This window comes from Oreochromis aureus, linkage group 9 (genome assembly GCF_013358895.1).
Source record: "Oreochromis aureus strain Israel breed Guangdong linkage group 9, ZZ_aureus, whole genome shotgun sequence".
In the NCBI taxonomy this organism is placed as follows: domain Eukaryota; kingdom Metazoa; phylum Chordata; class Actinopteri; order Cichliformes; family Cichlidae; genus Oreochromis; species Oreochromis aureus.
The window spans coordinates 4,474,433-4,618,611 of NC_052950.1; the positions used below are offsets into that span (position 1 = coordinate 4,474,433).

Consider the following 144,179-nt stretch of genomic DNA (forward strand, 5'->3'; position numbering starts at 1 on the left):
AGCACAGTCGAGCCCGGGGCAACACTGACCCACCACCAAACCCCATGAGTGACCTGCCCCCTACTACACTGTGGCACCCGCCAGTGGATGTTAGTCACCTAAGTGATGAGCAACAGAGAAAGGTGAAACAAATGCTATACGAGGAGTCAGGAGCCTTTGCTTGTGATGACGAAGACATAGGGTGTATTCCAAGCCTGCAAATGTCCATAAATTTGAAGGACAACATCCCAGTACAGCGAACTTATGCTGCAGTGCCCAAACCCCTCTACAAAGAGGTTAAAGAATACATTCAAGATCTGCTTGCCAAAGGGTGGATAGTTAAGTCAAAGTCACCATACGCAGCACCTGTCGTGTGTGTCAGAAAAAAAGATGGAACGTTGAGATTATGTATCGATTACAGGCTTTTAAATCAAAAGACTGTGCCAGACCGCCACCCACTGCCTCGCATCCAGGACCTCATAGACACACTAGGAGGCCACAGCTGGTTCACCATCATGGATCAAGGCAAAGCCTATCACCAGGGCTACATGGCAGAGGGATCCAGACACATGACAGCATTCATCACTCCTTGGGGTCTCTATGAATGGGTGAGGATCCCATTTGGCCTCTCCAATGCCCCAGCCGCTTTTCAACGCAGCATGGAGGAGATGTTAGATTCCCTGCGTGATAGCTGCTGCATCCCTTACCTCGACGACATCCTCTGCTACGCAAAATCTTTTGATGAGCATGTCGAGGGAGTACGTCAGGTCCTGAGGGCTCTAAAAGCCCATGGTGTCAAGCTTCGGCCCACAAAATGTGAGCTGTTTCAGCAGGAGGTCAGGTATGTGGGGAGGCTGGTCTCAGCTGATGGTGTCAGGATTGACCCAAAAGACACTGAGGCGATCAGGCTGCTGCAAGAGAAAACACCAAATACAGTGGGTGAGGTGCGGAAGCTGCTTGGGTTTCTGAGCTATTACAGAATGTACATCCAAAACTTCTCTAGCATCGCTAAGCCAATCTACGAGCTGCTGAAAGTGAAAACTGCCCCAGCAGTAGCAAGTGGAAAGCTCATGAAGGGAAAGGGGGCCCAGTTGCCATCAAAGACACCTATCGTGTGGACAGATGAGCATCAGAGGATACTTGAGCAGCTGATAGACACTCTGTCGCACCCACCCGTGTTGGCGTATCCAGACTTTGAACTCCCGTTTGTACTCCACACCGATGCCTCTAAGGAGGGACTGGGTGCGGTGTTGTATCAGCGCCAGGGTGGAAGAATGAGGGTCATCGCTTATGGCTCGAGAACTCTGTCCCCTGCTGAGAAAAATTATAACCTGCACTCAGGGAAACTGGAGTTCCTCGCCCTTAAGTGGGCGGTATGTGAGAAATTCAGGGATTACCTGTTTTATGCACCCCATTTCACAGTCTATACGGACAATAATCCCCTCACCTATGTGCTGAGCACTGCAAAGCTGAATGCGGTGGGCCATCGCTGGGTGGGTGAGCTGGCAGATTTCCGGTTCGATGTCAAGTACAGGCCGGGGAAGGTGAACATAGACGCGGATACATTCTCACGGTTCCCACTTGACATCGACACCTATCTCACAAAGTGTACGGAAGAGCTCACGGGAGAGGCTGTCCATGCTGCCTGGGAGGGTTGTGAGTCAGCAAAGACAGAGGACGTTGCATATGTTGCTGCCCTGAGCTTAACATGCCCGGAGCCAGCTGTGAACAGGTCACCATTTACAGTCTGTCACAGTGATCTGGTGAAATCACAAAGGGGGGATCCTGCTATCAGCGAACTGATCAAACTGAAAGAAACAAAAACAATAATAACAAATGATGACAGAAGGAGAGCCAGCGGCCCTGTGAGGAAGTTGATGCACAAGTGGGGAAAGCTCAATATCGAAAACCAGCTACTGTATCGCACGGCAGGACAGCGGAGGCAGCTTGTGCTTCCAACACAATATCACCCCCTAGTGCTGAAACATCTTCATGATGACCTGGGTCATGTTGGGGCAGAGAGGGTCATTCACTTGGCAAGGGACCATTTTTACTGGCCTTTTATGAAGAGGGACATTGAGGCGTACGTGACCAGGAAATGCCCCTGCATTAAGAAAAAGAAGCCGGTCAAACAGATCAAAGCCCCGATGGGATCAATCTCCACTTCTGCGCCGCTGGAACTGGTGTCTGTGGACTATATGCACCTGGAAGCCAGTAGGGGGGGCTACGAGTACATCTTGGTAGTCATCGACCACTTCACCAGGTTTGCTCAGGCCTACCCCACGAAAAACAAGTCGGGAAGGACGGCGGCGGAGAAGATATTCAATGACTTCATCCCCAGGTTCGGATTTCCAAGGCGGCTACACCATGACCAGGGCAGAGAATTTGAAAATGACTTGTTCATGGCCCTACGACGCCTGGCTGGGGTTGCTCACTCGAGGACAACACCATATCATCCACAGGGCAACCCAGCCGAGCGATTTAACAGGACGCTGCTCCAAATGCTGAGGACGCTGGAGGAGAGGGCGAAGAGCAACTGGAAGGAGCACCTACCCCAGATAGTGCATGCCTACAACTGTACCAGGCATGAGGCCACAGGCTTTTCACCCCACTACCTCATGTTTGGTCGGCACCCCCACCTCCCAGTAGACCTAATTTTTGGCCTGTTAACCAGAGATCAATCTGAAACACCTCAGAGTTATGCCAAAAAGTGGGCGTCACGGATGAAGGAGGCTTACCGCATTGCAGGTGAGAACAGCCAGCACTCCAGTGCAAGGGGTAAGAAGTATTATGATCGTCATATACAGAACACAGTCACTCTCCAGTCTGGTGACAGGGTCCTAGTCCGTAATATGAGTGAGAGGTGAGGACCTGGAAAATTGAGACCCTACTGGGAGCAAACTGTGTATGTCGTCAAGGAACAAATGGGTGACAGTCCCATTTACAAAGTATGCTCTGAGGCAGGTGGTGCTAAAACCCGCATACTTCACAGAAACCTCCTACACCTTGTAAATAATCTACCTGTGGACTTACCTGACCTGCAGAGGGGGCCATTGCCATCCAGAGGGGCTCGAAGGAAAAGGAGTGACCCTGCTGTGGGACATGACGGGATGGAGACGCCCGAAAGCAGCAACTCGGAAAACTCAGACAGTGAAGCACCCAGAGTGCAGTACTGGCTCAGAGTATCACCACAGGCTCAACGCCAAACAAAGAATCTGAGACCAATGCGTCAGTCCCAGAGAAATATAGAAGGAGCCCAGAATGTCCCTGAAAAACAAATATACATGCCACGGTCAGGAGGTGATATGGCAGAGCAACCCAGAGGCACTTCTTCTGAAAGAGAAGTTGAACAAGAACAAGGTGAAAACCAAACTGCAGACTGCTCTGTTGCTGATCCAGAACACCTTGATGCGGAGGAGTGTCCAGAGGCAATGACTGAGGGTGATGAGGCTCGACCGCTGACTCCTCAGGAAGCCACAGTGAGGAGATCCGCCAGGGGCAGGAAACCCCCTCGGGTTCTCACATATGAATCCCTGGGCCAGCCATCTTACCGAGCACACGGGTCACTTAACCCCGCTGGACTTTGTACAGTACAAGCCCTGCCAGTCTGGGGAATGCCACCCCTTGCTGTGCCACACTACATCCCATACCAACCATTCCCCTGCACGGTCGTGCCATACACAAACCCACATTGGTACATACACTGACAAAATACCTTCGTTCTGAAATACGAAGATCAAGAACTGTTTCTAGGGGAGCGAGTTAAAGTGTTAAGAAATGTAAACTTTCTGTGTATTTTCTTGAAATGTTTGGAGCCATCTTTTTTTGTTTGGGAGCATGTGATCCACACAGATATGTGGTCACAATTGTGAGTTAAGTGTCGTGATATATGGAGATTATTATGCATGTTTTATTTTGCTGGTTTATTGGTGTAATTTAAATCCACAATGTCATGTAAGTTCCTGTTGCCAGGAGAGTGTATAACACTTTGGACAGTAGGGGCAGCAGCGTGCTTTGGGAACTGAGTCGGTGCATAGCTGCCGTAAGTTTTCCATTCTGGCAAGACTGACCAGGCGAACGGCAGCGTGTCTCCTGTGTTCACTTTCTCCTGTTTTACAGGTCAGTAATGTGGTCAAAAACATAAAGAAATACACAGCTGGACACTGTGATACTTAGACTTTCATGACATAAGACGGGTCTGTGATATGTGATGTATTACACTGTCGCTATGTGAGCTACTTTAGCTCTGTAGGATGTTATAGCTAGGCTGTATGCCTGGGTAATGCTAGCAAGCTGTTGCAACTGCATATAATACTCCATATAATAATAAGAAGCACCAACCCGGTTGGGTTTACAGTTCCTGATAAACTTGTAGCTTTGTGTTCATGACAAATGTTTTGTATAACGTGTGTGTAAAGTGTTCTGAGCCCGCCTGAAGTCATGTGTAAACTTGCTGTTTCAGTGTTAGAATCTAACTGGTCTGAAAAAGACATATGAAGCTAGAGAGCTAATAAGAGGACGGCCAACAAAAATGCTGGCAAGGAAAGTAGTGCAGTAATGTTGAAAGTAGAGTTTCCTTTCTATGATAAGACACTACCATGATGATGTGAATTACTTTGTTTATCTGATTTATGGGGAAAGAGATGTAGTTGTCATTTGTTTCATTCATTTCAACCCTTTGTTGTTTTATGCCAGTAGTGTGGATTAATTGAAATGTACTGGGGGAAAACAAGCCATGTGAGGGAATGGGCAGTTACAGTGCAATTGAGTTACCAAAAGAGTGGAGCAGATATGAATAAATTCTGGCAAGACTGACCAGGCGAACGGCAGCGTGTCTCCTGTGTTCACTTTCTCTCCTGTTTTACAGGATTGTAATCTGGCTACGCGCCCATCATAGTGGGGCCTGTAACATTGACATCGCAGCAGTGCTAGCAACTGCTGTAGTAAAACTGAATTACACAGGTTGACCCACAGATGAGTTTGTTATCACAATGACCTGCTAATTGGCTAGCATGAAGAATCATGAAGAATTATTTGATTTCAGAGTCAGATCTTCCACTCGGTCTTGTGCAAAAGCTCCTCTTGAGGCTTCAGATCTGTCCATCACAAATGAATGTGTAATGTGATGGTACATAGGTGTTTCTTTCATGCGTTCATGCTATTAACTTAGTGAGTGAGCCTACCCTGGATAAATGTAAAACTTCAAATGGCCATCATTGACAAAATGCACTTAATGTGTTACCAAACATGACCTTAACCTCCTGGGACCTGGCGTCCAAATATGGGGACATCGCATTTTGGGTCATCTAGACCACAATACTAAATTTTGCTCTTTCAAATGAGCCGTATCGCTCAAGGGGCACAATTGTTGTTTCTCATTTTGTTTTTGTGCTGCTGTGTTCAGACACCAAAGAAAGAGTTTTGCACATCATTACTCAATTCCCAAATAGCAAAGAGAAATTAAAAATGCCATGAAAGAGTTTGGGACTTAGGACTTAAAGACGTGACTGAGCCTATACAGCTGAGGATAGTCACTTCACCAGTGCACTGTATTAAGGGACTGTTGTCCATGCAAGTTCAAGTTGATAATGGATTATCTGGAGGAAGCTGCTTTTGAGTTTGAATATTAAATTGTGGACGTCATCAGAATGGTGAGCTGCTGTGTTGTAAAATGACAAAACTATAATCTTTATGCAATTTTTTTACACAGTAAATGGATGGTTCTTATTTAGTGCTTTTCTACTCTGTCTGAGCACTTAAAGCACTTTACATACATTCACACAAACAGTGTCTATCTAACCTAATGTTTAAATGAAGAACCATTGTTTTTTATACATTTTACTACATTGCAAATATCAGAAAAATTGTACTACATTAGGTAAAAGTGATTAAAACCTCATTAGGAAGAGACATATCCTACTCAAACTCATCTGGCATCTGGTGTTGTCTTTGATATTAACCTGTGTGGTGTTTAAAGAGCATTATAAGGGCTTCACAATAAAGGTTGTGTGAGTCTAGTTGGGGGAATTGTGCTTTCTGTCTAACATTCACACACATTCATACTCTGATGGATGCATCGCAGAGGAACTTGGGGTTAGTATCTTTACCAAAGATAGTTTTGCATGCAGACTGGAGCAGACGGGGATTGAACCACCAACCTTCTTAGTAGGTGACCTGCTCTTCCACCTGAGCTACAGCCCCCCCATACATGAGCACATACACACTGATTCTGAACACAGATTTAGAGAGTGCTTTAAGAATGAACAAGTCAGATTACACACAGACTGAGACATAAATTAGAACAGTTGTAGCGTCTTGATTTACAACTAATTCCGCTGCTGTTTCACTCAATGCATGGTGTTAAAAGGTTACTGGGAGCTTTTGGGTCTTATTGGTATGCTCACAGTTCTCCACAATCAGATATTATTACCATGAAACCTTGGGAGGCAAGATCACAAGAGATGAGACAGTTTGGTAGAAAGCATTATTATTGTGGCAGTCACATTAATGAACATTGCTGAATGCAAAGGCAATTAATTACTGCTTGCATCATCACCCTGGAAAAAGTGTTTAATTATTTTTTGATGCACTCTGTTGCACTCAGTGAGCCTTGTGGAGTGTGCTCAGGCTGCAAAATGGATCCTGGCAGGGAACCAGCTAAACTGTGGTTTCACTGCCTAATGGCTATTGTACTGGCAGTGCAGATGGCGTTTCTTGACAGAGGAGATGCACTGAGGACTGGTACAGCAGAGGTGACACCTCTTCATTTTAAAGTTGCTGTTTTTTTCATGTTAATAATGAATATCTACACAGCAGTTCAATGTCAAGCCACAAGAAAATGGTACACTGTCTACACTGCTGAAAGTGAAAAAACAAAAGTCCTTTAAATAATAAAGTATAATAAAGTACAGTGTATTTTATGCAGAATAGGGTCATTCATCCGAGTCCCCTTTACTACCCAGAGGATACAAAATCACAGCCTGTGAATGGCTTTATTTATTGCTTTAATTGTTGTGGTATTGTGTCTGCGTATTTTATTCTGTTTCAATTCCTGTGTGCAGGTGTATGCAAGGGCACAGCTCTCCCAACTACTGTGCACATTTTTGTGTTGTTTTTCTTTATGCTTTTTCACTCCCTCGTCCTGCAATGCACTGATCACTTTCAGTCCCCAGGAACTGATAGAATGGTTTAGGACCAAAATACATCAGTGACCTCCTGACCCAGTATGAACCTTCCAGATCCCTCAGGTCATCTGGATTCGGTCTTTTATCAGTTCCCAGAGTCAGAACCAGACACGGAGAAGCTGCATTCAGCTTTTATGCTCCTTATATCTGGAACAAACTCCCAGAAAGCCTCAGATCAGCTGAAACTCTCAGTTTATTGAAATCCAGGTTGAAGACTCACCTGTTCTCAGCTGCATTTGAATAAAGCACCAAATCTGCACTTTTAAGCTTAAATTTCAAAACTTACATTTTAACTACTGATTTTATCTACTGTTCTAATTTTTGATTTTATATACTGTTTTGTTTGTGTGTTTGTTTGAATCAATTTTAAATCATGCTTTTTATTTGTTTTTGTTTTTAATGTCTCTGTAAAGCACTTTGAATCACCTTGCTGTTGAATTGCGCTATATACATAAACTTGCCTTGCCTAGACACTGGCCTCAGCATGAACCTGGACTTTAATTTGGATCGGACAGTATCCCAACTGAGATTGCAAGACCACCGGCCACTCCGTGAGTTAAAGTCGGGAACAACAAGTGACGTAGGCGTCACAGGGAGAGGAAACAAAAGTGGGACGCAGAGCTGGCTATCGCGCCCAGTTATGAAAACAACAACACAAACCCTGCTTCCATCCATCTTGCTCACCAACGCCAGAGCCCTTGCAAAAAAAAAAAAAGAAGAAGAAAACAGAGGAGCTACAATCAGAGATTTACTACAAATGTCTAGTCGGGAGATTTGTCTACCAATTGTAGACATGCCTCAGTGGAGTTACCGGGTCAGGATGCATCACTATTTTCCTCCTCTGACAGGTGAACTGAAAGGAATTGGACTACTGGGAAGCGGTTTTCTACAAGAGTCAGTTCTCGATTCCCATCCCTACCAGCAGTTGATGTCATTCTCACACCTGCAGCCAATTTGGAATCACCAATTAACCCTGGGAAGGGGGAAAACATGCTGGTTCCACACTGCACCACTGTGCTGCCCCCAGTGGTCCATTTAGGATTTAAAACATGGGGTTTTTTGTTGCATTTTTGGTTTCTTTTTGTTGGGTTTTTGGGGAATATATATATCCACAGACACACCAGCAAGCGGTTGGCTATAACATTTCAAGCACTGTTGATCTTTTTCTGGTGACTAACATACTGCAGATTTAGACTTTTGATGAAACAACTGCTACTCTTGCTTTAATTTAGTAAGAAATGATGCAAAACCATGAAAAGGGAAACACAAGGACTGAAAAAGATAACTAAGATCGTGTGCTTTGTGTTAAACCCTTTGAATCTAGTGTGGTGTTATGATTAGTTTGCTCATAACCCAACAAAAAATTTGATCAAACATTCTATATCAAAGCAGAGGGTCACAAATGCAGATTTCCACGTGACTGTTTGGAAGAGGCTTCCCTGTTTTCACAGCAGGGCTCCCAGATTTTTATCTGGAAAGAATTTCTTAGATCTTATTTCATGAAATATATTTTCTATTACATGGTTGTAAATGATTTTCCTGGAGGAGTTTTACAGCACAGTTAATGAACTGTCACGCTATGAACTGAAAATGGAATGAGTGGAACTTTTTTCCCCTTGTTTTAATTAAATTTAAATTAAGTAATTTCCTAAACAATGACTCAAAAAGCTCAAGAAAATAGGCAGCCAAAAAGACAGCAGCAAACTATAACCCAGTATCATTTATTAGAGCGTACTCTGCATTATACTTTACTTTGTTGCTTTTATTACACTGAACATCAAATGTTTTGAAACTTGAACTTTGTTCTGAAAGTCTTATCAAGTGAACTAACTGTGAGCTGCATTAGAAACTTTGCCCTCAAAAAGCAGATGTTGAGTTTCTTCTCTGTTCACTCGGCGATACAGTGGACTTCTCAGCCATAGCTGGAAATCAGATAACATTGTGAGCTCTCTCTGCTTAGATGACTTTGGCATGACAGACAGCAGAATCCTTGAGTGGTAACTAGTTGTTGCTTCACACTGGGGAGAGTGGTGGAGTACAGCCGACCACTGCATTGACTTCACTGCTGTATACTCACTCTCAGCTTAAAAAAAGAACCAATTTTCTGACGGTTCAAACTATTTGAAGTAGAACCGTAGATGCATCCCAGACACGAGATGTTTATTTCATGTCCGGACCTTCATTTCCTCAAAAACCTCTGCCACACAACCCAAACAAAGCAAATCATTATTTTGATATCATTAATGTATTATTTTTTATTAAATAATAAGTAATGGATTTTTGCATATTTTTGTTTTGTTAAGAAATCAGAGCTTAGCGTGTAGTATGTAAGCTGATACTGTGTACTTTGCACATTTTCTATTTTTACACATAATTCTGCCTCACTCTGCTTCTGTACTGATTTAAGTAGCCTTTGAGTCAGCAAAACATAGATCAAGAGGTGCTGTACATCACAGCGTACAGTGATAAAAGTGCCTTCAGTATATTGAGGCTATTTAACAGAATTTTTTTTACAAACCTTTTTGCAAATTGCACTCTAATAATATACTTAGGTGGTGGATTTGATAAAAAAAAAAAATCAAAATTACAAAATGTTTATTTATTTAAAATTTAAAAAACTGTTTAATATATAACAGTGGTTTGTGCCTTATTAATAAATGCATGGTTTGTATGTTTTCTGTTTCTAACACAATAAATGGTTACAGAATTGCTTGTAATCTTTTCCATTTAGTTTCCTTTAAGACACTCAAACTTTTAGAAAAACCGACATACCTGCCTCAGTTATTAATAATTTTACTTTTGATATTCAAACACAGTAGCCCTGTTAGTAGCTGTGGCTATTCATCATTATTTTGGTGTCATTTCAGACCTTACATGAGACAAAATCAAATTAATCTAAGAGTAACAACAGATATTCAAGTGCTTAATCGACACAAAGAGTGTTGGATCTGTGTAGTTAAGGATATATGACTTCCACACCAAACACCAAGGTTTCCATGATGAGCTTTGATAAAGACTAATTGAGTCTGAGAGTGGGAGACCTCGAATTCATGGTAAATCCAGTGGGTTCAGTTTTGTAATGATGATGTTAGCACATTGTGTTGCTTTAATAGAACACCTGTTATGAGCTTTTTTTTCTGACAGTAAACAAACGTGAATTATAATCTCTGTAGCATGCAGTCTCAACAGGTGTATACTAATGTATTGTCTCGCACACAGTGAGTAAACACACCAGCAAAGCAGATGGGAGTAGAAACATTTTAGCCAAAGGAACAAACAACCTGTGTGTTGAAGTGCTGCTAATCAGGCTTCCCCATATACTACACTGCCAACAGAATCTTTACACTACATTTAAACACAAATAAGCTTGGAAACAGAGTGTTTTCAATTTTACAAATGAATCTGAGGTTTTTTCATCATTTCATGTTTTTTTCAACATCATGTGTCTGATTTAGATGAATAAAATTTTTCTGTTAGTAGGTCTAATTTTACAGATACAATTATGTGACATAGTTTTTACAGGACTGCAGAGCTGTGAAAACTAAGCAATCAAATGCAGCAAGTGTAACCACCTTTATAAAAGCTGATGTGTGGCCAGTTTGCAGATCTGTAGCATTTAGGTGTCTTAACAGAAAGCCACAATCTTCCCAGGATTGGACATTTCAGCAAATTCCACTTAAGCGCAGACTGTGCAATGTTTAGAGAAACTAAACTAAAAGACACAGCAGCTCTACAGAGATTGAAGAGTGAAAAAGTAGGCTTGTTTGGAAAGGTTGCCAGAAGAAAACTTCTTCACTCTAAAAAAATCATGGGAGCATGCCTTAGATTTGCAAAGTTCCAGCAAGTCACAATACAGTGTTCTTTTTTCAGACAAGATCAAAATGGAGATGTCTGGCCCTGATGCACAATGCCAGTATTGGCAAAAACCAAACACAGCATAGCACAAACACCTCATAACAACTGCAAAGCACAGAGGTGGAGGGGTGAGGATTTGAGTGTGTTTTGGAGCCAAATGACCTGGACATCTTGCAGTCACAGAGTTAAATGTGAATTCTTCTGTACACCAAAGATTTCTAAAGCCAAATGTGGGGCCATCTGTCCAATAGCCAAAGGCTGGCTGCAATTGGGTCATGCAACAGGACAATGATCCAAAGCACCAGAGCAAATCTACAAGACACTGGGAATAAAAGGAAATGAATAAAAGGAAAATGGGCTAGTCAAAGGCCAGACCTCAACCTAATGATTACCTGCAAACCTCAATAAACTGAGGCAATACTGTAAAGAAGAATGGGCCAAAATACCTCCACAAAGATGTGACGGACTGATAATGTCAAACAGAAAAAATATTAATTACTGCTGCTAAAGGCGGTTCCACAAGGTACTGAACCACGAGCTGTACTTAACATGCCTGTATCTGTTTATTTGTTTTGGTCTGCTGTTGTTTCAAGCATTTTCTGTCACATCAGAATAACGTGGTCAGACAAACCTCTAAAAATAAGTCTAAAAAATGTACCCAGCGTTTTACAATGAATTGCCATGAAGGATTTTGCCCTGTGACCTCTTACAGATGATCCATTAAAAACAGCACTGAGTTTAACCATCAGCAATCTCTCTGTTAATTACAAAAACATTTAACATTAATGAATAATTTTATCAATGATTTGTGACAAAGGCTCATAATCAGCACAGGATAAAATAACTTACAAAGCTGGATGAGTAATACCTGATTTCATAACATTTTTCTGATGTTTTCATATTAACATCTTTGCTGAATAACTCAGAAATCTCCAGTGATTGTAGATATTATCTGAAGATACTTATTAATAATATCTTTTTTGGCTTTGTATGTAAGTTCTGTAGCTAAGAAAATCATTTCTGGCCTTTAGCTGGACTTGGTAATATTGTTGTTGTGTGTTATATCATTTGCTTTATTTTTGCTGCTTTCTGCTATTTTATAGTTTTTCTATAACCTTGCAATGATTAACTTTCTTGGTGAGGTACTCTGAAAATGCAATTTAAAATATAAAGGACCCTCCAAGTCAAATGAAAGTTGTATAAATAGAATTAAAATAAAAATTTTAAAATTATAGAATTGAATATATATATATATATATATATATATATATATATATATATATATATATATATATATATATATATATATATATATACATACATATATTAGGTAGAAACTTGAGCACAGTTATAAAACCATGATAAATGTTCTTGATTGCTTCATAGGGCATCTAAACACACAGTGCATATATGAAACGTACAGTACAGAATGTAATCAACTAGATTTTCTAAATTCAACTTTTCACTATAACAGTATAAACACTCACCTCAGCTCCGGGTTATGAATCGCTAAATGGGAGAAAAAAATCCAACACAACACCAACAACTGAAAAGAAATACATGAGTAAATATTCCTCTGAGACATTTTGTGTAAAATAAATCTTCGTAGTTAATCGTCTAACAACATATAACAAAACATATTGTGCACTATGTTATGAGAATGAATTGACTGGCATTTATATAACAGCACTCTGCTGTGTACAATAGTATACTTAAGGAGCAAAACATTGCTGGAATCACTGGACGACCCGAATCTGTGGCCAATAAATGGAACGCCACATCCAGAAAGAACTTGTATTTCATTTGGTTCAGGAAGTTTAGCAGGTCATCTACTAATGGAAGGATCGGCTGTTCAATCACTGCCTCCTGCAGTCCAGGTGCATCCATTAGAGGTGACTGTGTGAGCGTAATTGTTATAAAAATCACTTAAAGGCACAGAACAAGAATTGTGTGATTTGTTTAATGTGAACTTCAAGTTGAGCTTCGAGTATGTCTTGCATGCCCCGTGTCACAAGCTGAAAAAGAAATATTATCTGCGTTCAAATTGTAGACCAGAAACATTCAACATGCTGCCCTGGGATCTGGGATCTTTTAATAAAGCATGTTGCTGTTCCTGATGAGAAGATGTTGGAAACAACACTGTGAGTTATACAAATCCACTGAAAATATTTCTAGAAGTGTAAAGTGTAAAAGTAAATATTATATACCATTTGATAAACGAAGAGGTGTTTATGAGGGTTATAGAGCTAGTTATGCACCCATTTGGTGGTTACATGTTTACATATCTGAATGTTTACACGTGCACTTTCAAAACAGTAACAAGTATGTGTTAAATCTACCTAGTTAGTTTCCCTGCATTTATCCGAGTATAGAATTTCCTGGCTTCTGATTGGCCAGTGAAGTATCATGAGGGCTGTACAGGAAGTGTTTTGTTGTTGTTGAGGTGTGCAGAGAGTAAAGGTAACATCCACATAGCGAACCTTCACGTTACGTAAGTAAAGTGTAAGATTTTAAATATAATAATTTAAATCATTGTCCGTGTTTCATAGTTGTTTTGTGCTCTGTTCAGTAATCTCATTACTTTTTAGTAAGACAGCAATGTAATGTGTTATTGTATTATATTCTGTAATAACATTGCAGTTACAGTTATGTTGTTACTTGCATTACAAAGATTCTTCAGTTACCTGCAGAACAAAATAATTCATGCAGCACCAAATCACAACAACAATTGCCTCAAGGCGCTTTATATTGTAAGGTAGACCTTACAACAATATGTACAGAGAAAAACCCAACAATCATATGACCCCCTATAATCAAGCACTTTGGCGACAGTGGAAAGGAAAAACTCCCTTTTAACAGGACGAAACCTCCATCAGAACCAGGTTCAGGGAGGGGCGGGGCCATCTGCAGCAACCGGTTGAGGTGAGAGAAGGAAGACAGGATAAAGACATGCTGTGGAAGAAGAATAAAATAAAATAAATTAAAATAAAATAAAATAAATAAAGATCAAACATACTTTTTTTTTTCTTTTCCTGCACTAAAAACTGCTTATTTCACATGTGCAGGGATGAGGAATATGGCAGAACAGTCTATACAACTTTTGCGGAGTGGAAATGCGGGCATTTCTTTTTTCATTGCACGAAAGAATAAGATCAGGATGGTAAAGTGCAACCTGGGCCCATGACAGAAACAATGGCATTATACTGTTAACACTGCATCAGCTCTTTTCAAGCATCTGCACAGACAGCATGATACAAAGCTAGAGAAGAACCCAGAGTGATGTTATAACTGAGTGCATGCTGAGCCCAGCAGCCTGATCTTCAACAGGTAACAAAGGCAGTGATGAGCAGTGAGGCTTACAGCACTGTACCCTCCATTTCTACTTTGAAGTCTGTGAAGTCTTTTTGGGGCTGCTTTTTTTTAACGTTTCTTTCTGTTGTTGGTTTTGTGTTCATACCCAAGAGTACAAAAAAGATCATGTGTGTATCCTGATTACGATATGGATTTGTGTAGGCTAATTGTGTGGGACTATAGCCTCAGCTTTATATGTTTTAAGGCATTATTTTCGCGTCACAAGGGCAACACAGTTAGTTTCAAATGTACTACATGTAAAGGTTTGATGTTTTTGTAGTTCTGCAGCCATCTGTAACGCACATGTAATGTGTCTATTTTTTTTGCTGCTTCCGCACGCTCCATATCAAGCGGCAACAAGTCGTTCTTGTTCTGCAGTGATACATGGACATGTTTGTGCTCTTCGTCTTTACAAAGGAAGGAATTCCGTGTAAATGTGAGTGAAAATAATCAGGCCTCACTGTTAAGACTGTTTCAAACAAATGGCCAAACATCTGTATTGCTGTGATTGTCAGGATGTCGGAGGAACATTGGGAGAGCAGCAGCCTTTGACGTATCATCTGTAATGTCTTGATTCATTTTTAACTAATATAAGAAACAGGTTTTACCGATTGAGAATTTCGACTCGTGGGAAAAATACCAAGGTGACTGAGAAAAAACTGTAGCACACTGTGAATAGGCAACTATTGCTTACTGAATTCTGACTTTATGCCAGTCGACCTATAGACACCTGTCCTCCTCCCCAAAGGATGACTGATCTCCATTCGCGTTATGAGCAGACATTAGTGGTGCCACGATATGTACGCACTGCATCAAAGGTCAAAATGTTCTCACTCTGTCCGGGAGACTAATAGCATATTCCAGCAGAATCTCTTTTAGCTTAATGACTCGGGACATGTTATGCTTGCCCTGCCCTGACCCACCTCCAAACTGTCATCTTTCTTATTTGCTCATTTGTGAAGCTACAATATTTAGACGAACTCCTGACTGCGTAAACGCACCAGATTTGGACACACCCACATTAAATACGCACTCTTGTGCATGTTAGACAAACTTTAAGGTTCTCTTTCACAAAACTGAAGTTTTGTGAATAAGTAGGACATTTAAAAATCTGTATTCGCATCATTTGGGCATCATTTGCAAAAATGTCCAAATAAAATAAGCTCGTTAAGAAGTTGTAACTGTAAAGCAAACGCTCGGTGCTGCTTTTGTTTAAATTAAGCGGTCAAGGTGACAGAAAAAAGGGCCGGATGAGGACTAGATTTGCAGAGGTGTGGGGAGAGTGTGGATGCCACAGTGATCCACTAGACTGACGTCTCTCCGGTAGCGCAGAAGAAGACCGCAACACGGTTATTTCACAGACTTCAGTGCAACCAGGCAGTCGACAGTCTCTCCCGCAGAGAGGCATAGAGAGAGAGAAGGAAGGAGAAAAAAAAAGAACTTCGGCAACGACAAGCTGTAGCTTTCCAGCATGTTCAGCCTTCTGAAATCTCCGTTTAAACACACTCGCCCAGCAACTGTTTGATTTTGCTGGTGTGCAGGATTTTTCCCCCCTTTTCGCCCCCTTGGAAAGATTCATCTTTTTTCTTTCCTCCTCCGGCTGATGTAAAAAGAAAAACGAGCCCCTTGATCTTGGAATGATGTGGACCTCACACGATACTGTTGGATTTGTTTTCTTAACCGGATTTTGCGTTCAATTCGGATTTTCTTTTGAAGGTAAGGACGGCATATTTTCTTAACCAAAAGGGGGAAAAACAATGTTGGCGTGCGAGCGCGATCGTGTCTGGCTTTGCTGCCCTGCACTGGTGGGAGAAAGTGTTAAAAGTGCGCAGCTTTGCTGGCGGAAAACGGGAAAAAGAGGCTGTTGTGAAGGGATTTTTTAAGTGACTGGGGGAAAAAGAAAGGGAAAGCGATCCCAGAATGAATGTTTCTCCTGAAGCCGATGACGAAAAAAAAATGCAACTGGTGATTGTTTCAGATCAAGTCGTTTCACGTCGCGTTCAGAAGAGAAGGGGGGGCTCCTTCCCCCTCTTCGCCCCCTTGCATTTCTTTCACGGCGACGCTTGATGGGGAGATAAAACTTGTCTTAAAGGCTGCCTTTCATGAGAAGCTTTCAGCACCGCGGACAGCTGCAGCTGCCTGCGTCTGTCCGCGCTCCTGAAAAGCCGACGCTCCGGATTCCGTGTGGCTGCTTCGTGTCGCTCGCCACTTTCAAACTGCATCGGTGCGGGCTCTCTCACGCTCGCCTTTGGCCACATCGGCGCTACAAAGCTCTAAACAGTTTAAACGGGAGTTTGTCGGAAAGGACGTAACGACGGTTTGGTTTAAAAGTTTACAAATGTCATGTCGTCACCGCTCCACAGAAGGCTGCAGCCCCTCCAAACCAAACTCTTTTATCAATCTGTGCTTTTAAAAAACAAAAAAAACAAAAACAAAAAAACAAAAAACCGTGGACTGAATCACACTCAGGCAAACACCACGAAGCTTAGCTGGAATTTTTAACGCGTTTTCAATCAGCTCCACTGAGGCTACAAAGATACACGCATGTATAATAGGAAAGGTTTTTTTTGGAGGGGGGGGTATGGATGCTCCAATTTAGTTTGTGAATAATGTAGCAGGCGCGCGTTACGTAAATTCCAGATGAAGACGGGTCATTATATGTGACGGTGGTGATGGTGGTGGTGGTGCTGGGGAGTAGGGGGGCCTCTCTAATTAAAAACAAGAAGGCACCTTTCGTCAAACGTGTGCTTCAGTAACGCAGCTGCTGCAGCCATCAGCGAGCAGGAGACTCGAGTGATTCTGTGCGTGCAGACGACGCACAAACTAGCCTCATCATTATTACCCCGCCTCACCCCCCCTCCTCCCCCTCCTTCTCTCCTCCGCAGGTCGGTTCACGGACCTGCCCTCCAACATGACCGTCAAAGAGGGTCAAAACATAGAAATGGCGTGCGCGTTCCAAAGCGGAACCGCCTCCGTGTATTTGGAGATCCAGTGGTGGTTCGTGAAAGCGCCGGAGCCGAGTGACAGCGAGGAGGACATCGATGCTCAAGAGGTACAAGGGAATCTCTCCCTCTCTCTCTACAGCTCTCTCGGCGTGTGCCCTTTCCCTATCAAGAGCTGTGAGAGGTTTGCTTGGAGCACACCCACTCATGAAGGAAATAAGGGCATCCAGTTTGTATCCCTAGCTATTCCGCACAAGCACCTTATGTTATCAAACCTCGTGCCTCTGTAGCCGCCAGAACATTAATGCCAGAACTTTTGGGGTATTTTTTTTCTTTTCTGGAACTTTTTGTTACCTTCAACCCCCCACCCCCAGCTGCTTCCCCGAAGTGGTCAAAACTTTATTGATAGCTGAATGCCAGCTGAGATTCGATCTAAACTTTTCTCATTTCCATAACTTTTCAATCCATAGCTCTAAGTTTAGTTTGACTTTCCCCTGAAACAGTTAAAAAAAAAAGCCCTCCACACTCCAAGCAGGAAGCAGCCCCATCAAGAAGAAAAATAAGAGCATTAATCAAAGAAAAGTGTGGAGGGTGGGAAAGGGAAAAAATTAGCTCGTTCTGGATATTAATTACATGATAAATGAAGTAAATGAGCCCGACTATTCATGGATGGATAAAAAGTGGCTGAATCAATACAGCCAAAGCATATTCCTGCACGCTGCCTCATTTAACAGTGCATTGGAGGCACTTTGGCATTTTGTTATGTATTGCTGCTGCATTACTGCTGGTTATGACAGCAAATAATGATCAGCTGCTTAGTGGATGAGAGTGTTTACTGCATTCAAATGGATGGAAATGACTTGCTTCCATATTGTGTGGCGAGGAGCTGCGTTTCGTGAAGTGCAAGGGCTGTTGTATTGTCATGACAGACATCAAACAGTGATCTGTACATTTCTGTGACAAAGGGGAAGCAAGAGATGTGTGTGACAGGAGGTAGCTGGATATCCATGTGGCTTTAATTATTGTTCCATTGTTGCCCGGCTCTCATAACAGCGTCGGCCAGGCTTTGATGTGGGTTTGATCCCACATGACTCTTGGATGTTGGGTTGAAGTGGCCTATTGATGCAGACATCACATTGTTACCCATATTTCTTATCAGGGATGGCTGTTTGAATGAAAGCTGCTGCGTGTGTGTGTTTGGCCTGCAGTGTTTCACTTTGAATGGTGGTGTGTGTGTGTGTGAGAGAGAGAGAGTAATAGAGAAAGAAGTCACTTGGTCTCCTGGAAATTTAGAGGAAATGAACACAATGTCTTAGAATGCAAATGTTTATGGAAATCCAAGCTGCATGCATGAAAAGTAAGACTCGGATGTTTGAAAGGATGATATGAAAAGACTTGAGAAGACAGACAGCAGCTCAGTGCTGAAATAGTGCAGAGGAAGCATAGGTGGGCGGACACTTTATTTTCAACTCTTAACGACCCAGGTTCAATTCTTATCCGCACAATTATTCTACTGTGAGGTTTTATTTTTTTAATGCAAATATGCAGTTATTGCCTGTGGATTTTATTGTGTGACAAGTTTTACAATAGTGGTAAAGAATGGAAAGAAATTGGAAATAAAAGAAGCATGGACATATACACAGAAACACACTATATGAACTACACTTCTTGTTTTTTGAACTAAGGTGTCTTCAGTCTGTTTGTAAATGTAGACTGCATTTTGAGGTGCTGGATTATACAGACCTGTGTATAGGCACTGAATTTGAGGCTGGGGCTGTAGTAGATTGCCACCATTGTAACAATTCAGTTTGTAAAATTTCTTCCATCCTAAAGGATTCACAATTGAGGGTATTGTTGCAAAGTGTTTCCGAACCACCGCAGTTCAGCCACAAAGTGTCAGGCCACGTAACTTAGAAGAACGTATGTGGTTCCAGGCAGGAAACCGGCATCCTAAATACATTAGTTTAAAACATGTGCAGAATGTAACAAATGCACTGCTTCTTAGTGATTGTTTTACATGTTAACATATGAGACTGGGCTGGTTATTGTTCCACCATGGTCCAATGCTGTTTGAATGTCATTTTCTATCATTGTAACATTGTGGAGCTTCCTGTAGGATCAGTGTTGGGTTCCTTCATAGAAAAAATAAATAATGCATTTTTTAACTTAGATATTTGATAGGTAACTCATTACACTGTTAGTTACATTACTTTAGCATTACTCTGCAACAGTCTGTCATGTCGTACCATTATAACCGTCTTCAAAAGAGTGACTCATATTTTAGTGTTTGAGCTTTTATGCTATATTTAAATGTGTGGTTTCAGTTAGCAGATGCATCTCTTCCTAGATACTCTATCATGTAAAACAACTAACATTATTAACAATTTTATAATACTTCAGTCATTCTAGAGATAAAAGAAAAAAATCATATGACTTTGTGTGTGTGAAAGTAGGTGTGTTACCCAGAGGCAACACTGCAGAGGGATAGTATCGACTATTCCTACAAATATACATTCAGTGAATAAGTAGAAAGTGGATTCCGGCTGACATGTAGACACTGAAAAATGTAACACACATCCACAAATTTATTTAATATTTAATAGTAAAACTCAGTTCTTCTGAAGCATTCCCAGGTCCGGTCAAGTCAGTAAGGAAAGGAGTTTTTAGCCTGCATCAGATCTAACGTTTGCCATATGCAGCAGGATTTGGTAATGGGTATTTATTGTAAAGCACTAGAATTAACTTCTAACAAAATGCTAAATCAGATCATTTGCGTACCCACATAAGCACAGTTTTCTCTATTTTTGCTGTTGTTGTTGTTGAAATATAAGTTAAACTTAAACATGTCAGCAGCATTAAACTAAGTGCCATCTATAACCAACACATTATTCAGTTCAATTCTATTTTATTTTAGCACCAAAATCATAACAACAGTTGACTCAAGGTGCTATATATTGCACTTGTGGATACAGAGATTCTATATGCACAAGTTCTGTCTAAGTGGTGCATTGCTCCACCGATCGCCAGACCTCGTTTTTTTCAGCAGTGCTCACAATAGTGGCTCCTCTGCACTGCAGTATGAGTCCAAGAAACTGGACAGTTCAATTGAATGAGTGACTAGTGGCAGGATCTCCAACCATTGCACCATGTCTGGTGGTGATTTTGAGGAGCTTTTTCTCAGGCCGACTGGACAGGGAGCACATGTGGCCCTCAGCTCTGAAACACCACCAAGGACAAACTGTCTACTGTGGTCTGGGATGAAGCAAGACACATGAAGGAAAAACCTTTATTAGAATTCTGCAGTCTAATGAAGAGTCACTGGTGACCCATCTAAGGTCAGGTTTTGACTAATGCCCACCTCTTTTTGATGCAATTTTCAGCCCATTATCACCCACAGTGTTTAGCACTTGGTTTTAAATGGATAAATAACTTTTGTTTTATTAAAATTCATTCATCCATTTTCCTTCCCACTGTCGCCAAAGTGCTTGCTCATAGGGGGTCATATGATTGTTGGGTTTTTCTCTGTATTTATTATTGTGCTATCTACTGTACAATATAAAGCGCCTTGAGGCGACTTTTGTTGTGATTTGGCGCTATATAAATAAAATTGAATTGAATTGAATTGAATTGAATATGCCAAACCCAACCCTAATCACAGAATGGTCACTGTTGAGGTGGTTATTAAATAATGTACCAAAAGCACTGAACTCCAAGGCGCCCTGAGAATATTTGGTCTTCTTGAGATACCTGTACCAAGGCCAGCCTGTGTCTGTTAATAGAACCCACCCAGCTGCCATTTTAAAAGGTGGTAGAGTGATGCACTCAGTGAAGAGGCCACCTAGTACTACTAGGACTAAAGTGCATCATTTGTGTAACATCATATTTTGCAGAGTTGCAGGCTGAGAATTTTTAGAACACATTCACAAACCGAGTGACTCATCTTTATTAGGATGTTATTCATTGGCTCGTGTATATTTTTGATATGCAGTAAAAATATCTGTTTGTGCTTTGACTTTTTCTGATCTTTCTCTGACCCTGTGATGGGGACCTGGGGTCTTATTGTATTTCAAATTTTCCCAAGTGTCGCGGAAGCACAGAGCCCACGGTTGTTCATTTTGGCCTCGCAGTTGCTGAGCTGTGACAGAGTGCAGCTGCTTTTTCAGGTGAAAATTTAAAGAAAAATAGCCCAGGGGTTTTGATGGTTTATTATTGGGAAAAAATGGTTTATAAGCTGTGAGCTCTGATTGCGCTGAAGACTAAACTTGTTTGGAGTTTTACATGTTTTAAAACTGGTCTTTCGCTTGATTTTGTTGGTGAGAAAGTGGCAGTATGGAGATATTATTTTAATATTTTAAATGGATTCAAAACATTTCTGACTCTTAAAAATTGTATCCATGCACAGAGTCTCAGCTGATATACATGTAGCAAAAATCTACAATTGTGTCAACTGGACTCACATCACTGCAGATAAAATAATGATCTGTCACAGAGCTTCTTCCTGTCTTCTCTGTTTGTTAAATGACCAACATGTGGGTACTAAGAGTAGATGTAGGGGCATGTGCATTTTTTGGTGAGATAACCACTTCAGAAGAAGATAACCACTTCAAAGCTCTGGTTAAGGTTTGTTTAGATTCGTGTTTGACTAGGGTTTAGTAAAGACTATTACATACAGTTAACTGTTTGAAAAGCAAGGACAGATTGTGGTTTGGGTTAAAAGAGATCAGTGTTGACTGTCAGATGAAAACAGGATGAAATGGTGCATTTGATGGGGACTATTTTCAGCATTAATCCGCATTTGCTGCTCCACTGGTTATTTCTGACAGAGACTTCTCAGTTAGAACATTTATCTACTTGCAGGTTTTTAGCACCGTGATTAAGATAAGAAAAAATAAACTATGCTCAATTTGTTGCCATTTTCACTTATCAGCTTTTGGAATAACAAAAAAATAATATTAATGAAGCGTCTGTGCTCAATGCTTTTCCAAAATTCCCCGAGCCTACCTTGGACATGGATTAGACTAAAGAAAGGAAAACAAACATGTCAATAGAGAGAGCTGTTTGGCTTCAGCTTCCACAACAAGTACTAAATGATTCTCCTCTCAGATTATAAATGACAAGCTGCCAGTTCATAATTATGCACAAACACAGACAGACAGAAACAAAATATTCACACCTCCATGACAAAGAGGAGTCGTGCCGCCGACGAGATTCGCTACACTTGTGATGTTGTTGATTCAACTCAGACAGTAAAGACACACAGAGAGGAGGAGAGCGATCGCAGAGCATGAGTGGGAGCTAAACATTTGCTGTTACGGAACGGGAGCAGATTGCTGTGGAGACACGGGGTCATCAGTCTATACGACACTTTGGCTGCAGTTCTCTAACTGCGGCTGTCTCGCCTGTCATTTTATCTATGATTATGCAGCATTGTTTTCGGAATGTTGGATTATAATCCAAAAGGACTAAAGTGTACCTCTCAAAGAATATAATATGCTGCACATTTATGTGAATGGATATGCGGATGCAAGCTTTTAAGCTAAGAGCAGAGGAAAGTAGTTTACTGGTGGTCTTGTGAAGCACTTCTGCCATTTAAAAAGACCAAAGTGCCGCACCAGTGAATTTTTTATTTCAATTTCCAATGCAGGGTACATTTTCCAAATCAGCTCTCCAAGATGGCCATAATGAGCTGGAGAGGACTGGCGTGAGAGTTGTAGTGCATCATGCAGATTTGTCTTCATAGTTCCATTGCTGTGTTTTTCATGAATCCAGCTGAACAACTGCTTTATTTGTAGAGTCTGAGGCTGTTCTTGAGTTCCCACCAGTTAGTCTCATTAAGACATTAAAACTACATCGCTTTGTTCTACAGGTGCCCTTAAAATGCCCCTGACCTGGAGGATAAAGGAACACTGTTCCACTGTGTTTGGCAGTATTGAAAGATTGAAACGTTTTAGGAAGAAGTCACTGTGGCGTGAAAGCATACACTATATGGACAAAAGTACTGGACTTTGTTTCTCATCCATTTTTAATCCATTATCACTGGGACCACTTTAGAGTTTTTTGCTCTTCACTGGGATTTCCACATCTGCTGTCTTCTGTTTTTTATTAATTATCGGTACATTTGGTTGGCTGACCATTTATTAGTGTGTAATCATACATTGCCATTAAACCTAATTGTGTTTTACATATGTAGACCCTACAATAATAGGGAGAAGCCCCCAACAATCACACGACCCCATTTGAGCAAGCACTTGGTGACAGTGAGAAGGAAAAACTCCCTTTAAGCAGGAAGAAGCAGCAGAATAGAGAGAGAGGCAGCCATCTACCACGACCTGAGCGATGACAGGACAAAAACATGCTGTCAAAGGGAGCCAGAGTTTAATAATATCTAATGATTAAATGCAGAGGGCTGTGTAACCACACAGGGTTCGTGCTAGAAACAATCAGTGCATCATGGGAAGCCCCCAGCAGCCTAACTAAAGGAGGATTCAGGATCACCTGATCCAGCCCTAACTATATGCTTTATCAAAAAGGAACGTTTGAAGCCTAATCTTGAAAGCAGACAGGATGTCTGTCCTCTGAATCCAAACTGAGAGCTCGTTACACAGAAGACGAGACATGTACGCTGACGGCTCTGCCTAAGAGCGAAGCGCTTTATTGAAGTACTATGAGGTCTTTAAGAAAAGATGGGGCCTGATTATTCAAGACCTTGTTTGTGAGGAGAAGAATTTTAAATTTGATACTGGATTTAATATGATGATGAGAAACCAGTATGGGAGAAGTATACGCTCTCTTTTTAGTCCCTGTCAGAACTCTTCCTGCAGCATTTTTGATCAACTGAAGGTTTTTAGGGAGTTTTTAGGACATCCTGATAACACATTACAGTGGTCCAGCCTGGAAGTAACAAATGCATCAAAATCACTCAGAGACAGGATGTTTCTAATTTTTTAGGTATTGTGGAAATGTAAGAAAAAGTCCTACATATTTGTTTAGTGCATGCACTGTAATAAAAAAAATGACTCTCCTGTGACGGGTCCTTTTAGTTACAATTTTTTACAGTGTATTGAGTTTGGCGAGATAGATCTGCTTCATTTGGTTCATTAAATTAAATGACCAATTGTCCTGTGCGATACTACAGATGTTGGTATCAACACAGACTAACTAACACAGTTTAGTTAACACAGTTTTCTTATATGTAGATACTGTGGTTTTTTTAGAGACCTGGGATGTAAATGCGCCTCTCTTTATCGGACTTTTGGTCAGCTTCTGTTGTTTAAATGTGCTATAGGCTATAAAGAATTAACGAGGCAATATTTTTCCAAAAAAAGTATATAACACAGTTCAGTGGGATGCAGTGGAGTTAGGTTAACTGGTGATTCTCTGTTAGGTCTGCGATAGACTGTCCAGGGTATACCCACCCTAAGACAGCTGAGATAGGCTCCAACCCCCCAATACTATTTGCGCTAGTATCGATCCAATACTGATACCAGTGTTGATATCGATACTATTGATATTAGGATCAATTTGCACACCTCAAATGACCAAAATGTAGCATCATGGTATCAGTTCAACCTCTTTATATTCAAGAGGTTGTTAGTAATATGCAGCTAGGGTTTTTTTTTAATATCCACCACTTTATGTAGATTTTTCACCCATCTGCCAATCTTAGAACACAAGATCTGTCACGGTCCTGAGTCTGTTGACTCTGTGTTTTTGTTTTGATTAAGAGTGTCTTATGTTTCGGATTAATTCTTGCTAAGATTTGCTTGTTCTTAGGTTTTGGTTTCTGTTTAGTGTCTAGTCTGTGTCTCTGTGCCTGCCCTGGTCCCACGTCTCCTGTCTAAGTTATCCCTGTCCTTGTGTTCCCTCTGTACTGTGTCAGTATCACGATCTGAGTCTGTGTCTGTAAGTTCAGTTGGTGTACTTCCTGTTTTACTTTGAAGGTCCATGTCTGTATTCTGTGTTGCTTCCCGTGTCTCGTCCTGCCCAATTAGTCCCAGCTGTGTTTCCTTTCTGTCTCCCATTTCCTGATTACCCCGCTGTGTATTTTAGTCCTCTGTCATCCCATGCTTGTTGTCGTGTCGTACCCTCTCCATGCTGTGTTTTCACCTCCGTGGTATGGTAGTTTTCTAGTTCTCCGTTCACAGCTTAGCTTTCTAGTTTCTCCAGTTTCCTTGGTAAAGCTTAGTGTTTTGGTTTCTCTGTATTCATGAAGAGTTCTTCCAGCAATAAAAGCTGCGTTTTAGTTTAACTTTCCTTTTCCGAGTCCTGCATTGGGTCCCATCTCCTGCCTGTCAAACAGCACACCTTGACAAGATCTGTAAGACCCAAAAGCTTGTTTAGTGTTTTCTAAATTACAACTAGCAATTTGATGAATGTCAATATTTCAATTAATATTTAATACCTAAATATAATTCATAACATTATAAAACAATCCAACAAATGTGAATAAGTGTGCAGGCTTTGTTTTACTTTTTCCAGATTTCTGACTTCAGGCAGTCATTGCTCACAGAGGATTTGAATTAAACTACTGAAAACAATATTTGTATTTCTAATTATTTTGGTTTGACCAATTACTTTTGAGCCTCTGGAAATGGAAGCACTATGTATAAATGGTTAATGCAATATTTTGTTAAACCCCTTAAATTAAAGCTGAAGGTCTACACTTAAATTACATTTTGATTGCTTCATTTCAAGTCCATTGTTAAGGCACAAATTTAGAATATTGGATCCTTGTCTGAATACTGACTGGAAAGGCTGCTGCTTTGACCTTCCTCATAGATGTACAAAGCCTACCTGAAGGTTATGTCACGCATGATGGACAGGGCCTCATTTCCATGCATTTGAATGTAAAAAATACATTAGCGAATTTTTTTAGTTTTAAACCCTAAATCCCTCTTATTCTGAAGAGGTGGATATAAATCTTTTCAGGCTTTGATCTCTTCTTTTTATCCAGCTAATCCGCCCACTGTTGTTTGCCATAAGATCAATTTATTGAGTAAATCTTTACCACCCCGTCCACTGGTAATTCTATTTGGTGTGGGATTATGTTTGGATAAAAGAGAGGGAAAGGGAGAAAAGCTGAGTTTTATCTGTGGAGGTAACTGTTCCGATCATTTCAGCCACTGCTCTGCTCAGTTATGTATTATTCCCGCAGAGGTTGGGAATAAATGCATAAAAATAAAAGCAGCTTAGAATCAATGTAATTCTGTGTGTGGGGGGGGACAAACATCTTTGTATATCTGGAATATCATAAAGGCCACACCTTGACAGTATGAATTTCAAAGCTGAAGTAAAGGTTTAGAGAAAAAATCGGAGATGATGCTGGAGACTTGGCGCAGATGTGTGCTGTTTAAAAATTTATACTGCATTTCATTACTCAAATACTGCCTGGAGTGCATGAATGGCAAGACCGCTCCTGGATTCAAACCTAGATCTACCTGAAACACATCACAGCACTGTGATGTGTTTCTAAAAGCAAGATGATTTTTTTTAAGAAAAAAAAAGGAGGTGGACATGATACGAGGTCACCCTCAGCCGCCAGAGAAAATAGAGATCAGCTGAAGCCTGGGGTAAGAATACAAACGACCGTTATATAAAGCATCCACCTGCGCACTTTGACCAAAATGCACTCAAACCACTGCGAGCTTTACCTCTCTTAACAAGTGAGTTTATAAATCCACTGGGTGTAACAGCAAGGAAGCATAAAATCCATTGGCAGCCATGCTCTTTGAGTGACCTTACTGTCTGCCTGCCCGCCTCTCCATCACAGCCTGACTGCAGCTTATGCAGCCTCCTCCTCCACTCAAGCTGAGATAACTGCACCCGGAGTCAATACCATGCACCAGGTATAGTCTGCTAACTGCTCTCCTCAGCCATTCTGGCCCCTGCCATTCCCGCACACGCCTGTAATGATCTGCAGTGGTTTGTAAACAGCGAACATGAGTTCTCCACAGGAGCCTGTTGTTTGTGTGTGAACATGCACGAACACATGAAAGAGCTCGCTGCTTTTTTATTCCACCTGTGGACTGTCAAGCAATCCACTGACAGGCTCAGCTGCAGCGGTGGAAGAAAACTGGGCTTTTGAAATCACTGGAATTCACTGCAGAAACGACCCAGGGCTGTTTCCAGTATTGATAAAGGGGGTGGCAGGAGGCAGTTGTAGGTGGGGTGAGTGTCTGTGTGTGTCTATTTGTGTACCGGTTTTTCCTATCTTTGTGGGGACCAAAATTTTAAATTTACTATACTTGTGCGGGCCAACAGCCCCAAGAGTTTGAAGCCTTTTTTCAGACTCAAAATGTGGTTTTAGTGTCAGGGATACAATTGGGTTATGGTTAGGTTTAGGGTAAGGATTGGGGGGGGGGGTCGTACAGTATGAATGGGCATTTGGTGACAGTGGGAATGAAGAACACCCAAGACATTTATGTTCTGCTTCTACTTGCACAAATTTATACATTTCTGTGTGAATAAACTGCTTCAATCCACTTTATGGATGCAGTTTGCTAAGAAAGCTAGCGTTAGCTGATGACTTCATCTTGATGCATTCTCAATCATCCAGGTAAGTAAATCTCCAAAAGTTGAATCTGTTCATCTGGACGTAGCGTTTTGTGGGAGAAACGTTTCGTCACTCATCCAAGTGACTTCTTCAGTCTCAGCTGACTGCAGGTTTCCCCAAACCTTATAAACAGTACATTTGCATAATGACTGAAACCAGCCCACTGAAGGGACTGAAGCTGATGACTTGTATTATTGTAGGGTCTACCTTACAATATAAAGCACCTTGAGGTGACTGCTGTTGGGATTTGGCGTTATATAAATAAAAGTGAATTGACTTAATTGGTGTGTAAACCTCTTCTGATTTCTGGCTCCAGAAAAATTAACATGGTGTGAGCAAGAATGCTAATACTAAGGCTTCAAGATGTAAAGTCCAAAACCATTGGGCAAGTTTATAGTTTAAAGCATCAAATGTGAGGTAAGAGAGCCAACAAAATGAGATAGCAAATAAATGTATTTCATTTTAGAATGATAGATGTATGATAAACCAAATCACTGAGGCTAATATAAAGCGTGAGAATGTATTTGTTTGCATCTATAATTGCCTCAAGAGCCTTCAGTCTATAATGTTACATTATTTAATATTATGCAGGGAGAAGAACAGTCTGCCCCCCGACCACAAAATATTGTACATCGTTAAACTAATAAGACAAAAATATTTTTCAGAAAATTTGTCCAAAACAATGCTAATCAATGAATGTTCATATTAAATTCAAGTGACTTAATACAATTGACATGTTTTCTTCAACTTTAACTTTGTTACTGTCAGGCCAATTTTAAGCATTTCTGCTTAGATATTATGAAATGAAAATTATGAAATGAAATAATTTGATTTCTCAAAAAAGACATAAATCATATACGATTTGTTTCATCCTCCTGAACGTCAGTTTTACTAAACAGATACATCTGAACATTTAACTGAAATGACAGTTGTCCTTTCTTCATGGAGTCAAAATTCATTTTTTTGAGTTTTTTTATAATATTGAAAGGATGAAAAAAATAAGATCTGAAATGAGAGATTGATCCAAAATACTCCTTTAGGCTCTGAAGCTCAGGTGTATCTGTTTGACTGACAGCTGACAAGGGCATGGAGAGACAGTGTGAAGGATGCTACACTGAGAAATTCCACTCGCAAGGTAAGCAGCAGGGCTGAAGGATATGTGTGATAACTGGTTTAAGCTGTAAATAAACATTGTTACAACAGAGCAGCTAATTAGCCATGGTAACATGTTTGCTAATGTGGTATTTTTGCCAAGTCCCCTGAGAACTTGTTGTTAAAACTCTGTGACTGTTGTTCAGATTTGTGCTGATATCTGAAGGCAAGTGTGTCTGTCAGTCTTCCCACAACAGAACATGAATAAGTCCTGCTCTAGAGTTCTTTATGTACTGGCTCCTGCTCAGTTTATGCACCTAGAGCTCTTGGGTCCAGGGCTTATTATATTTGCTTATTTAAAAGCAAATTAATTTTTTTGCCAAAATACTGTGTGAGCTTTAATCCTGGTGTTTTTATGCAAATGTATTTGAAGCTCTATAAGCCTGTACTGCATGTGTGCTTTCAAATATGTACAAATCTGATTTAAATGGTTGTTACCATCTATGTGTAACAGACAAAAACCAAGTTAATTTGGAGGAATTCAGTAATATATTAAAAAACTGTTTAGTCGGAATTTGTGTGTATTGATCAAGTCCTTTATGTGAGTGTATGAAAGCATGTGCATGTGAGTGTGGGAGTACTTTTTATAGAGTGTGTGTTGCTATGGTTAGACTATATGTAATGATAATGGTTTCTTTCATGTTTACTTATCTCCAGTCAGTGCTTCTATAGACCTGGATACGTTTTTTTGGTACTGCTGTGAACTGGTTAATATATTTGTAGCATTACTCCAAACTTCAATATTTCTAAGTTGTTTTCTTAATATTTGTCTTTTATGAATTCTAGTGTAAAGGGAACAGACAGTGGACTTGAGTTAGCACACACTGAGTACACTGATGTACATGTAAGTCAGGGGCGACTCTATGTTCAGACCTTTAGGGGGGCTCAGCTCCCATCATAATGTCATGCATCCAGTGCCTTGTAATTAATATTAATGGAATATGCTGTTTGCAGATGTAATCAACGCTTTTCACATTTGCAATCCTCAATTCAATTGGATAAAAATGACAATGATACATTTAAAAGCAACCTAATTAATTTGATGACCTATTGTAGTGTCTAAGAATATTTCAGAGTGAATAATCAGAGATTTTAATCTAGTCCACCTGTTTTAGGGTGGAGCCTTTAGTTATCAAACCCGAGGCAAAGTGTCAGACATTAATTAAATCCAACTTATTTTCAATTCAGTTTTATTTATACAGCGCCAAATCAAAACAACAGTCGCCTCAAGGCGCTGTATATTATAAGGTAGACCCTACAATAATACATACAGAGAAAAACCCAACAATCATATGACCCCCTATGAGCAAGCACTTTGGCGACAGTGGGAAGGAAAAACTCCCTTTTAACAGGAAGAAACCTCCGGCAGAACCAGGCTCAGGGAGGGGCGGGGCCATCTGCTGCGACCGGTTGGGGTGAGAGAGAGAGATTAATAACAAGTACGATTGAGTGCAGAGAGGTCTATTAACACATAGTGAGTGAAGAAGGTGACTGAAAAGGAAAAACTCAATGCATCATGGGAATCCCCGGCAGCCTACGTCTATTGCAGCATAACTAAGGGAGGATTCAGGGTCACCTGGTCCAGCCCTAACTATATGCTTTAGCAAAAGGAAAGTTTGAAGCCTAATCTTGAAAGTAGAGATAGTGTCTGTCTCCGAATCCAAACTGGAAGCTGGTTCCACAGAAGAGGGGCCTGAAAACTGAAGGCTCTGCCTCCCATTCTACTTTTAAATACTCTAGGAACAACAAGTAGGCCTGCAGAGCGAGAGCGAAGTGCTCTAATAGGGTGATATGGTACTACAAGGTCATTAAGATAAGATGGGGCCTGATTATTTCAGACTTTGTATGTGAGGAGCAGGATTTTGAATTCAATTCTGGATTTAACAGGAAGCCAATGAAGGGAAGCCAAAACAGGAGAAATATGCTCTCTTTCTAGTCCCTGTCAGGACTCTTGCTGCAGCATTTTGGATCAGCTGAAGGGTTTTCAGCGAGAGTTTTAGGACATCCTGATAATAATGAATTACAGTAGTCCAGCCTGGAAGTAATAAATGCATGAACTAGTTTTTCAGCATCACTCTGAGACAGGATATTTCTAATTTTAGAGATGTTGCACAAATGGAAGAAAGCAGTCTTACATATTTGTTTAATATGTGCGTTGAAGGACATGTCCTGGTCAAAAATGACTCCAAGGTTCCTCACAGCATTACTGGAGGCCAAGGTAATTAGAGTAAGAATCTGCTTAGATACCATATTTCTAAGATTTTCAGGGCCGAGTACAATAACCTCAGTTTGATCTGAATTAAGAAGCAGAAAGTTAGCGGCCATCCAGGTCTTTATGTCTTTAAGACATTCCTGCAGTTTAACTAATTGGTGTGTGTTACCCAGTGTTGGGTAAGTTACTTTAAATTAGTAACTTAGTTACATTACTAGTTACTTCTCTAAAAAAGTAACTCAGTTACTTCAAGTTACTCGTTACTTTCAAAGTAACTAGTTACTAGGGAAAGTAACTTTACTTTTACTCAGAATTCTCTTGTTAATGTGTTGCTTCTGTAACTGCATACCCAGCCAGATTGCCAGTCTTCTAGCTTGCTTACTTGCCACAAGTGCACTGTGCCACCTACCAACAGAAAGGAAAAATAATGTGCACATTTCCACGAGAGAAATCACGCCTGGACCGTCGTTGACCGCCGCCATGATTCTAGCCTACTTTTTACATCCAACACAAAAACTGCAGTCGTGGTGCTTTTGATTATACTCCGAACTTGGAAATTCTGCCTTCTGAATAGGAAGATGTAGGTAACACCAGACTGCAGATGAGCTGCATACAGAGCTGGACTGGGACAAAAAAAATCGTCCCGGGCATCTTGACTAGAGACCGCCCACCATTATAGGAAAAATCATAAAGCCTTTGAATGAAAATAAACACTGTTGTGACAGTGATGTACACTGTTCTGATGGTATATATGTATCAATCTATCAATTGTTTGTTGCAAGACTCAGATAATTATTTTTTAAAAGCTAGATATTTTAAATGAGAATAAGAAAGTATTTCTTTGTGCCCCCTTTCCTGTTAATGCCCTACCTGGCCCCTGGCAACACTTTGCTAGACCCGCCCCTGCACAGTTACCAGCTGTCAGCTACTTAGAAAAGGATCCTGGTGTTATTTGTCTCTCAGAAACAGTTCATAACTTCCTTCAACTCATTCATGTCACCTAACAGGTAAACCTGTTTCTCCATCACCTGTTCAGCTCTGATGATTCAGTAAGGACATCTCCTGGTTTCATCTGCATGTTTCCCTCTCACCAGATATACAAACCAATATCATGACCAGCAGCTTTACAGCTGTGGCTCCAAAAACATCAGCTGATACTAGAAATTAATATTAAATAAATTCTAACAACAGCTGATCAAGCTTAAACGTGCTGCTGTTGTTTAACGCGACATCCGCTGGTTTCCTCTTTCTGGCGTAAAGTGGGCGATAAACAAACAAGAGAGAAAAGCCAATCAGCTGATCATTGATCAGTTTCGTGATTGAAGTAGAAACAGGAGAGGAGAGAATGAGAGAAGAAGAGGCAGCTGTGCAGCTTCAGCTTTGTGTCTTTTTCATTGTAGCTGAAGTCCGGGACAAACTGTGTTCCTTTTCACCTCAGTACGAAACGCGTAATATTTTCTCTGAATACGAGGCGATTCTCTGTTTTTTACTGGACGGTTGGCAACTCTAATAATTAACCGTATGAACAAAATAAAGTTCAACATCAGTAACATAGCACCCACCCAGCTGTATAGAAACTCCGTCATGCTAGCTAGCACGCAGTACGAAAATGTCAGCATACCGAAAATAAACTCCACCTAAACTTGGTTTATATCTGACTCCGATAGACTGCAGGTCATAACTTCTTACCTGAAGTTCAGTTCACCTGACACGCGGACCGGCGGCCGCTTCGGGTCTCTCCTCTTGCCTCCCTTTTCCTTCATCCACCTGCTGGCTTCCACCACTTGCTAATGTTATTGAATCTGTGGAAGCTCCGCGATATCCACCACACGAAGTAACGAGTAACGAGCCTATCTAAATCCCAGTAACGAGTAACGCGTTCCTGGTTTTGGCATAATAACTAGTTACCGTGCTCGTTACCACAATAATAACGTAGTTACTGTAACGCGTTACTTAATAACGCGTTAGTCCCAACACTGGTGTTACCTGGCTTCATGGATAGATAGAGCTGCGTGTCATCTGCATAGCAGTGAAAATTTATGCTATGTCTTCTAATGATGCTGCCTAGGGGAAGCATGTATAATGTAAACAGAATTGGTCCTAGCACTGAACCCTGTGGAACACCATAGTTGACCTTAGTGTGTGAAGAGGACTCTCCATTTACTTGAACAAATTGGAGTCTATTAGATAGATATGATACAAACCACTGCAGTGCAGTACCTGTAATACCTACAGCATGTTCTAATTGCTCTCCATAGACTTGTAAACGAAGCAAACAGGTAATCAATTTGTTTAATATTAAAGTTTTTGAATTCATACCAACCCTCCCTTTATTATGCAGACTGAGCACAGAGCATCATGTTAACCAGTTTCACAAGTGCAGAATAGATTTTTAGTCTGTCACATGAAGGTAGTGGCAGCCATCCTGTTTGAGCTGATTAGAGTGGTATGAACCCTGTAAAATGCTGTCATTGATATCAATATGCTCTATTTGGTCTACTGGCATTATTTAAGTTTGCTACTGGAAAGCATGCAAAGCATCTGTGAACTACATAAAAAATAACTTTTGTTTTTCCGGCTAACTTCACTATCTTCACTACTTGTACAATCTCTCTATTTCTCCATCTCTCTCCATCCTCCTCACTCAACTAGACACTAGAAAATGACTAAAGTATAATTTTAAAATAATTATTATAACAGCAAGTGGGGGATCCACAATTGACAACAGGACAACACTGCCTAATTATGTGAAATCATCATCAATCAATGTGGATAAAACAGAAGCTACAGTTTTATAATTTTTGATAAATGTAAATGTTACACTGAATAAAAGGAATAAACTGATCCGTAGCAGTTTATAGCAATATTCCAACTGAATATAGGCTGCTGCTGGACATAGATGGGTAACATCATTTTGACTTCCTTTCACCTGGATCTGGAGCTGTAATGCAAACAACAACTGAAGCCAAGTTTCATCAGAATACCAATAGAAATTTTTAACAAACTAAAATAATAAAGTACAACAGCTGCTTGGCTGACAACTCACAATGTATTTAGAGAACCAATAAAAATAAGGAGACACTTTATAAGTCACAACAATGTCCCCACATTATCGAAACAGTTTGAAACTCGAAACTTTTACTGTATTTCAGTTAAAGTGTGTTTTAAACCTGCATCAAAGATGTTTGTCATAAAATTACCTCCAAGTCTTCTTTCCGCCGCAGCAGCAGGAGTCTATTATTGATGACAAGCCACGCCTCTGTGTGAGCACACTGTAACATCATGACATCAACAAGACTGGACATAAAACCTGTTTTCATCCTGTACTGTCGCCAATAGAAAAGTTAGGAAAATATAACATTTGAAGATAATTCCAGGAAATTATGCTACAATTATTAATACTATTAATAGCTACTTTTAGGCGTGCTCTGATAAAATTTGGGGGCACTCGAGCACCCCCAAAAGGGTCTAAACTCGCCAAAGATGTAAGTATATGTGATTGTTACTGTTTATGTGAAGTTTTTCCATCATTTTTAATTCTAATAGACAACACAGAGTGACTCACATATCATACTTGTACAGTTTGGGATGGGGTAGAACTCCTCACAGTTTTTTTACTTTTATTAAAGGGTCCATTTTAACCCAAACTAATTAAGTTTTTTCCCTACTCTAACCAAATATTTTTGTGGCTAAATTTGAACAAAACACAGTGAAAATTCTTAATTAATTGACCTTAATTCTTAAAAGTAATTGGACAGAATAATCAGACATCTTATGTCTTTACCACAGCATCTGCCATCCTGCAAGAGCTCAGCTATTTTATACCAATCCTTACTAATATATTTCAGGGATGTATCCAATTCTACAGGGAGTGCAGAATTATTAGGCAAGTTGTATTTTTGAGGAATAATTTTATTATTGAACAACAACCATGTTCTCAATGAACCCAAAAACTCATTAATATCAAAGCTGAATGTTTTTGGAAGTAGTTTTTAGTTTGTTTTAGTTTTAGCTATTTTAGGGGATATCTGTGTGTGCAGGTGACTATTACTGTGCATAATTATTAGGCAACTTAACAAAAACAAATATATACCCATTTCAATTATTTATTTTTACCAGTGAAACCAATATAACATCTCCACATTCACAAATATACATTTCTGACATTCAAAAACAAAACAAAAACAAATCAGCGACCAATATAGCCACCTTTCTTTGCAAGGACACTCAAAAGCCTGCCATCCATGGATTCTGTCAGTGTTTTGATCTGTTCACCATCAACATTGCGTGCAGCAGCAACCACAGCCTCCCAGACACTGTTCAGACAGGTGTACTGTTTTCCCTCCTTGTAAATCTCACATTTGATGATGGACCACAGGTTCTCAATGGGGTTCAGATCAGGTGAACAAGGAGGCCATGTCATTAGTTTTTTTCTTCTTTTATACCCTTTCTTGCCAGCCACGCTGTGGAGTACTTGGACGCGTGTGATGGAGCATTGTCCTGCATGAAAATCCTGTTTTTCTTGAAGGATGCAGACTTCTTCCTGTACCACTGCTTGAAGAAGGTGTCTTCCAGAAACTGGCAGTAGGACTGGGAGTTGAGCTTGACTCCATCCTCAACCCGAAAAGGCCCCACAAGCTCATCTTTGATGATACCAGCCCAAACCAGTACTCCACCTCCACCTTGCTGGCGTCTGAGTGGGACTGGAGCTCTCTGCCCTTTACCAATCCAGCCACGGGCCCATCCATCTGGCCCATCAAGACTCACTCTCATTTCATCAGTCCATAAAACCTTAGAAAAATCAGTCTTCAGATATTTCTTGGCCCAGTCTTGACGTTTCAGCTTGTGTGTCTTGTTCAGTGGTGGTCGTCTTTCAGCCTTTCTTACCTTGGCCATGTCTCTGAGTATTGCACACCTTGTGCTTTTGGGCACTCCAGTGATGTTGCAGCTCTGAAATATGGCCAAACTGGTGGCAAGTGGCATCTTGGCAGCTGCACGCTTGACTTTTCTCAGTTCATGGGCAGTTATTTTGCGCCTTGGTTTTTCCACACGCTTCTTGCGACCCTGTTGACTATTTTGAATGAAACGCTTGATTGTTCGATGATCACGCTTCAGAAGCTTTGCAATTTTAAGACTGCTGCATCCCTCTGCAAGATATCTCACTATTTTTGACTTTTCTGAGCCTGTCAAGTCCTTCTTTTGACCCATTTTGCCAAAGGAAAGGAAGTTGCCTAATAATTATGCACACCTGATATAGGGTGTTGATGTCATTAGACCACACCCCTTCTCATTACAGAGATGCACATCACCTCCATCCATCCATCCATCCATTCGCTTCCGCTTATCCTTTTCAGGGTCACGGGGGGCGATGGAGCCTATCCCAGCTGCCATAGGGCGAGAGGCGGGGTACGCCCTGGACAGGTCGCCAGTCTGTCGCAGGGCCAACACACAGGGACAGACAACCATTCACACCTAGTGACAATTTCGATTATCCAATTAACCTATCCCCACAAGCTGCATGTCTTTGGACGGTGGGAGGAAGCCGGAGTACCCGGAGGGAACCCACGCAAACACGGGGAGAACATGCAAACTCCACACAGAAAGCCTGATGGTGGAATTGAACTCAGGACCTTCTGGCTGTGCGGCAACAGTGCTGACCACCGTGCCACCGTGCTGCCCTGCACATCACCTAATATGCTTAATTGGTAGTAGGCTTTCGAGCCTATACAGCTTGGAGTAAGACAACATGCATGAAGAGGATGATGTGGACAAAATACTCATTTGCCTAATAATTCTGCACTCCCTGTACAGCTGTGTCAATGCACATGTTAAAGTCAGATGGAAGTCATGCTGCAGTGATAATAAATATCTGTTGCTGCGTCATTTTATTTGTTTTTTCACCTGCAGGTTACCTTTGGCTCCAAAGCACTAGTATTAAGGCCTTTTGAAGAAGAGAATGATGCCAGTGGTACAGCTCCAAAACCGCTGGCTTTTACCTAAAACTGTTTCTCCAGTTTCAGATAAAAGCCAGGATTCTTACAAATTAACAATAACTGTACAGCACGCTACACAGCTTCTGGGCAATATGATTTATATGACTAAGCTAAGTGCAGAGTGGAGTTTATTTTTGGTTCTCTAACAAGTTGTTGCCCACATGACTCTATGTGTTACATTATATTATGGATTACATTTTAATGGCAGTAATCGTGTAATGGAACAAATGACTTTGAAAAGAAACATTATCCAACACATAATGTATACACTGCTGTTTTCTACACATAGACTTAACTTGAAGGGGTTACTCAGGTTCATGACCACCCACTGGGACTCATTTCAGCTGTCAGAGAAACAATGCCAATCTCGATACATTTAGTAGTAAACCATTCTCTCACTCTTATTTTGAAATCCCGGTCTCTGCTAACCAGAAAACCTGGGTCCTTCCTGTCTTTCCTTACTGGCCAGCTGTTGAGATGTCTTGAAAGTGTCTTGCCTCACAGTTGGACAGGCTTCTGCTCTACTATCTTTGGCTGCAGCTGGTGACAGTTGTCTGACTGGTTATGAGCTGGAGGACCACTCTAACCAGAATACTTATTAGATGGTGAACTGGCTCATGTGCTCGCTCGGGCTGCAGAGCAGCAGAATTACGACCAGCCGCAGTTCAAAATTATGATGTTCGAGTCCTTCCATTGGCCTTGCTGAAGATGGAGATGGCTATTGCATCATTACTTTTTGTCACAAAAATACATATTATTTATTTAAGAACGTGCTTGAGTATATAACTGTGGCAGAAACTGTGCTGTATCATGAAAACAAAGTACACATTCCAGAATTCATGAACGAGAGAAAAAATGTTCAAAGCAGAAGCTTTGAAATATGGGAAAAGGCATTTGCTGCAGGGTGTATGCATTATAGTAAGTTCAGCAAACTTAAGTATTCAAGTCCTAAATCACACCGGTTTAAGAAATAGTGTAATTCTCTGCCTTTGAAATGAAAACCACGGTGGCTGTTGCAGTTTTATGATGTACAATTCTGAAAACACACAGACTTGTGTACATTCAGCAGAGCCCCAAACTAAGCTTAATATACACTGTTAGCTCCTCTTCCTACATCACGGTGGTGAAGCAGCAACAGCTTGCATCAGTGAAGCATTAAGTCCCAGCTTTGCAAGTCTACGCTGTTCATGTCATACAATCTGGCCAATATACAGGGCCGTTCAGAGACACACGGGACAGTAAATGAGGATTTGTTTTGCATGCACGTATGAATCTCGCCCAGATATTTCCCCAGAGGCTTCCTGTATCCTTATTGCATCACACCTCCCATATGTTTTTTCCATCTGCCCATCCCTTTTATCCCTCCCTCCATCATCTCACTGCCGCGCAGCAAATGAATAGACTCAACATGGCTGAAGCCACCCTGGCTGTAACAACAGAGCCATTTAAAGTTCCACATCAAGGTTTTCCTGTCACGTTGGAAAGTAGAATTTTAAGGAGAGTGACACAGTTGGCAGAAGCAGAAAAACCCTACTTTACTGGTTAACCTTATTTACTGGTTCAAATGTGCATCTGTGATATGTCTGCATTTTCTGAATAGTTATCACTCATTTTGCCATTCCTAAGGAAAGACAATCACATCTTCATGAGAGACCAGGGCCTAATAAGACAACTGCAGGGCTGGAGAAATGCCAAAATAATTCAAACGGCCAAATTATAAGGGACAGCCGTTAAAATCTTTAAAAGAGCAAAAAATCTGCTCTGTCACCTTCACATTTCAAAACGCATCATGTTTATACTCCGACAGTCCAATGAGTCACTCCATCCCTTTGATTTTACAAGAAGAGAAAAGCAGACAGGCATCTGAATCTGATTTATCGATATGGAGGAGTAGAGCTGTGGATTTTTTTCCCTTTGAGATATTGCTGAGTCGCTGACAGAGCTCCTATCATTCTCTTTGACACCAGAACAGTCAGTCATATTCCCTATCGCTCACTCACAATCCCATCATGAAAGAATAAATGCCCACTAAGGAGAAAACCTTGGCCTAGCTTTTATTCTGTATTTGCTTTGCATGGTATTCATCATTTATCAAATTTTAATGTGATTTTAAATGTTTGGTTATTCTCCATGTAACGAAAGAGCCTGAATGTTCAGTCATTCATTTTTGCAGTGTTCCACTGCAGTATGGCACATGTACAGGTCCATACATGTTTGGACAATGACACAGTTTTGTTATTTTGCCTCTGATTTTTTTTAAAAAACTGCTGTGGTGATGTAAAAGCAAACTGGCACACTTGAAGCTTAAGCTAGTGTAATAGCTTTAGTATGCCATTTAACATATTGTTGCTACCAATTTCTGACACTCACCGGTCCACAGCCCCCTTCCGTCCACTGAATTTGTCTTAGAGTCCTCTTTATGGTTCCCATTTGCCTGTGGGATTCCCAGGTAGCTGAACTTAGTGCCTGCAATTTTGCCCTCTGTAGTTAGTCAATTCTAACTACATTCCCTCTCTTTTTTACCACCTGACTGCACTTCTGCGGTCCAAATGATGTTGTTTCTGTAGATCCTAGGTGTGTGGATCAGTGAGTTGCTGTCTCATTGACTGTACCTATACAACAAGGTGGCTAACGATTGTGCCATTCCGTAGGTGGTACCCATACCCAGTCTTGTCAATGATCTTACTGATGGGGCCTAAGCAGAACAGCAGTGGGACCAAAGCATACCCTTGGCAAATCTGCACTTGATGGTGACCTGTGCTAATGGCCTCTAGTGTTGTTTGCCAGATCCCCAATGAATTCTTGATGAAGGAGTCCCTTTGACCTTCTATGGTTGTAGACATTCCAGGATCCATGTATAAGGATCCTGGAATGCCATAGGCTTTGTTGTAGTCAATCCAGGTGGTGCACAGGTTAGTCAGCCTGGTTTTACGATCTCAAGCAACTGCTCTCTGGCCCTCTGGTGTTCCTTACAATTCCTGTGTGTGCCCTGCTCATGTATTGAGCCACGTGCCTGTTCATCTTAGTTTCTATGATCGGGAGTTGGATGGGTCAGGACTGTCCACTCTTTGGTTAGCCATTCTGGGGGCATCTCATCAATTAGCAGCTGGTTCATTTGTCCACAAATTACCATCATGTAAAACTGTGTAAATTATGGTAAATTAGATCCTGATTTTTATGCATTTTATTTTCCAAATGTACTGATAGGCACTAATAATGTCTAATGACCCAGTGGATCTTTTGTCTGTCTCACCTACATTAGCAATATAAATGCATAACTTCCTGGGGAAGATTTGCTAGATAACAGTTTCGGACATCCCCCCCCCCCCCAAAAAAAAAAGAAAAAAGAAAGAGCTTCTTGGATAAAAGTGAGGCTGCTGCACTAATTAGTGGCTAGGAAAGGAAACGACAATGATGATTCTTTGGGTTAGAAGTGTTCTGTTGTTGTTGGTTTTGTTTTTATTGTTGTTATTTATGTCTTCAAAACAACAACAACTCTTAATTCCAACCACTTAGCCTTTGGTTTAGCTACTTCTTATTGATTCACAAACAAAAAGTAAAAGTCTATGCAATGCACATCAATCACCACTCCCCTGTCTGTACATTCACTGCAGCTAATACAGAGTATTTACCAACAGCTTCCCCTTAATCCACCATATTCCTTTTGGTGCTTTAATCAGCAGCAGATAATGACCAGTGATGACAGAAAAAAGGGCTTATCTACATCACAGTGGGACCGGAAATTAAACATGGATTAGGGAGATGGTTTATCCTTGCTGTTTGATAGGAGAGGCAGATTATAATACATGCCTAATGATGGAGGTTTTAAGGTTGGCTGTAACTTTAACATCATGGAAATCAGCTTTTATACACTGACGTTTTTTTAGTGTTGATCTGAATGCATGAGCTCCGCTTTCTGTCTTTTATTGCCAATATGGGAGTCATGATTATACTGAAAATAGGACCTGCTCCTGCTACTTGATCACATGCACATATTCATTCCAAAAGTTCATTGCTTCTCTTTTACATTGGTTTTAGCTCCACCTTAACAACCTTTGGATCTTTTTCCTTTTCAATAGCAATAATTATGAAGAATGTTTGAAAAATACTTGTCCCGTGTTGCAAGTGTGTAATCAGAACATCCAGAGCTACACACATTCTGTTCTTTTTGATCTGACACAGACTTGTTATTTTCCATCTGAAGGGTGACATTACATTTGTTCTTATCGTACACAAGGGTGGAGAATCCAGAGTCAGACACATGGTCGTCAACAGCAATCGGACTTTATTGCTTTTTGTGTCAGGGGGGATATGGGGATGGTGGGAGATGGCATGTGCCGTTTTCTAACAGCAGCCACTGATAATTCAATCAGGCGATCCTTTGCTGTCATTGGTCTTCTTGACCTCTCTGTTCCACTGTCACCAAAAGGATACTGAATTCATTTGGTGTCACAACAGCAGTTGTCAGACACAGAGAAGTACTTTTTCCAATTGAATCTGACGTTTTTCTAAATGCCGTCAGATGATGCCTTTGATGTCAGCCCTATTGGAGTGCTGTGCTGGAAACATTGCCAGATTGCAGGCCTTTATTTGCTCTGGCTCCCCATTTTTGCTATATAACAGAAAATGTTTATATGCAGAATGTGTTCTTCAACATGGCCACAGTCAATTTGGTTAAGAATATGACCTATTAATAATAATGCAGTCTTATGGTGAAGATTTTTTTTTAGTATGTATTGTATTGACAGCGAAATTCCAGCTGTACATAGTGGGAAAGCTTAGCTGCAGCCATTTTTCCACAAATATACACAGCGTCAAATATACACTAAGTAATTAATTACTTTTGAAAATAAGTAATCAGTAAAGTAATGGTATTAGTTTTTTGGGGAAGTAATCAGTAATTAGTTACTGATTACTTTTTTCAAGTAACTTGACCAACACTGGTTACTACTTCAAAAAAGTAACTCAGTTTGGCAAACAACAAAGATTTTTGCAGCTATTTATTTTTTTTAAATGCAGCCAAGGCGTTTTTAAATAAACATTTCAAACTACTGCTGCTATGGGGCAGCACGGTGGCACGGTGGTTAGCACTGTTGCTGCACAGCAAGAAGGTCCTGAGTTCAATTCCACCATCAGGCCGGGGTCTTTCTGTGTGGAGTTTGCATGTTCTCCCCGTGTTTGCGTGGGTTCTCTCCGGGTACTCCGGCTTCCTCCCACCGTCCAAAGACATGCAGTTTGAGGGGATAGGTTAATTGGATAATCCAAATTGCCACTAGGTGTAAATGTGAGTGCGAATGGTTGTCTGTCCCTGTGTGTTGGCCCTGCGACAGACTGGCGACCTGTCCAGGGCGTACCCCGCCTCTCGCCCTATGACAGCTGGGATAGGCTCCAGCGCCCCCCGCGACCCTGAAAAGGATAAGCGGAAGCGAATGGATGGATGCATTTCAAACTATTTACAGAACAATCAGCTGTTCTGTATCAAATCTGATGCCACACAAATTATTTGTGCCACTCCAAAAAATTATTTCTGTCCACTGTGAGATAAAGGAGAACAACAGCCTGATACCTGCAGGCCTGACAACAGGAGATGTATCACTGCTGTAACACCTGTAACATTCAGCAGCCGCCTCATTGTTCTGACACACACAACAAAACTATTGACTACACTACACACTAACTACACACTAACTACACAAGATTTGCGCTAAACGTCTCAAATCTCTCACATCTCAGAGCACCGTCTACTCCTAAAACTTCCCCGTTTCTTAACAACTAGATGCCACGTTGCCATATCATTTTTTGATTGGTCGACATGGTACTTTTTTTGACCAATAGGAAAGGGTGGGGGTTTTTGGTTTTGTTTTTGCTCACAGGCGAAGAGCGCTTTCAAGCGTTTTCTTTATAAAACGCCGTTTTTACCGTTTCTTCCCGCAGTAAATATAAACAACGATAGTAATCAGGAAGAAAACCAAACATTGCAGATATTTTTATCATAACTCTGGTTTTACGTGGCCGATCAACACAATTTAAAAACTGGTATAAAGTCCACACTTTTTCCGTCAATTGTTCCGTCTGTCCTGCTCACATCTCCAATGGTTGTACACGTTGTCATTAATGTGGCTTCACTGCACGTCAGCCACGCCGCTTTGCTAGCTAAAACACCGGTGTCGGCACATAAGGACGCTGTCATAGCCTGTCAAGGACGTTGATTGGCTGCGTATATACGAATGTGACTCGCATTATTGGCTGGACTATAGGATAAGGTGGCATCGTTCTAATCCCATACAGGAGCAGCCAGTCACTTACTGACTAACACTTCAAAACAGAATTGTTAAAGTTTTAATTTTAATTTCAATTCAGGTTAGATTTTTTTTGTGCGTAACGCAGATTTTCTGTGCGCAGAGACCATGCCGGCAGTGCGCAATTGCGCACGTGCGCAGCTTAGAGGGAACATTGGTTTCCACACCACTGAAGTCGTTTTACCTCTTTTCAACCAACGGCATTCTTTCTTCAGCAGCCATTATCCTCTCCTCTACAAATAACTTCTGTTTAGCTTTCCAACCTTTCCGAGCTTCCCTCGGGTCCTCTTAATTGTTGTGACGCGTGTTTGAAACGCAGAGAGGTGCGCTCGATTTGCCACACGGAGCAGCGCGAGAGTAAAGCACGAGGGAGGTGCTAATAATCGGCTCAGTCATTTTTAATGATCATTGAAAACCCAGATCGTAATCGAGATTAAAATTCGATTAATTGAGCGGCCCTAATTTAAATAAACTAAAGATTCACATTAGCAACACAGCCTTGCAACACTGCCATCCGTTCCTCCTGACACAGATGCTGTCTTGCCAAAAGTATTCACTCACCTATCCAAATCATTGAATTCAGGTGTTCCAAACACTTCCATGGCCACATGTGCGTTTTAATCGAGCATCTAAGGCATGCACACTGCTTCTACAAACAGTAAATTCAAGTGTGGTACTGCGATAGGATGAAACCTGTCCAGCAGGTCGAGTTGAAAGTGGAAACAGTGGACACACCCACACACACACACACACATGTATATATATATATATATATATATATGTATGAGGAAGACAGTATTGCTTTACGTTTTACTCTAGATCATAATGGTAGCAGCTTATTGCCAAAGGAAAAGAGGAGGATGATTTGTTTCAGCTTACAGGACTCATGGCCCATAATGCTTTCCCCGAGGAGCTTAGATCTAATGTAGTGGACATTTATTGGCCATCATGATTAATTTCTCTAATGGCTCAGAGTCCCCTTATTCACCTACCTTCACTGAGATTTAGATAATTACATGCCAACTGCCAGATTTTAGATTTCCTACTCAATTGTTCCTTATTTAGTAGAAAGAATTACTTTTAACCCTTTACATTCCACCTATACCTTTTGAACATAAGGGGAAATGATATATCTTAACTAAAATGGCTATGTCATCTGAATTACAATGAGTAGACAGGTATAAACAAAGTCTTGGCAGTAAGCCTGCTGTTAAAGGTTTTAGGAAAAAGATTTAAATTTTTTCCCAAATCCAAGCTAACATTTGCATAATTATCTTTGGCTTTGTCTAGACAAGTTTGAGACAGTGGAGCCATAGAAAGTATCTAACAATACCCACCACAAAGACGTTTTTTTTTTCTTCACATGTGCCTCAGTGACTCAGTGGAACCTTTAGAGATACCATAAATAGTGCAAAGTCATTTCTAATGACTAACAGAAGTAGAGCTGGATTAACACAATGGGGGGGCTGGGACTCTTGGCCTCAATTGATCATCTGGTTTTCTTCCCCTCTGTGTGAATTGTAGGAGTGTAACTGAACAGGAATACATTACTGAGATAATGTGCTCTGAAAAGCATTCAATTTTCTGCCCGATTCACATTCTTCTTCTTCTTCTTCTTCTTCTTCTTCTTCTTCTCATTATTATTATTATTATTATTATTATTATTATTATTATTATTATTATTATTATTATTATTATTATTATTATTATTATTATTTTTGTTGTTGTTGTTGTTGTTATTTTTATCATAATCTCCCACTCATGCCCTTGGGGGTGGCATGTGTGTGTTCTTGGGTCCTTAAGGAGAGGCCTGGGAGTTCTGCACAGTATCGTAGCTGTTCCTAGGACTGCACTATTAAACACAGAGGTGTCTGATGTTGTGCCTGGATTCTGCTGGAGCAACTCTCCTTGTTTTGGGATTGCTGCTTCTATTCCCATTGGAGCCACTTTGGACTTTACGTTCTACACTTTACTATTTTCTTGTGCTAATTCTTCACGAAGCTGTCAGCTGGGATTTCCAGATCTTTCACTGTTCCAGTTTTCTGTTTCTTGTCAGGCGCCACGATGTTTAGTTGATAGTGGTTGGTGGGTGTGTAATCATATATCGCTGATTCACCTAACTGTTCCTATTTCAGGTGTAAGTTCCCAGGTGGAAATGTTATGACAGAAAAACAGAAAAAAAAACTTTGAGGGCAAAACTTGTTTCGTGAGTTAAAATCTTCCAATTTCTGAAACTATGAGTATCCCTTAGCATAATTTTTTACAAAACACAAACCTGAACGTTATGTAAAAACAGAACAAAGTGAAGTGAAAAACACAAAGCTCCCCACATGAATATGAACTGCAGGCTGGTGATTGGCATGTCTGCAACCTACAGTACCTCCTTATCCATGCTTTGTCACTCTTTCAAGTAAGAGAATTTGCAATTCAATATTGTGTCTAATATTTCCAAGTCTGGTACCTCACAGCTCCAGAGTACACCTTTCACAATATGTCAGTGACATCAGTGGATTTGGAAAATTTCTGCCAGGAAGGAAAACACGATTTACAAGCCACATGTAAACTGCAAGGATAAAGCCATATCTTTGATCAAAAACGTGCACAGAGTCACTGGTTTAATCCAATTAGTTATGTTTATGTGGTGCACGTAGTTTTCCAACATTTCTGTGCATGTGTCATTGAACTTAACTAAATAATTTGATATGTTCTGGCCTCAAATCAAAAGCAGAAAGAAGAAATCTAATCACGACCACTTTACAACCAAATAAAATGTCAATCAAATGTTTTAATAAAAAAAAAACAAAGACACAATTCTTTTTTTTTCATGCGTCACAGTTTTTTAAACAACAGCTGGTCAACTTAAACCAATGATTTTAGACATCTTTTAGACATTTAGGCAATTGTAAATTTGCTCAGTTGGTAAATGGGAATAACTAAGTAATTGAAATTAGATTGTATTCATGTCTTTGTAATTGGCTGAAAAAACCTTCAACCTTTCACATTTCAGCCAAATTATACTTGCTTATGAGATGTAACCCAGAAATCATGGACATCTGGCTTCCAGGTGTCCATGTAAATTACAGCTTTAACCTTAGAACTGTAATTAAAATGCAGCTTTAAGATTACACAAATAACTGTGACAAATTTCACATTTTAAAATATTTCCATGTGGACCAAAGCTGTGAACTCTGAATCTGACGGTTCCAACTACATTTGGATACATTTTGAAAGGTTTAGTTTATCCTTTGGCAGAGAATGAGAAGTATTGTGGAAAGGTTCATATAGCGGCTCCAGGGATGACAATGTGTCTTAAAAATGTTCCTATGAAATTTCTGCTCATTCTCATGGCATAATTAAATGATCTCATCTTCCTCAAGCTTTGAATGGCATGAGGACTAAAACAAAATTGGTTCTTAGGATTGCACATCAGTAAACACTCAACATCACTCTGTATTGTCACTTGTGTGAGGTGTCTCTTGAAGAAAGGAGACAATAGACCATCATGCTATCAATGTGGCAGGATGGAACGTTTTGAATGTCAAGCAGGGCGTAACTGGAGCTTTCATCAGGGATGCTTTTTAAGCTCACAATGCTCACGTGTGCAGTGATGCTGGCAGCTGCAGGACCTGATACACTTCATTAGAGCAACCAAGTGACAGCTGAGTGACAAAACATGTAGGAACTCTGCATTAAGTATTGCTTCCTGAGGCAGCATCCTCATCAGTCATTCCTGTCGATCTGCAAGCATTAGGCTTACCGACAGCTCTGACGCCTTACTGTGTTGATGGACTGCTGAGACAAAGCAGCACAGGTGAGGTGAGATGAACATGTGTGCCTGGTATTCGTAATTTTACATTTGATACACTTGTTCACATGTCTGAGAAAGCTATTTTCCCATCAACAAGCATGAATTTATGCATATTGTTTCCCAGTGGGTGAAGTGATACTGGATTTTGTCCTTCATTTCAGTGAATAAATAGTGTAGAACTTGCAGAGGGATTCGATGGGATATTCTGACAACATTTACATAAAATACCTCTTAAAATAGATACGACAGGAGATATTAACAATTTAGGAAAGTAACTGCAGAAAAAAAATGCCCAGACTTAGTATGTCAAATTTGACCATCTCTACGACATATTCAGGCACTGCTGGGCCTTTGTCGAGCATCTGCGGCTGATTGCCGCCTTCGGCTTTGGCAGCATGTTTGGAATTGTCTGTTGGCTGTAGTCACCCCTCATCAGTGGTCATTTTGGCAACCCATCATGTTGAATCAGCAACAGCTGTCCTACTGGCTTTTCAGCACAGACAATTTACAGATTTGTGTAATTTCAGAGGAAAAATGTGAGCAACATGTTACACAGAGCTCTGTTTAATCACCGTCAACAGCACTGAGCTTTTTTTTACTTCAATTTAAGTTTTTTTTTAGCTGTGCCAGACCTACATAGTGAGGTGTGAGGCAAAGCCACTTTGGTTCAGGTATAAAAACTGGATAGATTGAATCCTAATGACTTCTTGATTCCCTTTACAATGTGGCTGACATTTTCAGCATGAAATATGTCAGGGGCTTATCACTCTTCTTTAAGAGATCATTTTAATTTGAATAGGATGCCACGTATGCTGATAAACTATAGTCAGCATTAAATTTTATAACCTGTACTTACATTTGAGGTGGAAGGTGGCGTTTCCTGTTTGTGTCAATTACTTATGGTGATGTCTTGTCAAATAAATGTTAGCCTTTTCTTAATAATGCCCTGGTTAACTGTAACGTTTGATTCAAGCTTTAGGATAAACTTTGGCCCATATCCCGACAACATATGACAACTACAAATGGAACACATCTCACCACCATGATTACATCCTGCATGTGGGTCAAACAAAAGTAGTAGATGTGGGCCAGTGCAGGACAAGAATAACTTTGCTATCTTGGGACTAATGGGTGAAGGTATTCTTCTCTGGTAGCATACAGGGCCAAAAAACCTCACCAAAAAAGGTGAGAGACAAATGGATAATCTATTTGCTTTAAGTTATCTCACATGTATGTATCGTCATGTATCTATGAGTAAAATGAGCTCAGATCATTTCAGTTGTGGCTGTGCACAGCCACTTCAGTTAGTTACTTTTTAAGTCACTATAAAAGAAATAATGCCCTCAAGACAAGGAGTTACTTTTTTAGGCATAGTGTAGATTGCTTTATCTCCACTCAGGTTCAGACAAAAAAACTGTTCTTGTAGCATGTTCCAGTGGAACTTCTAAGAAAAGACACAACAATGTTGGTTCCAAGGCTGCAGTTAAAGGTGGTTTGTGCCTGCAGTGCCTTTAGTGGTGACTCAAACAAAATTTGATTCTGGATGCTAATTTTGGTGACTGCTGAATGTGGTATGTGAAACAAATGCAAATGAATAACATAACATCACATTCGGAGGAGGATGATGAATATGAAAATCAAAATAAATGGGATTTATAATAAAATAAAATAAAAATATAGCTGTTTTGTTGCTGTATGTGTGATGATGTTTGTGCAAAGGCAGAGACTGTATACACTACAGTCATAGTAGTAGAGAGAGAGGAGTAAGTTTTATTGATTTTCCTGTATTTCTTTGAGTTAAACCCTCACTATATTCCAAAACACCAAAATTAAAATTGCAGTCCTGAAATATTTAATTGCATTACTTTACAGGTATCAAGGGTATCCATCCATCCATCTTCTTCCCCTTATCCAGTTCAGTCACAGAGGCGGGGCTAACACAGAGAGAAGTTAGAATCACCAATAAACCTAACTCCTCTAAAGGAATGTCTTTGGACTGTTAAAGCAAGCCGGAGAACCCGGAGAGAACTGGACAGAGCACGTAGACTCTGTGCAGAAAGCTGGTGGATTTGAATGCAGGACCTATGACACAACAGTCCTAACCACAATGCCACCATGCTACCCGGTATCATAGGTAATATTTATTTATTAAAATGGTGTCACTGAAGTTTTGTAAAGGGAAAAACTTCAGATATAGTATATATGTATATATAGAAAGAGTATAAGGTTTGAGACCATAGTATAGAAATATAGAATATAGAAAACATCAAGAAAACTATATTTAGTAGCTTTTTACATTAAGATTATTGCATTAATATTAACATTGTCTTTGTTTTTGTCCTACCAGTGCACAGACCATTTTCCCTATATATACAGCAATTGCCTGGCTTTCACAATGCGACCCATTCTAAATGAATGTGCAGCTGTTAAAATAAAATAAGGATTCATTAGTCCTTTGATGACCATGTGAAATGTCCCAATTAAAAATCTTTTTAGTGATTCTCTTTTCAGACATCTTCACAAGTCTGTTCCAGAGCTGAGAGACGTGACATTTATATCTGATTTATGTCTCCACTAATGGCCAAAACCGAAGTCAATTTATGGACTTGTGAAAAAGATCAATAATGCAGAGTGTAACAACTTAACTTGGTCACAGTACTCCGAGTCACAAGAGGCACAGTGAGACACAGGACACACTTAACATACAATATGTTCATCACAGATCTCAGGGCTCTAACATAAGATTTATGCAAAACTCTGACAGTTGTCGTGTGCTTGAGCATCATCGAGCCCAGAGATATACTCTTCAGTATATGCTTGTGGTATTAAAGCAATACACCCTTTTTTAAAAACGAGGTTTCTCATTTGTGTTTGTCATGATTCTCTGATGATCTCCATCACAGCACCTTACTGCTGCAGTGTTTAGTATTCAGATGATTTTTTTTTCCAGCAAAATAAAATAATAAAAAATAGTAAAATGTGAGAGCTTAGTGATATCTTGTTAGGAAAACTAATTATTAAGAATTAATGATGTAATAAAACAGCTTATACCAAAATTTGTTTGACTTATACTCAATGACTGAAGGGTTCTTTTAGTCTTATTTAAAAACACACTATAGATGGAAGTAATTTAATAAAAGATATGACAAATACAACCCTTATATGCTGTATTGTCATGTATTTCTCTCTCTCTCTCTCTCTCACACACACACACACACACACGCACACACACACACACACTTGTCACCTCTCTCAGCAAGAAGGTCCTGGGTGGACTTTGCATATTATCCCCATGTCTCTGTGGGTTTTCTCTTCATCCCACAGTCCAGAGACATTCATAGGGTTTCAAGTAACTGGTGACTCTAAATTCCTCATGAGTTTGAATGGTTGTGTGTCTCTATATCAGGGATGTCCAACTCCAGGCCTTGAGGGCCGGTGTCCTGCAGGTTTTAGATGTGTCCTTGATCCATCACAGCTGATTGAAATGGCTAAATGACCTCCTCAACATGTCCTGAAGTTCTCCAGAGGCCTGGCAATGAACTAATCATGTGATTCAGGTGTGCTGACCCAGGGTGAGATCTAAAACCTGCAGGACACCGGCCCTCAAGGCCTGGAGTTGCCCGCCCTGCTCTATATTTTACCCCTGCGACAGATTAGCGACCTGTAAACTGCATTACACGCTGAGGCAGCTGGAGTAAGCTCCAGGGCATCTTTGACCCTGAACTGGATAAGTGGAAGAAAATGGACATTTATGTTTGCGTGTGGTGATATATACTGTTCACTGTTAGATGATTCTGATTATCCGGGGAAGATTTTCAAAGAAAATTTCTTTGAATTTCTAAGCAGCACTGGAACAGCTGCTTAGAAATTCAACACAATGAACTAAAAGTTTGAACTTACTTTCCTACATTAGTACCAGAATACATGAAATCTCTAAGGAAATTAGTAGGAAATGATGAGTCTTCAAAAAAAGGGTTTTCATATTGTTTTCTAACAACCCCTCTCCCTCTGCTAGAAACAACATCTTGGTGGAAAAAACTGAGACCTATAAACTGGTAATTAGCCTAAAAATGAGACAGATTTTAACTGTGGAAAGTAGAATATGCGAAACCACCACATCCTCAGAAAGAATGACCTGAATGTCCTAAATAGAGGTTAGTTCTTTGGTTGGTTGGCTGAGTGTATCATAGCCCCAAGTGCTGCAAAAAAGGGAGAGAATGCAATTTCAAAAGATTTATTTGGGATAATTTTAATCTCGCTGTAGCTACACTGGTCAATGAAGCAAAGTATTATGTGTCAAAAAGAACAAATGCAGCCAAAAATCATTTTACCTGGGATACCTTGGAGGATTAAAAGAGCCCGAGAACATTAAAGAGTGTGATTAGATGAAAGCACTGTCAGTCCTGATGTTCGGCTGACATTGATGGGGTGAATTCCAGCAGCAGACGACTGCTGCTGACAGACAGGGAGACAGAACAAGAAGAGGCAGGTAATGATGGAAAAAGTAAGAAAATACGAGACGGGATTATTTCAGACGGAAAGAATTTTGGAAAAAAGAAGAGTAAAATGGCTGAATATGGGAAAGGTCTGTGTATTATGTGTGATAGTGCGCTACTGTACCCACTCCACTGCAGATAGTTAAAGATGGATGCGAGAGAAAATGTCTGTGTGGGTGTGTTTGTGCACCATGCCACAGGAAGAGGGAGAAACGGAGAAATGGGACTCGACTAGGCCTCCTATATCCAGGGATAATAGAGCTGTCACAGTGTTTTGACTCAGGGCATTGATTCTGCCTTTAATTGCTTTAGGCCTCCACTGGCTGGATAGCAGTCTGAGGATATTAAATGCAATGTATTGTTGCACTAGAACAGTTATGACACTGATCACACACTGATATGTACTCATGTGTTGTCAGTGCCAATAATCCTTTTATCGATTGGGGCTGCCACCAAACAATTACAGCGATTGTGTTGTGGCATAACTCAGGCGGGGTAGCGCTCTGTTTCCATCCAGCATGGGTATTTTATTGAGTTAGACTAATGATTTCCTCAGTTTTTTATTTATTTTTTTAAAGAAGTGTTCCACAGTTTCAAATCATTTTTGTTCAGGCTTCTCTTAGGAAGAGAAACGCCAAGAACTTCACTCTGTTTTGACACGGCATGTTTAACCCCAGACCTTTGACTGGTAAAGGGAGAGAGTTGGCTGATACAATGGCAAGGAGGAGGGTAGATGTATTGTATGTGCAGGAGACACGATGGAAGGGAAGCAGGGCATTGGGAGTGGATTAAAGTTGTTCTACCATCGTGTAGATAGGAATAGCAATGGAGTAGGGGTGATCTTAAAGGAAGAGAATATGACAACATTGTGAAATGAACAGAGTATAACACAGGATTATGAGTTTGAAGCTGGAAATCGAAGGGGCGATGTTGAATGTTGTGAGTGTGTGCGCCTCACGTGTTGTCAGTTTAAAGGAAAAGAGGAATCCTGAAGTAAGTTGGATGAACTGGTAGAGAGTGTCCACAGGGGAAAAGAGACTTAAGTGGACATGTAGGTGAAGGTGATCAGGAAGTGTTGGGTAGGTGTTATGGAAAGAAATACAGGAAGACATACTTTAAGAAGAGTGTAATGGGAGGCTGTAGCTAAGCTGCATGGGGCTCTGTAGGAGGACTTTGGGCATCGAGAAGAGGAAGCGAGTGAGGGCAGTGGCATTTATTAAGTGGCGAAGTTGAAGAAGGGAGAATGTTGCACAAAGCTGGAAAAGAAGTTCAGATAGACGTTGATTTGTAGAGACAGGCTGACAGGTGACATCAGGCAGAAGTCTCCATGGACCACGATGTTTGCAAATAACACTGTGCCTGGAGAGGCTGGAGCCTGGAGAGGTGGAGATACGCACTGGAGAGACGAGGAATGAAAGTCAGTGTAAGCAAGATTGAATACAGGAGTATGAATTAGAGGGAAAAGATATTGGCGACACTAGTGAGCTGGGGTCAACCATCCAAAGCAACAGATGCACCAGGTGAAGGAGTGTGAAGGTCCAGTAGGGTTGAGTGGAGACAAGTGTCAGGAGGTGATTTCTGACAGAAGGATGGCAGCAAGAGTGAAAGGGAAAGACATTAATTTGTGGACATAAGTAATTGTGACAATATAAAAAATAAATAATGTTTCGTGTTTTCACATTTTCCTGCATTAAGAGTCCAGAATCAGTTCAGGAGATGAGGCTTTAAGCTGAGGAGGATGAGGTGGGTCACTGTAGTTAAGATGTCGGGCCAACACAGCGCCCGATCCTGTGTTTTTTTTAATAGATTAATTCTAAGGTTACGAGAATGCATCATTTTTCTGCAGGATATAATTACACACTAATTGATGTATATTTATGAGTACAGCACGTTTTTTAAATTAAATAACCTTATTAAGCTAATGTCTTTCTCTCACCTTAACTTTCCTTTTTATCACGGGCAAACCCAGGCAATTATTAACTATGACAGTGACATATAACAAAATTGTCAAATAAAACAATTTCTATAATATCATCTCTGTTAGTTTGAAAGATTTGCTGCAATAACCCTATACAATCACCACCGTTGTGGGAAAACCTAGCAGCAGGACATGCTGTAGCTGGTGTAGATGTTAAGTTAGAATTTTCTGATAAAAGATGTTAAAAGAAGAAAAAAGAGACAATTTTCTCCCTGATTCCATGCTTAGACATCTCTGTAGAGGATGCACAGAGATGAAAATGATATTGATCGTCTCATCTGACTCTGGGTAAGATGGAAATCAATGCACATTTCCCAAAATGTCAGACTGTTTATTTTAAAGCTGCAGTATAGCCATGCCTCATTTTAGTGGCCCCAAATGACAGCAGGAGATAGCAGCTGGTGTTTTAAAAGTTCTGATGGATTTTATTTCCCAGAACCGCTGTGAGGTTATTAAGTGTCCTTTTCTCATATAGTGTCCGCCGGCACCAGAGTTTATTTTATCTATTCCTGATAAATCCATTGCGTGCTAGCTGGTGGGCTAGAACACTTTAGGTTTTAAAAACTAGCCCTTTCTTCTGTGTTGTTGTCGTTCTTTTCAGGACCAAAATGAAGAGATAAATGCTCTTTTTGATTTTCACAGTGGTCTCGATTGTTGCCAGATGTATAAATAATGATGTAAATGCAATGAGTAATGACATCATCTTTCTTTTTTTGCTCAGTATCTGACTTCATTGCGATATATTTGTAATAGCAGCTTTCTTTCTTGGTTGCTTTCTTATGTTGACTGCACAAGATGGAAGCAGCTGTTTATTATGATGATGATTTTCTGCTACCTATGTTTACCTGAATCCAGTGATAGGCTGGAGGCCTTTTTGTAGTTGCTCTCTTTAATCAGATTATTAGATTAAACTGCTCTATATACCTTTCATTGTACAATGTGTTTTAGCTATTTGTTAGTTTATATTTTAGGGGTGCCACAATATTACACAGTGATACTTCAAGAAAATGTGTGATAATGACATTTCTGATAATATAGAAAAAATCACACTTAAGAATATTTTATTGAGGCTTAAAAATTGCAGCATTTATGAGTGTAAGTAAATAAAGTGCATTTTCATTTTCTTTTACAGTGACGTACTACCTAATTTTGAGAATGACTGCATGGAGGTGCCAGCCACAGTGTAATGCAATAGTAATGACACAGCATAAGGCAAATAGTCACAAATATAACCTAAGTAATGTTTTTCTCTGGAAATTTTACAATATAATAACTAAAATAACTTCACCGTATAACTCTTCAGGAGCCTGCACAATATTGTAATGTAGTAAAAGTGAAAAATATGTTTTACCTGTGATGTTATATCTTCAATTGAGCTTTTTAATCAGCTGCTTAAATCCCTGTTTTTCCACTTTGTGGCTGCATGAGTATTTTTCCATCCACTGTTTGCTCTTCCTGTCACATTTAATGCAGCTAGCAAATGCAGCTGGTGAATGCTCCAGCTATGCATGGTTGGTAGCAGCACATCACCAGCTGCTAGTATCTCTTCCTTCAGAGACGAGTTGTGCTTGGCCTGAGCCATGAAACACTGCCAGACTGGAAGAAGGTATTATGGACTGATGGATCAAAATTTGAACTCTCCGGTTCATCACGCAGGATCTTTGTACGCCGTCAAGTAGGCGGAAGGATGGTTCCACAGTGTGTGGCATCAACTGTCAAACATGGAGGAGGAACTGTGATGGTCTGGGGCTGTTTGCTGGATCCAGGTTCGGTGACTTCTACAGACTGAGAGGCACCCTGAACCAAAACGGCTACCACAGCATTCTGCAGCACCATGCAATACCCTCTGATATGTGTCTAGTTGGTCAGGGGTTCATCCTACAGCAAGATAATGACCCAAAACACAAGTCCAAGCTATGTCAGGACTACCTCAGGAAAAAGAACAAGATGGTGAGCTTGAAAACATGGAGTGTACAGCACAGTCTCCAGATAATAAACCCCATCGAGCTGGTTTGGACAGAAGAGTGAAAGCAAAGCAACCTACAGGTGCCACATTTATGGGAACTTCTGCAACAGATATGGGAAGAACTTTATGAAGAATATTTGATTTCCATTGTAGAAAGAATGTAACGGGTGTGTTCAGCTGTTATGCCTGCCAAAGGTGGCTACTTTGATGAGTCAAAAGCGTAGAATACATTTTGGGTTATAAAATGATTCCATGATTTCTTTTTTAACTCCAATTGCTTATGTATAGTATGCTTTAACTCTAATTGCAATGAGACATTAAACTACATAATTTTCAGTTTTAAAAAGATGGAAAAATTGGGGTGTTCTGAAACTTTTGACCTGTGGTGTAAACTGTATTACCAGAATGTTGTTTGCAAAGGACAAAATGACAGATAGGCTTGGCTGTGGACTGTGACATTTGCAGATGACATTATGATCCATAGTGAGAGTAGGAAGCAGGTGGAACAACGGCTGGAGGAGGTATATACTGGAGAGAAGAAGTGAAAGTAAGACAGGATACATGTGTGAATGAGAGGGAGGCAGGTGTAATAGTGAGGAGGAGAGGAAGTAAAGGTAGATGAGTTTAAGTACCTGGGCTTGACCATCCAAAGCAATGAACAGTGCACAACAGAGGTGAAGAAGAGAGTGCAGGAAGAGTGGAGTGGGCGGAGATGAGTGTCAGGTGATTTGTGCTGGAAGGATAAAGGCAAGAGTGAAAGGGAAGGTTTACAAGATGGCAGACGATACCTACTATGATGTATGGTTTGGAGACAGTGACAGTGACAAAAAGGCGGGAGGATGAGCTGGAGGTGAGGGAGTTGAAAATGTTCCGATTTCCTTTGGGAGTGCTCTGAATGGAGAAGATACATCAGAGAGGAAGCTTGTTGAGGAGTTTGAAGACAAAGTTAAAAGGCAACAATGAGATGGTTTGCAGATGTGCAGAGGTGGTAGTGGATATATCAAAAGACTCATGGAGGTAGTGAAGAAGGACATGCAGAGCATTAGTACAGCCAGGGAGGATGCTATAGACAGGGTGAGATGGAAGCAGCTGAAAGAAGATGTTTTTCACTATATCACAGAAATGTAAAAAAACAGAAAGGGAAAAGTGCATGAAAAACAAAGTTTATCCCCCTGCCAAAACTGAGGCAGAGAGCTGGGCTCAACAATATATTGTCTGGTTCCCAGGTTTGCACGAGGCCTCAATATACCTCAAACGCATCAAAACTAAGCTTTTAGTCAAAAGAAATTCTGGGTTTATTTCTTTCTTTAAAGTACTGTTCAAGTTTGTTTTCTTATCTCTGACCTCAGGAATGAAGAATATGGTTTATATTGGCATGAAATTCCAGACAATGAACCAAAACTAAGTATAAGCTGCACAGAGCTGCAGAGCCAGCTGGCTGTTGAATTCAAAATATCACCAGTCCATTTCTTTAAAGCCAGAATTAAAGATTTCCATTAATGAATCTTTAATTTAAAATAAACAAACGTTTCTCAGTGGGTCAAAGTTACCTCAAGTTCTCTTGTTAAAATGCCATCATTTCTATATCTGTTTTAATTCCAGCTCACAGGAATGTGCTCATTTAAAACCCACCTCATCCTGTGGAGCTGCTTCATCACCTGAGACTTCACATTCATTCCACTCTAACTCCTTACAGCTAATTTAAAATGGCCACTTTAATCTTGAGTCATCCTGTGGGTTTTTGTGTGAATTACTTCCGAAGTCTGATTTCTTTTTTCTTTTTCCTTTTTGTCCTTGTTGTCCTTTTTGTTTTGTCTGGAACTGTAATGTTACAATGGCACCTGGAATAACTGCCTGCAGACACGGAGAGAATAGAAAGAACAGGCTTGCCCTCGGTGTGGACACGTATAGTGGAGTTGTCACAAGCTTGTACAACAGTTGGATTAACATTTAGGCAATTTTCCACAGAGTGCTCGAGATGATTAAGCAGCTGCACTTTTACATTCGGGGCCCAAAAATTACATTTCCAATGATGCTTTAAGTATTATCTGTGTTCTTGACTCACACAACCGTGGATGTGATGCCACAATACCGACATGTGTGTTTCCAAGGTGCTGCTGCAGAGCGGGATGTGATGGCAAATTACCCAAACTACATGACACTACTTTCTGCATCTACGCAGAGAAAATTGAAGGAATAATTCAGCACAATAAGTTAATGCAATCATGTCCTCCAGACCTTGTTTATTCAAAATGAATGAATCGTGGCTTGCTTATAGAAACTGAATCCTCCCACACTGCAGATATTCTATTGAGAGGGTTCTATCAGTCTTGGGTCAATGACAGTCTGAAGGCCAGTACAGAGTTTGAAGTCAGAAAGGAAGACATTCTTTACATCACAAATCGTGTGTGTGTTTGTGTATGTGTGCTTGGAGTGGAAAGGGGCTGCTGCAGGAAAGACTGATTCAATATTCTCAGGTAGAAGCAGACAGAAAGCACTTTGGGAGAGTAAAGAAAGTCATTTCGAACTGTCAATCAAAGAGAATCACTGACATCTGCCTGAAGATGGAGGTATCAATCATGGAGAGTGCACCACCGTTTATTTTGGTAATGCAGTGACATTAGACCCAAACCAAGGACTGGTTAGAGCAGATAACTTATAGGAACGGTGACTGAGGCTCGTTGCAGACTGTGAACCAAATCGCTCTAAAATTTTCAGACTGGAACTGATGCTACATCTACGAGCTTAACTGGTTCCTGCTTTTTGTTATCCAGACGTTGCCATCAAGACTGAGAAGAAACAACAAACACTAAATTATTTATTGCTCTTAGACACTTCTATTGCATTGCAGTGTGCCCTCAGCTTCTCCAGATTTGATGTCTGGCATTTTATATTAACACGCATGTCTTACTGCTTTTAATCATATTTGATGAGGCAATCATCTATGAAAATCATGGTCAAACACAGGCCCATGTCCTAAAAACGAAGCTCCTGTACAGGTGATTGGAGAGATATTTTCTAGAGCTCTGGCAGAATATTAAGATATTTGTTTGGAAGCGTTTGCCCCTGTTTGCCTTTCTCTCTTGCAGCAACTGTATGCCATCTATCACTTCTAACCATTTTGCTCAGACTCTAGCTTAGAGTGAAAAATACTAAGGTTTTAAGTACTAAGTTTTTGCACTATGCATCTTTTTCTCAGAGTCATCGTATCACAGCAGTTATGTTTAACTTAATGCCACAGCCATAAAATCTGAGCCTAGGTATGTGTGTTGTCTGTGGATTAACATCAAAGAAGGTTCTAAGAAGGTTATGAGAGCCTTAGTATTTTCTCCCAAATTACACATAAATGCGAGTCCATTCCTCCATCCATCTCTTTCACATTTATTCTCTCACAGTTGGTTTTAATGCTTTTTCTTTTCAATGAACCAGTTTAACAGTGGGACTGGTTGAAATCTGAACAGAAGCTTTTAATGTCATAAACTTTGTGAAAGTGTCAGGGTTTAGTGATGCAAATGGAAAAAAAAGCTTTATTGAGTATAAAAAATAATAACAGAGGTTCTGCACAAAACTGGCAGGAGAACCTGGGAACCATGCACGGAAGGAAACTCACCCAAACTGAAGAAACTAAACTGACTCAAGGACAGAAACAGGAGAGGAGAGGGAAAATGAAGCAGGATATGAGCTACAGGAAAACATGTAGACATGTGACCGTGAACAACAGACAGTCTGACAAAGAAACTGATGAAGAAATTACTATAAATTCATTGGGAATTGATTACAAGATCAGACAGGGCAGGGAGTCGAACACAGATGAGAAAAGGTAAAGACAGTTAGGGTGGGAAAAATGATAGAGAGTAAAATTAGAATAAAACACAACAGTAAACTAAACTGCAAAGTAAAACAGAAAATAACCCAAAAAATACAAATAACACTGAGATATCAGGCCACACAAAACACAAAGACAGAGAGAAGAAGACACAGGAGAGAAAAAAGGCACAACATAGAAACCACTATTGGTCACTTTAGACCAGGATGTCCTGCAGGTTTTAGATGTGTCCTTGATCCAACACAGCTGATTTAAATGGCTAAATTAGCTCCTCAACATGTCCTGAAGTCCTCCGGAGACCTGGGCTGTGTCCCAATTCAGGGTATGCACGCTTGAAGTACGCACACTACGCGTACTACGGACGGTGCGTACTATAAGTACGGGTAGTGCGGAAGTGAGAGGGTTGTGAAATGGGACGGTCTAGCCCTTGTCGCGCTGTTCAGGTTGCCTAGCAACCATGATACTAACTGCGAGAAACGTGTCATACAGCAGTGTGTGACAGAAATGAAGGAGAAAAAAATGTTCTGTTGGTCCTTCATTTTTGTCATGACATCACTTTGATTAGTTGAGTATCTGAGGCTGAGACCACGGGACTGTAAAACATGATTGTTGGGCTTCATTTCTGTACTGAACAGTCATTTTAAGATTAGTTAGTAAATAATAATCAGCTAATGTTGTTCATGAGACTAAAATCATCTCACTGTGGTAATGTTAATATAACATGGCCAATATTACATGTATTGTCAGATTGTTATGGTATACACACACACACACACAAATATATATATATATATATATATATATATATTACAGGATATATTACAGCAGTGAGCTTGAACTCTGGGTCAAAGATTAAAGTTGCAGTTATTTATATTTCCTATCACCTTAAATCTTCACTCAAAGACAAGTATCTCTGACAGCGTATATGTAGATGTATTATACATAAGAGACAAATATTGTTCTTTTAATATGTTGGCATTACTAAATTTGTTTCAATGCTTACATATATGTGTAAAAAGAAAATGTACGAGCTGTGATAACTGTTTCTGATAGAATGAAGAGTAGACTGATATATGAAATATTCCTTTATTGGGTGAGAAAATCAGACCATGTCATAACTGCTTTAAGTCATACAGAATAGATATCAGAGCCTTAAACAGGCTGACTTCTGCTAAATGGGTCAAACTGGGCAGAAAGTACACAAACACATAACATCCTTATAGAATATGATGTAACACTATAGATCAACTTACCTCAGAATATATAAAACATATAAACAATTACAGCAATATGATGCAACAAACACAGCAGTACTACTGATCCAAAATACTCAAAGCTTCATAGAACTGAAACAAACATTTATTTTTAGCTCCATTCTGCTGCTGATACATACTTTTGGTTTCTGAATATTAAACTTGTTGCTGCCTTTCATAGTGTTTAACTTGAAGGCCCTGAGTACTTTCTCCCACACTGAAAACACTGGGATGATCACATTATTTGAACATTACCTAATAAGACTGATTCAGGACAGACAATTAGTTATGTTAAACTTTCCTAGCAGTCCTTCACAAACAGGGAACAGTCTGTCTATTCTCTCCATCTGTCAGGTGCTGCTGGCTCTTCCTCCTCTTCCTCACACACTGCTGAGTTTGTCCTGGTGGATCATCAGGGGTGCAAAGCCTCACAGATGATGTGCAGCAGTGGGTCCCTCAGTCTGTCCTCACTCTGGACACTTGCAGTCGTCACACATGGAAATCAAATGTGTGATAAGCTGCGCATTCAAACACAAGTGTAACTTATAAATACATGTTCATACTTTTATTCCACAATCAGAGAGAAAGAAACAGAGAGAGTGCAGGACAGACAGACAGGTGACAGTCTCAGGTGTATACACTGCTACAAAACAGCACAAGAGAAGGAGGATTTAGTGTTTGTGTTATTACGAGTGCTAAACAAGAAGAGTTCCCAGATGGTCCAGTGGACACATGTGTGACTCCTGTGATTAAAGCATCTTTCTTTCAGCTTAACGAGTGAACCGTCAGCTCGTTCAAACACACGTTAAAGTCCGTTTGGCTCGACACCACCGAACAGAGGCAGCAATATAACATAGCTAACATTAACAGTGCAGTGAATCCTGCTTGTGCCGTCATATTCAGGACTGCAAACCGAGCAGCATCACTGACTTTCAGCTTGTTGTGTTTGTGGATATATGACTGACTTTAATTATCCATGAAATCATCACATTCTCTGTAGGATTAAGGTCAGCTAATGTATTATATTTTAAAGGCTTTAAAACCAAGTTACCGCTGAAAGTACAAACATCACTAATGTCACATAACTTTGCCGACATGTGGCCAACAGTAATGTTTTAATGTTCTTAAACATTCGCACATAAATAAGTGACATAATATTCAGTACTCACTTCTGACAGTTCACTCTTCGGCCGCTCCCTTCTGCCGTATTTTGCGGCAAAATTATCCACACCCACCGTCGCGCTACGAATTGTGGGATATATGAGACCACGAAGCGTGCATCGGACCACGCTTGATGATATTTGGGAAATCGACGGCGCATTTGGAGTATGCATTTGAAGTACACTTTGAATTGGGACAGCCGTCGTCGCGTGGCGGTGACGTATTCGTACTTGAAATGCGTACTTCAAGCGTGCAGACCCTGAATTGGGACACAGCCCTGGTAATGACCTAATTGTTTGATTCAGGTGTGCAGACCCTGGGTGAGATCTAAAACCTGCAGGACACCGGCCCTCGAGGCCTGGAGTTGTACACCCCTGCTTTAGACCAATAAAGCATTATATAAATTTCAGTCTATTTCCATATTTGATAATCCATTTTAAATCAGATATAAAGGAATGGATTTTTTCACTGGAAGACTTGTGAAAGAATCAAATGTTGATCATAGGTGAATTTTTCTTTTTAGGCAACCAAGAATTTCAAGTTGCCAAGAACACATATTTTTCCATATGTGCATCCTCTGAGAACAAGCATAGTCTGCATTTTCTAAAAAACAAAAAGCAAAAAACATAACCATAAATTAAATAAACATAATGTAGTGTACAGTATCCAGGGGAATGGTGTGGTCTGATTCTTCATGTAGAGGCTGTGAAAATCCACAGCACATTCATGGAGCTCTGGCCTGTCTTTGTTGAGATAATGAGCTTGATGAAATGTTGGACAGGCCAACAAAAATGAAAAATGGAGCTATCAGATTAGTTTAAAAAAAGTTTCTTGTTAATTTAATTGAGAAATTAAGAAAAAATGAATTGTTTAACAGTGTTTAACATACGCCCCTCGGTAAGTCATGGATAAACGATTACGGCATAATGCAGGACCCCATGGATATTGTGGTTCCCAATTCCCAAACAAATTAACAACTAATAAAATTAGCAGAAAACAACTGGCACGCGATGAGTGTAGTCTGCGTTCTTGATCAGCGTCTCCTCCAATCGGCTCCTGAGAGCACCTTAACCCAGTGAGAAAAGAGGCAAATGTGGTTTTTGTCACACGATTTCATTACAGCGGGGTCGAAGCCTGAACCCGGACAGTTGAGTAACTTTGGGGTTTCATTGAAAAAAAGAAAGAGAAGAGACATACTGTCACTTATGTGCAAAGCTGCTCCAAGTGGAGTAATCAACTCACTACACTCAAGGACAGTTAGACCACTGTGAGTGCAGAATTTCCTTCTTCACATGTGTGTTTGTTTTGGATGTTTTGAGTGAGATCATTCTTTAAAGCTGGCTGCTCAACCTGATGGATGACCTCCTCCTCCATTAAAGCACAGCTTTAATTTTTTTGGCAGTATAGTCACATTTGAACAAAATTATTTTCTTCAACGACACAATCTACAGTGGAAGAGATAAATGAAACGTATATAACAATTTGCATCAGTCTTATGGCATTTATCTAATACCTTTATTAGAACAGAAGGGAAATGTGCTTATGTGAAGCTTCGCTCTGCTGCATTTAAGGAATTACGTGCTTCCAGAAGCCCAATATTTACCTCATTATTTCTCACATTTTCCACATTTGTTCTACTTCACATCAGCAGTCCCGACAACAGCAGACACTGCCTTCACATACTGGTACCAAATGAGTAATTAGCCACATAATTATGTGTGTATGTGCTTGAGAAGTCCAATATAATGGTAAATAAGTTCCATTTTATAATTCTCAAGATATCAGTGCACAACATCAGCCAGCTAATAAACATAAATCAGAATTATTTCTTTAATAAAATAGATCATTATCGATGCGTCTGTTTGGATTCATTGTATTTTGAGAATAAAGGTCACTTTAAATCGATTTATTAATCCATTAAAAACTCAGAAGTACAGCTGAGGCGCAAAAGAAAATCAGTAAAATAGTCTGAAAATTGAAGGCACACTGTATACAATAGAAATGACTATGATTGTCAAAGTTTTAAAAGACGATTGAGATTAAAATCTGCTGCCACTGTCTTTTTTCACTTGAGTGTTAATTATCAGGTTATCAAGTTAAGAACATTTCCATCACTCATAATATTTAATTTTTTAATCCAAAGGGGAAGTGGTGTGAGGCGTATATTTTAACCGAAACCTAGACCTAGTAGTTGGTTAACCTAACCAATCACTGAATTAGACACTAAAAATTGAGTGCAACCCAGGGATAGTAAAAAGGCAGAGATACAAACATTGCTCTGCTAGATTACAACTCACAACCTATGCTACTGCCACTCCTCCTTTTTGTTTAAAAGGGTAACTTTATATTTCTGTTACAACCATTGGCATGAAAAGACGCCCTTTGCGTAAGATGAGATGACAGTGGATTTTGGAAATGCTCATTATGCGTCGATAAGCACTGCACCTACAGTACATGCAGCCAATGGTGACTTCCTAATCACAAAGTAACTATGTTTTAAAGCATCCTTCTGCTTTGTAATTTACCTCACTCTGTGAAACCACAATTGACTGATTATTTTTATTCAGTAGGACCTTAAAAATTTAGCCCACAAACTTATCAGGAAATACCAGAGAGTATACCGATATATATCTATGCAATCAAACTTATTTTTATACCCAGTGAGTAGCCAGTTGCTGGCTACTAAAAAAAAGTACAATTTTCAGACACTTCCAAACTGTCAAAGTCCTTGGTTAAAGAAAGGGGCTACAAATGTAAAGTATATTAGAGGTACATTAGGAGACCATACACTATAGACACAGATGGCCTCAGCGTGAATGTAAAGCTTTGGCCCATGGGCCCAAACTGCAACATACAATGGTAAATTTGTATTTTTCTTGCATACATTTTGATTGATTGATGGCACTGACCAGAAATCCCCACAGCAGATTCTGTAGTAATCAGATGTTCATGTTCATTTTACCTCAGCAGAGGCAAAAAAGTTAAGAGGAAAATTCAGGTTGATTGTGGTGTCAAAAGGATTCCTAGGGGAGGTCGCTAAAATGATTATGATTTATCTTCTGGGGTCTATAAAAAGCCACAGCACTTGAATTTACTGAGATGTAAGATGAGAGAGTAGATGGAAAGATTTTTTGCTCTGGACCAAATTTTGTACAAGCCACTAATTGAAGCCTTTTCACACTCAGTACGGGGCATTGTCATATTCCAGCTACAGTTGCATCATTAAAATCACACATTTCCAATCATAACTGCAAACATCTGCAATCCAGTCATTTATCTCTCGCCGTCAGTGCCCACAAGGCTCAGCTGGCTGCTTAGTGCGCTTACCTCAAGAAACAGATGAAGATACTAATGCCTGCTGCTGAGAGAATTGAAGAAATTGTCAAAGGTTGCTCCTCAGATTAAAACCCCATCCATTAACCATGAGTAACATGCAATTAAACCTCACAGATTGAATGGCCGTATGTCAGCTTGATGGCTGTGTGATTTGTGGGTCTAGAGTGGAAAGGCAGGACTGAGTGAAAGCTTTAATACTGGCGGTATGACTGTGTCCTCTGATTCATGAAAATGTTTTACAAATAATGTCTTAATATTGTAATATAAGCTTGATATACTTTATCCCGGGAGTTAATTTCTTGCATGAGAAATCAAGCCCAGGTTTTGCTGTTTCACGCTTTTAAAGGAACATGACATCTAAGTGAAACTTCTCCCCTTCTGTGCCTTCATTTCTTCCTTTTAACTTTTGGGAAATTTTTTGATAACTATTTCATTACTTACTGAAGCCAGGCATCTGAACTTCAAAGCTGATATGGATTCATGGCAAAGTATTCTGAAGAGAGTCTCTCTTGCAAACTTTTTTATCTGCGTAAAGAGGTCTATTGCTTATAAAATCAAAGCACCGGTGAAGCCCAGCATCTCAATAATGCAGGACTCACATTTTCCATGACTGTTTTACTGGGGGAAAAGTGAAACAGTTTGATTTCAAACTTGAGGCCAGTTGTTAAATAACGCTGATTTAAAACACAGTTGGTGTTATCAATTCACATCTGCTGTGACTGACAAAAACACCACCCCTCTATCCACTTCCCCATCCCCCTGTGTTTATCGTCACTCTGTTTTGCATCATAATTAACCTTGTCACTGTATAGAGAATCCATTAATACTCCTGATGGGGAAATAACAGCATGTATGATTGATGGGTTAATTCATTTCTGTGAAGTAAGATCATATCTTACATGCTTATTATACTCTGCATGAGTTACAGCTATTTAATCATTATAACAATTTTTCATGATAAAAATGTGAACTGTCTACCCTAAAATATTATTATTTTACAGAAATGGAATGACACAAAACAACATACTGATGTTCAGGATGTCTGAAGGTTTGGGATCAGTTTGTAGCTTGCATTTACCCGCCAGACCCCTTAGACTAGAAGATAGAATAATCCTTTAATCGTCCCACAAGGGGAAATTTGGTTGTAACAGCAGCAAACAAAGCACATATATACAAACAGAACTGGACACAGAACAGAAACACACACAATTTTTATAGAAAAAAGAAATAGCACTTTAGTCTAAGACGGCTCACTTCTAATTCCAGAGGGTGGAGTGCTAATGCTAGGAAGCTACATTCATAACACAAGCACAAACTCAAATACAAATAAAAAGATTCGATTCCCCAAATTTGGCTGACTTTGGCTGTCAACTATGTTGACAATGACACAACCAGTGGTTTTGATCTTATGGCCACAGAGGAACCACAGAGGACATCATTTTGACGCCCTGGCAATGAGTGCAGCCGTGTGGGGGAATCATAGCTGAAGGTTTGAAGTCCAGGAGAACAAATCCGAGCAAATAATGAGCGCTTAGCAGGAGGAGGGGGCTGTTCCTGTCAACTCAGTTTGGGAAACTGAAACTGTGAAAGTGGGAAAACTATGTTTGCTCTGATTAGTTTGAATTTCTCCTACACTGGATTGGTAAGGTCAGAATTTGGCATAAACAATAAGAAAGCGTGGGTCCATTCTGCCCTGTATCAACAGTTCCGCCTGTCCCATTATGTACCCACTATCACGGCAAAGTGTGTAATAGATATATATATCAGTCCACCGTGACCATTTCACGCTTTCTCTCCACATGCAGAAGTTGAAGCAAGCTACAGTACCATGATAGGGAGACATTTTATTTCAAGCCACCGTGACAATAATCATGGGAAAGCATTCAAAGACACATTATTAACACATTTACATGTAAATACAGATTATTGACACATATTAACAACCCTGGAATTGTTGGTTTCGAATCACTTCTTGACCTTAAATATATTATCTCGCCCTGCTGGTACTGCAACGTCTGCATGCGTGTCCATTCACACTTTGGAGAGGCAAAGTGTGAAATGGACATGGTGGACATGCGTGCAGTCTTTGCTGTGAGAGTGGGTTGAATACTGAACTCTTACATTATAACGCTTGTCAATCACAATAGGGTTGCACTATTCCAGAAACTCTCAGATCTACCCTGGCTCATCACAACCAAAAACCTTTAGCCTCTCATAAACATCGACGTATCTGTCTTGCTGAATCTGACTTTATTATATATAATTTTTTTAATTAATTTGGCTGTTTGTTTACACTCTGGAGTACTGATTCTTCACAGCTACAGTTCTCTGATGTTAACACATTGGTGAAGCTATGTACTCCATTAATAGTGGATGGTTGCTGTTAGGTAAAACTGAAGATGTAGACTATTTTGTGAGGTGCAAAAATGTGTTTGCATGGATTTTTGGGGTGCACTTAAACACAGATTTTCAGACTTTGATTTTTTTTTCAATGCTAAGCTCAAGGCTTGAGGAGAAAATCAAAACTCAGTACCAAAAGAAATGAAACAAAATAAAAACCCTTTCAGATGCCTCTGTGTTGCTCATAATGAGCAACTATGCAGTTAACACCAGAGAGCCATCCTCAGATTTAAAGCCGACACTTTAATCACAGCTCTGGTCCTCACACAAACCCATGATGAAGTGTGTCCTTCTTTGTGTTTTTATTGATTTTGTTTTTTATTTTTCCATGATTTTCTTGATTTGCTGCTCCATTTCAGTTCTTCTACATGCTGTTAAGAGGTTAGTATGGGAAAGAGGTTCTTTATTCTAAATATCTTCTTGTGCCAACAGTACTACTATGGTTCATCAGGGGACCTGCAGAACAATTATTATGTCAATTTTAAAGAAGTGACAACATGAAACAATAAATGGGGAACCTATGAGACCGGTCTGTACAGCTGACAAGTTTAAGCAGGCCAGAATCAAAAAGGAACCTAAGATAATCTGAACAGCTCCAAAATGTCTAGCCTGACACAACCGATGGTTTGTTACACAGAACTGTCAGATAACTTATTTTTGGAAACTGATAAAAGAGAAGGCACTTTTAGAATTTTTTTGACAGGTGACTGGATCAACCATCTGTCTGTCATCATCATCACAGGCTGAAACATGTCCATAGCTGCCGACCATGGGCATGGGCCTCATGGGACACTGACTGGTCTGACAAACTGTTTGACCGAAGGCGCAGAGCTTGAAGCCTCCAAAGGTTAAAAAAAAAACAGAGAAAAAAAGACAGTAATTCTGTCATTATAACATTAGATGTTGACATGCAGACAGGATGTCTGCAACAATACTGTCAGATCCACCTGATCTGATTAGACCAATATGACCTAGTCTGAGTTAGATCTCAGGTCAAGTACATTAAGTATAAGATTAAAATTCACATGGTCATTCAGCGGTCTATTAAATAAGTTTATTTTCCCAAAAGGAGAGTGGGTCATGTCTGCATATGCAAAAACAAGCTGAATTATCTTCAAATAGTGTCTAGTAAATTATGTTTTAATACCTTCAGCTAAGATGCTGCAGTTAAAACACTGACAACAGACCATACAAATACTGACATCAACGTGAGACCTGTTTCCGTCCACTTACACGCACACTGTTGGAAAGCTTCCTCAGAGAACAGGAAGTATTTGAATGAATACAGATGAACGAATAGAAACAAATACAGAAAAGCAGGATGAATGTGAGAAACTACCTTTTCCAGATTTTTTATGTAAATGATACACGCTTTCACTCTCTTTTCCCTTTGAAATCCTTTTGCTATGAAGCACCAGACTTCGGGCTGGCTGCTACACATGGGCATGCTGTGTGTGCTGTGCTGTGGTTTTGAATGAATAGTGAAACGCTTAGCTCTTTTGGGCGCTGAAAACTGCCTTTTGCAGCTTACGTTGTGAAGTTGTGGTGAATGGTTTGGTTTTACTTTTCAGAGACATAAATATTTGGATTAAAATGTGCCAGCAGTTGATCCTCATTTCTCTCTGGTTACTGTCAGACATCAGGTGTTTCATCAGGGATGTTGACCCTAAACTACTTTGTGAACAGCAGTTTTGAAGGGGTGTAGAAAGATTGCTTGCCTGAAATAAAAATGGCTTACTCATACCTCTCAAAAATATTGGAATAAAGTCTGCTGCGATGTGTCAAGCAGTGCTTAAGTTAGAAGTCAATTCAGTTTACATATTGAACAGAATATGTTTTGAACTGTCTTTAATCTACACATTTACTGTACTCAGACCACACAGACACCTTTAATCTTCCACTTGTTATATTCTTTTTCATATTTTGCCTCTAGTTTATTTTCAGTGTGACCCAAACAATCGTCTGCTCTGCCCATATAAGGATTAGCAATTTTCTCACCCACATAAATATAGTGAACTAGTTCACTATTCATGGTTTTGAGATTTTTTCATTGAAGTTAATTTTTGAGATGCTTGTTGTATTTAGTAAGAAATCTGTGAGAAACAGAATAATCCAGGTCCTACTGCTATGAAAATGACCTTGGTAGATTGCAAGTGCTAGTATATTGGTTTTCTGGGCCAAAACTCATAAAATGGACCATGACAAAGTGGAAAACTGTTCTGTGGTCAGACAAATAAAAAAAAAAAGCAAAATTACCTATTGCATTGCGTTAAAATACTTTTCTCTGTTTTATTGTGAGTAAAACGTGGGTTTATGAGATGTGCAAATCACTGAATTTTTTCAAATTGGGGTTATACTTATTGTAAAGCTGGTATGTAAGCAGCCAAGCAACACAGTTAAAAACATGTATGATTGTCAGGTCAGACTCAGCAGAACTCTGATTTAGTCTTGACCACTGCTCACTGCTGTGAAAAAATATTTGATGTTCTGAAATTGTGACAAATATACAAGAAAATTAGAAACCAGGACATTTTTATTTTAGACAAAGATGACCCCAGTATCTTTGTCTAAAAACTCGTTCCACATAGCTGGCAAAAAGTCGGACTTGTTTCCGGTGGGTTTTGGAGTCCTCCAAGGCTGCCATATGTCACCGATTCTGCTTATAATTTTTATGGACAGAATCTAGCCATAGCCAAGTGAAAGCTTTCCGTTTGGGTGATCTGAGAATCTCATCTGCTTTTTGCTGACGATGTGGTTCGGTTGGCTTCACCAGGTGACAGCCTGATGAGTCCATGGCCCTCAGTCGGAAAAGGATGGAGTGCCCACTCCAGGTCAGGGAGGGTCAGTTTAAGTATCTCCAGGTCTTGTTCACAAGTGAGGGCAGAAGGGAGCAGGAGATGGACAGAGGGATTGGTGCTGAGCACTGGATACAGTACTGGTCCGCTGTGGTGAAGAAAGAGCTCAGCGTAAAAGCTCTTAATTTACCAGTCGGTCTACATCCCCACCCTCACCTATGGTCACGAGGTGATCACGAGATCACGGATACAAGCTGCGGAAATTAGCTTTCTCCGAGGGGTGGCGGGCCTCTTCCTTAGAGATAGCATGAGGAGCCTGGCCATCCGGGAGGGGCTCAGAGTAGAACTGCTGTTCCTCCACATTGAAAGGAGGCATTTGAGGTGGTTCACACATTTGGCTAGGATGTCTCTTGATAGCCTTGTGGGTGAGGTGTTCTGGGCACGTCCCACCGGCAGGAGGCCACGGGACAGACTCAGGACATGCTGGGGAGATTATATCTCTTGGCTGGCCTGGGAAAAATTCACTGTTCCATCAGTTACCGCATCCAGGACCTGAAGTAGCAAAGCAACCTGAGGCCATCACATTACCTCCACCATGTTTGACTGTTGGTATGATGTTCTATTTATCAGATGCTGTGTTAGTTTAATGCTAGACGTAGTGGGAATAAAATCTTTCTTTGACTCATGTCCTTGCACACATGATTACAATTCATGGAAACTAGGGAATTTTTCTCATTTAAATATGCTCCTTTGTTAGCCTATCGCAACCATTAAGCAATAAACAGCAAAGAATTCAGCGTGGTTTTCATTAATTAATCTGCCATTAAATTTTGCAGTAGTATCCAAACTGCTAAAACATGGGAGCATTTTCAGAAACTGTATTTGTTGCGATGCAGGCAACAATAAGAGGCTAAATAAATAAATAAATGATTGTGCTACTTGCCCTTAGTAATGGTACACAGGTACACTGCTGTTCAAGCTCATGAAGAAAAAGATCTTTCCATGTGTGCTATTTATTTATCCATTTTTTTAATTCTCATCATATTTTTTCCATAGACCGTTTTCCCATCAGTAAGGCAAATTTCAACTTCCAGTGAGAGTCATAATAACATATAAGAAGCCAAAAAGGGTTTAATCTGTCAATGTGTTTTTCTCTCTCCATGGTACTGAGAATAATTTGCCATTCACAAAGCTTTTTTGATAATCTGGCTTTACATGTTTTAACTTGCTCACTGTAAAAGTAGTGACTGCTAAATTTTGCCACATTTGTTCTCTGCTGACACAGTGTGCTGCTTATTGTCATTCATTTTGATACAACTTGGCTTGCGGGGCTGTGCCTATAATTGTGATCTAGTTTATTTCAAAGACCTTTTTCATGTTCTGCCTCCATTATTGTGCCAACCTCATGGCGCTTCTTTAACAGTCTCGCACCATTACTGTAAGCAGACTACAGTCATCTCTAGTGCTTTGAAGCCAGACTGCCGTTCTCCTGAAGTCTTATGGGGTGCACATCAAATCTTTTCAATGTTTTTTGCACTGATTATGAATCTACCCTGAACACATCAATACATTTTGACCATATTGTGTTACCGTCACCTGTAGGTCTGAAATAAAACGAGTCTTTAAAAGTATTTTTTTTCCAAGACTGTTAACATATTATAATGTATCTGTCAAAGACAAAAGAGAAGTTGATTGCATTGCTATTGGCATCAAGCTTTAATGAGTTAAACCAAGGGTGTCAAACATAAGCCCCACACACATCCATTGCCATTCATGCTAAATTAAGGTAATTAAATAAAATATAAACAATTAAATTACAAAAATTTCCAGTTTTTCAGCTACCTACTCTAGAAATAACAGTTTTTTTTCCTGTGAATCAACAAAAACTTTCAGGCCCATATAAGATCAAAGTAGCCGGTATTTGGCTTACGATGTAAAATGACTGACATCTCTGGGTTAAACACTGGTGGGCTGGACCTGGAACAAGATGGGGTTGCCTATTAGTTGAGGCTATATAGACTGACTGTTTTTTTCAAGGTTAAATGTGATTCTCAGTGTGGACACAGATAAATATAAATGTCCAAAGGCATTGCTCGTTGTTGTAGCTGAGCTTTAAAAATTACAATTAAGGGATGTCCTGAAATGTCACCTCTCGGCTCTCATTAGGATTCCCATTGGGGGTGGTAAGTACTTTGTCATTCTGTTAGCCGTCGACTTGAATTGGCATTTCACTCAGTGTCTCTTACTCCATTCAGTATGCTTCAGAAGCTGCCTTTGCCTTGGTCCCCTCATTCCCAGCTGTGCCATTTCACCTTTTTGTCTCTCTGGAAATGGATTAGCCAGCCACTACAAAAATTAAACTGCCAAATCAATTAGCGCTGCTCGAAGGTGCCGATTCATTTTCATGCTTGTTCATCACGCCCTTTTCTATGCTTGTCTGTTTACATCCTTGGATTATTGGTTTCCATGTGCCAGCCTACAAAGGTAAGCATTTAGAAGAAGGGGAATGAGATTTTGAATAGGAAGAGAATTTCCCTGCAGGTTTACAAAAAATAAATGAAAGACTCCAGAGGGACACTAAATGAAAAGTAGAAGTACAAATTTTTTATGCAGTATAACAAATTAAAACTTCTACAATCCACTCATAGGAAAAGATGAAAAAATAAACATGTACACAGAGAACATGTGCAGTATAAGCTGTTAAACACACATCTGTATAAATATGCACAATTCCCCTCTCATTAGCTGAAATTCAAATACATTAGTGTGAACTGCAGTTTTGTTTTTTCAGGCATCTTATTCTTTTAGTTAGTATTAATGTTTGCTTTTGTAGTTGATTTATTTAAATTTTACCTTTCCTTTTTGCCCTTAGAGTCAGTTTTTTGTTACTAATTATTCTTCTGTTTGTGATTTCAGAACAACAAACCTGAGTTTTATTTTTCTCCCTTTTCAGGTCCAAGTTAAATAGACGGTCTTCTCTCAGTCTATCCATTTATTTTCTGCCAACACCTCAATAAGAGGAGCATGCTTACCCAAAGCTTTATAAATATGACAAAACGATTGTGTGCACACTTTCCTACACAGTTTTAGTCCTAAATCTACATGTAGATGTGCAGACAGTTAAAGGAGAAAAAACATAAAATGGTCACCATTTCATGCACATTTTGCAACTCGTTATGTTTAAGCGATGCCAAGATATCTGGACTTCCATGAAAATGTCTGCAAACATTACTGGTCCCCCGAGGATAGAGCAAGTGTGGGCTTTGATGATCATCTTGCATGACAGAAAGTTGACATTTTTAGCTTTTAGTGAAATGACTTGACAGCTATTGGATGGATTGGCAATAAATTTTGGTACATTCACTCAAGCTTCTCTGATTACCCCCTTTAGTGATCTCCTTATAGCTGACATTTGTTTTTCTATGACTACTTAATTTATTGCAACAAATATTTCATCTAGCATCTTCTTTTGGTCAAAAGTAGCCCATTACTTTGATTTTTGAACGAATATCTACAAAGCTTATGCCAACTTGTCACTCTCAGTTGTATAGATGTTAGTAAGGAGTGTAGAGAACTTATTCACATGGAAGTCAATTGCAAAGTCAGTTTTTCTTTGCATCACGCCATGAGTAGTGTTTAACTGATCAGCATTTGTGCACCAGTGCATATATGTAACTATATGGACCCAATAAAAAGAACTCTCCATCATATGATAGCCAGTAGTTTTAAGAAATGACCTGAAATGCAGATTGAAAGTGAGACAGAGGTCAATAGAAAAGAACCCTTTATTATGGTCAATGAGAAGTCCAGAGTAAAAAAAAGCTCATGAGCACAAACAACAAAGTAAATTCAAACTGGCAGCAAGATCACAAGGAACATTAACCGATGCCAAAACAGAGACTGACAGGAAGACAGACCTATAAATACACAGGAGCGTAACTGGGGAAGTGGACAGAGCTGTGGGAAACAAAACACAGGTGACAATTATCAAAGACAATGTAAGAGGACAGGAAAGTAATGCTAAACACAAGATGCAAAGGTCAAGTAACTATCAAAGTAGAACAGAAGGTAAGAAACATAACTAAATGGGAGTTTAAAGGAGAGTTGACACAATAAGATCGGACAGGGAGACATTACTATATGGCATATATTAGTATACTCCATTTAATGCCTGTGGAATCATGCCTGACTGTCAAACAGTGGAGTATATACGCCCACACCATAATAAATGTTCTGTCCCCACCACTCATTCATGCCTCCATTGTAACAAATAGGAGATACTGATCTTTCTGGCATGGTGGTAGACATGTACAAGGCACCAACAAGGTCAAGGCGATGAGAGTTTAACCTGTTTGGATATATCGTTGACCTATTCATCTCAGACTGCTGTGTTGTCTGTAAGAGAGACTTTACCCTGGTGAACAAAAGAAAAAATCTTAAAAGGTTTTGCTTGCAGTTGCCCACAGTTTGAAGCAAGTCAACATGCCAGGTTTTGCGATGTTTCAGAAAGAAACATGCCAAGACCCTCAGATGAGACGAGAGTTAGCACAAGTCCAGACATCTGACATTTCAGTGAGACAGGTTGGAATAGTGCTACCTCTGTCCAAAGCATTGGTGATTAGGAATCCTAATCTGGTGGTAAAGATGAAGACGCCTCAATCCAGAGATACCAGATTTGGGTGAAGATGACAGTGTGAGAGGGAGAATGACAGAAGAGCACAGAGATTTAAAGTATGCAAAGTGAAGGCTGATTCGCTTGGAGAAGTTGGGCGAGAAGATTACTGGACTAGAGCAATGATGTCAGAACTGAGTTTGACAGTGTGGGAAAGTGGAAGTGATGTAAAGAACAGACTAACAGTCAAACACCCAGGAACGCAGCCAGAGGAGTGATTACCGATCTTCCATACTGAGCTTGCTCATAAGCATCATTAAGTCTAATATATGCATTATTCAGCTGACAGATGATCTTCAGCCATTGCACATCACAGGCCTTTATGCCTACATATCTGTTTGGTCCCCAAGTAATCACTGCACGAGTTTGTACAAAGAAAACACCTTTGTAACAGTTTTTGAAAAAGAGAACAAACATATTTCATGTTTCTGCCTTTTTTCTGACTGTTAATATTTTATTTTAATTGTTTTTATCAGACACTATACAATGAAGGGAAGCAATCAGTTGGTGTGAGCAGAAGGGTAAATAACATGCTGCAAACCCCTCATCAGGGTCCAGATGTTTCCATTACAAGCACTGTGTTTTAAACATTGAGCTATGGTGATGCGACTTCCCTGTGCTTTCTGTTAGCAGTATGGGGGCCAGACTACTTAATGCATGCACATCCAATGCTAAAAGCTGCACAGACCACTGAGTCATTATTTATTAATATATTTTTGACCTGTTATTGTGTGATTGTTGCCATGTTGATAATGAAAGAATGCAGTTTAGGATGAGCAAAAAGCACCTCATCGCTTTCAGTCTTGTACTATTTTAATTTTCAAAAGACAAACAGACAAAGAACATGTTAAAGTATTGCTGGATAAAGTAGGTTAGGAAAGATGAAATATCATAAACTAGAATAAAATGTGCAAAAATAAATAAGCCAAATTAATTACATCAAATAAAAAAAATGGAGGAAAACGTCATAAAACAATAAGAAGAAGAAAACCAAAGCATATGTTATACATAGGTGTAAAAGCAAAATATGACCGTATGACTACAGTAAAATTTATAGGACAATAACCTAAATGTAAAAACTGAATTCCTACTTTGGTCACTGCTCAACCTCTTTAGTCAAAAAGGTTACACTTACATGAATTATGTAAATCATTTTTATGTTGGAAATTGTTACTTTTATGGTAATTTTATTAATTAAAAACAATTACAATACCATATACAGTGGTGTGAGAAAGTTTCCCATTACTGATTTCCTACTATTTTGCACATTTGTCACACTTCGAAGTTTCAGCTCATCCGACAAATTTTAATATTCGACAAAGATAACCCGAGTAAATACAAAATGCTGTTTTTAAATGATGATTTAATTGATTGAGGATGATCATTTATCCAAACCTAACTGGTCATGTGTGAAAAAGTCATTACCACTATTTTTAAATTATTAATTAGCTGTGATTAACCCCATTTTTTTGGAATGCTGAGTTCAGTTTCACTATATGCACTCAGGCCTGAACACTGGCAGACCTGTTGAATCAAGAAATCACTTAAATGAAACTTGTCTGACATAGTGAAGTAGGCTAAAAGATCTCAAAAAGAAACCCATCATGCTACAATCTAAAGAAGCACCTGAGAAGTTTCTGCTCTCTGGCAGTCTGGAAAGGGTTACAAAGCCATTTCTAAGGCTTGGGACTCCAACAAACCACAGCCATTACCCACAAATGGAGAAAAGTTGAAACAGTGGTGAACCTTCCCAGGAGTGGCTGGTCGACCAAAATTACTAGTATTTCAACGATTTATCCAAGAGATTACAAGAGAACCCAGATCAACATTAAAGGACTGCAGGACTCAGTTAAGGTCAGTATTCCTGACTTCACCAGAAAAAATCTTGATGAGCTCAGAGACATTTGGGCAAATACTCAGTGGAATGACGAGACAAAAGTTTACATTTTGGACAGTGTGTGTCCCATTAGATGGTGTAAAAGTAACACAGCATTTCAGAAAAGGAGCTCATACCAACAGTAAAATATGGTGGTGGTAGTGTGATGTCTGGGCTGTTTTGCTGCCTCAAGATCTGGAAGACTTGCTTTGGTAAATGGAACCATGAATTCTGATGTCTACCAAAACATCCTGAAGGAGAATGTTTGGCCATCTGTTCGTGACCTCAAGCTGAAGCGCACTTAGGTTCTGTAACAGGACAACGATCCAAAACACATCACCAAGTCCACCTCTGAATGGCTTAAGAAAAACAAAATGAGGACTTTGGAGTGGCCAAATCAAAGTTCTGACCTGATTCTGATTGAGATGCTGTGGCACGACCTTAAAAAGGCGGCTGATGTTCGAAAACCCTCCAATGTGGCTGAATTACAACAATTCTGCAAAGATGAGCTGTGACTCACTTATTGCAAACCCTTGAGTTCAGCTGTTGCTGGTGAGGGTGGCCCAACCAGTTAATGGGTTTCTGGGGAAATCACTTTTTCACACAGGCCCATGTAGGTTTGATTTTTTTTCCCCTTAAAAATAAACGCCTTCATTTAGAAACTGTTTACTTGTGCAATCTTTATATAATATTTCAATTTGTTTGATGTTCTGAAACACAAGTGTGACAAACATCCAAAAAAACAGGAAATCAGGGAGGGGGCAAACACGTTTCACACCACTGTATGTTTAAGTAAAACAATCGCCTGCTTGTATTTTACATTGCTGAATTGAATGTTTTTTAAACAAACTAAGAATCACAGAGAATTGGTTAAATGAAAACTGATCCCAGCAAGCTTAGCAAAATAGAAAATGTCTGAAGAATATTTAGTTCTTTCTTTCTTCTCTTTTATGTATGTATGCCATATTGGTCTACAAGCATAAAACTGATAGTTTGTTTGTGTCAGGGATTTTGAAATCTGAACAAAAAAGCCGAAAGTAATCCAGCAGCCTCTCTGGCCCGCCCTACTAATTGTAATTCATTGAAGATGTCAGCGCTGCTGGATTCTGACGCTCTGATACGGAAAGAGTCGAGTGTGTGTCTGAGAATGTCTGCACGGGCACTCTCGAGAAGATGAATCTCTGATTTTTGACCTTGCTGTTGTACAGAGGAACTGTGTCCTCATTCCAATAGCTGTGACAAAAGTCATGAAGAGAGCTGAAAGCGATGATAGTAAAGCATGTCGCTGCAATGACACTTTTAATTTCAGTTTAGTGAAGCATAGTATATCTTTTTTATGCTGTATTTGTGCTTTGAAACTATTTTGCAGTTCTTCAGTTCCTTCCTTCATTGGATAAAGTAATCGAAAAATTGTAGACAATTTGAGCACTTTCATGTTTTCTACACGCACAATTGCAGACTTTACATGTTATTAACATAGCTCTTGTCATAAACCAATGGACCGTGAAGGGGATTAGTGTTTGCATCTGAATGGGACCCCTGTCAGCTGTGGGATGTAATTAGAGTTAACAACTAAGCTTAGAACCAAAACATCTTCAAGTGGGAGTCAGTGAGCTTTGTAATTAGGAAACACTTTATAGGGTGCACTACTGTGCTTTATGTATTTTACACCCACTGTGGCCTCACTTTGTTCTTCACGAGGAGCCATATTGCTCCCAAGGGCCCCGGCTAGAGGAGACATTGGATTGGAAATGCGTGCAACATTCAAAAGTCATTATCAGATATGATTAAGTTGTCTTGGCTGTAATGCATCTTGAAGAGGACAAACAAACACATCCATCATAATTGGAGATATGTCATTGAGTATCAATACACCGTCAGTTTGTAAGGGCCTTACACATGCAGCGTTTATTTCTCAATTGCATTGCCCTGAGGGTTTGTTGATATGTATTTAACAAGATGAACAATCTTATTTTAAAGTGATTAAACAAACGTGTGAGATTCTGGCTGAACTGAAAGTGTTTAAAGAGAAGCTGCCACATGGTTTTCAACTGCAGAAAACGCACAGTAAATACAACCTCTATACTTTCAAGCTATTTTACATGAAAGGTGTCCTTGTTATTTTGAAGAGATTATGGAGGTTCAGTTTTTCAATGACAGAACACGTGTAGCAAACATAAATCTTCTCTGTATACTGAAGCTTCAGAATCGAGGAAACATTCACTCGCCATGAACCCTTTGATGGTTTCTCAACCATCTGTCATCACGAGCACAGAGCTGAAGAAGTAGTTTTTAATTACCACTTATTTTTGTCAGATCATTTAAAACAAACAAACATATGATAAAAACTTTAATCACGTAGATTGCTGTGCAGCTCAATACAAGAGAATAAAATATGACCAAACAAAAATGACAATGTTTGAAAAATCTAATCAGAAATCTAAATAAATGGTGTAAAGTAAAAAAAAGTATCAAACTAAATACATGTATTTAAGTAATAAATCTGGCATATACCAAAATAACAAAGAAAAGACAATTTGAAATGGATTACTACAGTAAATGAAGTGACTCATTATGTGTGTAAAGTGCCTTAGTGTGTGTTCAGAGCTGTGATAGTGCAGGGTTGAAATATATTAATAATATGACGTGAGATTTGATGATGCATTAAGAGAACACATGATGGATGAAGGAAATTCTTGACTGGTTGGTCAAAGATCGAGAAATAAAAAAGCAAAAATACAGGAATAATAGACAAAGACAAAGTGATAGGTCAAAGGTCAATGAATGGTCTTCACTCACCTGAAACCTTTTCGCGGGTCCCATCCACTTTGCCAGCAGGTTTTTCACCCGTAGTCACCAAATATCCTTCCCTGTCTATGCTCTGAATTGAATTGAATGACTTCCAGTGTTTATGCGGCTTAAGCTCTAAGGTAATCTTCAGACAATTTGTTTTTTACAGTGTTATCCTGCTACATGGTCGAAATCTGAAATAAATAAATATATTGTGTGAATGCAGATGATAAATACAAAGACAGTCTTTAAGTCGTTCGCTTGCTTTCACAATAAAATGATCATCGCAGCACCTAAGTCACAGATTTGGTGCAGAGGATCATTTCCCTCATACTGGAAGGGGGTTCATGACAGCAGCTCTACAGCTGAACACATACACAAAGGTTACTTTACTTTACTGTATATTACTGTATACTACTATTCTTATTGTATATATTGTACATCTTATATTTCATTCATCTGTTCTTCTGTCTCCTGCTGCTTTGAGCATGTACATGACAAAAGAATTTCCCTCGGGATAAATAAAGTTATTCTTATTCTTATTCTTAAATAAGGAAATAGCTGCATTGGATCCATGAATCAGATCCTTTCTTCATTCAGAGCACGAGGATGATGGAGCGTGTTCAAACGAAATGAGCGCCGAATGGGACAAGGGTCAAGACAAATGTCAAGAAGACAGCAGTGTCAAGAGAGGAATTCAAGGCTTTCTCATTTTAATCTTGAAGCATTAAATATGACATCCATCCTTTGTATCAGTGACCAAGCTACAATCACTAGTTAACCTAACATGTATGTCTGTGGGAGGAAAGCATAGGAAACTCAGAGAACATGCCAATTCAGGGAACTGAAATAGAAATATAATTGCAGTTAAAATTAGAACCACATTTGTAACCTTTGCACAAATACAGTACAAAAGCTTTGCAATTGTATCACACAATCTTCTTCAGCAGATGGAGTTTACCCAGTGGTTGAGGTCATTGCTATTTATTTTTTATGTGAAATATTATAATATAATATAATCTGTGTTATGTTTTAAACATTACTCCCCCCTGAAAAATATAAATTCAAAAACAAAAGAACTTACTCCAGATATATCTTACCAACATTTTGTAGGAATGAAATGTTACGTTGTACATGGAGACTGTAGCTACAGGGGTGGTCTCTTCAAGCAAAAATAAGAAATATATAGGTCTTTTAATGACTTTTTTAATGACTATTCAGATGCCAGAAATCCGATCATACCTACTACAACACGCCTCTTTCCTGAGTTTGAAAAAATCCAGATGCATTGTAAACAAATGATCATTTGTTCAACTTTTTACACAACGTTTTCTGTGTGAATTCAGTTATACAAATGATGTCATCTAATCCATCCAACACAACGATCACAAGGTGTCATACATATTCAAGACTCCTTTGTATCCTTTTGTCAAATGAATTGTATTTTTAGACAGGCATTTACTTTCAAGACAATCACATACCTTGCAGTTCAAGCTTGACTTTGGATATTTGTAATGTGTTGTGCAGATTTGAGTCCATTCGCATCTTTAATTTATCTCTCTTTCTGTAGCAAGTCTGCTTGTCTTGTTAGTTCCTATCTCTTTAAAGAGACAAAAAGAAAAAGAATCATCGAGTCAAAAAGCCCCTTACTATATTCTCGCTCTGAGCTACATTTTGCAAACATACAACCCCAGACATGCTACTGATACTCTTACATTGTTAAACATCATTTTTTGTTGTGCAATGCTTTAGAGGTTGTTGCATCTGCTTCAGTTGAGATGCCCTGCATTCCTCATCAACAGCCTTCAGAGAAAAGCCAAGAACTCATTGCTTTTGATAACAGTAGGTGCAAGGGCATATTATTAGTTCCAAAGTGTGAATTCTGTTTGTGTTATACAAAACATATCCTCATGTTGCTCCATTGCATGGTTGTGTATTTCCTGTCGCTGTCAGTGAAGAAACATTTCTATCATCTCCATTCCATGATGGATTTCTCCCTGTATCATTATTGAACATCAGTGCAAATGGCGGCTCTACAAAGAAAGCCTTGCTCTCTGATTGCAGGAGACAAGGTTTCAGGTCTTTGATATATTTTCTATCCTTCTCCAGTGGTGCAGCATAGGAAATACCCTGACATTATGTCACATTGTGCACATTAAGTCAGTCATATTACAAAAGACGCATTTAACACAAACAGAATGGATCGAACTCAGTAAGAGAGTGTTATTATAGCTTTTAAAGTATGAGGATATTTGAAGTACAGCAAACATGTTTGAGAATTCTTCCATCATTATATATTTTTTGGTTTGTTTTTTGGGAGGGGGGGGGGCAGTATTTACAGATGTACAAAAGACCAGATAAATCAAATCCAGATCATCGTATCTTCTTCCAGGAAGAAAAGCAAAATGTGCTTATTGCTGACACCAATCAATAGATCAGAAATGCTGAGCTTATGAGTCATATGCACCCCTATTTATTTTACATACAGTCGACCACTAGTCACTTTGCAAGGCACTTGTGATTAGCACAAAACAGCAAAAAGAACGTAACATACAATGACACAATGGTGGGCCAGGATTTTCAGTCCTACCTTGGTGGGAATATGGCTCAAATGCCAGAGAGTTGATTTGGTTCATCTGAATGTCGTGTTTTCCATGGGTGAAATGTTTTGTGTCACTAATCCACTGCAGGTTTCCTCGAGGTTATAAACGCTACATTTGCATGTTGAATGCCGTGAGGTTGGTTTTATGATCATTTAATGATCATTGATGTACAAATTATCATCACCGTTGATCAATAGCCATGAAGACTATTCACAAAGAGTTGTGCAGTGGCTCCAGTCACAGTATTATGGTGAACAATATATCCTTGGGACCCTTCCACAGCTCAGATATTCCTCTTCCAAGTAAATTGCTTCCTTTAACATGATTCCTTGCTCAAACCAGTGTTGCTTCCTGTCCAGGATTTGCGTATCCTCATCACTGTTAGTGTGGCTACGAGACTGTAGATGCACAGTCCTGGACTGGTGAGGTAACTCTTCTGTGTTGTGCCATCCACTTAATCAGAGGATGTTTTCTCTGATGTATAATTCACAGCAGTCACCTTAGCACTTCCATATATACTATATTACTGTGTTTGTGGCAGGGACCCAATCATTAGTGTGGACCAATTTCGATGTAGCATGTTTTGGGGTTTAAAAGCCACAGAGTCACAGTGTTTAGAGAGCCTCAACCTCAGTTGTTCCAATACTCCTGACACATAAGGGATCGTTAAAGATGTTCGCTTAGGCGTCGGAAGAAGTCAGTTGTATGCAGTAGTGAAGCTGTGGCTCGAAAGTAGATCGGGTCCTCTACTAGTCCAGTCCACATGTGTACTGATGCATCCACCGGTGTAACAGTAAAATGTCTTTGTGAATACATGAATGCAACTTGTGTTGTGAAAATGCTTTGTGACAAAGAAAATGCTATATTAATATTTAATTTTCAAATGTTTGCTGATGAAGAAGGTGGCATTTATCAGCAAGCAGGAAAAATGAAGTTCGTAAGCTGCATCAATAAACTGTAAAGGTGCTTTCGAGCACACACAACATCCATCCTAGAAGAAAACAAAATACCAGCATTATACTCACTAAAACTGAAGCATCACTTTCTTGGAATAGCTATACCACAAATTATTTATTACCTAATCCAATAAAAGTGCAAAAGGCACCAACAGCACACACACTGTGTCGATTTAGCTAAGGCTAGGTATGTCAGAGAGCTAGCATCTACAGATGCTTTCAAATAAAACAGAAACAGACCAAAAAGTCTGTGAACATATTTAGTTTCACTTTTTGTTGATTTTCACTTACAGTGGTGACAAGTTCTGCCTATTCAGAACTTATCACCAGTGCACATTTATTAACAAGCCTGCTAAATGTTGCTTAACTTTAAAATGGGACTGTAGTTCAGCTTGCACCAACAGCATACTTGACTACTTTTTCACGTGGGGAAAGCTGTTGTTTTACATGAAGCTTAACTATTTTTGAACAGTCTTGAAGTAATTATGAGGTCATTATTAGCATAATGACTTAGTAAGAGTGACATTCCCTGTTGATTAAAAAAAAGTGGCTTTACTCATAAGAGTGACTGGATATACATCACAGAAGCATTAAGGTGATATGTTGTACTTTAATGTTGTATATAAAGATCAGTTTAGGGCTATTTTTCTGTGTATTTCAATACTACTTCTAAGCTGTGGTTATAAATGGCAAACTGGTTATGCGAGGCTTTTCCCCACAGCGTGTGGTATAGCCTGAGATTAAAGGGTTTAATATGTCATATGAAGTCCACGACCTGAGTTTAACCTTCTTAGATTGTTTGTGTTTGTAAAGCTTATGATTGCTGGGCAAACTCGTTTAATATTTTGTTGCCTGAATATGTTTTCTTTGTGGGTGCATGTCTATCATGCAGGGTCAGGACTCTAAAATGAGATATTGTCCCATCATAGTAAGAGGTGCAATGCAATCACAGCCACAGCGATGGGTGGGCTAGTCTGTATTTCGGTTTAAATGATGACCATTTTTCTTCATGTGACATTAATTTAGTTTCAGAAAGTCAATGAAGCTTCTTTGATGCACAATAATTGCAGAGCACATTTTACAAGAAGTCAATTTGAGATTTGCATGAAGAATGGCAGAGTGTCATGGTGGAAGGGTTTTGCAATAAAAAGACAAGCGATTGAAATTGAGATACTCGTGAATGGCCGCGGCTTTGGCTCAGAAGGCACCCATGCGAAAGAAATGAAATATAAATGGGAAAATAATTGAGGTTTATCCCGACAGTGTCAGGGAAAACTTTTGCATTGCTGTCAGAGGCTGGAAACTTACTTCAGAGAGCATCTGTCAGGTAGACATTCAGATAAGAAAAAGACCCTGATGAGTTGAAACAGTTAAAGGCAGCACAGGTAGTTAATCTCTACGAAAGGTTTCCTTGTTATTTGACATGCACAGCAACATCTTAGTGGCAGATAAATGTCTTTTTACAGCAGGTGATAAAGGCAGGGATTCTGAATTGATATTGGACATTAATTATGTCACGATTACTTAATTGCACTTGTACAGTGCTGGGTGACTAATGGGTTCACGCTCATAAAGTAAGTCAGCTTGGATAAAATATTTCAAAATATTTGAAAGATGGGGTGAACACAGACATATATTTTTCTTAATATGTGAATAAGGACAGCACATTCAGTTGACCAAGAGTCAGTGCAGAGACGTATTGTCCTGAAAACAGATTAAAAAAGATTCTTGTCATTTCTTTTATCCTCCCAAACAAAGTCAAAGAAGTTGGTTCTGTTTTCTGTGATCAGTCTTTGGATTGTGATGCTGTCTTGTTACGATGTTACACAGTTTATGTAAAGTCAAACATGCATGCAATTCTCTAATCCTGATGAAATTCTGTAGCAGTGCATGTTCACATCTGTGGCTTTGTTCAAAGTGTTTTTGTACATTTAAAAAAAGAATCCTTTGAAATGCATTATTGGTTCTACATAAATATGATATATGAGCTCATATTTATAATACCAGAGACCATGGGATCTTGTATTCTGCAAGAAGTAGCAGTGAAAGCCAAAATAACCATTAGTGACACAAATTTATGTCTATATAGTCAGAATGTTTACTATATGAGATTTTAAGACTTGTCAATGCCTTATTACAACGTTTTCAGCACGGTTTTACATATCTTTTTAAAGTGGCTGTTTTCACATTATTAAAACTGCAGACATTAAGGTGCTATTCATCATATCTCAATATGTGCCAAGAACACAATATCTGAACTCCTTTTAAAATTATTTATTTAATTTTACATAGTTCATTGTGGAGGGAAAGGTGTCTGTAAGAACTGGTATTAGCAATCAAGCTAGACTGAGTCATGTACAGATGAGGACAAAATTATTAGGCCCACTCTTAAATTTTAAGTTTTTGTCAAAATGTCTCCATTTGCAAGCGATTTTCAACATAACATTTCTAAACATACTAGTTTTCTTAACATAACAATAACAGAATTGTTTAAAAAATTACATGGTTCAGTATTATTAGTTCTCTGAAACACTGGCCTTTTTAATTTCACCATAGCAGAAACCCCATAATTATGTGCTTTCACTGTGTAATACTTCAAGCTTGTAAAGTCAAGTTAAAACTGAGAGTTATCTTTCAATTTAAAATGTTGGCAAGGTTTTGACATGTCAAGTGACAAAACATCGTGCCAGAAACCAAACAAATCAGTTTAGACTTGAGAAAAAGAATCGTTGTTCTGCACTAAGGAGGAGATGGATATACAAAGTTATCACAGCATTTCCAAGTGTCAAGAATGTCATGGACAAATTCAAAGAATGCCACAGATCGCTACCGACTGGCCTCAGTTCGCTTACTGTGAACTGAAGGCAAAGATTAATACCAAAGACCCATCAAATTTGGAGTTTGGAAGATTCACCAAAGATGTATGGGTGGAACTGCTCAGCAGACCTGTGAAACCTTTTGAAAATGACAACAACTGACTGAAGAATGAAGCAAAAAGGGTCCACCATTGACTATTAGCATCAGAAGGGCTAATAAGTTTGACCTTGGTAGTTTTCAGTTTTTGGGAAATAACTTTGTTTGTGTGTGCAAAGTACAGTAATGTAGATATAAAACTAGGATGTTTGGAAAAGCTGTGTTTAAAAAAAATTCCTCTGTTTAAAAACATTTGTGGCTCCGCTATCTGTGATTAGTCTTCGGACTTGTTATACATGATGATGCAGAATCGAACTGGTCTGATTTGACCAGATGTCTAAACTAGATAGACTGGTGCTTCAGTGGTGCTTTTCTATTCCAACTGAGCACTCACGGCACATTATTCTATCCTGTTAAGGACTTTCTGTCAAGCTTATTCTTTAACAGATGCCGGCAATTTGGTTTCAATATCCTACTCAAACCAAGATGCTCAAGGTCTAGTCAGCAAACAGACTGGGGGAGCTGGGAGTTAAATCACCAGCCTTCCAATTGGTCAACCCAATGAGCCACAGCCACCCCAAGTTTACAGCACCTTGTAGTCCCAGACAACCTCCCAATCAGGCAGTAATGAGCTCCAACCTTGGCAACACTGACATATAGGTGTGCTGTGTAGTATGGCTGTAAGGCATATTAAACTCATGAAGGATGCTGGTGGCTTCTGATCAGAAATTGAGCATTCAGTCTGTTGCTTGTGGCTTGTCACACATGCTGTAGATGTCTTACATCCACAAGCAGGGGAGTGCTTTCAATAGATCATCACCAGAGAGTGATAAGACGAACCCAAACACTGTCTGCCAGCAAACAGGGAGACTCTAAGACTGCACTTCAGATAAGAGGAGACTACACAGAATTAACTGTGGATAGACTCAAAGTAAATTATAATGTTTCCATTGAACTACTGATTAACAACACCTGAAGAAGAAGAAGGTTATAATGTGAACAGAAGGAACCTTATGGAAAGCTCTATTCAGGACTGTGATTAAATGGTTAACTCAGTTCTGTGGCTATATAATAGGTAACTTTAGCTGTTGCCTTGACAGCTGAAGCTAATTTTGCTAGCATGCGGGTGTGTAACGTATTTTACCATGCTTGTGTTACGTGTGGGCTGTGCCTGGGAAGTCAGCTGCATAGTTTCTTATCATTTCAAGTATTTTTTCCACTATCAAAGTTATTACACCATTATTGACACCAGTAATTTACGCCATGTTTAGGTCAAATAAAATATTATAATTTTTGTTTTCACAAATATTTTAAATGCTGCCATAGGAGTCTTGTTCGTTATCGGAATTAACCAGACAAATCACTCCACCAACTAAGAACGGCCATGCACCACCACCCACAGAATCGAGAAAGAGCTATCACTCTGTCAATCCTTTCCGTGAGGTTTCCCGCACTGCTGCCTCACAGCAAGAGGGTCCTGAGTTCAATTCCACCATGAGGGATTCAGTTCCACAGGTCTTTCTGTGTGGAGTTTGGTTCTTCTCCCTGTGTTTGTGTGGGTTCTCCCTGGGTCCTCCATCTTCGTCCCACAGTCCAAAGACATGCAATTAGTGGGGATAGGTTAATTGGAAACACTAAATTGCCCATAGGTGTGAATGTGGGAGTGAATGTGAGTGCAAATCGTTGTCTCTGTCTATGTGTTAGCCCTGCGACAGACTGGCGACCTGTCCAGTGTGTACCCTGCCTCTCGCCCATAGACAGCTGGGATAGGCTCTAGCGCTCCCCGCAACCCTGAAAAAGGATAACTGGAAGCGAATGGATGGATGGATGGGCTGCCACAGGGCAAGAGGCAGAGCACACCCTCAAAAGTTTGCCAGTCTGTTAGTTGGGCTAAGATAGTGAGACTTACAGCTTATCAAACTCACATTCAAACCTATGGGCAATGTAGAATAACCAGAGTGGCGGAGGTGTGGTCCTGGGCTCGGCTGCAGGGGAGGAGTGGTGCAGTGAGCTCAACGGGGCGGTGCTGGAGAGGCAGGTGAGAACACAGCTCATGGCGTTTGGTCTGATGACGGTTTCCTTCCCCTTTTTAGTGAGACGGGAGAGGAGCGGAGGGGAAGCTGGGAACAGCTGAGACCGGAGCTGTCCAGACTGTGGACTGTCACAACAGATGAAAACTCAAAATAAACGTGGCATCTGGCAATAACGAACTGCGTGTGTGTGTGTGTGTGTGTGTGTGTGTGTGTGTGTGTGTGTGTGTGTGAAGTGCATTTCACAACCAGTTAACCTAACAAGACTAACTGCATGTCTTTGGACTGTGGGAGGAAGCTGGAGTACATGTAGAGAATCCAAGCAGACATGGGGAATTGAACTGGGTAAGTGTTAACCCAGGACCTGGCCTCAGTGTAGAAATGGTTACAAAGCTATTTCTAATACTTTAGAACTCCAACAAAACAAAGTGAGAGCCATTAACCACGAAGACTTGAACAGTAGTGAAACTTCCTAGGAGTGGCCAGCCTATCAAAATTACATCACTGCACACGGACGACTCATTCAGGGGGTTACAAAAGAACCCAAAACAACATCTAAATGACTGCAGGCCTCATTTGCTAAATGACAAATGTTAAATGGACTGGTCCTTATATACTGCTTTTCTACTCTCCCAGTGCACTCTTTATACAACATGCCTCATTCACCCACTTACACCCATTCATACAAGCACTTTTTCTATGCTTTCTAACTAACATTCACACTCCAATGGATTCATGGGAGAGCAACTTGGGTAGGTTTAGTATCCTTCCCAAGGATATTTGGCATCCATACTGGAGCAGGCAGAAATCCAACCACCAAACTTCCTATTAGTAGATGACCTGCCTCAGTTAAGGTTCATTCATGACTCAACAATAAAAAGAGACACTGGAAAAATGGCACCCATGGGAGAGTTCAAAGACTGGTGATCAAAAATAACATAAGGCTTATCTCACTTTTGCTTAAAAACCCTAAAACAAAACATGTTTATGACAAGTCTGTACAAGTCTTAAAGAAGTTTGGGAAAAATATGAAATTTAAAGAACTGTTCAGTATGTGTAAATTTACAGTTAGTTTGGATTATAAAGTGCTTCACCCTTGGTGGTTTTCATCAGTTAGCCAAAGAAGAATAAAGATTGATAAAGATGATGTCAAAATCAAAAAAGTGAAGTAGGCTGATGACATTTCATTATCAGTAGTTAAAGATGTTATTGCAGAAAGACTTTGATCAATCAGAACAGAATATTGCAAATGATGATAAAGATACTAATTTTTAGGTCTTCCTAATGTTGGTGCTGCATTTGAATTCTGCAAAGCTTGAGCTCCAAAAAAAATGTTTCATATAGTATGTCTTTTCAACTCCTGCGCCTGGGTAAAAACCTTACAGTTGTCAAAATCTACTCACCCTAATCTGTGGCATTCCTATTTACAGAGGATAAGACTGATCACACTGTCAGACTTATTACTAATTTATGTCTGATGATTATACTGTGTGTGGATGTTCAACAGTTCATATGAGGCAAGAGGAATGAAGGCAGTCAGGAACAGTTTATTAACTTTAACTTTAGAAACCATCAGAAGAAAAGCCGCACAAGACGCTGTGTGAATGTTTATCCTTTGATTTTTTGTTCCATCATTACTGTTTGGTTTGGTTTAAACAAAAAAACAACTGAGCACCAAAGAGGTGAGGTTTCAAAAAAGACTGTGGCTTGAGTTAAAATTTTACATTTAGCTTTTGTTTGAAAACTCTGGGTTGGTGTTTAACGCCTGGCCCTGCTACATGCCAGAATGTCCTCGGCAGTGAATTTCAAGTGTCTCTGGATGGCTGGTAACAACCTGCCATGATTTATCTACTGTGTATGAGAACAGGTGAATATGAAATGCATTGTAAACATTTTTTTAGAAGTGTGTAAAGCTTAAAAGTCACTTTATATATAGTCCTGCTAGAAGCAAGTAGTGTTTCAGTGTGTGAAAAATGAAAAATGATTTTAAAGTGGGTCAACAGACCATTTTTCAAAAAATACAGTTAAGCCCAAAATTATTCATACCCCTGGCAAATTTTGACTTAAAGTTACTTTTATTCAACTAGCAAGTTATTTTTTGACTGGAAATGACACAGGCGTATCACAAAAGATAATAAGATGATGTACAAGACGCATCATTGTGGAAAAAAAATATTTCTCAGCTTTTATTTACATTTGAGCAAAAAGTATCATGTCCAGAATTATTCATACCCTTTACAAACTGTCACAGTCTCTGGGAAAATCCAAAGTTCCATACCATTCCAAATAGTCAAAGCTGTTCTAAAGAATCCTAATTACCCTGATTAATTGGAAATAGCTGTTTTGATCAACTCAACAGGTGAAAAACAGCAGCTCTCTGCAGGTGGTCTGTGGACATTCATGGCTAAGACAAAGGAACTGAGTGAGGACCTGCAGCTGCGCATTGTGGCTGCTCACAAGTGAGGAATGGGCTACAAGGCCATATCCAAATGTTTTCAAGTTCCAGTGGCTACAGTGCAAAGTATTATTAAAAAATACAAGATGTTCCGCACTGTGGAAAATCTCAGAGGACGTTGTCGGAAGCCAAAAGTGAAACCTGTGCTGGCCAGGAGAATAGTGAGAGAGGTGAAAAAGAATCCAGGATCACCACCAAGGCCATTCTGGTGAATCTGGGCTCTGCTGGTGGCAATGTCTCAAGCCAGACAGTCCAACGGACAATGTTGGGTTCCACGGATGCAGACCAAGGAAAGCGTCACTTCTCCAGGCACTTCTAAGGCATGCAAAAGCTCATTTGGCCTTTGCAAATGCTCATCTGGACAAAGAAGAAGGTTTCTGGTCTTCAGTGTTATGGTCAGATGAAACAAAAATTGAATTATTTGGTCACAATGATGTTGGCATCATTGTGATCATTTGGCATAAAATGGAGAAGCCTTCAACCCAAAGAACACCATCCCCACTGTCAAACATGGTGGTGGGAACCTAATGCTTTGGGGTGTTTTTAGCCAATGGACCATGGAACCTAATCACAGTAAACAGCACCATGAAAAAGAGCAATACATGAAGATTCTCAACAACAACATCAGGCAGTCTGCAGAAAAACTTGGCCTTGGGAACCAGTGGACATTTTAGCACGACAATAACCCAAAACATACAGCAAACGTGGTGAAGAAATGGTTAGCAGACAACACCAGTAACGTTTTGCAGTGGCCTAGCCAGAGTCCTGACTTGAATCCAATTGAGAATCTGTGAGGGAGCTAAAGATCAGGGTGATGGCAAGAAGACCCTCCAACCTGAAAGATTTGGAGCTCATTGCTAAAGATGAATGGGCAAAAATGCCTGTGGAGACATGCAGAAAGCTGGTCTGCAATTATAGGAAGCGTTTGATTGCTGTAATAGCCAATAAAGGCTTTTTTCTATTGATTATTGAGAAGGGTATGAATAATTCTGGACATGATACTTTTGCTAAAATATAAATAAAACCTGAGAAATATTTTTTCCACAATGATGCCTCTTGTACATCGTCTTATTATCTTTGGGGAGACACCTGTGTCATTTCTGCTCAAAAAAGAACTTGCTTGTTCAACAAAAGTAACTTTAAGTCAATATTTGGCAGGGGTATGAATAATTATGGACTTAACTGTATGTTTTGAAAATTATTTGAAGTATATGAAGCTAAAATTTCATAGCAATCGTTTTATGTGTCCACACTTTGTACCATGCATTTTTATGCAGAGATGGCTGAGCCAAAGGGCCCCTGTATATTTGAAATGGTATGAACCTAGTGTTTCAGCATTGGTACGTTTCCGGTTGTACACGTTGCTAATTCCATAGGCGCTAACTCTTGAACGAACCCCTGATAAAAAGTTGGGTGATCACTGTACTCATTAGTTCGAAGAATGCAGGATCCATGTGATCAGCAATAGAACAGTTTTCCACCATCTCAGGCCCTGTTAACTGAGCTTTGCCATTTATTGAAGTATCCATATGTGATGCAACTCTCTTCTCTGGGGCAGAGCTTTAACCTGCATTTGTGGATGGCACAGTTCATTGTGTTTACAATGACCGTTACTTCTGATAACCTGTGCTGCTGTAAGATTTTCTTTTTCTGCCATCAAATTCAAAACCTAATTTTTTTTCTTAAATTGGTACATTATCTCTGTTTAAACATTTGATGTTTTCTGTTATAAATAAAATATGAATTTATGAGAATTGAAAATCATTGCATTCTATTTTGGTTTACATTTTACACACCATCCCTTTTTTTAGAACTGGGTATACTGGTGTAGAGACAAATATACTTCCTGTTACAATACATTAATCTCAATATCACAGGCTACTGCTTTTGATAAAAACGGATAATCCATGTGCACATCTACAAACAAATACACATCAACATTTTAAAAACCTTGATGCTCTGCTGCTGTGTGTTGTGAGATGTCTGGGAAATAAGCAAAATGGAGAATAAGAGATAGTTTTGGGAGATGGGACAAAGAGAAGGAAGGAATTTTGAACACAGTTGGCAGGTGGGAGGTGAGTGGAAGACAGGCAGAATGATCAAAAACAGGGCTGAGACAAGACAGCAAGGCAGACAGGACAGGAAAGTTTCCTGACGAGTGGTTAGACTGGTATCTAATATTGGACATTCAGTAATAATTCTAGATAGCAGAACAATGAGAATATGGATATCCCCAACAAGGAAAAAAATTAAAACAAGGAATCATCACAAGAAGTGATTTTATATTACATAGTAATAGAATTCAACTGTGAGTTGATTATGCCTACAGGAGATTCCACGATCAAATATTCGAGAAGTCATTGAATCATTCTTCATCCGCCATGTTTCCTGAACACAGCAGCCTCTCTGGTACGGTAGAGCAGAGCGTTTTTCTTCTGCTCACAGTCTGACTTGATCTTCCTCAGGTGACATATATAGACTGCACACGCAGCCCATATAACCACCGTTATAGTGGTTTGTAAAAAGCAGGGGCTGAAATTGATGACTTGAACCAGTCCCAACATTGAGGCTGAGGACAATTAATCGTGCCTCGTCGTTAAAGACATCTTCTTGTTACAATAGAGCATGCCAAGTCTATCTGTGAAGTCACAATGTAGGAGCCGTGCATACATGCAGGCAGAGAAAGCTATGGCTCCTAATTCTTCTCATTAATCACCTGTCTACTGAACATCCTCTAGAGAAAAGCGCCCTGGTTCCTCTGAGGTAATTACAGCACTTGAAGGAACACTCTCTGCAGCAAATGCTTATAAGTAGCCATCTTATCCCTCACTTGTCCTGCCCTTCATTTTTTGTCTGAACCGTGCAGCCAATAGCTTCTATGTCCTCTGGAGAAACTTCCTTTTGTATTGTGCAGCTCTTGCTCCTCCTCAGGTTTGTAGTCAGCAGGCTTTTCTTTTTTTATTTGCTTCTTTTTTTTTCCAGGCACACATCCATTTGGCATCCGATGTGGGATAAATAAATTATAGCCTCTAAAATCAATGCTCAGTCCATGATGTAGGCTGTAGGCTTAGTGCTTGCCACCATGCTAGAATTATGCTCAAACAGAGGCATTTTGTAAGCCCAGGAGCCACGCTGCTGTTCACTGTTTTTTGTGCCATTGTGAAAAGCTATTCTCGGCTGTCTGACATTTTATTATTCGTCATAAGTTTTCCTAGCCGATATTACTTTTCACTGCAGAAGCTGATAGAGGTTTTGAGGTGCGATTTGTCTCAGGAAGCTGTTCATTTGTTACACAGCATCCTCGTTTGAACCGCTTTTGTTTTCTTTTCCCACTAAATTCACAGCAGCATCTGGAAGCTGTCTTTAATTTCTCCACAGAAGCACTCAGAAAATCTAAAAATAAATCAGAAACAGTGGCAAGAGTGGCATTTACTTTTAAAGTCAGAACAGTAGCAATGCAGTCACTCAGTCCGTACGCTGTGTGTTGATGTCGTTTTGAAAGATTTATAGCCTTCGGTGGATAGATCATGCCGCCTCTCAAGGTTGTCGTAGGACTATCAGAGTTGGTTTTAGGGTTTCTGACACTGGACTCGCATAAAATGTATCTCTAAATATGTCCTGAAAGTGGCAGGTTTCTATACTTTGCTCATGCTCTCTTTCTCTTTCTCTGCTTTTCCAGATGGAGATGATACAAGAGCCCGATCCTGATGACGAGGGGACGAAAATAAGTGTAAGTACAAGAACACGTCACATAGGCCATGCTTCCCGGCCATGTGCCGTCGTGACCAAAGTTGGCAGTGTTTCATTCCGAGCAAACACAACAGCAGCTGATTTTCTCGAATAATACACCTTCAACCAGAGAAAGGAGCTAATCAGTGAAATCAGTGGCAGTGTATTATTACTGTCAAAGTGGTTCCCTCCCCGCGCTCATGCTCCACCAACTATTCCGCCCCTTTTCCTGCCACTCTGTATGCGCCTTCTGTGCCCAGTGCACCACACAGCCTTCCTCTAAATGACCTCATTGGAGCCCTCAGACACTCAGGCAGGCATGTGTAATGGAAAGTGACAGATTTACGATCAAGCTAAGTTTGTAGATGCTGGTTTCTTAGAAATTGGGTCAGTGATTTTCTGTGTTATACACGGTCCTTGCCTGTATGACAGTCTTCTAGCAGAAGACAAGTATTTAAATATTCTTACATTTCAGTAATTAATGGATTCTGTGTTATTATTAAAGGGAACTTATTCTGGCTGTTTTTACTTTCTGTCATATACATACTCTGACGTATGTGTGTGCTCTTATGTATAATGGTTGATGCTTATGGTAGAAGTTGGCAAAGTGTCAAATAATGGGGTCATTTGATGTGAAAGAGAGTCAAAAGCTCAGGCATCCAAGTGTTCTGTTCAAGAAGCAGCCAATCAGAGAAAAAGTTACCTGAAAAGGAAGGTGGCCTTAAAGGAAAAGGAGCTAAAATTATGAGTCTCAAATTAAGAAGTGGAATAATGGGAAACACCTCAGTGTGTTCTTCAAATATTTTTCAACTTCTTGAAATACAAAAGGACAAAAAAAGAGTCTCAAACAAGAAAGTTGAGCCAGTATAACTACACAGAGAATCTGTGACCCGAACATGTTATATTTCCCCATAGAGTGTCAGTATTAGTAAGTATATTTGAAGTTTTGTTAATGTCTGCTGACTGCATGCAAGTATACATTTGTGTCCTGTGAAAAGGTGTCATGGCCGACAATTTTGATTGTTAATATTTAGCGCAGGCACAGCTTCTGAAGCAAAACTGCCACAATAACATTTCTAAAATACCCAATTAAGCTGATTGTAGCATGAGACTGAGTTTGTGTCGTTCTTAAAATAAAACATAGCAACGCAAAAACGGCGATACCGTTCTGTTCAGCTGCAGTTTTCTATGAACTTGATGTTCATCCCTATACTGGGACTGAAGCACAGAGATGTAGCAACAGATGTAGCAATGTTGCCCTTTTTTCTGTTGCAGTTCTTTCAGAACAGATTCGGTGTTTCTGACTCTTGGTTATAGGGATGGCATTTAGTCTTTGATTTACCTTTTTGTTAGCACTGAAGTAAAAATGTCATTTTTTTCCCAGAGGCTATTTTCCATTGTGAAGTGCTCCCTAAAGCCAACAAAAAAACATACTCTATCCCATCTATACAAATGATGTCCAGTCCCATAATGAACTTTGACAGTGTTTTTTTTTTCTTTGTGATAATCTGAATCAGAAGATGGAAAATTTACATGTGCCTGCACAAACCTCTTGACTCTACGTTTTTACCAGCATATAAAACCGCTTCTGTTAGATGCCACCAAAATTGTTTTTCATCAACATAAAAATGTTTTTCATTAAACTCAGTCTGCAAAATCACAAAATGTTCATTCTGAATGTTTGTGTACTCGTCCAAGTTAACCATGAATTGAAACATGGACCAGGGTATACTGATGTTTTCAATATTTAACCAAGAAAAAAGCTTTTACCTTAATCCTAAACTGAAGTGCTTTTTTGTCTTGATTGAGAGAACATAGCGATATGTCAGTCCTTTCAAAGTATATAAAAATTATACGTCAGTGAGGGAGAAAGAGGGTTGTGAAATGAGCCGAGCAAAAATCTGCCTGTCATGTGTGCCACCCATACGACTAGTTGAACTGCCGTGATTAACACGCTCGGCTGACTTTGCTGCCCTGCTCTCAGAGCTGTACAGAATCACTCCTTCACCCCTTATTAACAAATGCACATTTGTGGGTTTTAGAGTGGTTCGTAAACTTGACAGATGTTTTCGTCCTTGACGCTTAATTATTTACCATCAACCTTAGGAAAATGGATGGTCGTGAAACAAAGCGTACTGTCAAACAAATCTTAAAGTACAGTTTATTAGAATAAATGACAGTGAATTTGTGATTTTCCTTCTTTTTATTTTATTATTTCCACACTTTAAAAGTAAAATTAAGATATGTTTATGTCAAATTTTGGGGAAAACCCAGAGTGTGAGAGTTATGTGTTGTGCAAGCAACTTGTGGTATTTATCATTCCATCGAATGTTGTGACAGTCTGTCCTCTTTTAATTACTCTAACAGACAGTGAAAGTCCAGGGCAATGATATCTCACACAAGCTGCAGATCTCCAGAGTCAGCAAGAATGATGAAGGACTATACGAGTGCCGGGTGACACGAGCTAACTACGGAGAGATTGTGGAGTACAAGGCCCAAGCCTGGTTGAAGGTCAACGCCACGTCCAGGCCCCAACGACCACTGCCACCTCCTGAGAAGAACTCCCTACGGCACCTGAAAAACAAGAAGCCAAGAAAGTCCAGCTCACCACTGGGGCAGGACATGAGTTCAGACCAGAGGGTGGTCTCAACTTCCACCTCTCATACATCCTCCAATACAGCTAAACACAACCCTGGCTCAGGTAAGGCCCTCAGGGAGAGTTACATAAAAAACTGTGGAACACACACAAAAAAAACTCCCATGACTTATGTTTTCACTACCACCATGAAATCCTGATTTGCAACGCTCTTGACACATTTGTGAGTCACCTACTTTGCTTAAAAGGACTGCTTGGTTAAAATTCAAGATTACCAAGAATAGAACTTAGAATGAGGTTATATAGCAACTGAGCTTACAATAGAACTTTAGTTTTAAGAACTAACGTGCTCTCAGTGCAGTAGGAAAAACACCAGCACAGCTGTAATAACCATACTCAACATGGCTACTGAAACTACATGATTTAAAATTGGAGAAAAAACTTAAATCACTGTATATGTGCCAACTAAAAATACACCATTGATTACTATGAGCCTTTTCACAAAGCTGCTAGCTTCCCCTGAAGGCTAAATACTGACAACATTTGCAGCATTAATGCCTGCTTGAGAAATCCAAATTCATCTAAGCAAATATTTAGCATTATGTGTCTACTTTGGTGAATTCAGAGGAAGCAATTAAAGCTTCTCTTTTGCTCCACAAAAGTGACATGATTGGTTTGAATAAACTGAATTGGTAGCAACTAAGCTAATGAATTGACTAGCATAATAGCTAATTATTAGCAAAACTTTGTTAGCAGTCAGTCGTCTAGCTTTATCTATCCACTCCAATAATGTTTTTAATGTACAAAATTGTGTAAAATGCCATGGCGAAGTAAAAAGAAGAAGAAAAAAACCTTACACAAACTCACTGCCCTGCAGCAGACCAGTGTTTTAAATTTTCATATTTTTAGTAAACACGTATTGAAGAAGAGTGTGATTTATTTAATCTCATGTAGCATGTCTTTTCTCAGCAGCCAGCTACAAGTCAGTTACCTCCCTCTCCCTCTTATGTTGCTTTAGGCTTTTAACTAACTCTAGGAGATAAGAACACTCTCTACTCTTTCATTCTTTTCAGTGAACACCTGTAAGTTTTAAAAATCATTTTTAGACTTTACTGTTAATGTCTAAGGCACTACATGACCCAGCCCCCAGCTGTGTTTTAGAAATGTTCATAAGCAGCCTAAAGTCTCCAGGCAGGACTCCTCGGGTGTCCCCGAACCCCCCCCCTCCCACACACACACACACACACACACACACACACACCTTCTTACAGAGTGTTTCCTCGCTGTAGGCTTCAAGCTGCAGGCTCTGTGACTGCACAGCTTAGTGTCACAGGGCAGCCAAAGTTGTATTGAATTCTTTTACAGATTTATTATAGTCACTGCAACATCAATTGTTGTAATCACTTCAACATATAGCATTTCATGTTTTTTTTACATCCTCACCAGCCCATAGCGATATAAAACACAAACACAGGGACAACGTTAGGGCTAATCACAACATATAGTTTCACCATAATTAATTTTTAACCCACAAAAAGATTCGCCATTGAACTGAATAATGCTGAATATTTTAAAAGATGCTTAAATTTTATTATAATGCTACATAAACCAGCTTGAAATTACAATTACTTTCATTTAGGTGTAATATAATATCATGGCTAAGAATATCAACTATACCTTTATTCTTTTTAGTATAGTGAGGCTGAAAATCTTTGTGTACCATGTCATGCCTAAACATCTCCATTGAGCTCCCTGAGAATAGTGATGTTGAGGTCAGCTGAGTTTCCGCTGAAGCAGTTAGACAAAAGTGAAGAAAACCCAAGTGAGAGTAAGAGGTAACACACCGCAGCCAACACAGCCAATAGAATTTCTCTTCAGTCACCTCTGTTGCTGAAATTTTATAGATTGTAAATAATTTACACTTCTGAGTAAGGGTTGATCAAAGTCAGCCAGATATTTCATCCAGCATATCCCCCTTACACATGCCAACCACGGGGGAGCCTAAACAAAAAGAAGATTTCTGGCTCTGTAGATCAGCTGGACACCATGACATGTTAGTGATCCAGAGGCGATCTCACTATATATACCCACCTATTAACCCTGCCTCTTTGTTGCTGACCAAAAGAGGATGGTTACCTGAGCAAACCTACCTGTGAAGTTGCTTTGAGTGTCTTGTTAGGGTTTTTTCTGGTAGAGAATACTTAAAAAAGGCTTTAACAAAATGACTGTGATATTAAAACAGCATATTTTGCAGAGGTCTTGATTTATCATTTTCACTTCAGTGTTTACAATCGAGGAAATTCATACGTCACCACTGGAACCACAGGTGCCTCTGTAGTAACCTCCTCTCATTTTTCCCTCATGTGGCTTTATATAAATTTTCTCCCTTTTTTTTGACTATCCGACTGTGTTATAATTGCGCTGCTCCTCATCTCTAAATGCCAATCATTTCTCCACTGGGCAGACATTTCAAACACAAAGTGGACCCTGCTCTGGGCTCAGATAGCCCTCTGCACCGTGTAGTGAAACACAGAAAGATATTACTTGCCACTGAATAGAGGTAAAAAGTTGAATAATCCCCAGGGCTGCAGAGCCTGAGATTATGAGGCAGCCAAATTATGCTGACAACTGTGTTGCAGTGAGTCCTCTGTGTGGTGTGTCTGACACTGATAAATGCCTCTCTGTGGCTGCTCAGGCAGCCTTAGCCCCCTTCTCTGAGCGGCAGAGAGGTGTTACAGCTGAGGGCGACAGAGTTCTATTACAGCCATGCTCAGGTTTGAGGCAGATGAGCCACAATAGGCAAATGGGCTGAGATGAAATTAAACCTGGGAGAGTGCAGATATTTTCCTTTTCCGCATTGCTGCATCTGTAAACAATGAGGCACTTTCCAGATGGGAGAATGGGACTGAGGCTGGTGGAGCGGCTGCAGTAGCAGAGTGGTTTGTTCACAGCTACTCCCCACCAGTGTGTCAGCTGTTGTTAGATCACAGCTCGGCCTCCATCGTTCCTGGCAGTGTTGTTCTGTCAAAGCTCAGAGGTGACCGGAGCTGGGGAAAAAAGGAAAGAAAAATGTCCCCCAAGCCAGACTTGTCCCTCTGCCCCTGAGGCCAGCCTTGTTCCCGCATGAAGGTAAAAACAAATATGGACTCAGTTTGATTGCATAAGCATTCATCCAAAAAAAAGAGAAAAAAAAATCACTGACCTTGTTTTAAAGAACTACCGTATTTTTTTAAACTGCCTCAACTGCGTATGTCTAAGGAAAGAACACCAATGAGTCATCATTCCAGTAGGTGGAACAGCACAACTGCTGTTCGTGGCTGCATTTCTATTGCTCAGGCACTCACATGCAATGGCAGCGTGTCGCTTCAGGTTCATTAACCTAATGTGGGTTCTTCCTTACTTGTCTTGTGGGTGCATGTAAATCTGTCCACTATCTGTGAATGCTCAGCAGGAGGCAAAGCCCGGTCTTGAGCACCACTGAAAATTCACGGTGGATGAATGTAAACATATTTGTTTTAAATGATACTTCAGCTGTGGCATTTTCAATTTTCAGGATTTCAGATAAATTGACTTTGACTCTGCTACAACTTTGTTATTTTCTGCATTCAAAGGGCATCTACTGACATCTACTGATTTGTTAAAAAAACAAAGGGTGCTGGGTGGGATGTGATCGTACATGACTACATTAGGACTTCAAGTGGTCCATAAAGGACAGCTATACTGGCCTCAGTCTGGATCAAATCTGATCGACTACACACAGCCCAGTTTTCTAGTTAAAGCCGTCGCTTCAGTCCAGAAATGTTTCTTGCAGTGTGCGTTCCTCAATACCAAGTTGTTCCCACATACTTGCTGGTTCCTACTTGACAAGTACAATTGGGAGCCCAGACGTCTGAGGATGGACTTATATCTGAAGTTGAAATGAAGAATTTTCAACTGGAGCACTTGTTCCTGTTTGAGGTAAATTGTCGCCTCACCTTTCCGGTAATTTTCATCTTCATTTCTGTTTACAATTAAAAGCTTTTACATTCTATCATTTCTTTGAAGTTACACGTTCTTAAGGCATTTCTTATGGTATCAAATTGTTAGTAATAAATAAGCGTAACTGTACAAGTTTGATCCGGGCCTGGGTGTTGTTGCCAGTTTTTTTTTTCTTTTTTTAATAATAAAAAGCACATAATACACCTAATAGTCTACGTTCCTTTAAAATTCTCTGGCAAGATGCTCAGCTATAAAAGGCCCATTAATGTCAAATTATTTTCAAAGGTTATACAACCTGTATTGATTTGGAAAAAGGTGGTGAAGAACTGTACACCAGTATATTAACTTAAATATCACTGATTAAGCAACAGACTGTTCAGCAGATCTTTCTTAAAGACATTATAGATGTATACATAAGTCTTACTGCTCACAAAGGAAAAACCCCACATAGATTGTGTTATTTATTCATTAATTGAATTTTAGTAGATTTCCAGAACATGCTACATAAAACTGGTATTTGTATTGCAGTTAAATTAATAATAAATTGAATCTGTTATTTCTTTCTGTATCACTGCCTGGTTTGGTAACATGACTCCGAAGAACAAGAATCAGTTGGGACTTTTGGTAAAAACTGCCAGCAAAATCTCGTTGGTGTTGGCAAGACGGACTTTGGTCCATTTATAACAAACATGTGCTGAGGAAGGCTCGTGTTATTGTTAATTGTTTTAACCATCCACTTCGCAGTGAGTCTGACATGTTGCCCTCTGGTCGTCGTTTTAGAGTACCTGTGAGGAAGACCAAAAGGTTTCCTTTATCCCTACTGCAACCCGTCTCCTTAATGGCGAATAACTGTCTTGTGGCTTTTTATTATTGTTTTGTTTACTCTTATTGTTGCCTTGCTGCTAAACTGATTTCCCTTTGTGGGACAATAAAGTATTTGAATTGAATTGAAAACTGATAATTTTAAATATTTCTAGAGCAGGCTTAACATCATTCTTCATGATGTCCAAGAACAACATTGAAATGCTGGTCCAGAGGTTGTAATTGGGACCAGACATCTCCAAAAATGTTGGAGTAGTTTTGCCATTAGGCTCTTGACAACCAGATATTTGAAGATTACGCCACTACATTCATGCCTTAAAGAAAAAGGTGTGTTTGGTGACACTGAAACAGTAGGATTTCAAAATGTTACTTACAGGTTGGGGTGCTTTGCTTCATCATTTCTGCACGAGATTTTATTCAGAATACATTCAGGTCGACACCACTATGCTTGATGTACTGAAGCACAGGAACCATGAAAATAAATAAATGTGCTTTTTTAAACAAGTTAATTATGAGTTAATGATACATGTTATTTAATTATGCATTTATTAAATTATTTCCACTTTTATTTAATTAATGACACATTTAATTCATAAATTATTTGATGATGTATTTATTCATTTCATTTTGTACTTTTAGCCCTACATAAACCAATCAACTGTTTGAATTTATTTAAAAGATTACAAGATTTCAAAAAATTCAGAATAATTGTAATGATACAATTTGAACAAATATCATATTACGGTTAAGAGAAAACATCAATTTTTTAGAAAATAAAAGTACTTTGTAATACAAGTATCATTTGTAAAACCACGGTGTTTGATGAACTAAGTCAATCATTAGCAAACTGTCTTAAATGAATCTGGAGGTTCTTCATCCACTGACTGAGCGGCTACATCAAGGCCCAGAATAAATAATAAAACATTTGATAAACTGGATGTAAGGAATGTCACTACTGTCAGCAAATTCCACACTTTTTGAATGAAAAATACTTTGTAAGTATTTATTTGTATTGATTAACACTGACAAATACTGTGAAAGGTGTCAAATTTAGATGGGCATCAGATGTGCATTAGTCATTTCCACATGGCATATAACAGGAACAATGCTGATAGAAGCTGAGACCATGTATGTTTGGGTAAGAACCCAATAGAGGAAAATATCCCTAAGCCCTCATTAGCTGTTTATTCCCCTTTTCAGTGGCTAAATGGTTAAAGAAATACTTGTAGTGTGTGGTCATCCTGGTGTGGTCGTTTTAGATGTTGTGGATGGTAATTTAGAAGCTTTATTCCTTAGACTGTGTTATCACATTTAGACTCATCACAGCTGAACAATCAAGCTGTATTTTAATGGCATCTAATTGTATTTACACAGTCATATTAGCTAAGAATCCAACTATGGCTTGGGCAGTCTATGAGTCAGTTAGACAGTCTATCAGTCAACAAGCAAATCAGAAAGCAAGTTATATACCGGAGCCCCCGGACAAATAAGCAAGCAAGTCAAAGAGACGGTCAGCCAGCAAGGGATCAGCAGCAATAGATAGAACTGGCATCAAGCCAGTTTGAGCTCCCTGTGGAGGTGCTGTGGTGAATCACCTCCCTGCCTCACTGAACCTGGCTGCCTCACTGGCCTGGAATCAATATTTCACATCACCGTTTCACCGAGCCAAAAACATTTTGGCAAAATGAGAAGTGTTGTGTTAGGTTAAGTAGGACAAAATGAAAAGTATTCAATATGGGTCTATTGTATCTCAGCATGCACCAAGAAACCAGTAAAAAGGTCTCTGCAACCTTAGATACTCTCGCTCATTATATTTCCACATGATTCATTCTGCAGTTACTTTGGAGGATGGAAAAAGGGAAAACTCAAAGTGGCATCATGTACTGCCTTAAACACTATGTACAGAAGTCAGACGACTCAAAATCTCCCTTGGAAACCCTTTTTCTCCACAGCTTCCCTCTTAGATAGATAATTCCAAATGACATGTAAAGACACAGTGACCTTGTCAAGCAAATGATCATAGGAAGTGGATGAAAGTGCTTTTAGCTACAGCGATGGTGAAATGAAATAATAAACTAAAGTTGTTTTTGTGTATACACGTTATATTGCGTATGTTCAGTTGTGTTATTGGAGCCTTCTTACATTTTCCCCTTTTGCTCATCAATTAAAATGCACAGCAGAACACAAAACAACAACAATAATAATTCGCAAATGTTCTTCCTTTGTTGTTTTCTAAAAATAGCACAGGAGCACAGACTTTACCTTTAGTATGCTTGCTGGCAAGGTTAGTTTGAAAGTGAAAAACAGCTCACAAAAAAGCTGAAGGAATCTGTGAGGTTATGAGAATAATTGCTGCAGACAGTGTTGTTTTCCTGTACTATGTGGATTGCTTACATCATTTCAGGGTTAGGAATGGAACAAATGGAAACAATCCAGCACCCAGTGCATGCAAGAAGGTGACAGACTCTTATGCAAGTACTGCAGATTTATACAGTCTTTCAAAGTGACTGGCACTGTTGGGAGGAGATAACTGTTGTACTTTAGATACAATTCCCACACATATTGCTGTTATCTGTGGATACAATACCATTATGAAATGGAGGACAAGAGGGTGAGAAAAAAAATCATCAAAAGCACATTAACAAGGCATGTCAACGCAAGTTCATTTGTATAGCATCTTTGAACCATAAAACCCATGTAAAGATAAATGCAATAACGTTATGTCACTTGGTTAGTAGATCCCAGTATAAAGGCTCAAAGTGCAAGTGAATAACGGACGGACAGTACATCCTCATATGATAGCAAGTGTCCTTGGCAAGGTATGCCCACATAATTTTTGACTCTGATCCGCATCATCATTTAGAAAACAAGAATCATGTTCTGAAAGTACAGTTAAGATTTTACCTAATTCACTGTAATTTTATAAAAGTGGTCTCACACATCTGATGTGTCCAGACACCAGTGAACACATCAGAGAGCAACTTTCAGTTGGTTGCAGACTGGAACAGTGAGGGATTTAACTATCAACCTTCCAAATACTAGATAACTTGCTCTATCTAATGAGCTACAGCCAGCCACATTTGTACCTTTGTGGCCCTCAAAGGATGACATGATTACATTTAGCTCTAATAATTTGGTCCCTGTCTACCAACAGAGACAAAAATAGACTTTTACTATGGGTTCTCAGTCATCTGGTGGTAATCTAAGGAGCTTGTTTTCGTTGCACTGGAAAAATCAAACAGACACTCCATAAACGCATATAAGAGCCATCTGAAGAGGACAAGACTCAGCTATAAATCTGCACCTAAAGGATAAAGATTAGTCTTTTCGAAGATGCCAGTGTTCACATTTTTGGAGTGAAGGAGGCCATCTACAGTATGTCCACTGTGAACGACCATCTTTGAACAGAAGGGGTGGTTTACAACACCAACTGTCTGCCACTTGCAATGCAGTTTTGAGATCCCTTCCCATGAGCCTCAACCCCCACTCACATCTTGTGTCAGGTGACCTCAATAGATCAAATGGTGTACAGTGTGCTCGAACTATGAGGGGATTGCACTTGCTCAGCCTGGGAAATTTATGCCAAGGTGCTGGAAAAGAGAGTCCCTCCGTTAGTCAAACCTTGTGTACAGGAGGAACAATGTGGTTTTCGTCTCGTCATGGAACACTGGACCAGCTCTTTAACCTCTCGAGGATACCCGAGGGGGCATGGGAGTTTGCCCAGCCAGTCTCCATGTGTTTTGTGGACTTGGAGAAGGCATTCAACCATGTTCCTCAGGGTGTCCTGTGGGAGATGCTTCGGTAGTATGGGGTGTTTGGCCCATTGTTACGGGCCATTCAATCCTTATACAACTGTTGCAAGAGCTTGGTCCCCATAGCCAGCAATAAGTCGGACTCATTTCCGGTGGGTTTTGGACTCCACCAGGGCTGCCCTTTGTCACCAATTCTGTTCATAATTTTTATGGAAAGAATTTCTAGGCACAGCCAATTGGCCGAAGGCTTCTACTTTGGTGGTCTCAGAAACTCATCTCTGCTTTCTGCAGATGATGTGGTTCTGCTGGCTTCATCAGGTGACGGTCTCCAGCTCACACTGGAGCGGTTTGCAGCCGAGTGTGAAGTGGCAGGAATGAGAATCGGCACCTCCAAATCCGAGACCATGGCCCTCAGCCGCCAAAGGGTAGAGTGTCCACTCAGCATGAGTTCTGCCCCATTAGGAGGAGTATAAGGCCTCTCCCTTAGAGATAGGGTGAGGAGTTCAGCCATCATGCAGGGGCTCAGAGTAGAGCCACTGCTCCCCCACATCAAAAGGAGCCAGTTGAGATGGTTCGGATATCTTACTAGGATGCCCCCTGGGTGCCTCCTGGTTGAGGTGTTCAGACAGTTTGGAAACCCAAGGACACACTGGAGAGATAATATCTCTCGCCTGGCCAGGGAACGCCTTGGTGTTCCCCTGGAAAGGCTGGAGGAGGTGGCTGGGGAGAGTGAGGTCTGAGTTTCTCTGCTTAGGCTGCTGTCCCCGTGACACAGCCACAGATAAGTGGAAAAAGAGGATGGATGGATATTTGCTTAGGTGTTATTATGGGTTTTCCTTTGACTTTTCTATGTAAATCCCAGTCCATTCCGCCCATTTCTTATGGTTCTGTCACAAAAAATGACTTATTTATATCTGCGTGTTGTGTATTCTTTTTACTGTTAAGCCATATTTCTCTGAGTTTTCTGTCCTGATGCTTGATTTATTCAGTCTACCCATACACTATGTTTTTCTTTTAGCACGGTGGCACGGTGGTTAGCACTGTTGCCGCACAGCAAGAAGGTCCTGAGTTCAATTCCACCATCAGGCCGGGGTCTTTCTGAGTGGAGTTTGCATGTTCTCCCTGTGTTTGCGTGGGTTCTCTCCGGGTACTCCGGCTTCCTCCCACCGTCCAAAGACATGCAGCTTGTGGGGATAGGTTAATTGGATAATCCAAATTGCCACTAGGTGTAAATGTGCGAGTGAATGTGAGTGTGAATGGTTGTCTGTCCCTGTGTGTTGGCCCTCCGACAGACTGGCGACCTGTCCAGGGCGTACCCCGCCTCTCGCCCTATGACAGCTGGGATAGGCTCCAGCGCCCCCCGCGACCCTGAAAAGGATAAGCGGAAGCGAATGGATGGATGGATAAGTTTCCTATTTTACTTGTACTTGCTCTAGATTTTAGACACAGCTAACTAGGAGTACCATCATCTTTTGCTACACTATTTAGATCTTACTTACAAAAAAATAAATAAATACATGAATGAACATCCTCCAAGTAAAGTAAAACATAATTTAAGCTTAGTGTTGCAGACAATCAAGTACTCTCACATCAACACTTGTGCACATATACTGGAGCATGGGTAGAGAACCAACACAAACACCAGGAGAACATCGACTCAGTCGGTACTTTTTCTGCCTATAATGTGACAGTTTAGGACTGCACCACTTTGCTATGTTAGAAGTTTTGACATTTTGTTATTTAAATATACACGTGAACTGTCTAATTAAATTTGCACTAATTTTCATAAGGTGTGGAAAAGCCATAAATATGTATTTTGGTATTTTTTTCTTTTTGCCAGCGGATAAAAATTGACCAGCGGATAAAAAAAGGCTTTGGTTTTTTTCTTCTTGTATTGTGGCTTCCATGTAAAAGAAAAAAAAAAGATTCCATCATACCCAAGAAAAAATGATGGCCTCAAGAATGAAATTAGACTGAAATTAGCTTTTGGGCAAACCTCAGATTTACTGGACACAACTGGGAGTCTTTATAACTTATGAAGGGCTGTGATGACTACAAGATGTTGCTTCAGAGATTTGATATGAACATGGTTCAGTGCTGATAGTGTGGCTGATCTTTTCCTTTACCTGATAGAATCATATCTATGGTACATGTGCCTTCCCTTATTGTTTGTGTTCTCTCAGATAAGCAAACTGAAAAATGGCTTTGGAAAACCCACACGAAACAACAGAAAGCAGCACAACAGCAAATCAATAATGTATGAATAACAATGTCTATGCTGTTTTGTACAAGTGTGGCTTGATCATCAGATTCTGGGGGACTAGAGCATAATTCAGAGTTGGTTCAGCAGATTTTAAAGTGCATCTGGAAGAAGTCACAACTAACACTAAAGAAATGACCCTACACAGCTGCGCAGGGTGGTGTGCAGTGACCCATCATTGTTGGGTTATATCCAGAAGGAGGTCATTATGACCTAATCAAGCAGCCCTGCCTCACTGCTTTATATTGCTGCTGTACTTGGTTGTAAAAATAGCAGGCTGCCTTTTATCAATGCTTCTTGGATCTTCAATAGTGAGTTCAGCCAAAAACTACTTTTGATTTGATTGTTATGAATTCTATTATTGCTACTTTTCCTTTCATGTCCCTTTAGGTTGTGTATATGATGCAGGTTGTGAGTTACATATAAAGGCTGTATTGCAGACATGAGATATGTTAGATATCCTCAGAGTTTTTCAGTTTTGTTCGGTTTAGGTTGTGCAATTTTCCCTACTCTATGAACTGAAACACAATCTCAAAACACAATATTTTTTCTGGACAGATGGCAAGTGTTTTTTTTTTTTTTTAATCAATTGTTGCTCCATTTTAATCTGAAAAAAAAAACAAAACAACTTCTCCTATAAAACTACGTTTGCTTTGCAAACTTCAAGTGTTATAATTTTGCACTCATTGAGCCATAAATACTGCACAGGGAAATGGGGAATTGCATCTCACCTGTCAGCTAAACCTTCCTTTAGCTAAACTCTGCTTAAGCTAAACTCCTGTTAACAGTCATAGTCATAGTCACAGTATAAAGAGTTCTAAAGGGGTAGATATCAAGTGACTTTGTTTCAGACCCTTAGTTGCCCTGCTGAAATTAGGAGTTAAAAGATACATGCAACTAAAACATGACAACACACTCTGCAAGATAGTCAGTGTTTTGTGGTACTTAAGAGGGAAGTGTTAGAGCTACAGCAAGATTTTTAATGAGGATGTCTTACTTCCACAGCAGAACACAGGTGCTTTCTGCAGCCCTTTTCAGACGTGACATGCTCAGAATAGTTTACTAATTATTGGATTCTACTAGAGTGGCTATGCATCATTCATAGTTTAAAATATTTTCTTTTCTTACACAGGATCTTGGCACAGCCTCTCATCCTGTATTTGAAACAATCTACCTTCCCTTCCCTTTAAGCCAGCTTTCAGATGGAGCTTTTGTGATCGCAGTCAGAGCTGAGTGTCCATGAGAGGTCCATATAATGATGGCAGTTTCTTAGTGACATCATACAGAGTCAAGAACAGATAAAAATTAGAGCAGTCTGAAGACTTTGGCTCATCAGGATTATTTGTGCATACCTGTAGCACATTTACAATGAGTATATGATAAAATATGGAAAATAATATTACAGAACCTTTACATTGACAGATTGGTGTCATTTAAAGACGTGTGATGAACATTTACATTTTGTATTGATCTATTTAGACATTGAAGGCCAAAAAAAGAAAAAAAAATCCTCAAAACAGCAAAACAGCATAGATGTAGGATGGACACAGTGGTGCAGCATGGCAACTCAAAGCCCTGAGAAAAAAAAACAAAAAAAACAATCTTTCATGGTTTTACTTTTGTTGACAAAAAATGGTGAAAAATAGAAAATGGAGTCAAAGGCGCATCCTCCATCCTGAGGTAATTAACAGTTTGCAACAGTGAAACCTCAGTTAAAGCTGCACACTTTTATATACAGAGTAGATTATTGTAAAATAGTTCAGTAGATATGCAGATTTTTTTGTCCTGTATCACTGCATCTGTGCCTTTCTGTGACTCCTAGCTGGAAGCTGATTAATTATTCTCTGTGTGAAGGATGTTTTGGCCTAGAGTGATTGCTGCTCCTCTGTGGCACTCCTGTTCTCTAGATCACCTCGAGCCAAATGAGATGTGGTGGGGAGGAATAAAGGGTCAAAGCCCTCCATCTCTGCAGCACCATCCCTCCCTTCCTAACCCTCAGCAGCCTTGACAATCCACAGCTGCGAGGAACAGTGTGCTCCCCTGGTACAGTTTCTTCTTAGAACCACTGTCCAGTATGACACAGGAATCTAGGAAATGTTAATATAGTTTATTGAAAAATGTAATTTTTTTTTATGAATATTACTGTAATCATGCTTTATTTCATGGTATTGCATTTTTGTACACAGTTAGCTCTCCTTTCTTTCCCTATCTAAGCATTCAATGCTAAATGTTTCCTATTATTATGTCCACAGAAATCTGCTGGGCAGATTGTACAGTTGTTATTTGTTACTTTGCTCTCATCAGTTCTGGCTCAATGTTTCCAAGATGCAAGTGGATCAAACTGTAGGCTGAGGAGGTTGTGTTGTAGTTTGCAGTTGTTAGTCATGTCAGATGCTCAGTAAACAGTCAGAGTTGCCCGCAGTGGTGATAGCAGCTTGTCAGGGCTCAGGCAATTGCTAACTGCCCATGCAAAATGTTTTCAGAGCAGTCCAAAAGCCTTTATTTACAGTTTTCCAGGGATTTCAGTAAAGGTGCTGGAATTAAATGAATGTATTTATAAGGTCAATCATACATAGATTACCATTCCCCGTTTATATAGGAAAAAGCACATAAAACGACTTTGTTTGCATCTCTTTGCAGACAGTTTATATGTCTCTTTTCTCTTTGTCTCTGTTTATGTGTTTCATTTGCATTTCTTTTAACACATTTCTGTCTCTGGTTTAGTCTAAGTGACACCTTTCTTCTGACTCTTTCCAATCGCTTTTTGGGCTAATTTGCATTTTTTTTTTTTTTTGCCTTTTAGTGTTTGGTTTTAGTCTCTTTCTGGTCATTTTCACTTTCTTTGTAGTTGTCTGCCTCTCCTGGTTTAATCACAGCACTTTGTGCTTCTTTGTAGACAATTTCAAGTCTATTTTTGGTCGTTTGAATTTCTTTCTAAAATTCACATGTTTAGAAACACGTTTTCTGGGATCAGGTGTGTGGGGTATTTGAAACCCTAAGCCTGTGCAGCAGACACTTTATTTTCCTTCAACCATTACAAGCTGCATCTCTACAATTTTGCTTCATTTTTGTCAATCTCATATTTCAAGTATAGTGGTCCCTCGCTGTAACGTGGTTCACCTTTCACGGCCTCACTGTTTCGCTGATTTTTTTTTTTGCAATTTTGCATGTTTTTTTTGGTTGGTTGGTTTTTTTACAGTGCATTGTGTTCTGCCTCCTGATTGGCTGTAGACCATTGTCAATCACTCTCCTCCGTGCCATGCTTCCTGTCCAGTACAGAATGCGTTCAGCTTGTCACATTTACATAAATCTTCGATCGCTAGCAGTGTCACTCTGAAATGCTGTACTGTATGTTTGTAAGTTTTCTGCCCAACAAACACAACAATGTCAAAACGTTTTGCACCGTCAAAGGCAGCTGCAGTAGCACCCAAAAGGCAGAGGAAGATGCTAACCATCGCACAAAAAGTTGGACTTCTGGACATGCTAAAGTAAGGTAGAAGTTACCGTATTATAAGGCACATTAAGTGAAACAAAATAGTCAGATAAGTCAAACTTTACTCGACTCATTCTTCTTGCTTCGTCCACTTCCGTACCATTGATTCATTAATGTTGAATTCTCTGGCAGCTGCTCTATTCCCATGTTCTGGACCTGAAAACAGGGTTTAATCTTTGGTTTCATTTTATAATACTGGACTTATTTTAGGTTTGAACTTTGAGAGTCTTTAAACAAGAGAGAAAAGTGTGAAAATGTTTATACCTGTCTGAGAAAAGTGTATAAAGTGTGTAGTGAGGGGTTTTACAGCCTTAAAAAATCTATAATAATTGTAAAAAATAAAGTTCGCTGCTTTGCGGATTTCACCTATTGCGCGATAAACGAGGGACCACTGTATTCCTATTCTTAACTGTAAAGTCACAAGAATGATCACTTGTGAATGTGACAGCATTGCCCAGGTATTTTCTTCTTATTTGGAACACCAACATGTACATTGGTATATGCTGCTATCGGGAGCGTTTTAATGCCAAATTTTCTGAAACTTCCCTTGAGGTGGATCTTTATTTTTTTTTATTTGTCTTTTTAGCTTGACTAAATAAAAACATAAAAGCTTTTAAAACCTACTCAACTGTCTATATACTGTACCTAGCAGGAGCTGTATGGGCTACATGTGGACTGTACTCCATCTAGACCATATGTTGTACAGAAATTGAAGTGCAGATGTGGGTGTAAAACAACAAGAAACCACATCTCGTGCAAAATATACCAATTGTGTATATATGTCATTCAATTTGAACACGCTCGCACAAAATAAATGAACAGAAAGAGCTAGCAGGATGACATAGTGTCATAGTTCTTGAGTAAAGCTAACTCGAGGATTTCATTCAAATAGAAAAAACAAGATCATAAGTTAAATTGCTTCTGAGAGTATTTGCAATAATCAGAATCTTTTTTCTAAAAAGTATCTTGAAGTAGCACTTTCATTTACCACCCTCAACCCACAAGCACCTGCTGTTGCTGCAGAGATCGTATTGTTTTTCCTTTTTCAAATGCCCAACGGTGTTGGACTTGTATGTAGGCAGCTATAGTCACACACTATATATACCCAAGTGCGCCTCAGTTTAATGGCACACACTAATGACTGGACATCAGCCCACATTTACTAAAAATGTACGTACAGATTTGCAACAGTAACTAATTTCACAACTTTACTTTACAACTATTTTGTAGTTACCAAGTTGATACTGTAGAGATTTGAAAAAAATGAAATCCTCACCTTAAGCTAAGGTTTAGCATTATCTTATCCAAGTCAGGCACCAAATATTGTAATTAGGTGCCTTAAAGTAATAATAATAATTATAATAATAATAATAATGATAATAATAATAATGATAATAATAATACATTTTATTTGAGGGCGCCTTTCAGAAACCCAAGGTCCCCTTACAAAAAAACAAAATAAAAGGAGCAATAGTCATAAAATACATAAAATAAGTTAAAATTGCAAAACAGAACTTGACAACAGATAAAATCAACACTAAAGCGAATAAGCCAGTTTGAACAGATGTGTTTTGAGCTGTGACTTAAATACGGGAAGAGAGTCTATATTTCTTATGGTTGGAGGAAGAGAGTTCCAGAGCCGCAAATATTGGGAAAACAAGTCAAAACAGGGTTGCCGCTTAGATACTCGATTCAAACTGTTGTCAGCAACTGAAAATTGTAATAAAGCGTTCACTCAACCGGAACCGGACTGGAACCAGAAGTAAAACTACAACATTTTTTTCTTTCTCTATTGAGAAATACCTCAAATAAAAAAATGTATTTGATCTGTGATATGTCTAAGGAGCTTGGAAAGAAAAGCGTCTGGACTTCTTTAAATTTCTTGAAGACGTTTCATCCGAGAAGCTTCTTCAGTTCTGAGAGCAATTGGCAGAGAGAAAACAGATGTTTTGAAAGAGGAATGAAAGAAGCCATCTATGTCCACTGTGAGCGACCATCTTTGAACAGAGGCGGTGGTTTACGACACCAACTGTCTGCCATCTATAATCCAGTTTTGAGATCCCTTCTCAGATACCTTAACACCCACTCACACCCTGGGCCATCTGACCTCAGGAAATCACATGATAGGGTGGGGCTAGGTTTCACAGAGGGTTCAGCCAAAACTGTGGCTGATTGTGACCTACACCCGTTTTCACACCTTGGCTCGTGTGATTAGGTAGAGGATCAGTAGGGGGTCCATGACCCCCTTGGGGGACACTCCCATAGGGCTTAAAATCTGGGACTCTCCACCAGTTGCTCTTAGAACTGAAGAAGCTTCTCAGATGAAACATCTTCAAGGAAACTTAAAGAAGTCCTGATGCTTTTCTTTCCAAGCACCTTAGACTACGATGACCTGGATGACTGAGAACCTTCATAGACATCTGTGATATGGTAAAAACAAAAAGTTTTTAGCTCAAGGAAAGAGGAGAGAATATATTAGCCACCATTACTTGATAGTATACGTGAGCTTCATTGATGTCAGATTCAACTTTAAGAGGAAGAACATGCTGATTATTTGATTTGATTTGTTATTACACATTTATGGACAAACTCTTTCTTGCGAACAACCTTTTTTTAATATTCCAGTTCTTGTACTTCCAAGCATAAAAAGTCATTTTGTCATATGTGCTGTAGGCCTTGAACAAGCTGACAGGAAAGGCTTTGTGTTCCTGTAGAGAATTTTGCTCACAGTGTTTTTGTCCTTCTTTTTGTTATCTTACAGGTACAAGAATATCATCCAGCTATGGACTGGCTGTCCTCCTCGTGGCGTGTGGTTTGGTGAGGAATGCCTTGTTATAATTTGAGGAACTGACATGGTTTGCACCCAGGTCTTTCTCTCTCTCTCTCTCACTCACTCTCTCTCTCTTTCTGTTTGCTCTCAAAGCGAATGAGAAAAAAAAATGCCTGTTTTACTCCCTGCCCCTCTCCCCGGCGCTGCCCCCCTCTTACCCCACACACATCTCTCTACCATATTGCGGACAGCACAGTTGCCCCCCCCTCGTGTCCTAGCCACTACTGCTCTTGCACCCAGCACATTGTTATTAGCCGATGTAAACACCAGTCACATTTAAAGCTGTCGGATTACCTTTTGTACAGACGTCATCCTGACACCACCTGAGGTGCAACGCTCCTATGTGACAACTGGACTCTGTATCTTGTTGGATAAATCTCATGGAAGAATGACTTTCTTATGGTTTCTCTGTTCCAGTTCATGCGTTCATTGCTCAAAAGCGAACAAAAAAAGGAGAGTCTATATTTGTGTAATATATATAATTCTAGATCTGTATCTATATCTGTTTTATTTGAAGCACCTAGAATTACTGTATGTGCTGTATACATAGCTACCACTCACCATATTGACCATGGAACTTCAATGTGAATAGGCACTCTTAGCCCTCTCGAAGAGATAATTTATATTCAAGTATGTGTTAATTTAGACTGTTACCATTAACCAACAGGTTAACGAAAGGTTAAATTTTCCAATTCTTCTTTCAGCTGTATCAGCCACCCAGCTTTCCATTGTGCATAATTTTACATCTTGTTAGTGATCCATCCGGGGATATGCATGCTTATCAGTCTGAAGGCTTAGAAGAGAGGATAACACATTAGTTGACCTACATGAGTCAAACATTTGGAGTTCAGTGTTACAACATTTTGAATTTAGCTTTATTTTAATGTGCTAACTTTGATGTGAAAAAACTGTCCCTATGTCATTTTAATTTGTATCGCATCCTTGGTAGGAATAAAAAAGGATGTCACAAGTTACGAGTCATTCAAAATTGTAATATGTGACCATTGGATGATTGATTTTAACTGACCTGGGCCTTTGCTAAATGACATGCTTCAGATGCTGTGCACCTCCCTGCTATAATTACAGAGGATGAATGAGGATTTACCCACTTTGGATGATGAGGATAGCTAGCATTTATTCGTTTTGATTCCTACTGCATACAGTGACACACATCTCCAGGTACAAGTCTGAGTGGCAGGGTGGTGACATGAGATCCAGTGACACAGAGAGTATACTCATTATGTGAAATACGTTTATTTTTTTCTCTCTTAATCTCACATTAATATATTTTTAGCTTTATCTTCAGATCACAGAGATTTTTATTCATGCAGAGCATTTATTAAAAATATACCGCTTTGACAATCTGACACAAACAGAGGCAAAGGCGTGGTGGGTTTCATAGTGCACATAGCTTAGATCATTAGCATGACTGAGGATAACCTCCAAAAGAAAAACGGATTCTTTCCTTGTTGTTAACTTTTGAGCTGAAAGGACATTGCGCGCCAATGTTCCAATTTAAAGTGAAATATTTATGAACAAGTGAATAGCTGACAGATGTCTCAAGAAGGATACTGTAAATGAATGTTATCGACCGTAAAATTCGGTGCCAGAGAGCGCCAATCATCCTGCAACGAGATCAGTGCTTTATTTCCCATCTTTCTTCTTGCTTAGCCCAACTTTTAAGGTGGTCAAAGATAAAGCTTGATAATAGAAGTCATAATTTGTTATATGGTGTAAGCTGGCATTCATGCATAATATATAAGGAGTGATCAAAAAATTCTGGGAATCCACCCCACACCCCCTAAAAAAATCACCTGTTTTACTCCTTGGCCATATCATTTAAAATTGGTCGACCTCTTGTTCAAGATCATCTTCTTGTGCACAGGTGGTATTTTTAGATCACCCTGTACATTTATCCCTGGCTTGCCTCTGCAATATGTGCTGATGTCCTTCAGTTTTATTACAACTGGATTTTCAGTTTCAGGAAAAAGATGAAGTTACAGGGAGGCAGATAAGGCACGTGTTGATGTGGGTGAAAAACTGGCACGTAATAGCATTTCCCTGAGGCACCTCGTACCAATGCATGAACAGTTGGTTTCGGCAGACTCGAACTGACACACAAAGTCATGGTGCACAACCTCATGAATGTCAAAAAAATGATGAGCATGCTTCTTATTTCCCACCTCATCTGATCTGCTGCCTTCAAACTATTGGATCACAGCTGGAAACCCAGATCCCATCACCAGCGACGACTGAGTCAAGTTGATGTTTGGTCACCGTGCAAGTTTGAGGTCCACGGTGAAATCACAGAACGTACACGTCATGTGGTAAAAGAAAAATTTCCAGGGAGTGATCTAAAAATAGCAGCTATGCTGGAAGCTGTCTGGACATTCCTGAGAAGGTGATATTGAATGAGAGATCAGACATGTTTAAATCAGGCAGGGTTTTTAATTATTATGAACCTGATCTCAGGGCGTTTTGATCACACGTCATACAGATGCAATGATTACTGTGTATGTCCCAAAAAAGATAAATGTTCACTTCACTTTGAGCTTTCATTCTGCTTTGCAGTCAAAGCTAAATCAAATTCTCCCTTGTATAGATGCATTTCCAAATAACAGTTGTGTGAAAACTTGTTGATCCAGCTCGGAGCTTCAAAGGCTGACAGAATGTGTCGTGCTTTGGGATAAGAGCAGAGACATCTTCTGATCAGAAGCATCAAGGCTGGGTACAAGATGTGCGGGCGATGGAGGGCGACCCTGTCTAATGCCTCAAGTTTCAAATAGCTTCAATGCACATTTAGACAGTTAATCTAACATCACTGTCACATATATGCCACTCGACGGATTGTTTTGAAAAGAAACATGCTATGTAATATGATTTAGTTTACAAGAAGAAAACAATCTTTTCCAGTGTATTGAGAATGAGATTTGAATGTGTGCCAGAGAGTGGACGGTGTGTCCAACCCTCATGTAAAAAGATGCAGAATTGTACAACTTGTAAATGAAATAATCAGCATGAGAACATTTTTTAAATCCATTTAAAAAGGCAGAGGCCAGTGATGTTCTGTACTTGTAACAATGGTGTCATGTACTCATATTCAAGTGTAAACAAGTCCAAAGTGGGTTTTCATTTCTTCAAAATGAAAATGGGTAAAATGTATTTGACAAAAAAAAGTATCTATCTATCTATATATATTAGAAACATCTCCTTTATAAAGCCTTCATCTTAATCTAGGGGACTCACTTTATTGTGGGTCCTTGCAACATACTGAATAACAAAGAAAGAGAGATGGGAGCAATGATTGATTGGTGTGGTTAAAAAAAAAATAATAACTAATACTTGGTATGAGTGTTGGGAGAGGCTGAATTGCTTACAAGCAGCATGGTCTCTATTACCAAAGAGGAGAACAGTTCACAGTGATGGTTACAGCAGCAGTTCCTACATCCAGGGATGTTATTTCAGAAACATCACACAGCCATTTTTGTTCTGTTTTATATGCCAACTCTTCACCCACTCTAGATGTATTTGTTTCTTCTAATGTATTTCATTTCAATGCGGTCCTGTCTGTTTGTTGAGCTGTCAAAGTTCTGATGAATTATAATTCTCTTTTCTTTGCTATTGTGTGAGGCTTCTGTACTGCAACATTGCAACAGTTTGTATTATAATGACAATACCAGAATAATATTTAAATAAACCATTTTCACAGATGAAATTCAAACACTGAGGAATCCCATCTGTTTGGTTGGTAAAATACTGAGCTTTTTAGTGAGTGAGCTAGAGAGCGCTGACAGTGCTAAACACTGGCCCAGTTTCCAACTTGGAATAAAGTTACTTTTGTTGGAATTATTAATAGCTTTTTGTTTGATAGCACCGTAGAATCTTGCTTTACATACCATCAAGAGACAGAGAAATGTGAAAAAAACTAAACAGAAAAAGAAACAAATGTCTGCAATTGGCATCCTTTATCCATCAATTACTTTATAATCATAAAAAAGTGGCTGACCCAAGTATATAAGAAGGGATTAAAAGTTTTGATCTATTATGATATATCATTCAGAAATGATAAAGGTCATTGTGCTGATATATTCTGCTTACAACAATGAATAAAGGAGGTGAGTTGTCATCTATAGACTTAGAGTTAATTTAGAAACTTAAATAGCTGTTATAGTGGAAAGAAATGTTGATGTTGTTGATGCTCTGCTTCTTTGTCAAAGCCCTTATAGAGCTGAGAAATTAATAATGGTACCACTATACTTAAATCTAAAATTGAAATATCTAAATTAAGGTTCAACATGAAGAATACTGAAGGACATAAAGATTTGAACAATTTTTTAACAAGTAGTAATCGAGGCACTGTGATGCTGGTGCTGAGGAGGTAAAAAGAGTAACAAGTATTTAGGTAGTTTGCAATTTGGTCTCTTGCTTTTGGCAGCCTTCATCAGTGCAAAACTTAGTAACAGAAAACAACCTCCCAGCTGGTAAAAATGAGCCGTCAAATCTCATCATCCACTTGTCTGTTTGAAAGGTAAGAAAGAGCACTAGCAAATTAAGAGAGCGAGATCCTCTTTGGAATTGCGGAGTGAATTTGGCAGCGGCAGCTCAGCTAATCAGGTTTACTTAATCAGTGAATTCAGAATGCAAACCAGGCAAAGTAGCAAAAGAGCGCAAAAGCAAGAGAGCCACATGAGCAACAATGTGAAATTAACCCTCAGCCCGTGTTAGTTGTTTCAGCAAGCAATGACAGTTATTTATGTGGAGGCAAAGAAAGAGCAAACCACCGACCGGCCTCTGGCACTCGAATCAGGACACTGTTTGTACTGCTGCATAAAGAAGTAGGGGGAATAATTGTACGTGGAAATTACTGCCCTCTCTGCACCTTGCATATTCAAATATGTTGTGTTGCTGCAGTGGTGATGAATCACAGATGGGTAAGATCTGTTCATCTTTTTATGTGTTTCCATGGAGGAAAAAAATAATACTGTTAGAAAAACAGAGTTTACATTTTCATATGCTCATAAAATATACACGCATACATTGTAGAGACAAGGTCCGTGCTGAGAATGAGAGTGGCTCTGATTCCAGCTTCAATGTAAAGTACCCCACTGGTGGCACTGTGTGGTGTATGGCAATGTGCTGTCGGGAACTTCCTCACACCTCAAGAATGGCATAACCACGAACACTGTGTGGATGTAATTGTGTAAAGAAAATAGAAGAAAATAGAAAAAAGGAAACAAAGCATGCTGTCCCTTTCTTGAGAACTTGGTAGAGAGCTTCATATGTCTAAAAATGACTGTAATATTGATTCTGTCTGTTGTAAATGCTTAGAGTATATATTGCACTTTACAGCAAACGACTTCCCAACCATTTGTCATATTTTAAAAATTAGTCTGCTACAATTCGATACCTTCGGAACCAATTTTGAGGCAGGTCTCTCAAGTAAAAAGGTAAAAGTGCTCATGGTCTCCCAAGGTTTTGTTCACTAAAACTTCTTAGTTAGATAACGACCAAGGTCAGGGTGTATTTGTAAAAGTATGCCATTTGCTATTGAAGTCTTCCAAAAATAGTCACATGCTTTGCAAATTCATTAATCTTCTTTCATGCCCTCTCCAGTATAACAATCTCAGTACCAAATTCAAAGGTGGCCTGAGAGACGGTAATCAATACTCTTTTGATCAATAGTCACGACACTAAAGCCTTGAAGAATCTGAACAAAGAACCAATGTTATTCTTCCTTGTAGCATAGTCTCAAGTTAATATGATTCCTCTGGTGAGCATGAGTATAAATGTGTAAATATTGAGTAATTTACTCGTTATTTCCGCATGAGAAAATTATAGTAAAAGTGTTAAAGGCAGCAACCAAGGAATCTAACTAGTAATACAGTAATAACCACTCTGATGAACATAAAACTACAAATCAATACCAGAACCCAAGAAACATAAAGAAGTGTAGCAGCGGACCCTGCAAATAAAGAGACGTTCAAGGGAAAATGTTAAACTGACCAGCAGAATGAAAGATGACGTATCTCCAAAATTATCACCAAAAATCCAATACAGAGAAAACACATTTGTTTTTTTGTGATGTAGTATCAAATCTCTGTCTTATTTTCTGGCACTTTCCTGAAGAAACCAAAGCCATAACAATACAATACTGAAAACTCATGGTCAGCCCCAACACGTTCTCATCCCAAAACGTAACATACCGACGCTATGTGACAAATCATCAGTATGTTACGCTTTTGGCCACACAACCCATCTGTATGTTACTTTAGAGGGAAAACCAGCACACCGCAGACCACGGCCTCTCTGTGTGAGGATCTAAACGTATTCTACGCTAGATTCGACACAGCGAACACCAGGAGACCGGACAGTGTGCGCACCGCGGATGACGTCAGTGCGCACACTGTGTCTGAGGAGGATGTGCGGAGGTACTTCAGGAGAGTGAACCCACGCAAAGCTACTGGTCCGGACGGGATTCCCGGCCGCGTCCTCAAGTCATGCGCGGCTCAGCTGGCTGGAGTGTTTACACACATCTTCAACCTTTCCCTCTCTCTGTCTGTAGTCCCAGCCTGCTTCAAAATGGCCACCATCGTCCCTGTACCCAAATCCTCCACCATCTCATCATTGAACGACTGGCGACCTGTAGCCCTGACCCCTATCGTGAGCAAATGCTCGAGAAGCTGGTCAGGGACTTCATCTGCTCCGCACTACCCGACTCACTGGACCCTCTACAGTTCGCATACCGCCACAACAGGTCCACTGATGATGCCATAGCCCTGACACTCCATGCTGCCCTGTCACACCTGGAGAAGAGAGACACGTATGTGAGAATGCTGTTTGTAGATTACAGCTCAGCATTCAACACCATCGTTCCTCGAAGCTGGACAGGAAACTGCAGGATCTAGGACTGAGCAGCTCCCTCTGCAGCTGGATCCTTAACTTCCTGTCTGACAGGCGCCAAGTGGTCAGACTGGGCAGCACCACCTCATCCCCATCACACTGAACACTGGTGCTCCACAGGGGTGTGTACTGAGCCCTCTCCTGTACTCACTCTACACCCACGACTGCACGGCCACTGACAACTCCAACATCATTGTGAAGTTTGCGGACGACACTACAGTGGTGGGTCTTATCACCAACGGTGATGAGGCGGCCTACAGGGAGGAGGAGGTCAGCGCCTGACCCACTGGTGTCAAGACAACCATCTCACCCTCAACGTCGCAAAGACAAAGGAGTTGATAGTGGACTTCCGGAGGTGCAGAGGAGTACACACCCCATCACCATCAACGGCGCCGCTGTGGAGAGTGAGCAGCTTCCGCTTCCTTGGTGTACATCTGGCTGAGGATCTTACGTGGTCAGTACACATAAACAAGACAGTGAAGAAGGCGCAGCAGCGCCTCTTCTTTCTCAGGAGACTGAAAAGATTCGGCATGAGCCCCGCATCCTCAGGACCTTCTATCGCTGTGCCATTGAGAGCATCCTCACTGGATGCATCACCACCTGGTATGGCAACACCACCGCTTACAACCGCAAAGCTCTCCAGAGAGTAGTGCGGTGTGCTGAACGGATAATTGGAGGTGAGCTTCCTCCCTCCAAGACATCTACAGGAAGCGGTGCCTGAGGAAAGCGGGAGGATCATCAGGACTCCAGTCACCCCAGCCATAAACTGTTCAGACTACTTCCATCAGGAAGGAGGTTCTGCAGCATCCGGTCCCGAACCAGCAGACTGAGAGACAGCTTTTTCCACCAGGCCATCAGACTGCTGAACACGTCATAGACACCTCACCCTCACTACTGGAACTTCAACATTATGCACTCCATACTGTACATTAATGCCACTGTTTTGCACATACCTACCTCTGTATATTTTATATTTTATATATCTTATTTTATTGTTTACTCTATTTCATTTGTAAAACATGTATATACACACTCACACACACACACACACACACACACACACGTAGAAAAACATATTTAGTACACACATTCAGTAATGTATATACCTTTATATATGGTACATATATTTATTACTTTTTAGATTAACCATTTTTATATTTTGCTTGTTGCACGTTATTGTATTTTGCACAACTCTGTTGCTTGTGAAGCTTGCACACAAGAATTTCACTCGCATGTACTGTACCAGTGTACCTGCACATGTGACGTGACAATAAAGGTGATTTGATTTGATTTGATTTGATTTATGTTACACGTTCGGAAACATGAGAGACAGAATTTTGGAATGAATCTAGACATCTACATTTATTTTAGTTTCTCATCATGAATTGCTTTGAAAAAATGTTACGCGTTAGGAATGAGAACGGTCTCTCAGCCCTCAACAATCCATGAAAAGGTTTTGCTCTTTGGTCTTATTTTGATATATCAAAAAGGAATACAGATCTCCTACATGTTTTCACAAATCCTGACTTAAAATAAAAGGTCCTCTGATATTTTAATGAGATCAGTTCTACTCAAAGACAATTTAACAAACTCAAAGTAATTGAAGGGCATTAAACTTTACGAAAGTTTCTGTTACCTGTCAGTGTGTGTGTGTGTGTGTGTGTAAGTGTGGACGAATGGTCTTGCATTATTTATTTGGACTCATTAAAAGTAATCAATTGAAACTGACATTGATGTAAGGGTCTTTATTGGGCTTTCAGGAATCCGTCACTGTAATGTACCGTATGACTTTCTAACCCCACTTGATTGTTCTGTTCCACGAGGGGCCAAAAGGAATGGAGATGTGTTTGTGCAGCGCCGTCAATACGAAGGATCCCTCGATGCCGAGGGATTTACCAACCCCAAAGGCTTTGGAAGAAACCCATACTGGCATATCGGCCAAAAATATACCATGTCAGGCTTAGAATGGCTGTCAATGACTAAATACAACAACAAAGGCCATGTCACCTTAGAGAGTGAAAATACAAAGCTATGAGTTTAACCCAACATGAGAGACAGAAAGAAGGGTTTTGAAGACAGTTGTGGAATTATTCTCCAGTGGGTGAGTGGGTGTGTTGATTATAAAAACAGAGCCCAGGAGAGTGGAATGTTGAATATGTGCTGACAGAATATGAAGCTTGCCTCATTAAACTATAGAAGTATGGACAGACAGCTACTATTGTACCAAGCATTTTCCTTATGTGTAAACAAACAAATTAGTTTCAGTTCATGATAAATCATAGCTGTTGAAAGGTGTGTGTGTGTGTGTGTGTGTGTGTGTGTGTGTGTGTGTGTGTGTGTGTGTGTGTGTGTGTGTAAGAGAAAAAGAGAGAATAAGTTAGGGTATAAAGCTTTGTCTACATCACACAGATGTGACGCAGTATTATTGTTCCAAAACCAATTGTTATGCTACGGAAGACTCTTCCTTGAGCTGTCATTTAAGGCTGGAGCTGGAGTGAGTCGTCTACTGATCAGACGTTTGGTTGGTTCAAATATCCCAAATATCCTAGGGCAAGATACTACCCTCAAGAGTGTGAATGTTAGGTATGAAGCATAGGGAAAAAGGGCTGGTATAAATGGATGAGTGATTTACGTTGTATATATTGTACTGCTCTGCGAGAGTAGAAAAGTTCTTATGAGAATCAGTCCATTTGTGATTCATTTGTAAACAGATTAGGTCAGCGGTCCCCAACCTTTTTGTGCCATGGATCGGTTTAAAATCAGACAATATTTTCACGGACCGGCCTTTAAGGTGTCACGGATAAATACAACAAAATAAAATGATACAACTGAGACAAAAACTGTGGTATTTTGTAGATATAACAATAAATGCAAATTCACTGTGTAACTTTATTAGCAGCGTCCTCCTGAAATGCACCAACAACATTGAGAGTAATCCTCCTCTCTGCCCCTTAATGCTCTCTGGTCGCTATGGAAACGCGTAAATATTTCTTTCAAAATAAGACGCACAACTAAAACACGGGAAAAGAAACCGAGTTAACGATAAAAACCCTGAAAACCATAAATTTCACACCCGAGCCTCAACTCTCGCGGCCCGCTACCAAACAACTCACGGACTGGTGGTTGGAGACCGCTGGATTAGGTTACTTTTTTAAGTCTTGTATCTGCATTGAAATTAAAATGTTTCTGTCCATCCAGTTTTTTTCTGCTTATCCGGGTGATTGGAGCATTAGCAAATGCTAGCCTAACTTTCTGTCTCAAATGTTTGTTTCATATGAGGAATGGTCAGACAGGCAGCTGAGGAGAACATGTTTCAGTCAACAATACAAGTTGCAAAGACATCCTATAACAATTTTATGACTCATTTTAGACTCTTTTCTCATATAAAACTCCAACTGAAAGCAAACATGGAATGTTTTCCTGTTCCAAGTATAAGTAATATAAAGATATGCCCTCCTAAAAACAACAGAAATGTATAGTTGATGTTGTTCCACCAGTCAAGTGATTTCCCTCACATTTACATACCTTCATGGTCTTGGGAAAGGTTGCTCCTGACAGAGACTACTTATCTGGCTGATGGTGCTTAAGTGTTATTAATTTTTAGGCTTCAAGCTTAAAGACAGAAATGTCTGTCCTGCAAGAATGGTTCCCACAGTTCAAGGAAGACCCACTCAGTATAAATACCACATTTAAGGTAAGCACAACATATTTCCTTTAGTTTTATCAAAATCTTTTTTCTGAGGAATTCAAATTTTCTTTGAGACATTCTCTGTGATGTTCTGTGAAAGCTACAATTTAACAGATATTTTTACGGTAATTTAGAAAAATAAAAGACATTTTATAATTCTTCAGAAACTTCTACAGGTCAAAGTTAGTGCCAAACGTGCTGCACTGTGATTAATCCAAAGGCCACCATATATTGAAAACTCCAAAGCAGAAAGAAGCAAAAGCAAATATTCTGAAATGAGAGGGAACAAAACAGACAGGCAAAGGCTGAGAGGACAAACACCAACTACGAAGGAAAACTAAAAATCAGTGCAAAACTAACATGAAAAAAATAAAAGATGAGGTAACCTGAAAGGGGATCGAGACCAAACTCAGGCAACAGAGACCAGAGGAAAGACATGGAAAAGCAAAACACAGTGGAACAGAACAACAATACCCCAAACTGAGAATTACAAAGGCAAACCACCACAATAACAAAGACTATGGCAAGCATCCAAAGACTGAAAACCCAGGGTTACCTTGCTTAGCCTTCTTTGTACAACCAAAGGTATGAAGTTTTTTCACTTCTTACTGGGTTGCATCTCCATAGTAACTTATTATGAGCTGCATGCATAGCGTGCTCCAGAGCAGGTTATGGTTGAGACAAGAGGTAAAAGCCATCATGTATAACCAATCAGTTCTCTGGAAATAGTGTCAGAACTTCTGAAAGAATCCTCAGACTGCAGTATGCATACATAAGAGGGTTTTGTTGTTTTTCTACCATGACTATCAATAAGAAATGTAGATTTTAAGGGAATTGTTCCTTGCTTTTTCCAAAATCTCCTAAAAAAGTAATTATATTTTATATAAGGGTTAATATAAAACTATTAATCTAATCTCTTGTTGACAATGTGAAAATGTGCAGATATACCTACTTAGGTTTGAGTTATGCTTTTATATTCGGTCTTCACTTTCTGTCGTACCATTTAATACCAATAACAGAATATGAGTAAAAGTGTCTTAAACAGAAATGGACAGTCCACGTTCATTTATACTAAACCTTATGGAAATTGTAATTATAGTCAGAGCTTTGGGCACTGGAACAATGGTGCAATGATACCAATAAACAATAAACTGACACTGTCAGCCTTTTTTGTGCTGCCCTCTTTGCTGACAGGACAAATCTGACCATTCCAAGCATTTAAAATGTGGAAATCTCTCAGATTTCATTTAGGAGGGAACCCCTCTCTCTAGATCAAGCCTGACCCTGGCCTCTTAGATAATTTGGTATTTATTTTATAAGATAATCACTTAAAGCAGACAATAGCCTTATTTAGTGAACAGTGCATTATTGAGCTTAAGACACATTTTATTCCCCTGTATCTTCCAGTAAGCCTCATCTCTCAGTAGTTTAATCCTCCTCTGAAGCAATGTCGGTTCATGATGACGGTAGCACAGTTGGATCTCCAGCTAGCTGGTCTTTACTGCTGTGAAGCAGCTTCTTGTCTCTGAGTCTGCACAAATAATGTGATTGACTGCACAAACAGGGCAACAGAATGAAATTGTAATTGGCTGTGCGTGGTGTTTCTTAAATCAGCTGTTGTTTGGGCAGTTTCTCAGAGATTCACACATGAACACACCTGCTTTATGCAATCAAACCATCAATTAAAATAATTTAGTTTCTAAGTACACTTAACACAGTTAACCTGGAATGTTTGGCTTTTGGTGTGGCTATTCATCAAAACAGTTTCAAACTTAGTACAATAATTATTGATTTTTGCTGATAAAGCTTATTATTCCAGGCTGAGAGGAATTATATTATAAATGTATAAAAAAACACTGCCAGTGTAGAACTATATTAGCATATATAAGATACCTACCTTTTAGTTTTTACCAAACCAACAGCACTGTCATTAAAGATAATCTTGTAATTATTTGTGCCTATATTTATTCCTTTTTCTTATCATTGTGTTGCGATTAATTAATCCGAATCTGACAGTCTAAAAACTGACAGAGGAAATGAATGTGTTTATTGCACAGAAACAGACACAACAGAACAATAAGCAAAGATAAAATATTCTGGTCTGTTGGCTAATGAGATTGTTATACAGATGAGTGCTTATAATGATAAACAGTCACAGGAAAAATAGTCTAATATAAAAATGTAACTTAAAACCCTGCTGGGGGCTAGAAGTAATTTACCTCTTGTACCTGACGGTCTGTGAGCCAAGATGCATGCTAAAGGGGGGAAAAAAGCGATAAGAGACTTGAAAACAAGATTTTTTTTTTCTGAAGAAAAAACTGAATTTTGTGACAAAGGGTTTTGCGGTTACCACACATCCAATCAATGTAATTAGTCTGATAGGAAATGGAACATAACATTTGAAAAAATAACAGGTTTAATCCTGAGTTGGTTTCATTTTTATAGGATAATATGTAAATGTCTGTCACGGTAAATGGTAAATGGCCTGTATTTATATAGCGCTTTAATAGTCCCTAAGGACCCCAAAGCGCTTTACATATCCAGTCATCCACCCATTCACACACACATTCATACACTGGTGATGGCAAGCTACACTGTAGCCACAGCCACCCTGGGGCGTACTGACAGAGGCGATGTTATTGCCCTTTGTAATAATAATAATAGTATAGTTTAAATGAGCTTACTTTACCAGGTTCCTTTAAGGGGCCATGTCACCAAGAAAGCTAACTGCCTTACAGCCTCACTGCACCTCTGTCGTGTTTTTTCTAGTCTCACTGACCCCTCACCACCTCTGTGTCTGACTACCTTCATCAAACAGGAACACATAAAATGGGAAATCCTTAATATCACATGTAGCAGTACAGTGTGAGGAAAAATTTATAATATTGGACTTTATAACATTATGTTTTAACAGTACATTGCATCATTCAGGCATTAATCTAACAAAGTAACACCATTAATTCCAGATTGAACAGGGAGATCGCTGGCTGTGTGCACAGTACCAAGAAAAATAAGCGCATTTCAATTCAGGTCTGTATTCAATTCAATTTATTTATATAGCGCCAAATCACAACAAAAGTCACCTCAAGGCGCTTCATAGGTACAGAGAAAAACGCAACAATCATATGACCCCCTATGAGCAAGCACTTTGGAGACAGTGGGAAGGAAAAACTCCCTTTTAACAGGAAGAAACCTCCGGCAGAACCAGGCTCAGGGAGGGGCGGGGCCATCTGCTGCGACCGGTTGGGGTGAGAGAAGGAAAACAGGATAAAGACATGCTGTGGAAGAGAGACAGAGATTAATAACAGATATGATTCAATGCAGAGAGGTCTATTAACACATAGTGAGTGAGAAAGGTGACTGGAAAGGAAAAACTCAATGCATCATGGGAATCCCTGGCAGCCTACGTCTATTGCAGCACAACTAAGGGAGGATTCAGGGTCACCTGGTCCAGCCCTAACTATATGCTTTAGCAAAAAGGAAAGTTTGAAGCCTAATCTTGAAAGTAGAGATAGTGTCTGTCTCCTGAATCCAAACTGGAAGCTGGTTCCACAGAAGAGGGGCCTGAAAACTGAAGGCTCTGCCTCCCATTCTACTTTTAAATACTCTAGAGCAGGGGTGGGCAATCTCAGTCCACGAGGGCCGGTGTCCCTGCAGGTTTTAGATGTGTCCTCGAACCAACACAGCTGATTTAAATGGCTAAATTAGCTCCTCATCATGTCCTGAAGTTCTCCAGAGGCCTGGTAACGAACTAATCATGTGATTCAGGTGTGTTGACCCAACAGGGCTCTAGACTAACTTTTTGACATGGGCGCACCGGTGCGCCTAACTTTAATAATTTAGGCGTACCAGCACAAAAGTTAGGCGCACTCAAATTTTTCAACCGCATCGCTTAACACCGCAGTTTTACATGTGCACTTTCTTTGGGGGGAAGTCCATACAGACAATATTCATTTCTAAATTATTAACTAACAATCTTGTGCTTAAAGTGCTTTGTCAATATTGTAGAAAATGTTAAACTTAATCATCATCTCGGCTCCTCTGACGACCTGTTTGCTGCTGCCTGCTGCTGAAAGGCAGTGGGGAGAGGGGACACTTGGGCAGTGCATTTATCGCAGCATATAATGTGTTTTCTGGATACACTGCTGTTTTTTTAGCATTCAAAGATTGATGGCACCGTGTCAGAGCTGGCTATGAATTTCAGACGGATCAGTCCTTAACTTAACACAAAAGTTATCAATAGTTCTTTTCATCTTTTCTTATTACCCACAGCTACATCCACTTCTGTCAGGCCTAGGCTGCTCACTAGGGCTGGGTATCATCACTGATTTCTATAATCCATTCGATTCCGGTTCTCAAAGTCCTGATTCGATTCAATTTAGCCTCAGACAGTCAGAAATATTATAATTCTGATCATTTATCAGCACTGATACATGTGAGACTTCATCAGAATTGTGAACATCACAGCAGATGCCTTTGTGTCAAAGTAACTGAGAATAAAACACAGAAAAACATGAAGGAGATTTTCCTGGTCTGGCGTTTTATAGCAGATAACCTTAAAAATATTCTGCAATATTCTGCAATTTTGCATAATTTTAAGAAGTTTAAATTTCTTCAGTATTGAACAGCAGAAATTAGGCTTTCTTGTCCGAGGTCATTTAAGTGAAAAAAAGAAAAAGAAAAGAAAAAGACAGCGGCCGACAGCGCTGTAAACAACGGTAGACTGGTGGGTAATAAGCGAATAAATAATACAGAAAACAGAGATTTGAGACGGGAAACTGTTCTTGAAATACAGAGAGAGAGAGAGCTGTGCATGAAGTGTGATTTTTATCGTGGTAGAAGCAAAACAGCAAAAGTCAGAGGGAATTCATGACGACATCGATCAAATGTGAAGCGCAGTTTGCTGCTTCTTTTGCTGCTGCGGCAAATTTTGGTTGGAGAGACGAAACCTGCAGCTCAGAATCAGCGCAAAAAGACATAAACACAGAGCGGACCCGACGCATCAGAATCGCTGAGCTCCGACAGCGTGTCCGTGTTCGGGCCGTGAGGTGAGAAAGTCGAGAAAGACAAAGCTGATTCTGATGCGTGGGGTCCGCTCTGTGTTTACGTCTTTGTGTGTGTCGCTACCCGATCCGTACCGGAAACCTGATCGGTACCCCGCATGCGCAAATCTTACGTCACTTCCTCTCTTTGCCAGCATTGCGACATTCAATATATTTGAATGGTACAGTTAGCGCCCAGTTAGCTCCTAGCATTTCTCAACAGCTCTGCCTCCTTTTCGACTACCGGGACATTTAAACAATGGATAATCCGTATACAAACAAATTCATGCTTTTCTCCTCAACAGACAGCGTCCCCCGATTGAACAAAAGCTCCCTAAAATAATAACAATGGCGCCTAATTACAGACTTAATAATACAGACTTTGTAATAGGTCACGTGAAGATTCATCAGCCAGATTAAGTGTTTACTGACAATTGACAGTGATAGCGGACATCATCATCACTATTCCAATCAATCCTCTCCACACAGACAAGCATAAACACACTCGACTATCGCTAAATCAAATTTAACACGCATTTGAAATGACGCTAATTCAGTTTATAACAGGGTTCATTCGCTCGGTCAGCAGGTGGCGGTATCCTCGTACACTGGGGAGTAAACTGCTATTAAACGAACAGAAGAAGAAGAAAACATCTGCACATGCGCGGTACGGAACGGGTAGACCCGATTTGTACGGTCGGACTGTGCACATGCGCAGTAAGGATCGGGGAGTCCTGATCCGTAACTATCTTTTTATTTTTCGTTTTTGTCTACATTGTACTGAAATGCTTCATTATTGCAAACATTTGAAGATATACTTATTATTCTTAACATCTTAACAGATACTCTGACCCGTAACTATCGTAAAACGCTTCGACCGGAAGTAGACACCTTTCGCGCATGCGGGGTACCGATCGGGTTTCCGGTACAGATCGGGTAGTGACAGTGTGGAATCCGTTAATGAATTGATGTCGCTTTATTCAAGCTACTCACCTCCCTCTTCCACCTGCACTTTCAACTGGACCACGGCCAGTCAGAGAGGTCCCGCCCCGACTATCTCTGATTGGTTTAGTCCATGATAGGGGCATAATGTGTGTCTGTTGTTGACCACACGGAGAGTTGCAGAGATTTTTTTTTTTTTTTTGCTACCCGAAAATATTTGGTCGCACCAGTGAAAAATTTGGTCGCATTTGCGACCAAATTGGTTGCACTCTAGAGCCCTGCCCAAGGTGAGATCTAAAACCTGCAGGGACACCGGCCCTCATGGACTGAGATTGCCCACCCCTGCTCTAGGAACAACATGTAAGCCTGCAGTGTGAGAGCGAAGTGCTCTAATAGGGTGATATGGTACTACAAGGTCATTAAGATAAGATGGGGCCTGATTATTTAAGACCTTGTATGTGAGGAGCAGGATTTTGAATTCAATTCTGGATTTAACAGGAAGCCAATGAAGGGAAGCCAAAACAGGAGAAATCTGCTCTCTCTTTCTAGTCCCTGTCAGGACTCTTGCTGCAGCATTTTGGATCAGCTGAAGGCTTTTCAGCGAGTTTTTAGGACATCCTGATAATAAAGAATTACAGTAGTCCAGCCTGGAAGTAATAAATGCATGAACTAGTTTTTCAGCATCACTCTGAGACAGGATATTTCTAATTTTAGAGATGTTGCGCAAATGGAAGAAAGCAGTCTTACATATTTGTTTAATATGTGCATTGAAGGACATGTCCTGGTCAAAAATGACTCCAAGGTTTCTCACAGTGTTACTGGAGGCCAAGGTAATGCCATCCAGAGTAAGAATCTGGTTAGATACCATATTTCTAAGATTTTCAGGGCCGAGTACAATAACCTCAGTTTGATCTGAATTAAGAAGCAGAAAGTTAGCGGCCATCCAGGTCTTTATGTCTTTAAGACATTCCTGCAGTTTAACTAATTGGTGTGTGTTACCTGGCTTCATGGATAGATAGAGCTGCGTGTCATCTGCATAGCAGTGAAAATTTATGCTATGTCTTCTAATGATGCTGCCTAGGGGAAGCATGTATAATGTAAACAGAATTGGTCCTAGCACTGAACCCTGTGGAACACCATAATTGACAAACCACTGCAGTGCAGTACCTGTAACACCTACAGCATGTTCTAATCGCTCTAATAGGATATTATGGTCAACAGTATCGAACGCTGCACTGAGGTCTAGCAGGACAAGCACAGAGATGAGTCCACTGTCAGAGGACATAAGAAGATCATTTGTAACCTTCACTAAAGCTGTTTCTGTGCTGTGCTGAGCTCTGAAACCTGACTGAAACTCTTCAGATAAGCCATTCCTCTGCAGATGATCTGTTAGCTGTTTGACAACTACTCTTTCAAGGATGTTTGATATGAAAGGAAGGTTGGAGATTGGCCTATAATTAGCTAAGACAGTTGGGTCTAGAGATGCACAGATGGTTGGCTGTGACATCAAACTAGGCAAGGTAAACAGTTTTTACCCCTCAGCCTTAAAAGACGGATAAGGTAGAGCTGGTCGAGTGGGTGACATGGACACCCAAGTTTGTGAATGTGACACAAGAACAAAGCAAAGTCAGAGTTTTAAATTGATACTACAGGTGTAAGTACTAAATCTTGGATGAGTTCAAATCTCAGTGATCTCGACCCACGTTTTCTGAAAGTCTAATAAATGTGATAACATGAGAACAATGTAGAATTTTGAAACTGATACCATAGGTGCATCTACTAGAAGGCTGAGGAGGACCACAGGTAAAATCCAAAGTAGTCAAAAGTGGCCAATTATACAGTTGACTCCTTTTTCTCCATGACGATGGTTATCATCATGAGAGAAAAGCATTGTCCTAAAACTTAATAGCTAACACTTATTGCAGATAACTAACACTATGCAGTGTGATTGATCACAGAGATGTAGTGCCAAGCTGGAATAAACAGTATGTCTTTTATTATCAGGCTAATGCTACTGAGCTTGAGTTTTGTATACAGTACTTGCCTTGGAGATGCAATGCGTCCTGTTGTGCCTGATGTTGATTGTGATTGGTCTTTATTCTTCCTCAGAATTAGGTATTGTTCTTTCTGAATTTTTCCACCTCCACTGTGATTATCTGAAAGTAAACATTAATACCGGTTGGCCTTATAAGGTCTGTCCATCACTCTTTGTCCTGGTTCAAAGTTTAAAAGTTCCCATTTTCAATTCATTTTCACTCAGTTTTATGTATACAGTGCTTAAACACAACAAGTCATATTTTCTTCCAAAGTGTCAAAAATGATACACTGTCTCTTTGTGTCCCAGAATCTACAATTACCTCTTAACTGCCGTTGACATAGCACCACAGCACCTATAGTCACTTTTTAAGTTACTAAATATTTGTCATAATACAAACATTCAAAAGTATTTTTAGTTACATATTTTTTATGTCAACAAAAATAAAATATTTTTTCAAATATTTGGATTTTTTAGTGTTACATAACAAGAAGTAGCAGCTTTTGTTTTCGTTCAGTCTCTCTGCTTCACTTTCTTTCTCTCATCTCTCCTATCTGTGACCATTTGTTGTTGTCTGTGCTCCTGGGCGGGACTCATTCCAGGTTCCTGCCCTTGGCGCTACATACCTGTGGAAATCACCCACCTGTCTCTGATGATCTCATCAGCAACCACTGCTTAAGGCGGTGGCTGGTTGACGTTCATCGCTGGATCGTTGAATTACCTAGTTAGTAAAGCCCTGTGCGTTCTGCTTGTGTTTATGTTCTGCTCCTATTTTGCCTTGAAGATACTTACCATGTGTTTCCTTTTGTACAGACCTTCCCTGGATTCCTTCCCTGATGTGTGGTGAGCCTGCCTGAGTTGTGTGAAAGAAGAGCGAGTTGAAAAGTAACGGATGATTGGACGCCTTTCCCCTGGATCTCTGGAGCCCCATTTCCACTTTGTACAATGTATATAGCACTACTGGCTCCTGTAAATAAAAACACTGAATTGTGAATTTACGGAGTTCTGCCCTTGCGTCCACGCCCTCCAGCAAACCTGGAACTAGTTAGCTGTAAAATGACGTTAAGTGATATTGATTGTAATTTTAATGATGTAAGCTTGTAATTTCACAGGGATCTAATATTTATTCTGCAAATGCATTAAATGTATGAATACCTTAAGAATAAGTCATATAAAATATCGATTTCTATGATAACTTTTATTTAATTTTACCATTTTTGATCAACAATTTTAAAATATGCACAATTACTATAAAATATACCATCTGTAAGATGGTATATTAAGAATAAAGGGTGTGTTGACGTTTTAACCGGACTGTGGGATGACACATTCCTGTGTGTGTATGCCATCACCACACCAGGCTGCAGCAAACAAACAAAGTTGTTTAATACACACTAACCTGCTGATTACATTTAATTACATTTATAAAAGATAATCGGGATAAGATATGTTGGTGAGTAATGTCAATAAAAAAAAAATTCTTTGGACCTTTGAAAACAGAGTGATCCACCATTCAAAACAGGGAGTCTTCTAATTACCTGAGTGAATTGTTTTAGTGCACAAAACAGGTTCTAATGACACATGTACTACTTACTTCAATGGCACTTCAGTGAAACGACACAATCATTGATATTTTAGAAAACAGGAGGAATAAATTATACTCTTGACAATTTCTGCAGCTGCAGAATACCAACAGGATACAGCGCTGAGAAACAAGACTCCAGTTTGGGGAAAACTGTTTTGAGGAAACAGCTTGTTTTTCAGTGTAATTGTAGGTCAAAAAAGGTCAGAGTGTTTTTCCACTGCTCTGCTTAGGGTGCAGCTTGATAAATTTAAAATGAAAAGCATATTTCTGCTGGGATATAGCAGTCTTGCAACAAACACAACAAAACAGAAATAAAGGGTTTTCTTTTAGGCTGGAAATGGCTTCTGCTTTGAGCCCCCTGCTTCAAAGTTTATTTAAGATGTATGAGAAATGAACCTCCTCACATGCTGGCAAGATAATACAGCTAAAAATATACGAGCGTTTAAGGCTATAGATCGCCACTGGTTAGGGAAATTCAATTTCCTATTCAGACCTATTGGATACTATAATATCTCTTCTGCCATAATGATGCAGTATTATAAGGTAGATCTTTAACTAATTCCTAATATCATTATTCTTGTGCCACTGTGAAATCAACGTTTTTTGTTTGTTTGTTTGTTTTATAAATAAGCTATTTGAAAGCCATCATCATTTATGCTTGAGAGAAAATTTACACGGTTACTGAAAGAAGAGAGGCTGAGGGTTGTGGGGATATTTGGTGTATTACGGTAGGACAAAGCGTTCACAAGCTTCTGCTGTCTGAACACAGAAAAGTCAACTCCGCTTAGGTTTTACCATGTGTTTCGCACTAATGTAACTCCTCCACTGTTTAGGCTAGAGAAACATTTCAAATGGTTACCGAAAGATGAGAAGATGAGGTTTACCAAACTTTACAGTGCATCATTAGAAAGCATGAACAACGGCGGAGAAGTGGAGAAGTGGCAACGCCCCCAAAAAGGCCAAGAGATTTAAAAAACTCAGTGGCCTAGGCTGAATAACATTTTTGTACATATTTAGTATAGTTCATATTTTAAGTTGATGTTGTGCTACTTTTTGTTCCTGTTAAATATCAGTTTCCACTTAACTATAAATCTGAAAAAACAGAGTCTGTCTTTTTTTCGGTTATTTGGAAAAAAAGAGGCGGCCTAAATGATGCTTGGTCAATAAAGGGTAAAAGAACTACATCACTTCACTTCCAAAACAAAAACATAGGAAATAGTTGAAGCCTTATCATTTACTAAAAGATGTTTTTTTCCAAAAACTAGTAAATATTTTCTCTACCTAAACCTGAGTGGTAACAGTGAAGTAGTAGTTTTGTTGCCTAAACCTAAGTTCTTTTATTCCCTAAATATTAGTGCCGCACTAACGCGTTGATGCCGCGCAGCCCCACGCACAGGGCGACCCGCGCTAAGATTAACGCTGACAGCACTACTAAATATATATAAAAAGTTTTATTTCCTACTCTTTAAGGTACGAAAGAGCTTTTATTGCCTACAGTTGTGGTTAGAAGTTTATATACACTCATCATGGACATGAATGTCATGGTATTTCTGGACTTTTGATTATTTCGTTGAAGTGTTCTTTTTCCAGAGCGGAGTGATTGTATAGTGTACATACTTAATGACTTTAACAAACAAGAACTGGGTGCATGTTTAAATGTTTGTTTGTTTGTTTTTAATTTTCCCACATTGGATCAAAATCATACATATAGAATGAACTGGTGTTTGAATAAATATATTCAACCACCAGTGACTTTTAGAGAAAGGCGAGCATTGATGGTGAAGAACAATTGTAAAATATTATTAGTTGTGTAGTTAAATAAATATTTACTTCAAGTCAAAGCTCTTCAAAGGCCATGTGTTTGTATATTTGGTCCACCAGGTGATTTCTCAGAGATGCTAACCTGAAAGTGTTGGCTGAACCTGCACTTGCTCTACTTGACTGACTTTAAACCTGTTGTCTATTTGACTTGAGTGCTTATCTCCGCTCCATCGTGAATGGTTTCCTTGCTAACGTGCTGAAGGAGCTATTAAAAACTTTTTCACCCCACCTTTTCTACATCGCACATATTGGTGAAGCTGGTCAGTAAGATAATGATAAATCACAGAAGATAATCCAAAAATCGATTTGCTAATGCTAGTTCTGTTTCAAGACAGAGCTCATGACTGATCTCAGAGCAGTTAAAGCAGAACCAGTGTTGGTTTGTCTATCATGCTAATCTCCCATCAGTCTCGCCCTTCTTTTCTGTCTATCTTTCTATCCCTTTTCTTATTCTATTTCTTTTCTTTCCTATGTTTCTTCTCCAGTCTTTTGCCAACCCGGTCTTCACCCCCTCTCCACTTCAGTATAACAGCCACACCAATGAATAATAAAATAAATAAATCAGTAAAAGAAAAAGATTAACAAGTGGAGTCTACAGTGCTCCTCTTGGGAAAGCAAATGTGTTTGGCACAACAGAGCATTCACACCATAATTCTGTTTGCTAAAAGTGCCAGACAGGACAGAACGAGTAAAAAAGATTTAAAGGTTTTTGTTTGAAGTTTACATGCACTCATCAATAGAGCATGTTTTCATTTATTTTTGATTTTCCATCATCCACACAGCATCAAAACTATACTTAAAGACTCAAATGTATACATACACTCAAATATTTTCACAAGTGGTGCTGAGTATTTTATAGTGCCTTTCAACTTATAAGAACAAGGCCTATTAACATCTTATTAGTGATCTTTTTATACCTGTTATTTTCCTTTAAGTAGAATAAAAAGGATTGCTTTGACCGCACTTGTTGGAATGAACAGTTCTCAAAACAATACGATGAAGATTTAAGGAGATCTGTAGGCTTAAAAGTAGAAATATTTTTAAATGTTCAGGAACAACCAGGAGCCACAGAGGCTTGAGATCACTATGCTAACCATCAAGCATGAGGCTGTTTTGTTGCCAGTGATACTGATACATTAGACAACGTGAATGAAATAATGAAGAAGGAGGACTACCTCCAAATTCTTCAACATTATCTCAAATCAACAGCTAGATGGTTGAAAATGGGACTCTGTTGAATATTCCAACAGGACAAAGGTCCCAAACACACATAACTGATTTTGGATTGGCTAAAATTAAGATTCTCTCATCAACAACCAAAAACTTACCTTTAACAATATAATTAATCATCTAAAATATTTGCTTTATGAAACAGTTGCACAGTAATTTTTTTAAAGCTAACGGAGGCCTTCAGGCTTCAATTCACAAAATATCAGCTTGCAGTTTTTAAGCATTTATGAGATGTTAAATTCCCTGTAAACATACCAAATTGAAAAAGACAGAAGAGTGGAAGATTTTCTAAGTGGAAATGAGAAGCATGTCATTACTATAAAGTGAACAGAGATGAGAAGCAGCTTTTTACAGATGAAGCTCATATCGCATGTGAGAGCTATTCCAGATCTCGTGATTTGTTTGTAACACTTAATTACAGCGATAGGAGCAGGGTTCATTTTTCTTCTGCGCTTTGCCAAGCCACTGCTTTACACACAGGCTGATGAAATATAATTGGCACCGTCATTTTGTGGCCCGGCAACAAATGGCTACTTGAAGAACTCCCCCTCACTTTCAGGCCGCCCGTCACCTCGAGCACGGCCTATTGCTCCCGGTCTTTATGCCTTTTAATCATTCACTTCATTGCAACGATAGAAGGGCTGACATTGGGAGAATCTTTTATTGCCATTTTGTGAATGTCATTGAGTAGTATTGTAATGGATGTCATATGGCAGGATGGAGGACAGGCTGAATAGGTCTGGCTGAAAAGGACAGTAATATGTTTCTTTCCCTGTCTAGAAGCTGAGTTATAGTGTGCACCAGTCTACCTCACAGTTAACTTTAGGTTTGAGAGAATCATTTTTGACACATCTTAACAATCTGATCATGACTGTAACGGAATCATTACAGTGATGGGAGTAATAGTTTCATCAGATCCAGACAATTAAGTATTTATATTCATCTGTGTGTGAGTGCGTGATTGTCTAACTATGAATTACTGTGTTGGTATAGCATCTTAGCTTTTGCCAGGAACATGAGGCATGCTGGTAATTTCGCAAAACAGAGTGCCGATACCACAGAAATATAATAAAGCCTGATTCTATCATGATTTGAGTGCTTATTCATTCAAATAATAAAAATAAATAAATAATTGCGCCGCAGTTTAAGTGTTTTTCTGTTGTGTATTCTGCCTCTTTGCTTTCTAACAGAACAACTCCAGAACTCACATTCTAATTATACTTGGAGAATCTAAACTACAGGCATTTAGTACTAATTAAAGCTCGTCTATTCTGGTTGTCCTCATTTTCATACATGTTCGATTGCTTGCTATTGCAGATATCTAATCACCCAATCAAATGGCAACAGCACGTCTGATACTGGCACTGAAGTTCGGCTATGTCAGAGACTGGTGATCTGGAGGGTGTTCAAGGGGCAACATGCTGCCATTACCTTGGTTGTAACACAGCAGACCATGCCAGGTGCCAATGCTATCAGTTAAAACAAGAAACTAACACTAAAATTAGCAGCAGCTTACCAAAGTTGGAAAATGAGTAGAAGGTTCCTAATATGACAAGTCCTGATTTCCGCTGTGACATTTGTATGGTTTTCTCAGAATTTCAGCAACATGAAAGCATGGATCCATCCTGGCTTCTATCAATGGTTTTTAATTTTGGTGGTGCACGCTATACAGTGATTTTACATTTTCCTGTTTTTCTTTGACTGGTTTATTTATTTTAGTTAATCAACTCATTTCTCCAAAAGTTGAATCTGTTCATCTGGATGTAGCGTTTTCTCCCACAAAACGCTACGTCCAGATGAACAGATTCAACTTTTGGAGATTTACTTTCCTGGATGATTGAGAATGCATCAAGACAAATCAACTCATTTGTTTGTAACCTGTTTAAAAATGTCATTTATTATAATGTTCTGAAACATTAAAAAGGTCGAAATCCACCAAAACTAGACGTTCAACAGATGACCAAAAAAAAAAATGCCTGGCTTTACAAAACAGCCCATTCAGTGGACCAAAATTGGAAATACAAAAATGGCTTATAAATGTCACTTTTTGCAGCGGGAATGGGCAGCTGACAAATCTGCAGCAAGTACAGGATGGTATGATTTAAATATGGACAAATATCTCAAAGGAATATTTCCATTCCTCCATTACTTCAGGAGTCTGTGTCAAGAAGAATTTGGGTGGTTCTCATAGATAGTTAGACAGACGGAGTAGCAGTACATTTAGCAAAATTAAAAAATATAATTTAGTAAAGTAAATGTAGTAAAATATTTTATACGAGAATCAACTTAAAAAATGAGAGGGCTTTGGAAACATGGAAAACACTGTGCACTTTCACCTCCTCTGATAAATGTATCTCAACATTTTGGGAGCCTTTCCACTACACTGTGCAAAAGTAGGGCTATAATTTACCCAGGATGTTTAAACTTACACACTACCCTATCCATTCAAATGTAATCCCAATAGGTCCTTAGTCATGCATTGCAGTGGGAACCGTTACTAATCAAGTAAAGGCTTCCTTGTAGCTATATGTCAGGGCCGTGTGGTCGAAAACTAGGTTAGACCCAGAACCAAACCAAGAAAGACACTGCTTAAGAGCTAACAATCTTCATTTTGCTCAAACAGAAGAAGGTAATTAAGGGGAAGGAGTGAAGGTTGGCTCAGGGAGTTTTCTTCCAGGAAAGGAGTTTGATGAAAGAAAGGCTACAAGAGTTAGTTCCGGGTCCAGATGCGACTGCCGATATGGTGAGTATGAATTGACTGCTGGAGGTGAGCTTTCTTGAGAGTCCATGGGAAAAACTGGAGGAGCACGTGAATGTTGGAAGTGGAGGGTGAGCAGGGACATGGAAAGATAAGGTAAGTGGCTAATAGGACTAACACTGAGAGACAAACAACCATTCACGCTCACATTCACAAATATGCTTGCTCATAGGGGGTCATATGATTGTTGGGTTTTTCTCTGTATCTATTATTATAGGGTATACTGTACAATATAAAGCGGCTTGAGGCGACTTTTGTTGTGATTTGGCGCTATATAAATAAAATTGAATTGAATTGAACTATGGGAATTTAACCCGACTCCACTAGACATCATAGTGGCATGATGGTTAGCACTATTGCCACCATGTGCTCAGGGCATTTTTGTGTGGAGCATGTTCTCCAGTGTTTGTGTGGTTACTCCAGCTTCCTCCCAAGGCATGCAGTTAGTGGGGTTAGATTAGGTTAAGCTTAATTAGTAATATAAATAGAACCTTTCCTAATATGATCAGACAATATCTGTGTTATAGTGTTTAATTTTTAACAAATATGTTCGATTGCTGTATTAAAATACAGTATATACGGTATAGCATCATTTGACCCAATATAGCAAAAATCTAGGTAACAGCCTTTACTTTGATCAGTCCAAAAAGTAGGCAATGTGCACACTATAAGCTGGTTGAGGCAGAATATAACAGTCAAGCAAAGAACCAGATGTCCCATGAAACACATTACAAGGAATAGCCTAAAATGCCTTCAATAGAGAAACTGGCAAAGAGTGAAGGGCAGACACAGACTAAATACACTGGAGGGAGGTGGATAATAAGACACAGGTGACACAAATCAGGGTGTTGCAGGCAGTCACAGCGGAGGGAAAACACACAAGGGCATGATGTGACAACTGGAAAGAGAAGGGAGCTGAATATATGTCAAAATAAAATGGGAAACATGTCAAGCAAAGCATGGAAACAAGGAAAATAGCAAGAAGAGGTGTGAGATGATGTATGAGAGGCCATTTATCATAACTGAATGCAACTTTTTTATGATAAAATGGAAAATTATTACACTTTTTTTTAAATTTGGGCTCAAATACACAGTTCTGTGATAAGCTTTCTAAAGCCCTCCTTCAGTATATAAAAGATGAAGAAAATCTTCCTATGAACCAGCTTTTTCTTAATTAAAATAAGCTTTAAACTCACATTCCTGACATGTGACAAATCTTGGATATGAGGAGACTTCAAAGCTTCCTCCCTGCCGTTTCTTGACATTTGTGATGTCCAAGGTAGGTCAGATGAAGTGTACTGGGAAAAAAAAGCACAGCGACTCTGGTTCTTGTTACAAGGATAGTCTAATTAACATTTTAATTAACACGAAATATTGTTAACTCAGGGCCATCCTTGGAGCCATGTCTGGGAAAGATTCATTACATTCAGTGTTAGTCTCTCTACTGCTGCCCTGCGACATTCTACTCTGACAAATGTCATCTTCAGGAAGAATAAAGAGATTTCAATGGATTACCCTCCCCGGTGTGTAAGGCAAAATGTTTTAGTTACAGTGGCGAGCATGTAGTTTTCTCAGCAGGCAGACTGGGTTGACATTTAAAAATAAACTCAGATGTTTGAAGATTGAAGTCATGTGTGTTAAGCATGGGCTGAACAGAAGACTGTAGTCATCTTGAATATGGAGTTCATACCATTCATTATGAAACAAACATGTTGCAGATGTACTTGATGTGGAGCTTGACATGACACACAACTTTACATGTCCAATAGCTAAAAAGAAATGGACTTCTAAGAGAAAAAACTTAACACCGAGACAGGATGTTTTTCATTTTAAAGGTATTATTCAAATGCAAGAAACTATCCCTACATACTTGTTAAATATGTGCATATATTAAATGTGTCATGCGCCACGGCACGTGTGCACAAAAGGATCCAAAGGCAGACTCAGCGCTACAGAAGAGGCACTTTATTACAATAACGAAAGGCGACCCGGGAAACCTAGAGAGCAAACGAGGAACTGAAAAACCCGGGGAGGAAACGACACGAGGGAGCCGGAATCGGGACCGTGGGAGGCTGCAAGAAAAAGGGGAGAAGATTACTGGGAAGCCGGGAAGCAGGAAAACACATTAGAACTTAGCGGGGAGTCGCGGGCTTACGATAGAGCGGGACCGTGGGAGCTCGGGAGGGTAGAGTGGCAGTCCGTGTGCAGGAAGTCCTGTGGAGCTAGTGGAAGGGCCAGGTGATGTACTGAGAGATCCAGCCGAGCAGGAGGACAGGCAGGTGGCAGACGCTGAACGCCGAATCGGAACCTGGACATAAGTAGGCAGATTAAACACAGTTCCAACCAGGAATGATGCGCGCTTTCTTGGGAGCCTAGTTACCACTTGTGATGTGATTACGGACTGGCATGGAGCATCTGTCAGCGCCGGGTGAAGTAGCTTCTCCTGTAATCACAGCGATGAAGAGCAGGTGTGCCGAGAATGGCCTAGCCCGGAGGGTGTGGCTATCCGCATATTCCACAGACACAGGACCCCGGACCGTGACAGTGCCCCCCCCTCAAGGGTCGCCCCCTGGCGACCGACCAGATGGAGGCCTGCGGAGAGAAGCGTGGAAGTCAGTGATGAGGGACGGATCCAGAATGAAAGACCGCGGGACCCAAAGGCGCTCTTCAGGACCGTATCCCTCCCAGTCCACCAGATATTGCCACCCCCGCCCACGCCGGCGCCTGTCCACGATCCGCCGGACCGCGTAGGCCGGGTGACCGCCGACAAGCCGGGCAGGAGGAGGCGGCCCGGACGGAGGGCACAACGGGCTGAGGCGGACCGGTTTGACCTGGGAGACATGAAACGTGGGATGAATGCGCCAAGAAGCAGGGAGCTTGAGCCGAACCGCGGCTGGGTTAACAACCGCATCAATTTCATACGGGCCGATGAAGCGGGGAGCCAGCTTCCGGGGTGACGCACGCAGCGGAACGTACTTGGCAGCGAGCCAGACCTTCTGTCCTGGCTGATATCTGGGTGCTGGGGTGCGGCGGCGGTCCGCATAACGGGCGTGCCGATCCTTCGCCCGCAGGAGAGCTTGGCGGACCCTGAGCCAGACCCGCTGGCAGCGCCGGAGATGATGCTGTGCGGAGGGGACGGCGAGGTCCAGTTCGTTTTCAGGGAACAGTGGAGGCTGGTAACCAAGGGACGCTTCAAACGGGGACAAACCAGTGGCAGATGAGGTGAGTGTGTTGTGTGCGTATTCTACCCAGGGTAGGTAAGAGACCCAGGTGGTGGGGTTGTGGGACGCTACGCATCGTAGCGCGGCCTCCAGCTCCTGATTAAGTCGCTCTGTTTGGCCATTAGACTGCGGGTGGAAGACCGAGCTTAAGCTGACTCTCGCGCCCAATATGGAACAAAAGGTCCTCCACACTTGTGACGTGAACTGCGGGCCTCGGTCCGAGACGATGTCAAGGGGGATTCCATGGAGCCGGAAAACGTGTTCAATCAGGGTCTGGGCTGTGTCAGCAGCGGAGGGCAGTTTTGCCAGCGGAATGAAGTGAGCGGCTTTAGAGAACCGGTCCACCACGGTGAGAACGACGCTCTTTCCCGAGGAACGAGGAAGGCCAGTAACAAAATCTAGGGAGATATGAGACCAAGGCCGGTGAGGCGTGCTGAGTGGGTGGAGCAGGCCCGCTGGGTGCTTAGTGGATGATTTGTTACGGGCACAAACGGCGCAGGCAGACACGTACTCCCTCACATCTTTCTGTAGGGTTTTCCACCAGAAATGACGTTTGAGGAGACCAATGGTTCTACTCACGCCAGGGTGACAGGAAAAGCGCACGGTGTGGATCCAATGTATCACCGCTCCACGGGCGGCAGCGGGGACAAAACGCCGTCCGGGC

General features: G+C 39.9%; 1 protein-coding gene and 2 long non-coding RNA genes across 3 annotated transcripts; 2 read left to right on the forward strand and 1 right to left on the reverse strand.

Annotated features, from left to right (window-relative positions):
* Positions 1-15,732: 15,732 nt before the first annotated feature.
* vstm2a (V-set and transmembrane domain containing 2A) lies at positions 15,733-115,215 on the forward strand. The gene is made up of 5 exons (XM_039617182.1): positions 15,733-16,085; positions 17,255-17,421; positions 94,513-94,563; positions 96,930-97,263; positions 114,225-115,215. Exons 1-5 carry the CDS (start codon positions 16,007-16,009, stop codon positions 114,299-114,301), a joined length of 708 nt encoding a protein of 235 aa, XP_039473116.1. The 5' UTR covers positions 15,733-16,006; the 3' UTR covers positions 114,302-115,215.
* A 15,963-nt stretch (positions 115,216-131,178) lies between these two features.
* LOC120441780 lies at positions 131,179-133,921 on the forward strand. The gene is made up of 3 exons (XR_005614272.1): positions 131,179-131,225; positions 133,503-133,624; positions 133,714-133,921. It is a non-coding gene; the product is annotated as an uncharacterized LOC120441780 (long non-coding RNA).
* Positions 133,922-142,230: 8,309 nt separating this feature from the next.
* LOC120442020 lies at positions 142,231-142,838 on the reverse strand. Its single transcript, XR_005614464.1, has 3 exons — positions 142,675-142,838; positions 142,450-142,602; positions 142,231-142,366 (listed from the first exon to the last, which is right to left on the reverse strand). It is a non-coding gene; the product is annotated as an uncharacterized LOC120442020 (long non-coding RNA).
* Positions 142,839-144,179: the final 1,341 nt, after the last annotated feature.

Excerpts from the sequence above, each read along its gene's own strand:
- vstm2a (XM_039617182.1), top strand. The coding sequence starts at position 16,007 with ATGATGTGGACCTCACACGATACTGTTGGATTTGTTTTCTTAACCGGA. Across the intron at positions 17,422-94,512 it reads AGGACATCGATGCTCAAGAG|ATGGAGATGATACAAGAGCC; the intron begins GTACAAGGGAAT and ends CTGCTTTTCCAG. Across the intron at positions 97,264-114,224 it reads TAAACACAACCCTGGCTCAG|GTACAAGAATATCATCCAGC; the intron begins GTAAGGCCCTCA and ends GTTATCTTACAG.